This window comes from Canis lupus, chromosome 34 (assembly GCF_003254725.2).
Source record: "Canis lupus dingo isolate Sandy chromosome 34, ASM325472v2, whole genome shotgun sequence".
NCBI lineage: Eukaryota > Metazoa > Chordata > Mammalia > Carnivora > Canidae > Canis > Canis lupus.
Genome location: NC_064276.1, coordinates 11,113,277 through 11,243,400, shown reverse-complemented (window position 1 = coordinate 11,243,400; position 130,124 = coordinate 11,113,277). Strand labels below are relative to the sequence as shown.

The 130,124-nt window shown below is 55.9% G+C and overlaps 2 protein-coding genes and 1 long non-coding RNA gene across 5 annotated transcripts; 1 reads left to right on the top strand and 2 right to left on the bottom strand.

The window, feature by feature from the left end:
• Positions 1–14,612: 14,612 nt before the first annotated feature.
• Positions 14,613–52,076, bottom strand: SLC6A3 (solute carrier family 6 member 3). The gene is made up of 15 exons (XM_025451204.3): positions 51,947–52,076; positions 49,913–50,242; positions 48,447–48,578; positions 43,513–43,738; positions 35,494–35,632; positions 34,575–34,709; positions 30,609–30,712; positions 29,273–29,397; positions 26,452–26,564; positions 25,386–25,514; positions 24,566–24,665; positions 21,618–21,718; positions 20,474–20,641; positions 19,279–19,350; positions 14,613–15,930 (listed from the first exon to the last, which is right to left on the bottom strand). The coding sequence occupies exons 2-15, from the start codon at positions 50,196–50,198 to the stop codon at positions 15,907–15,909; spliced, it is 1,854 nt and encodes a 617-aa protein (XP_025306989.1). The 5' UTR covers positions 50,199–50,242; positions 51,947–52,076; the 3' UTR covers positions 14,613–15,906.
• Positions 52,077–52,591: 515 nt separating this feature from the next.
• LOC118353261 (uncharacterized) lies at positions 52,592–65,985 on the top strand. The gene is made up of 2 exons (XR_004811914.2): positions 52,592–52,750; positions 65,852–65,985. It is a non-coding gene; the product is annotated as an uncharacterized LOC118353261 (long non-coding RNA).
• A 20-nt stretch (positions 65,986–66,005) lies between these two features.
• Positions 66,006–112,399, bottom strand: LPCAT1 (lysophosphatidylcholine acyltransferase 1). 3 transcript variants are annotated; one of them, XM_025451205.3, is made up of 14 exons: positions 112,238–112,399; positions 94,828–94,970; positions 88,750–88,964; positions 84,091–84,203; positions 82,947–83,007; positions 82,569–82,627; positions 80,565–80,599; positions 79,465–79,519; positions 76,850–76,932; positions 73,707–73,832; positions 73,004–73,157; positions 71,169–71,267; positions 70,076–70,214; positions 66,006–68,190 (listed from the first exon to the last, which is right to left on the bottom strand). In XM_025451205.3, exons 1-14 carry the CDS (start codon positions 112,382–112,384, stop codon positions 68,006–68,008), a joined length of 1,614 nt encoding a protein of 537 aa, XP_025306990.1. In that variant the 5' UTR covers positions 112,385–112,399; the 3' UTR covers positions 66,006–68,005. The 3 variants fall into 3 exon arrangements, with proteins under 3 accessions (XP_025306990.1, XP_025306992.1, XP_025306991.1); XM_025451207.3 differs by lacking the exon at positions 112,238–112,399 and adding an exon at positions 98,427–98,630; XM_025451206.3 differs by lacking the exon at positions 112,238–112,399 and adding an exon at positions 96,457–96,566.
• Between the last annotated feature and the right edge of the window lie 17,725 nt (positions 112,400–130,124).

The following is a 130,124-nucleotide window of genomic DNA, read 5'->3' as shown; positions in this document are numbered from 1 at the left end:
GCGAGCCAGCAGGAGGTGAATGCAGAGTTTATTGAAGGAATAGAGAGAGTGCAGGTTTGCAGAGTCTGGGACTCTTGGAGAGGAAAGGAGGGAGTCTCATCTTTGTCTAAGGTCCAGGATTTTTATTGAGGATGGTGGTGTGCTGTGTGCGTCCTCACAGGCATCCAGATGTCCTTCCCAAGTCAATGAGTCCCTGGAGCTGGGGGTCTTGGCATGGAGATGTCTGGTGCTGGGGGTCTGGAGTACACGTATGATGTTTTCATCTGGTCGTTGTCTCCTGCTGCTTCCTTACATGTTATATGTTCTAGAGGTATCACTAACTGCTTATCCCTTACAGGGAGGATGTGCCCTGTTTGCAGCCTGGGGCTTGTGTAAAGTGCCAGGGCAGGTCCTAGCAAGAAAAGAAGCCAGAAGAGGAGCAAAAAACAGATTTGCATGGAGTCCTTCAGTTTCGCTATCTCAAAGCTATAAAAAGATCTTGCGAGGCTTTCTGGAAGGTCAGATACAAACTCCATGTTGTGCAGGTACTTGGAACTGACCTGGCTTCTGGGCTGCTTCCATGTCTTGGCTGCTGTAGATAATGCTGCTGTACACACTGGGTGCATGTGCCCAGTGGAGTTTGTATGTTTGTGCCCTTCAGGTAAATACCCAGTAGTGCAATTGCTGGGTGCTAGGGTAGCTCTATTTTTAACTTTTTGAGGACCCTCCACACTGTTTCACAAAATGCACCAGTTTGCATTCCCACCCACAGTGGACAAGGGCTCCCCTTTCTCACATCTTCACCAACACTTGTTTCTTGTGTTCTTGGTCTCACCTCTCGTGGCAGGTGTGATCACCGAGGTTCTGGTCTGCGTTTCCCTGATGCCGAGGGATGTGGAGCATCTTCTCATGTGTCTTACTCATCTGGACATCTTCTTTGGAGACGTGTCTGTTCATGTCTTCTCATTTTTTAATTGGGTTATTTGTTTCTTGGGTGTTGAGTTTGCTAAGTTCTTTATATATTTTGGATACTAACCGTTTATTGGATATGTCATTTGTAAATACGTTCTCCCACGCTGTAGGGTGCCTTTTAGTTTTGTTGACTGTTTCCTTCACTGTGCAGAAGCTTTTTATCTTGATGAAGTCCCAATAGTTTATTTTTGCTTTTGTTTCCCTTAACTACAGAGAAATCTCTAGAACCAATTTTGAATAAAGTAGACACAAGGGCAGATGTACAGGTGTTTATGCTGTCTGGGCTCCTTTGTGCATCCCCTGGCTCTAGCTGCTGTTTGTTCCTTTGGCCTCCTTGGCTTCCATTAGCACTTCTCATACAGACCCATTGCTATTCGGTTCTGTCAACCATTATTTGTAGGAAAAAGCTTTTAATTTGCTTTCCTTTTTTTTTTTTTTTTTTGAATATATTTTCACTAATTACAGAGTCCCAGGTGGATGGGCATGTTTTCTTCAGTATGTTGAAGCACACTGTTCTCTTGTCTTTTAGCTTGGGTTGTTTCTGATGAGAAATAAGCACATCCCGATTCCTGCTCCTCGGAATATAGTGTGTCCATTTCCTCCATCTGTTTTTGATTTTTTTTCTAAGAAGCCATTGGTTTTAACGTGTGAATTTCATCAATTTTTTAATTTTTTTCTTTTACTTTTAAAAAAATTTCATCAAATTTGAAGATGTTGTAGCCAAGATGTCTTTAATATCATGCTTGCCTCCTCTTCTGTGGCCCTGGCTGTACATACCTGAGACGGCTTGCTGCTATTGTGGTGTATATGAGGGTCTGTGCATTTCTTCAGCTTCCCCCCTCCATGCTTAGGCTCAGACGCTCTCTAAGGTTACGTATCCAGGGGCACTGGTTTCCTTGTTTTTCCCTGTAGTTTGCAAACTGCTGTTAAGCTCGTCCTGTGACTTTTTACTTCAGATGTTATATTTTTTGTTTCTAGAAGTTCCACTGAGTTTTAGAAATTTTTGTACATCCTGGAGGAAACATCATATGGTAAATAGAGATATTCCGTTGGTGTTTGTACAGGTGCACATTTCTCCACATTGTGGCTGCCTCAGTGAGTTCAGCTACCTTCATCCAGGCAGACCTATGAGTTGTTTCCAGCCTTTAGCTGTTAAAGCCTAAACCTTGAACATTCATCATCCTTCCCTTCCTTCCTTCCCTCCTGCCATCGTATCTTTGGGACAGATCCTCAGCAGTGGGGTTGATTGAAATGATAAATGTATGTATATGTTTCCAGCCATCGCCAGATGCCTACCCCCAGGTGGTGTCCTGCTTGTATTGAAGCCCCGAAGTAGGAGGAGGTCTGTTTCTCCTGAGCTCTGCCGTCAGAGGGCAGTGTCAGACCTCTGGGGTTATGCCAGTTTGCTCGGTGAGATGTTGTTAAGTTAGAGTCGTTTTTGTTTCTCTGATGATGAAAAATAACTGGCTTCTCGCGTGGAGCAGGAGCTGTGGTCCTCCCGGGTCCCATTCAGTGCTGGGCTGGAGTGTTTTATGAGCTCAACGAATAACCGCCAGCACGGTCCATTCCTCTCAGTGCTGATGTGGGACAGGCTCTGCAGGATTCGTTCAGGAAAAATAAGATCCCATTAAGTGAATTTATGGGTTTGGGAAACTCAAAAATGCAGTTGAGTTGCCATCTATGTACAAATATTAGAAATAAGACAGTTACCAGAGGTCGTTGGGGTGAGCACCCAACTCTGCATCTCCTCTGGGAGCAAGCTGACTCCACATTTCCAGATGTTGTCTCCGAAAGTGAAGTGTCCCGGGAGCTAGAAGGCACCAGATGAAGCCCGTACCCTCCCTAGCGTTACCCTTCGTGAACTTGGGAACATACCAACGGGCAGCGTGCTCAGGAAGTCAGGACTTGGAGCCCGACTTGGTACAGAGGAGTGGCCACCTTGCATGAGCCTCTGTCCTCGTCGTCGTGGCAGCTAGAAGGCTGCTGTGTGTGAGGTGTCAGCTGGCTGGGGGGGGCAAGGAGTGAGGGAGGGCGGGACGCTGGGCTCCATACAGGTCCTCGTGGCTGTAGAACGGGGCCCCACAGGCAGGGGGCTTAGCCCTCCTGCATTTCTGTCTTCTCACTCTGGGGGCTGGAAGTCTGAGATCAGGCCTGGGCAGGCTGACTTCTCCTGACCCCTCTCTGGTGGGCTGTAGACGCCGACCTCTCTGTGTGTCCTCCCGTGGCCATCCCTCTGCGTGTCTGTGTCCTGCTCCCCTTTTCTGATGAGGACAGTAGTGGTATTGGGTCAGAGTGTGCCTGAACAACCTCCTCAGCTCAGTGACCTCATGTCTGTAAAGACCTCGTGTCCAAACCCTGTCGCATACTGAGGTGGTGGGGGTCGGGACATCAACGGATGAATTTGCAAAAGACGATTCATGCCAGTATGGCCCCCCATTTCCACCGCAAATCCTCCCAACGTGTCCCTGTGATCCTGTTGTTTTGAGGGTCCAAGGGAATGCCAGGGGAGCATGAGGCCGTGGGAAGGGGAGAGATGCAGACCCAGCCCCTCTGTGTCCCTGACACCTGCTGCCACCCAGGTCCCTGGAGACGCTCCCACCTGCTGTGGAGGGAGGAGGCAGGCACCTCATGCCATCCTTTTCTGAGGGGGCTGGTGTCAGACGGGGCTGTGTCATGTCGGGAGGAGCCGAGGAGGCTGTGCCCATGAATGGGGACATTTGGCCTTTTCGGGCATTGGGAGCAGGGCCCTTGGATTCCACGGCCCTCGGGTAGGTGCTGATGGCCCTCCAGGGTGATGCCCTCATCGACAGCCCCGTTTCCCAGGAGGAAAATCGATGAGATTACAGGTTTCAGCCTTAGAACCCATGAGCACTATTATTATCTTACAAAAAACCAGGCTGGCCTTCCCACAGAGCTTTTCATAGGACGTAGTGTCGATGTTGGTTCACAGTTACCTCAGGAGAGCTATTTTGTACAAATAATTGATTCTATTCTCTGGAAGAACGCAGGGGCAGCCAAGCAAGTTCTGAAAGCCAACAAGCGAATGGAGACCGCTCTTCTCGTGGCAGGAAGAAGTCAGCTCAGGGAGGCCACGGCTAATGCTCGCCGGATCCAGCTTCCTTGTCATCCATGCTGACCCGTCCCCGCGCGCCCAGCCCTGGCTCTGCCTGTTGGTGCAATCACCCCCTTGACCATGTGTGGTCACGATAGCTCCACACCTGCTAGTGGGAGCCCGAGTGCCAGGCCCTCTGGGAGCCCGGACACGCCTGGGCCCAGAGCTCAGTCAGCAGGCTCCTCACGCACCCGCCAGGTGCATGCAAGCGCGGGACCCATGGAGGTGCGGCTCTGACAGGTTCAGCCCCACGGCACCTGATAGTCCTGTCCGGAGATCCGAAAGGACAAAGGCCGTGGGAGCAGGGTGACCTTAGGCGATCAATGTGTCCTGAGAACAGAACACTCACCAATTCTGTTCAGTGCCCACAACCTACCCCATATTGGAGCCATTTGTAGATAAGGAAACTGAGGCAAGAGGCATCTGGGCCTAGGGTCTGGTCAGCTAGAAGCGAGTCCCAGTTGTGCCCTTGGGGAGCCATGGGAGGCCGGGCACACACAACAGGGTGGGCCCCACAGAGAGAATGAAACCATGGTTGCTCGCAAGGTGACAGCACGGCTGTGACAGGGTGGAAACTCCGTGGCCCTCTCTGGTGGGACATCAGACAACGCTAGTCCCAGACACTGTCCGAGCCCCGAGGTGAGGACAGGTAGGAGGGGCCACCCTCGGATGGGTGCAGCTGGGTGGGGACGGGTGGGAGAGGGCGGGGTGCTTCCCTCGCAGCCGGCCAGAGTCCCATGCGAGGCCCCCACTGACCCCTCTGAGGACTGACCGGTCTCGGGCTGGCCTTGACGGCCACGGGCAGTGGGCACTTTATACTGATGTGCTGCCCGCATTGCAGGGTTTTCCTTTCAAGCTGGACGCCCTCCGGGTGAACAATTGTAACGCCTGCACCGAGTTCCGCCCTTGGGCTGCTGGGCTGAACTTGGAGGCTCCTGGGTCTCCGACTGCAAGCAGGACGGCTCAGGAAGCCTCCCGGGGTGGACGCGTGGATGTGGCCCTATCCTGGCAGTGTCCCAGCCATTGGACACTGGGCCTCACTTATAGCAGGAGGTGCCCACCTCCGGGGGGACAGGGTCCGGACTTCAGCACCGTGCCCTCAGGCACCTAGTGAAGGAGCAGGTCACGGATGTGTTGCCATCCTGGGCAGGATCTCAGCTGCAGCCACGAGGCCGTGTCCACACCAACCCAAGGCCGGCCACACTGGCAGTCTGTCAACACTGAGGAGCATGCAAGATGTAGGCGCTGGCGGACTCGCGGTGGCATTCTTTGTGGTAGCGAAGATCCGAGGTGGCTGGATCCCGGTGCAAGAGAGCCCTGGATGACTGGGACCCGAGGCCGGGCGGCCACGTCCTGCGGTATGGAAAAGGAGCCGGTGCCCGGCATCCTCCTGTTCCGGAGCCGCGGGGCTGAAGGGGTCAGGGGCAAACCAGCGGGTGTCGGCGTGGTGGCGGGGGGGCTGGTGGCTAGACATCCGCAGCTGCGTGGCCTCAGGGTGTCCAGGTCTGCGCATGAGCACAATAACACGGTCACGCCAGAGAGAGACGCAGGCAAACACCAGCGTGGACACATGAAGTGGACCGGCCGCCGGGGCGCACCATGCACACACACTCTGGGGAGAGGAAGGACCTGTGCCGCACATGCACCGGTGTCAGGCTACACCGGCCCTCCAGCCAGCACGCGTCTGGGTCACGGCCCACAGGCCCCTGTGGCCTCCGCGCTGCCCCCTTGGGCCCGGCCCACTGTTCCCTGCAGCCCCTTCCTGTCTCTGCTGCTCGCTTCCCTTGAGGTGACACCAGCTGCCCCTGGGGCCTCGTGCTCTCGGGGCGGGGGGGGGGGGGGAGGCTCATGCGGACCTCCACAGCCGCCATCCTGAGTGTTAATGAGTCTCGAGAAGGGCCCTGGACTCTCGTGTTGTGCTAGGCCTGCCAATTACGCAGCAGGTTCTGATTATCTGCAGCATATTTGCTGCTCACTCAATTCTGGAATATACACAAGGTAATTTCAGGTTTGCAAACTCCTCTCTGAGCAAAACAGATTTCCTAACTAGGGCACAGCGTCCATGCCCAGCTCTCCGTGTCTTGCAGTATGCAGTCAGAATACTGACCCCCAAAGACCTAGGCCAGGCGGGGGGTGGAGGGTCAGGCATCCCTCTGTCTCCCGTGGGCTGTGCAGCCTCCACCCCTACCCTGTGGACATCCCTGCTGGCCTCAGAGTGACCAGCTGGGGCAGGGAGGGGCTGAGGGGCGGGGGGTTGGGAGGGGCCCCAGTGCCCGGGAGGTGGGGTGCTGCCCCAGGCTGCACGCAGAGGAACTGGCCTCAGGCCGTGGCCAGGCCAAGCGTGTGTGCCCTGCACTGCACCCGCTCGCTCAGGTCATCCAGTTTTAACTAAACCAACCTCACCAAACAGGCAGTGGTGGAGATCGTCCCGGGGAGGAACCCACAGGGAAGGCAGTGGGAGCAGGGTGACCTCAGGCTCCCCTGGCACTGCACGGCGGAGCAGCCCTGTCAGAGGCAGCCGCCAGCCCCAGGGTCAGCTTCCTGCAGACCCTCCTCACCTACTGTGGCCGCCGTCCCTGGGATACAAGGGGGAGCAGCACCCACTGGCTGTGGTCAGCAGTGTGGGTCCGTGTGTTTCAGATAATTTGCATTCCTAGTTAGAAAGTCCCATAGAGCCCAACAAGCTAACCGGATTGAAAGCTTTTCTGTGTGCCAGCAGTAACCAGTAAGGGTGGCGGCAAGGGCTCCGTTGCTGACGGACAGATGGCTGCTCGTGGAACCAGCTCGTGGGGTTCTCTCCGCACCCTCACCAAGTTTCAGCTCCCCTGACGCTTCGGGCAAGCCCTGACCCGGGTCTGGGGGGTGAAGCAGGGGAGGAGGCGCCTCTGGAAGCCCAGCTCAGCCTCCACCTGGGGCTCCCCCTCGCAAGGAGCCGGCTGTGCAGACTTGCCCCCAGACCCCCAGATGGCTCGTGACGGGAGGACGTTCTGCTCGCTGCCTCACAGGATGACTGTCCCCTGCACCTTCTTGGTTTTTAAATGATCATTTTGTGGTGTAACAGAACTTTTTAGAATTTTAGATTCAGTTTCTCTGTATGAAAAAGGCTTAGCGGATATCCGAACGTCTAACAGCAGATGGGTGATAACCCTCCTAGGAGTGTGTTTGCTGAGAAGCCACTACAAATATTAACCTTAGGTCCAGACGGGGGCAAGGCCCGCGGGGTTTGCAGGCGGCTTGGCTCCTGCTCCTGCTCCTGCTCCTGGTCCTGCGGCTGAGCCTGAGCTCCCCTGGCGGCTCCTGCAGCCCTCGGCTCCTACCCAGTCTGAAGGACCCTTCATCCACACAGCAAATAACTTTAAGGAAGAGGAGCTTAGCTCCTGTAATAAGTAAAAGTATTTACATTCCAGATAAATACATTTGGTGCATAAGTCAACACAGGCTTGATTTTTAAAATTCAGTAATTCAGTTACGGAAACCAGAGGTATTTGCATTCAGTTTGGAGGAGCAAGATTTCCAAGCCAACCGTGCCGCCTATTTGCACACTGTGCCCAGAGGACCCTCCTCTCGGCAAACTTCCTCCTCAGGAGGGGGGTTGCTACCCCGGGGGTTCATGAGGGTCCCCTGTTTGTCTAAGCCCCCTGGGACAGTGAGGGGGAGCAGGCAGGGAAAGAGAAGAGTGTCTTTGGTCTCTGAGACATGGGTGGATGTCTGTAGCTGGGGCACTCAGGGTCTCAGCTCCCCTGGGTCTCCAACTCCTGCCTGTGTAACCGACCGACCATGTCCAGGGCAGGCGACCAAGAGAAGGTGCGAGAAAGGGCCCCACATGGGACCATGCCGGAGACTGGGCTACGCTGCAGCTAGCTTGGGGTGGGTGGCCATGAGGGCCTCCTGTAGGGTGCCTGGGACTTGCACTGTGGCTGCCAGCCTCCCCTGGGGCCTCGGCTCCAGCAATAGGCGGAGGAGGTGGGGACGTCTCCCTCCAGGCCAGCTCCCTGTGATCCCTGCACAGCCTCCTGCTGTTCCCAGGGGCCCCTGCAAGCGACCCCAGGCCCTTGAGTTCGATGAAGGTGACCAGGAATCTTGACTGGCTCAGCAGCCTGCACTGGAGGATGAGTCTGCATTTCTGGCTTTCCCTCCCCTGAAATGCAGGTGTCCTGTCCAGCGTTGGACTTGCATTTCCAGTGATTGAACAGTTCTGTGCACAGCTGGCTGGCGTGCACTGGTGTCTGTGACCTGTGGCCTTGGCTGTAGTGTGGTACACGTTGAAGCACTAGAGGTGGTGAGGTGTCCTGCCTAGAGACACCGCCACAGTTGACCTTCTGCTGTGTGCCCCCTCGGGACACGGCCCCTTCTCAGACCTGCCTCCTCCCACCTGCCAGCTCGGGCTGATGGGCAGCTGTGGGGCGGGGCTGACCAGCCAACCTGAGCAGCCTACGAAGGGCTGGGCCCTGTGTCCACGACCTGGTGCAGCCTGACTTCCAGCCCCTGCCTCCCCACCTCCTTCCTGGTCTTCTCCTCCCGTCCTTGCTCTCTGTCTCCAGACCTCCATCTCGCTCACTCCCACGTGTACACCCCTGAAGCACATGTTCTTCAAGGTGGATCTCGTCCTTCTCAGGTGCACTTGACTTGGACATTTTCTATTTTGTTAAATTAAAAAGAAAATGAAGCCAGCCTCCCTAAATGGAAGTCTTCTGACATTTCTATTCTGTGAGAGAACATCTAAGAGGGCAGCAGCAGAAGGGGTCCCCAGGACCGCCCGACAGGCGGAGGGGGCTGCGTGTGGCTGGTTTTTGTTTTGTACTCAGCTCTGGGGATCCTTCCCTGGCCAGCCAGGTGGACAGGGTTTGAGGACTCTGATCTCCTGGGGGGGATAGCAGAGCATGGGACTTCACTCCTGAACTGAATCTCAAACGAGGCAATCCCTTTCTCTGCCATCAGTAATCAGGTGGCAGGTAAAGGCCATGAACTTTGGCTACTCAGATGAGTCTGCAGAGATTAAAGGGGATTGTGTAAGAAAAATAAGAATATCCAAACACGGAGAATCCACTTACCCTATAAATCACCTATTTCCCCGATGCAGAGCCTTTATTAAAATGCTTGTCTCAAAGGAAAAATCTCACGGCTTTCCTGGGCTTTAACAACCAGACTTGGTGTCTAAAGGTCATTTGGCGAAGAGTGTAAATCCAATGGTAAAGTGCAGTGTGGACAGGGAGCCTGAGATGTGCCACTGACAGAAAAAAGGCAGAGGCAGGCTCCTCCCTCCCAGGGAGCTGCTTTCTGCAGCAGGTTGGTGTGGGGGGGAAAACAAGGCTCCAGGTGTTTTGAAATTAGTTCCACTTATATCAAAGAACCTGCCATCTCCTTGGAGAATAAATGTAGCACTCATGTGTCAAGCCCTACAGGGTGGATTTACCAGAATGAGAGACTTTAGATGTGACACAGGACCTTCCACTCATTCATGCACCCATCCACCATTTATACTCATCCATCCACGTACTCCTCCACCCACCCACTCATCCATCATCCATCCATCCACTATCCGTCAACCCAAGGACCTGCCCATCAACCATCCATCCACATATTCATCCATCCATCCCTTTCCACCCATCCATCCATCATCCATCCATCCATCCACCCACCCGTCCATCCATTTATCCATCATCCACCCATCCATTTACCCACTATCCATCAACCCAAGCACCTGCCCATCAACCATCCATCCACACATTCATCTATCCATCCATCCCTCTACCATCTATCATCATCCATCATCCACCCACACACTCTCCCGTTCATTCTTGTACCCCTCCTTCCCTTTCTTCCTCCACCTATCCATCTGTCCACCCATCTACCCATTCACCAACCCCACACCGGTGTTCATGTAAATGCCCAGCCATTAACTCATTTATCTGTAATAGATATCAAGTGCCACTGTCAAGCACGTAGCAGGGCTATTCAAGACACTGGCAGGAACGAATGACAGCTCAGTCCTTGCTCGTGAGGGGGCTCCAAGCCTACTGAAAAGAGGGACAAGGTGTATCCACTTCCACAGGGGAAGGGCTGGGAGGGTGGGGGTTCAAGGAGCACTGAACAGGGCTGATCCCAGAAGTGGGGGTTACAACAAGCTTCCAGAGGTGATGTCCAAGAGAAGCAGGATGGTGTGAGGAGTCAGCAGTTGTAAAGAAAGGGATGGCAGTGGACAGGAGATTGTTCCAGACAGGGGGACAGGCAGAGGAGACTGGAGACATGTCTGACCAGGCAGGACCAGTATGTAGCCTCAGGGAACCTGAATTCCCCGCTGGGTGGACCCACCTCTGTTTGTTGTGCTGTGACAATGCACCCCAGACCGGGTGGCCTAAAACAACAGCAACATATTCTCTGCCCGTCTGGAGTCCAAGCCTGATGTGGAGGCGTGGGGAGGGCTGCTTCCTTCCGTAGCACCCCCGCCCACCCCCTAGAGTGTGCGCCATGCTGCTCTCCTGGCTTCTGGTGGTGCCCGTACCTCCAGGCACATTGCTGCACTCTCGCTCCCCGTGTGTCTGTGTGTCCGTCTCTCTTCCCCATATACGCCTGCCAGTCACACTGGATTAGCCCCCCTACCTCCGAACGGCCTCATGTTACATCCTGGTAAATGTATTTCCTGCGTGGGAGCGCCACTTCCCGCGTGCCAGCGTGGCGAGCATCGCACAGTGACAGCTGCTGGTGTTGGGGCGTTTGGGGGGCACACAGGTGCTCATATCTCAGAGATCTTCCACCATGACACCGGCATGGTAACAATTATACGTCTCCAAGTGAGGCCACGTTCTGAGGTGCTGTGGGTAAGGACTTCAACAGCTCCTGGGGGGGACGTGAGTTTACCTAAGGTGCTGTCCCCAGGTGTCCGTGCCACCTGCCGGCAGGTCCTTCTTGCTGTTCTGATGCGGCCGGCATTTCTGTCGGTTCTCGTCTGGGGTTCGTGAACACTCATGTGTGTGTGACAGATTGTGCGCATGCACCATTGGGCACAGAGCTGTGGGTGGTATTGGGGCGTTTGGGGATGTACTGCATCCCGGGCTGGAACTCCTGAGCAGCAGAGCCTGAAGTGGGGGTGCCCCCGATCCAGCACTGGGGCACTTTCAGGAGAAAGTGAGGAGGAGGTGGAGGACGGCTGGAGAGCAGATTTGGCTTCAGGTGAAGCCGAGCCCAGCCTGACCCACAGGGAGCTCCAGAGCACGGAGGTGCCCAGCATCTGCACGCTCGAGTCAGTCAGCAGCTGGCTGCAGCACCCCCTTCCCTGCCCGGGCTGGGCTTGAATCCCCGGCATCTCCAGGTGAGGCAGCCCCTGGGGCGCTCCTGGGGCGAGCTGTTAGAGCTGCACCCCAAGCAGGTGGAGAATAGTTACAGCTGGTGGTGGGAGAACAGTGTGTACAGCCAGGGGCACCCAGAACTGGGTCTGCTACTGTATGTTCAACTTCATAGATAACGCACTTTCCCAAGTGGCTGTGTTGATTTACTTTCCTACCCGAAATATATCTGGGTTCCCAGCACCCATCTGCTCATTGATGTGGGCGTCGGACTGCTCAGATCAGCTGCGATGGTGGGTGACAGGTGGCATCAACATCTGGTCTGCTTTGCGCATCGCATTCTCAGTTGCACTGTCTTCTCACGGGTGCACCAACCCTCGGGACTCACCTCCTTTGCCGTGGGCCTGCCCGAGATGCCTTCCCGCTTTCCCCCTGGGTTGCTGTGGTTTTGCAACTCATCGTACATGTATGTTTGTGTCCCATCTTCCAAAACTCTTGGAATTTCTTGAAAGAAGAGCCATGGGAGCATCTTTTGTTACTATATTTGGTCTTTGGTCCTGGGTTCCTGAAACCACCTCCAGCCACCAGGATCAGATGTGTCTCTTTTCACTCATAAGCCCCTCACACCATGACTGTGTTTAGTGAATGAGGTGACTCTGATATATGGCGGAAGGAGAAGGGCTGGTTGCCAAGGGAGCCGGCCCTGAATGAGGGTGGACATTCAGCCCTGCCCCCTGATTTCCAGGGGGTTCCTGAGGGAGGTGGAATCAATCACCAGTGGCCCATGAGTCAACCAACCACACCTGTGTAGTGAAACCTCATAAAACTGAAGACTGCAGGGATCAGAGAGCGTCCAGGTTTGTGAACCAGAGATGGCTTCCATGTGCCAGTGTGCTGGGCCCCCAACTCCAGGAGGACAGAAATTCTCTCGCTACTGACCTCGCCCTATGTATCTGTTCCTCCAGTGGTTGATTTGTATCCTTTAACATTCTTGGTAATAAACCTATAATCTAGTGAGCTAACTGGTTTCCCTGAGTTCTGTGAGCCACTCTAGCAAAGTAATCGAACCCAAGGAGGGGGTTGTGGGAACCTCTGATTTATGGCCATTCGGCCCAAAGAGTGGGTGATGGCCCAGACTCGTGACTGGTATCTGAAGTGCAAGCAGGGTGGTCGCATGGGACCAAGCCCTCGGCCTGTGGGGTCTGATGCCAGGTCCAGGTAGATGGTGTCAGGATTGAGTCAAACTGCAGGACGCCCAGCTGGGGCTGCATAGAATTGCTTGGTGTAGGGAAAACTCTTATGTCAGAACTGGATTCAGGATCAACATTGACCACGGACCAACAACGTCCCTCAGATTTTATTGATTTGTAGGTGCTCTTTATATATTCAACATATAAGCCCTTTGTCACTTCCACATCATGGCAACATATGGCATCTGTCTATGGACTGCCTAGCAGGACCCCAGCCCAGACCCCTGGGGCCAGGACACCAATGAAACTCCTGTCGTAACCCAAGGGCTGTGGAGACAAGAACCCTCAGCAGTTCTGGGGTGGCTTGGCTCCATGGAAACAGCTCCCTGGGACTGTCCAGAGAGGTGCTGGACATGCAGGCTGTGCTTGGCTTTCCATGAGGACCTCTGCTGAATGCTGCAGACCCAATGTGAGAGTGTGTGTGCATGTGCACAGGCTGCTCATGTGTGATGTGTGCAGTACGCAAGGTGTGTGTGCCCATGTGCATATGCCACGTGTCCACGTACACATGCTGTATGTGTGCATGTGTGTCCATGTGTGGGCTGTGTATGTCCACGTGCACATGGTGTGTCCATATGTGCATGCCATGTGTGTCCATGTGCATGTGCTATGTGTGTGTTCACATGCACATGCCATGTGTGGATGCATGTCCATGTGCACATGTGTATGTGTGCATGTGTCCATGTGCACAAGCCGTGTGTGTGGGAGGGGCGTGTAAGGAGTGCAGCCTATGTATCTGCATGTTCATATATGTGGCATGTGCAGTATGCATGCTGTGTGCACATGCATGTCCCTGTGTGTCTGGGGATATGGAGGTAGGACAACCTGGCCCCCAGGAGTTCTGGAGTGTCTTTTTCACTCAGGTATGTGACACTTGGAGGTCTCCCTGTTGCAGTTGTGGCCACAATCAAATCTTTGCTTTGAGATTCCAGGGACCTGTAGGTGCCCACACTGCACCCGGGGTGATGGCACAGCTAGAACAGAACAGGCCAGGATCCTGCCCGCACTCCAGGAGGCTACCAGCAGTGAGTCCCAGTGGACCATGCCTGATCCTGAGGCACCTTGGTGACTGGGGAGCAGGGGGACATAACGATGCTGTGTCTACTTGGTTCATCCCTGTGGGGCAGGTTTTTTGTCCCACCTGAGGGTCTGTTGTGATGGCTCATCTTCACCGTCACATCCAGAGGCTGGCAGAGGTGGAGACACCAGGAGGACATGGCCCCAGGGAAGCAGCATGGAAGCTCTGGATGGTTGAGGCGTGGCTCACCAGCATGTGAGCTGACACGAGGACTTTGTGTGTGCCCTGTGGCCCCTGATAAAGGGACACCCGAAGGAAGCAAGGTGTTCCTTGGGGATCCCGAGGAAGAACGATTACATGGGTGGGGACCTGGAGGCCCTGATGTGGGGTGCCTTCAGGATCCTCCGGCTGGGGGCAGGGCCGGGGGGTCTGGTGGGAGTGACCAGTGTCCTATGAGGCAGATCATGGCCTCTGAGAGGGACCTGCTGCCCGAATGCTTGGATTACTGTAGGAGCATTGGTGTTTACCTCAAGCTTAACGATATACCATAGAGGTCTCCTGTAGGTCACAGCCAGAGCTGATTGGTATCTAGAAGGACCCTGTTGTCCACGGAGCAGACAAGAGATCCTCCAGGGACTAAGGGCAGGGAGTCACTCAGACTCTGTTGTCCTGTCCCTGGAAGAGGGACCAGGGTTGGGTGGTGTCACTGGTCTGACAGCAGGGGTGGAGTCTCGATGCATGAGGAGCCTGCAGGGGAGCCTATGGGCAGATGAGGGCTCAGGAGAGGCCAGACAGGTGGCGCAGGGCTGGCAGGTACAAGGGGAACTTGCAGGCATGGGCTCTGGGGTCGAGGTTAGGCCCAGTACCCCCTCGGGAGCCCAGTCGTGCTCCCCTGGGTGGGAGAGGTGCTAGGTTAGGAGTGAGGGAGCTGCCGTCCTCAGGGCAGTGGGTGGGCTGGGCCACAGCCTGAGCAAAAGAAGGTGGCCACGCAACTACGGTCCTTTTTCCCACATGGATTTATTGTTGGTGACGACGCACATGAGGTGCCGACTACGGACAAGACAGACAGACGTTGACGACACCGTTATCTACGCAGAGTACTCAAGGCGCCTCGAAAGGAGAGGGTAAACCCGATGCCTTGTGGCCACAGCTGCCAACAGCCTGCAGCCCACAAACTCGTGTCCCCAGTGGTAAGGTCGTCAGCCCCTCGAACCACGGTGCCCTTGCAGGGGACGGCCTCACAGCGGTGCTCACGCTGTGACCGCTCAGTGCCGGGGGCCCGGAGCCCGAGTGCCTTCCGACTGCTGGCAGCCCCTTCCCGTCAGGGTGGCGCCAGCATGGGGGGAGCAGCGTGGCCTCAGTCCTCACTTGGTCCTGCGAATATTCTCATAAACAGAAACGGAAACATCAGCAAACAGATCTTCAGAAGCCAACCCTGTGTTCTGAGAATTAGTTTTGATTCACAGGTTAGTATGATTTTGAAAGCCTTTCCTACATGAACAGGACTGTTACAGACGTGACGCGTGCCCGAGGGAACTACAGTCCCGGCGGGGTTTTCCTCCCCAGGTCCCGGGTCTCCGGGCTGCGTGCTGGGGCGCTCTGCACGCCAGGGCCCACTGGTGGGCACGCGGCCCTTCCTCCCGTAGCGGGGCGTCCGTGGTGAGGTGGCCATGCCTGACCACCGTGGGCAGCAGCCCACCTGTGTCCCCAGGTTGTATTTCTGTCAGCTAGGAGGAAGTACAGAGCGTCCTCTCACACAGCCCAGGAACCCGGGCAGGCTCTGAGCACACGGGGTGTGGGGCGTGGGGACGCGTGGTGGCCCCCACTTTATTGCCTTTTGTGGCTTCCCCAGTGCACCTTCTGTACGATTAAGCAAAATACGATGCTTGGCTTTTTTAGTTCGAGCAAAATAAAATACCCGGGAAGCCAGGAGCACTGGGTTCAGCATCCACAATTACTGCTCTTGTCCTCAACCCAGGGATGACAGTGGGGCTGGGAGGCGGGGGCAGGAGGGAGCTGGCTCGGCACAAACGGAACACGGACAGACGGTTTCTACCGACAGGAACGGGCACCGATCTACGGGAAGTGGTCACGGTGACACAGCACAGACGGCCAGTCCTCTCCACTGGCGGAGGAGGGGCGTGAGAGGCCAGGAGGCAGAGCTTCCGCGTGGTTCTGGGGGAGCAGGAGTCAGGCCGTCGGAGCCCCTTGCCTTTTCCTTGAAGCTTGGGTTCCCTTGCCCGCCGGCGTGTCTCCCACGGTGGGGAGGCCATCCTGGGCCTCCTCCGCCCTCTACACCATGAGCCAGTGACGAAGCTACAGAGGAAACAGGGTTTATTCAGAAGTGAAGCGGGGGGCCACTTGGTTACAGGCGGCTCTTGGCTCCAACCCGCCAGGTTCTGGCCACTCTGGGGCACCAGGGCCCGTGTTAGCCTTCCACAAATACGCCCCGTGCACACAGGCTTATACAGAATATTAGAAATAAACAGCTTTTGCGATTAATAATATATGATAAGCCATATGTAAATATATATGGATAAACCTGCTGGCCAAGTGCAGGGAGCGCAGTTGCAGTGAGGGCCGCTATGGGAATCAGTAGCCCCAGTGGCCACTGGGGCACGTGTCACATCAGTAGCTGGGCAGACAGACCCTGGCCAGGTGGGCTGGCGATGCCCTGGGGCCCTTGTGCCACCGCCCTGGGGCCTCTGGGTCCCATCCCAGTGAAATGCTGTACCCTGCACTCCCATCCTGCCTCGCGTGACCCCCAAGGAGCTCAGGGCAGGCCTTGCTCACCACTCGGGGAGGCCAAGATCGACAAGAGTGGGTATTTAGTTCTCCAGCAAATGTCACCGCCTGTTATTATGCAGCTGTTATTTCAGCCTGTTTTTGAGCACAAGCCATTCGATCACGCTAAGTGGCAGGAACCATGTCTTTAAACGCTTCAAAATGAGTGCATGCAGGGCTTGCTTGTGACACAACCACACCAGGGGTGGGGAGATGCGGCATCGACCACTGGAGGGACAGGGCTCCCTGCCAGGTCTCAGCCTGTGTCAGCCCTGGCCACGACACAGGCTGCCAGGCAGGTTCCCTCGGGCCGGAGCAGGACAGGTAGCCCCAGCCCTGCACAGCCGTGTAGGGTGCATGGTGGGAGGGTGCTAGGGGGCCAGAGCCCTGAGCTCCACAGGCACGCCCCCCTTCAGACCGATCTACTTTTCAGGAATACAGAAGTATCTAAAGAGGCAAGGAAACTACATGGTGCAGAGGGCCAGTGAAAGATCCAAACAAGACCGGCATCGTGTTTGCTTCAGGGTTGGGTACCAAGAGGCACTTGCAGGTGCACGTAAGTTACTATCAATGTGAAATTCCTGTGTGGAAGTTCATGGAGTTTGGTTATTTAGACAGGTAACCCAAAGTAGCTGTGTGGACTGCTAAGAGGTGCTGTACAACTGTGCCCGAGTCACACAGTTTATAGAGCTTCTCAGAGTGAGAACCAGAGGACGGGGCAAGTGTCACACACCAGAGCCCCAAGAGGAGCAGGGAAGAGGCTACGGTGGAGGGTGTGGCTGCAATGTTCCCAGAATGGACAAAAACCACGGACCTGCAGACCCTGGACACATACGATGTCTCAGTGCGGCAGCAAAGGGAGTGCCGAGAACTCATGGCCTCAAGGTGCCGGAAGACGGCGGCTGTCCATCAAGAACTGCGTGCACACAGAAACCCGCTCATCAAGCAGGGAAAAAGGAAGACATATACGGACACACAAGAGTGGGGAAGTTTGTCAAGGGGCCTCCTTAAAAGACAGGCTGAGGATTTTCCTTTTTTTAAGCAAGAAAATGATCCTCCAACAAAAGATGCATATGCCAGAAAGTAGGGTGGGAAAATACTCAACATGCACATTAACCCAGGACAGTGTTTCTATACAAAATAGCAATAGTTAGAGTAATGTCTGATCTGTGGGCTAAAAAAAGGCAGAAATGGAGTATCGGGCACTAGGAACATAATTCTCAGGAGGAGAAGTTGTAAGTCCTTGTAATATTCAGGACGGCAGTTGAGATATCGTGTCAATTTGCATATTTAAAGTGAGATGTGTACGTTACAATTTCAAAGACAGCTACTAAAGAAAAAAGTATAGGGTGTATAAGTAAAGGATATGAATCTGTAAGTTCCAAACAGAGAGAAAACAATAGAAAAGGGGGAAAAAAGCAAATCCCCAAAAAAGCAATCCATAAAAAAGGCAATAAAAGAGAAAAATAGAATAAAAAAATAGAATGGGGCAAACAGTTAAAAAGATCATAGAATCAAGCCTCGACTATCAATAATCACAACAAATGTAAATGGATTAATCTCTCCATCAGAGTAAAAGACTCCAAGTATATACCAGGTTTGCAAGAGACACCAATGCTTTGAGGTCATCGCAAAACTGAAAGTTAAAAGATTGCAAAAGATATTTCTGGCAGACTCAGGAGAAACCTATGCCCTGGACCTGGAGTGCTTTGGGAGCAGCACAACCACAAGGGAGGGAGGACGTGTGAAGTCCTGTGGGAGACGTGGCAATTCTGAACGTGCATTCACCGCAGAGAGCAGCCTCGGGATGTATAAAGCAAAAAAACTGGTGGACCTACGGCGGTGGGCTGGAAGTGGACAAACACACTGCCAGGGTGGGATGGTCTGCAAACGTTCCCAGTTACCCCGCTCAAGCAGAGCTGAAGTCGGTGACATGGCACAAAGTCTGAATGGCCTGGTCACAGCGTGATGTGACAGATGGAAGGAGAAGTACGTGCCAGGATGAGAGGACACACACGCACCCAAAGATGCATGTCATGTCTGCCAAGGCAGGTCGGCGGCTCAGCCACATGGAAGTCTTCACACCCCCTCCCCCCCAAGAGCAGGTGGTGCGGTGCCATCAATGCAGACACGATCACAAAGATGCCAATGGGACATCCCCATAGACGTGAGGATTTGAAAGCAAACTTGTAACAACTCATGGGCCGATGAGATCACAACGAAAATTCAAATTCCCTTCATGCCAAGTGACAAGAAAATGGCAGTGCTAAGTGTGGCAGATGGGCCCTGTGCACGGCCTGGAGGGGTTCTGTTAGGAAAGAAGGGAGCTGGAGAATGAGGGACCTCAGGTCTCATTTAAGAAGTAGGCATACATGTAACCAGAAATCCAAGGGAGGGATGGCCCCAATCCTGCCACAGGCCTCATGTGGCCCCGCCTCTGCCACGGGAGCCTCCACCCCAACTGTCTGCAGCAGGCTGTGCCTCCCTCGGGTCGGGGGCCATCAGAGCACCTCCTGCACCCCCCCACCCGTGAGGGCAAGGCTCTGAGCTGCTTCAGGCCTCCTTCTTCTCTCCCTCCCTCATGCAGGGTCTGCTCAGAGTCCACCTCGAGGGCCCCACCCCACCCTGTAACCCTCTGCTTCCTCTTTCTCCAGAGGTTTCTCATTCTGCCCACTGCCCGCCCCCCGTCGGTACAGGGGTCCTCAGAGGGCATGCAGGCATGCCTCAGCGTTTGCTCAGGCAATGAAGGCAGCCTCGTGGCTTGCAGAGCAGAGCGCAGAGGGGGCCGAGAGGGCCGTGGCCTGGCCAGGGCCGGGGCCAGGCATAGGGCTTCTGCATTCTCACTGTTCTCACCGAGGGAGGCGGGGAAGCGGCACTCACCCTGAACTGGCGTACCTCCCCGCTGTCCACGAGCTCGCGCTCCTGCTCGGGTGTGATGGCATAGGCCAGTTTCTGGAAGACAGGAGAAGCCGTGGGTGCCGGCACACATTCAGGGAGGTGCTTGGGCCCCTCCTGACATCCCGTCAGATGCTGGGGCTGGCAGCTGGGCCTCCCAGGCCCTGGAGCAGAGTCCAGTCCACGTGAAAGAACACGTTTCTGTGTCTGCGCGTGTGGGCTCTGAGTAAGGGTGGATAGCGTGCGCCCCCTGAGTCCTGAGGCCAGCAGACCCTACCATGAGGGCCAAAGTCCACCTGTGTCGGCTATTTAGGTGTTGTGTGGTTTTTGTTCAGTCTGACCCTTGGGGCTGCAGGCTCTGTCTCCCCCCATCTCCCAGAGGGGCCTAAGCTGGGCCCTGCGGGCAGTGAGGGGTGTGCCGGAGGGCGAGGGTCCCCAATGTGCGATGCCAGCCTCTGTCCTTCCCTCCCAAGAGGCCCTGGGACCCTGGCTGCCCCAGGCCTGACCCCACGGCTGAGGATCACTGTGTGCTAGGGGGAGCCAAGTGACCCCAGGAGGGCTCCTTGGGCCAGGCCGGGTGTGGCAGCAGGACCAGGCTGCCCACCGTTCCCAGGAATCGCTGTGGTATGCAGGCCCACGGCGCGTTGGAGAACTCCCAGGGGCGGCTCTGAGCGAGCGTGAGCAGCGTTCCTTCTGGGCAGGCCTGGGTCCTTTGTTTCTTCTGGGAATCCCAGTGCCAGGAGGTGAAGGGGAGCCCCCCCATGACCAGTTCCCCCACCCTGTTCCTTACAGGTGGCAGGAGCCTGATGGAGGGGCCGCAGGGCAAGCCCCACCACACAAAGGTCCCGCACACGGCTCCACCACCCGTTTAGCTGCCTAATGGCTTGCTGGGCCCGCTTACACCTCAGCCCCCCACTGCTGCCTTCCCACCGTCACCCTGCTCTGTCAAGCATGAACACACGTGCATGTGTGAGGACACGCACGCAGGCAGACACACAGCCGTCTCCCCCCACATTTGCCCTGGCCAGTGCTCCAGCGTGGCCGCCACTGTGCCAGCCCTCTCTGGAGGTCAGAAACAAAGGGGCAGCGACAGGCCTGGGGGTTGGACACCCACCCCCGGCTCTTGCTGGAGTCTCACGGCTGGGCCAGGGCAGGGTGAGGGGCCCGTGTGAGCACGCACCTCCCTCAGGGAGCCGGGCAGGCTGCAGAACTTGTAGGCTGCATAGATGGGCACCATGGACATGGATGACGTGGCGATGGCCCAGCCCAGCGCGTTGGCCCACTCTGGGAAGATGTAGGCCCCGTAGTGAGGGGGCCTGAAGGTCACGATGCTCACCACAACCACAAACTGAAACGGAGGGCAGAGGTGAGCGGCTCTGGGTGAGGCTGGGGGTTCCCCCCGGAGGGTCTCCCAGCCGCAGCCACACGGCGCTGGGGCCCGGGCTCCCCACACGGGGGGTGCGCAGGACCTCACAGCCGGTCTTTGAAAGCCTCACATTACCGTGTCTGGGGGGCCCCAACATATGGAGGAGGGCAGGGTGCTGGCTGTCCAGCAAGCGCACCTGACTGCCTCAGCACTGAGCACAGCGGGGAACATGCTGGAAGCAGGCCTCAAGTGCCTGGTGGGCGGTTGGCAGCTTCCCCTGGGTGCAGCTCAGCCCGGGCAGGAACTGCTGATCACGTCAGAACCAGGCCCCTGCTCCTCCCTCTGTGCCTGCCTCTGCCTCTGTCTCTCTGTCTCCCTCTGTGTCTCTGTCTCTCACTAGCCTTGCGTTGGCCCAGGATGGCGTACGCCTCAACTCTGCAGGTCCAGACACGCCAGGGCCGGGGTGACACCCGTAGGGTGTGTGCTCAGACCTGGACACCCCTGTGGGGCCCAGGGCCACGAGCAGACCAGCCAGGCTGCATGGGGCTTGTGAGCCCTCGGTCTACACTGGCCGCGGAGCTTGGGAACTGGGGCGCCATCCTGATGAGGGGGGCCCCGACCCCACCCCGGTGATAAAAGCCGGGGCCACCAGACTGTGTGGTGGTGGGAGAGGCCAAGGGCAGGGCTGCTATGGAATCTGAGTCACTCCTGCCCTGGGGTTTGGTCCCTGTGTCCCCTCCTCCCGGAGTCAGGTTCTAGGACCTTCCTCGAGGTGCCAGGGCTCCGGCCTCCCTCCCCTGCAGATGCTGACACGGGAGCTGCCACCCCCCACATGACCGTGCCCTGGAGCCTGGGTCCAGAGGGTGGGGGCTGCCTTCAGGAGACCACAGAGGATTTTCAGGGATCGCAGGAGCCCCCTCCCCAGCCTTAGCAGTGTGGGCGGCCGCAGGGCCCATACCAGGAGGAAGCAGGGGCTGACGAACTTCCAGCACACCCTCCAGTAGAGGCTGGGCCGCTGCCCGGTCATCTGCTTGATGTCGTCGCTGAACTGCCTCACGCCTGAGGTGCAAGGAGTGGAGCGGCCGGTCGGGACGGCACCCCGAGCCTCGGCCTGTGCCACTCCTGACCTCCCAGCAGCCTCGGCCCCGGGTCCCCCACATCCTGCGGGGGCGCCCCCACTCCTGACCTCCCAGCAGCCTCGGCCCCGGGTCCCCCATGTCCTGCAGGGGTGCCCTCAGTCCTGACTTCCTGGCAGCCTCAGCCTCGGGTCCCCCACATCTTGCAGAGGCGCCCCCACTCCTGACCTCCCAGCAGCCTTGGCCCCAGGTCCTCCATGTCCTGCAGAGGCGTCCTCACTCCTGACCTCCCAGTAGCCTCGGCTCCGTGTCCCCCACGTCCTGCAGGGGTGCCCTCAGTCCTGACCTGGCAGCCTCAGCCTCGGGTCCCCCATATCTTACAGAGGCGCCCTCACTCCTGACCTCCCAGCAGCCTCAACCCTGGGTCCCCCACATCCTGTGGGGCTGCCCCTACTCCTGACCTCCCAGCAGCCTTGACCCTGGGTCCTCCACGTCCTGCAGGGGCGTCCCCACTCCTGGTCTCCTGGCAGCCTTGGCCCCAGGTCCCCCACCTCTTGTGGGGGCGCCCCCACTCCTAACCTCCCAGCAGCCTCAGCCTTGGGTCCCCGTGCACATTCACTGTGGTGCCCACAAGTGACGTTTGCTCCTCAACCATCACGGTCAGCGAGGGTCACGTGTTGGGCGCCCGCTGTTCCCCTTGCCCTCCCCCTGGCCTCTTCCTCCCTCAGGGCTTCCTCCCTGTCCTAGGCTCTCCCACCCACCTCGGCCAGAACTACATTTTCCTTTAAAAAAATTGTGGTGGTGGCAGCCCGGGTGGCTCAGCAGTTTAGCGCCGCCCTCAGCCCAGGGCGATCCTGGAATCCCGGGATCGAGTCCTATGTCGGGCTCCCGGCACGGAGCCTGCTTCTCCCTCTGCCTGTGTCTCTGCCTCCCTCTCTCTCTCATGAATAAATACATAAAATCTTAAAAAAAATTGTGGTAAAATACCCATAACATAAACTTCACCACTTTAACCCTGTTTAAGCGTTGAGTTCGACAGCGTGAGTTCGCATCACTGGGCAGCACCACCACCACCTACGGCAGGGGCCACATCTTCCCATCTCCCCAGACTGCGGCTCTGCCCCCAACCCCTGGCCACTGTCACTCTCTGTCCCCATGGACTCAAGCAGGGGCCTCACACAGGGGGATCCTATGGGATCTGTCCTTTGTCTCTCAGCATGATGTCCGCAAGGTTCACCCGCACTGCGGCAGGTGTCACACGTCCTTCCTCTCAGGGCTGACAACATTCTAGTATGTATTTACAATCTTTTTTAAGGAAAGCTATTTCTAGAAGCTGATAGAACGGACACTTTCCCTAGGGGATCTCAACAGTGACTTCTCCACCCTGAGTGTGGCCTGGCCTCTGCTCGTTCGACTCAGCTGGTCTGCTGAGCCTTGGGCGAATCTTGGGGCATCAGGTTAGGGACGTGGCGGGAAGACCCCTCTGCACACGCCAACCCTGTCACCGGGACCTCGGACGCGGAGATGGTGCAGGGACAGTGGGATGGAGAAGGCTGAGCCCGAGGCTGGCGCCACGGCCCCTCTGGACTCGGCCCCACAAGCAGCCAGGGCACCCATGGTCCCCCCACCGGCACTAGGCTATTTGGCTCACAGACCGACAGGGACCCTGGGCATGGAGAGCCTGGCACGCTCTGATGCGCCTTATGAGAAATGCAGGGTGCGTGTCCCTTAGATGAGGGTAAGCGAATTGCATTTGGGGAAGTGATGGGGACATGGTCTCCTGAGGCCCTGGGAAGCATGTGGTGGCCAGCATGGAGCCTGCGACCAAGGGACACATTTGGGGCATTCCTCTCTTTCCCTGCAGGGTCTCATTTGGGGCTGGGGGACAGAGCTCCATTTTGAATGATAAAGTGTTGATTCTAAGTGCCAACGTAATCGTGGAGGTTGATGGTCCCCTTCTCTGTAGAACAGAAATGATGACAGAGAGCCGCTCCGGGAACACGGACCACTTCTTGGGTGCCGCCTCTCCCAGCCCACGGGCTCCATCGGGCCATGCTGTCCCCCACTCTGCGGCAGGGGCCATGCCCCTGTGTGACACTGGGCCCGGGCAGACCTCTGGCTCGCTCCCGCCTCTGGGAAGCCCCCCGTAGGGCCGCCAGCACCACAGCCCCCCTTACGGAGCAGCCGAGGGGTGGCTTGCCCAGGCCAGCGCGCTGGGAAAGGGCAGGGCCTCTCCTGCTCAGGTGTCCGTCATGGTCATGACGCCCTGGGACACAGCCCAGCGGCCCACAGCTGGGGCGGCACTCCCGGCCTCAGGGGCTCACAGAGCCAACAGCAGCCAGCAGCTGACCGGGCCCCCCCACCTCAGGGCAGCGTGTGTCCGCCCGTGGTCCCCGACAGGGACAGGCTGTTGTCCCTGTGACTCAGGTTCCCCTCGGGTGATGGCGGAGACCTCACCTCCACCCCGGGGTTAGCGCTCCCAAGTCCCTGCAAGCCTTTCTCTCTGTGACCAACTAGGATGTCCGCCCGGGGCAGTCAGGGGGCCACACAGAACACCTGTGACCCCAGCAAGGATGCTGGGGGGGCCATCCAGGCCACCTTCCTGGCAGGTCTGGCTGAGCACCTGGGGGCCGAGCACCTGTCCTCCCTCGTGCTGTTGGTTTAAGCATCCTGGGGCTAACGTGCCTGTTCCCATGGTGGCTTTGTCAGGAAGGATGCAGCCCGGGGACAAAGTGCGAGGCCACCAGCCCGGCCGCTCACCGTGCGGGCACCGCGGCCGGGTCCTCCACCTGCTGAGGCTCTCCGGCCGCGGACAGCACTCCATCCTTACCGTAGAACCAGGCCACCCCAATGGCCTCGATGAGCACCCCAAAGAGGATGGATGTGCCGGCCGCAAAGTGGTCCAGCAGCGTGAAGACGTAGATGCCGCCCTGGAGGAGGAGAGCCCGCTGAGCGTGGGGTGCCCACTGTGGCCTCCACGCCCACAGAAGCCCGCAGGGCACTTTCCCAAAACAGTCGGGGCCTGGGGCCACCTTCCTCCTGTGGAGTCCCACTGAGTCACTGAAATCCAAGCCACACGGCTTCTCAGGGACAGGCCTTCTGGGCAGGAATGGGAAGCCTCGCCTCACCCCTCCTCTCCTTACAGCTGCCTCACTCACCTCTCCTCTCCTCACCTCATCTCACTCTACTCTCCTCACCTCACCTCAATCTCCTTGCCTCTCTTCTCTCCTCATCTCAATTCTCCCAGGTGCAGTCAGACATGAAAGCTCGCAAATGCCAAACCTGGGAGTGGCCCCGTGGGAGGGGAAGTGACCCGGGCCCCCGCCCCACAGATCCGACAGGCGGGAGCTGAGCCCTGAGCACTTCCAGAGGGGCCGTCCAGGAGCACAGGAACCTGAGACCGGCTTGCACGCACCACAGCTTCCGCGTGACCATGGCTGCAGCACCTGCGAGCACGACTGGGCCTTGCGAGCACACGGTCCCTTGTCCGCGGCCCCTGCACCTCCCCATGCAGCGCCGCCGGTCATGCTTACATGTGGGCATGTGGCTCTCAGGCTCGTGGCTATGGGCCTGGCCCGCAGCCACCAAGCACGCTGCCCGACACCAAACGCTAGCGAGACCTCGCGGGCAAAGCGAGCAGGGGTACGTACGTTGGTGACACAGAAGAGCGAGAGGAGGAAGGTGGCCAGGACGATGAAGAGGGTGAAGAGCTCCCGGTGCCTGTGCAGCAGCTGGAACTCGTCGATGAGCCCAGTGATCACCGACTCCATCCCACCCATCTGCAGCCAACAGACAGGGGTGCTGTGGGGCAGGCGCCTCTTACGTGACTTCAACCGGCCTACCCCTGGGGTGTGGACACGAGTGGGGGCCGCCAGATCTGGGGTGCAGTCGTCATGATGGGGTGTCATCCAAACACCCGGGACTCCTTGGAGACCCTCCCTGCCCTGCTCTGTCGAAACCACCTCCCCCAGGACGTGCTGTTCAAGAGATTCATGCCCGCTGGATGTGTGGGTCAGGGCCGCAGTCACCCGGAGGGCGCTGGCCACACTGGCTGAGAGGTGATGGCGTGTGACCCACAGCCACAGCATGAGGGATTCGTGGTTCTCTGCACTTTCCAGGAAGCTCCAGGGGACAGGGTGGCCACCATGCATGGGGGCCCTGAGGTCTAAGCTGCTGGTCCTGAGAAGACAGCGGGGACACAGGAGCCCGGGGAAGGTCAGCAGGCCCATCGGCCTCCCCAGCACACACGTGTGCACTCACCCACATGCCCACATGCACACGCACAGTGCCACACACAAGATATTCAGCAGGCCAGGTGTGGGCTGCAGCTGGAGCTTTTGCTGGCCTGGCCTGCAGCTGTGTCCATCCCTCCTGGGGGCGACGGGGTCAAGGAAGGGACCGGCCCTGGCTCTGGGTGGCCCTTGGCCCATTCCCTGCACTGCCCTCCTGCTGCTGGCCTGTGTGCGCCAGGGTCTCTGGCAACTCGGGCGGAGGGCAAAGTGAGAGAAGGGTGACTTGGCCCCACACTCCACCCACGCAGGGTCTCATGCAGCCATGGGACCCCTCCTCCCACCACATGGGGCTCGCTGCAGGCACGGGAAGTCTGGGGACCCTGCAGGGGCCTCGGGGCTTGCGTGCCCTAGGAGGGCAGTGAGGGAGCCTGCCTGTGGTGGGCAGGGCCCCCCCCCCAGTGCACGGGGCACTGAGGTCACTCACGGCGCTGTCGATCCCCAGGGTGAGCAGCATGATGAAGAAAATCACGGCCCAGGCCGAGGACAGTGGGAGCGTGGCCAGCGCCTCTGGGTAGATGATGAAGATCAGCCCGGGCCCTGGAAGCAGACCCTCCTGTCGCCACAGACTTGCAGCCTCCTGCCTCCCCGCCCATGCAGGCCGACACGGCGGGCAGGTGACAAGACCCCATCGCCTTCTTCCCTGTCACCCCCAAAGAGGCCTCTCTCCTGGGAACCCAGTGGCCGCCTGGCCCAGGACTCCAGGAAGGGGAACTCTGAAATCCACAGAGACCCACCCCTTACTCTTCCAGGTCCCCCTGGGCTGCGGGGGCTGCGAGGGGATGTGGGGGTGGAAGCCACCTAGGCAAGGTGGGAGGGGCTCCTGCAGCCTGTCCTCTGGCCCCAACGACCTCGGTCAGGCCTCCTGCTCAGCTTTCCTGTGCACGTCACAGACACACGCACACACACACATGCTCACACACACCCACACACACACTCACACACCCACATATGCATGCTCGAGTGCATCATGCTCACAGTGCATCACGCTCACACAGGCTCATATGCACATGCACACATTCATGCTCACATGCACACATGCTCACATGCATGCTTGAGTACATCACACTCATCACAGGGCATGCACACTCACATGCTCATGCACACATGCTTGTGCACACTCACACTTGCACATGCATGCTCACACACGTTCACACATGCTCATGCACACACACACGTTCTCATCCTGTGGTGTATTGAGGAACATGTGAATATTTTCCCGTGCCGATTAATTACCCCGTGTACGATCTTTGAAAACCACGTAAGGAACATGGAAATACTACAGCTCAGCCAATGCTTGAAAGGGGCAGGTTTGTCACATAGGAGTTCCCCGGGGATCATTCCCTTTTGGGACATCCCAGGGGTGGGGCTGCCGTATGCGGGACACACATGCTGGGGGAAAGTCCTATTCCCTCACCACCGTGGGGGCTGCGGGCTCGGACAGGCGGGGAGGCACGGTGGGAATGGTGCAGGACTCCAAGAGCTGCAGTTTGCTCCTGATGATCCCAAAGTTAAAGTATTCCCACAGGAAACTAATTATTTTCACGGTCACTTATAAAAAAGCTGGGCCTGCTGAACCTCCTAGCACAGCCTCCCGAGCCTTCCACAGACGCAGCTTCCCAAGTCTCTCAGTCCTCAGGGGGCTGTGGCAGGGAGGCCATAGCCAGGGTGCCCCAGGGTCCTCTCGGGGCCCGTGCTCTGGGTTCTCTGCAATTCCTGCCCCATGCAAGGGGTTCAGCCCCCCATCAGGAGTGAGGGGCGGCCCATGTGAGGTGCTCCAAAGCCTAAATGACACGAGACATGGGCCCAGAAGGAGGTGGGTCAGCTTGGTTGGACATGACATCAGTACCTTTGCCTTTCAGTTCCGTACCTGAGTTAACATTTCACCCTGTTTTCTTGAGAATTAGAGCTATAAATGACATTTACTTTGCTAGTCACGGAAATGCATAGAACACACCCTCTCTACTTCCAGGGGTTAATAGAGGTTTTTGTAAGCTATTGCTATTTATCATAAAAAAAGGGCAAAAGCATGGGAAATGCATAAATGCAGCAGTGAGTAAATTTCACTGTTCTGTATTTATTTGCTTTATGCTCCTGTTCTGCCTTTATTGGATTTTTTCCTGGACTTTGGAAGCACACCCGCCCAGCCCCTGCTTTCCCCACCTGTCCTGGGGGCTGGACCTCTGCCTCCTGTCAAGGTGGGGTCCCAGGGCTCAATGCCACAGAATCGGATGAGATGGCAGCCCAGGGTTGCGGGCACAGTTGGGGTGGCTTCTGTTCCCCTCCCTGAATGCCTATCCCTGCCCCACTCAAGAGTCAAAAGACTTAGGAGGAGGTATGTTAGTGACACCCACTCCGGCTTTCCTGGGCCTGAGGGGCAGCCCCAGGAGAAGTGAATGGAGGAGTCTGGCCTGTAGGGGAAGAGGTCTCCTTACTCAGCCCAGAACAATCTGACAGTAGGTGAGGGGTTGCAGAGGTCTCAGGAGACCCTGGTGTCCTGGGGGGACCCCAAGGCCATGGTTTCCCACCCAGTCACTAGGACGGAGCACCCCTGCAAATGGCCAGGGGCCTTAAGCCACCCAAAGGGCCCCTTCTGCCCTCACCCCTGCACCTGCTGGGGCCCAGCCTGCTCCTGGGTCACCGGTGCCTGCTCCCACCACCTGCGTCCTGGTGCACAGACACCCGGTGTTCACTCCTGCCTGGGCAAGTGGGTTGGGAACAAGGATCTCCATGGTCCCTGTGTGCCCAAGACTTTGTGATTTCTCCGGTTAGTACCCAAATCCCACCTCGATATGTCTGATCACCACGTTTTGGAGGAAGAAGCTTTGGGACTGACGAACGGCTCATGTCCCAAACCCCTGAGCTTCTCCTCAGCCTTGCTCTCCCGCCCTGATGTCCGTGTCACTGAGAACAGCTCAGGGCTCCCACCCCCGGGCTGCATGGCCCCCACCCCAGTGTGATCGAAAACAAGGCATGCCCAGGGACAGGGACCAGACCTAGGTCCTGCAGCCCCGGGGCCTCTGCTGGTGGCCAGTGGCGCAGGAGCTAAGTGTGCTGGGCGTGTTGCTGCCACGAGGACTGTCCTTCCACGGGTTCTCTGCCCTGGAACACCTGCAACCTTGGTGACCTGGACTCAGGGCCCGAGCATCTCCCTCCCACCATTTGGGGTAAACCACTAGAGGAGCGGGCGGCCAGGGCTGTGGAGCGGGCGGAGCTGTGGGGATGCCGCCTGCCCTAGGGGGACTCACCGTCCTTGGCCACGTCCCCAATGGGCACACTGTGCTTCTGTGCCATGTACCCCAGGAAGGAGAAGACCACAAAGCCGGAGGAGAAGCTTGTCAGGGAGTTGACGGAGGTGGTGATGACCGCGTCTCTGGGGAACAAGACACACGTCCCAGCCATGCCTGGAGCAGTGGCAATTTCTTGCCTTTGTTGTAAGGCAGCGTGTCTGGGGGCAGGCGGGTTTTGGAGGATGCGTTCCCAGAAGGCCACCGCCAGCCCCTCCGGTGGGCTGGTGCCCAGGGTGGCAGGTCCCTCAGCTAAGTGGCTCTGGGAGTGTCCACAGTGACTGACCCTGTGCGTGTCTGGGAACCGAGAGGCTTCTGGCCCTCACGGCTCAGTGTGAAGGTGGGACAGTCCCTGCCTGCAATGTTGGGGCTCTGGGTGGGGGGCAAACGGAAGCCTGCGGGGTCGCACCTGTGTTGGCGGGGCCTCTAGATGCCTCTGGAGGAGCTGCCTGAAATGTAGTTCTGAGGGGCGGATCTGCTGGGGCCCCAATGCTCTGCTTCTGTTTGTTCCCAGTACGGGGGAGTCAGAACTCCTGCTCTGGGGACCCCACTCAGAAGCTAGGCATTCAGAGGGCCGTGGGAAAGGGGAGTGGGGGAGCAGGGGTCAGGTCAGCCCATCCGGGTGCCAGTGTGGGAGGGCGTTTGCAGAGCACCCAGAGCTGGGGCCCCGGGGGCAGCAGGGGCAGAGGGGGCAGGGGCTGTACACCCTCAGGTACGGCCACTTTGCTGTGCACACTGTCCTTGTATTTTTACTGCATTTTCTGTCTTCATGATGTGAAGAAAGGAAACAGAAACCCAGAAGGGAAAGCAGATCCCAGGTGAATTTGGTAGATTTGGGGTCTAGCATGGAGCTGCAGGTCACTGAGGTCCTTTCCAGGCTGGTGGCAGCAGCGCATCCCCCCTCAGGGCTGTAGGCACACGGTGCTGCCACTTTGCTGCCGCGCTGGAGCCAGGTCCCCTGAGCAGCTCTGCACCAGGTCCTGGCCTCCGGCTTCCTCGGTGTAGGGGGAAGGTGGGGGAGGCCAGGCCCTGGGCACGGGGGTGAGGAGCCAGTTGGAACCTGGCAGGGGATGGAGGAGGGGCAGAGGCCAGGTCTCCAAGGGGACTCTGGGGGTACCAAACACCTTCACGTGTTCCAGCACTTTTCCTAAAGCAAGAATCAACATGGCCTGTAGCTTCTCTGGCCCCGAGGCCCTGCGAGCACAGCGTATTCCCCTACCCGGTGTCTGGGAACACGTTATTTTCAGAAGTCAGTGATTGAGCAGCCCCGTGATGGGGACAGGCGCACGGGACTTACCTGTAGCAGTTGTTGGTGAATTTATTGTAGCTGGAGAAGGCAATTAGCACCCCAAACCCAACGCCCAGCGAGAAGCACACCTGGGTGGCAGCATCTATCCACACCTGCGTGGAGCCAGAGAAGAGAGGTGGTTGTGGGATGTGCACTGAGCCCAGGAGAGCTGGTGGCCCAGGGCCACGGAGGCTCCACGGAACCAGTCATCAACATCGTCATCAACGAGCCAGTGGCATCGACAATGTGATCAGTGGCAAAGGCTGTCTTGGGGGATAAACCCACCGTGTCACCGGCCTGAGAGCTCGCCACTCGGAAGAGCTGCTTTATTTGGAATTTCCCTTGGAATGTCCGTACCGCTCTCCACACAGCCAGACATGTAATGTATTAAGATGCTGTGACGTGGACACCACAGTCAGACATGCCCACTGATGTTTGCTTTACGTCTTGCCCGTGGCATTTAAAGCCAGGGGCACAGGGTGCACACACCGCCACCCACCCAGGTGGACAGGCCCGTGGAGCCTGGACGTGGAGTGTGCTCACCTGACGCAGCACAGGTGGCGCTGGGTGGCACACACAAGGGCCAAGCGAAAGCCTGTGGCTGGCAATTGGACCAATAAGGTATCTGAAAGTCCAACACAACTGTTCACGTCAGGGCGGCGTGGAGAACATGTGGGGATGTGGGCACCACATTGCCCTCCACGGCCTTGGGTGCGGGCAGGTGAAAGGCAGCTGACCTCACCCTGGGGGAGTCACCCAGGAGGCCCTTGTCTGCTATCTGAGGGGTATGGGGGCTGTCCCTGAGTGTCCAGGCAGCCCCTAGTGTGGGCCTGTGGGTGAGGACCCTCAGGCAGTGATATAGAGCTCAGCTGGGAACACAGGGTGGCCCCCAAGGGAGCTGGACAGGATAAGCAGAGAAGGCTGGAGCCTCAGCCACCCGCCCACGCTCCAGGACCTGCTCCAGGATGCGCTCTAGGACCTGCAGGGCCTCTGTTGGTGGGGCAGCAGGCCCAGAGCCTGGGGATCACCCTGGTGTTAGCGGTGGTGTGTACAGGCTGCTGCCAGGGCGTGGCATGAGGCCTGGAGTAGCTGAGAGGCCCGTGGGCCAAGGGGCCCCACTCTGCTGTCTCCTGTCCCCTAGTGCTGGTCATCAGTTAGTGTGCTTGGCCAGGCCGCTGCAGGCAGGAGCCCTTGCCACAGGGAGAGTTCTTGCCTCCTGCTCAGTCCATCCTGGAGGGTGAGGCAGCGGCTCAGGGGTGGGCCAGGGACCCAGGTGGGCTAACGTGGAACTGCCTGCCTTTCCTTCACCACCTGACCTCTCCTCTCCGCCTCTCCTCTCCTCTCCTCATCCAGGCTCCCCCAGGATGGGACTCTGTCTGCCCCGGCCTGCAGCTGGCTACCCCATTGAGCCACCCCAAGAGCTGCAGATGAAAGAACAAGGGTCTGGATGCCATCTAAGGATGCTGATCCCTAAGGAGGAGCCCTTTGTGCAGAGGGGGATCTGGAAATGGATCTCCAGGATGCAGGGCCGGCTTTGTGTCTGAGCCGTGCTGGGTTCAGAGTATCAGGGACACAGGAAGGGATGATCCCCTTTTTTCGGTCTGCTTGCTGAGCAGGCCCCTGTGTAGAACCTCTGATCCTGACCTGCCCTGGACCCATGAGGATTCTGGCCAGGCCTCCTGCCAGGTGGCTCTGGATTAAGCCCCAGGGGATGGGTCAGGGTCAAGCCTGGGCTAGTGCTAGGGAGCCTGTGACTTGATCAGGGCCAGGTCCTGGGGGGATCTGGGGGACCGGCTCCGATTGCCAAGCCCCAGAGAAGGAGGCCCAGGGTCATTTGATCTCTGAGTGTGGCCACCAAGAGCTTGGGGGGGGGGGGGGCAGGAGTATGGGCAGCACTTGGGCCAGGAGGAGCCCTGGGTGGACATCCCAGGATGATCACCAAGCCAGGGAGGCTCTGTCCCTGCCCTATCCAGAGGAGGCCTGGAGGAGCTGATGCAAAGGTCAGCCAGGACCCCACAGCAGAACCAGGAATGGCTTCACCCTCTGGACTGGGGACCACATGGACCTGTCCCTTCAGGACCTCAGGTACACCAGAGCTCGGGGGTTATAGGCCTACTCTGTCCTGGTCTATGTCCCCTCTTAGTCCTGAGTGGACAGGGTAGTTGGAGAGGCCAGAACACACTGATTTGTCCAAGATATTCACCATCTATCTGTCACCCATTGACTATGTGTCCATCAATCACCTACCTATCTATCCATCATCTATCCATCCACCCACCCACCCACCCATCCATCTGTGCATCCATCCATCATCCATCCATTTTCTATCTATCCATCCATCTAGCATCTACCCATCCACTTACTATCTATCTCTACGTACCTATCATCTTCCACCTTCTATCATCTAATTTCTGACAGCCTCTCGTTTCTGTCATTTATTCTCTGCTTCACACATGAGCATCTTTCTACACATACCAGCACATGTCTGGCTTCCTCCTGTGCACTACCTGGTTTTCCTGCCCAACGCACTAGCTTCCTTCCGTTGTCCTCATGTTATTTTCTTCGATTTCTTCATCGTGGCTTCCTGGCCTCAGACACCCACACCATCTGCTCCTGGAAGCACACCCGTGGCTCCCTATTGGCTTTCCACCATGTGGACACTCTTCATCTTCCCTCACTTGTGCAGAGCATGCGTCTGCTGCTCTCATGGCCTTACTGCCTGTGCTTGTGTGGGCTCCCCAGCAGCCTGCCCCGCGCCATGCTCCCTGCCCTCTCTGGCCGGTGCCTCCCACTGCTGCTGCAGCTTCACACCCTCGCTCTGCTGCTCCTCCACTCCCTGGGGGCTTCCTGGGGGCTAGGAGCCACACCTGCCTCCCCTCCTACCTGTTCCTTCCATTCCCACCTCAGGGCTGTGCCTTTCTGCATCCCTGGTGAGCACCACACCTGACTCTCACTACTAATACCCAGCAGCATTGGGCAGCAATCCTCCAAACAGCCCCCTGTCCCCCTCTTCATGCCCCTACACCCCAGCTATCCCTCCCGGTATGCCTCTTGGCTCTGCCACAGTGAGTCCCCTGGGTGGCCACTGGGGTCCCCACCATCTGCCAAAATCTAGTGCACATGAATTCTCAATTATCTCCTGAGAATGCTCCCTTTTCCTTCATCCTCACCACCTGGCCAATGGCCAGGCCAATGGCCACTCCCATTTCTGGGCTCATCTGGCCAATGGCCACTCCCATTTCTGGGCTCATTTCCCTAAAATGCTGCTGCCCCTTCTCTTTCCCTCTCTTGGGAGGCCTGTCTGTCCCATGGCCTTGCCAGGCTCCCTCTCTTCAGAATGATTGCTCTCTTTGTTGAAGAAATGTGCAGCCCAGCTGCAGACTTCGTTTCAATGTGATGTGAATTAGATCTGTCCCTTGTGCCGTGGGCACTGTGAGTGTTTTCCCAACAAGGTTCGGCTTCCTGAGGAGCGGGCCTTGGTTCACGCAACCATGATGAACACGGAGCCAGAGCCCAGGGCTGCATTCCAAGTGAGTGGCCACACTTCCTGGCACAGACTGGGCAGCCCGTTGGTGCTTATCTGAGGAACCTGAGAGCATTCCTTCAGGAAATGGAATGGGCCGGGGGGGAAGATGCCAACTGGAAGCAGCCTTCTATTCTATTTCTGCAGAGGTTGAGCCCGTGGTCTGCTCCCCTGACTTTCTTATTTGGTCCACTCAGCTGCCCGCTGTGTGCACATATCTCCCTGGTCAATCGGGGGGTGCATGCTGCTGGGTGTGGTCAGGTGTGCCGCTGGCCTTGCGGAGCCCTGCATGCAGCAGAGCAACCCATACCTGCTGGGTTTAGAGGGTAAGGTAAGAAATTACAGCCCAGCTGCTGCCTTTGGGATCTCCAGCCCCAGAACACAGGAGGCCCACAGCACGCAGCCTGCTAGTGCAGGTGGGCGGCAGGGCCGCGAGTGAAGGGCATACTCACAGAAGACTCGCAGAGCCGATGGAAGTCTACGCTCAGGTACGCTCTGATGCCGTCGACGGCCCCAGGGAGAGTGATTCCTCGCAGAAGCAGGGCAAAGAGGACCACGTACGGCATGGTGGCTGTGATCCATACAACCTGGGAGAGGACGGCGTCACCAGGTATCACCACTGGCGGGGTGGCTGCGGGGTCACCCTGGTCGGTGGCTGTGGCTGGGAAGCCCGTAATCCCAAACATTCATGGGATGCCAGCTCAGCCAAGGCTCCCTGCAGTGGGCGGTTAACGCCATCTACCCTGTGACTTTCCCAGGGATTAAAATGGACAGACAACTTGGCAAAGAAGGGATGTTCTGCAGTGGGCAGGGGTGGCTGAGTTTCTGATGCATGAGATGCAGTGAATTTGCACTGGTTGTGCAGAGGCACACCTAGGGGGTGTGTAAAAGGTGGATTCTGGGCTGGGAGGTGGGGGGCGGGAACCTATCCTTCCTGAGAGGCTCTGGGGTGGTGGCACTTCACTACACACACAGTACGTGACAGGCACGTTTTGGTCAAATTGCTTTGGGCGCCCAGATAATAACTGAGTATTTTCATAAGGAAAAAACAATTTATGTTGTGCTTGTGTTCATGCTGGAAATACCCTGCTATGAGTGTCCTCCCCTTGGCACTATTTGCTAACCACAGCACCCCCGTCTGCTCCCCGACATGCCGCAGCCCCCCGTCTGCTCCCCGACACCCCCTGCAGCCCCCATCCACTCCCCTACCCACCGCAGGCCTCCGTCTGCTCCCCGACACCCCCCGCAGCCCCCGTCCACTCCCCTACCCACCGAAGGCCTCCGTCCGCACCCCTACCCACCGCAGTGCCCGTCTGCTCCCCAAGCATGACCATGTGTCCACTCCCCAGCTGGCAGTGGCTGCAGCCTCACCTTCCCAGAAGTCTTCACTCCCTTCCACAAGCTAAAGTAGAGCAGGATGATGACCAGCACCAGGCAGGAGGTGAGCTGCCACCGGGGGGGACCCAAGTCATCGATGCCGCGGCTCTCATGGAGGTGCAGCACGCCGCGCCTGGAGAGGGCAGGAGAGGTGCGTCCTTCAGCGGTGCTGCCCCCCTCCCCCCAGAACTGCAACCAGAAAGAGACCCTCCGTCCCCCACCTCGGCCTGGCCGAAAGCACCTGGCCTGGTGGGACCAGAGAGCCCCGGTGAGAAGGGTCAGGCCCCGCAGTCTAGCTAAGACGCAGGGCAGCCCGGCCCTGACCTCTGTCCCTTGGCACCTCTGATTTCTGGAGCCGGGGAGAGTAACAGGCACTTTGGAAACCAGGAGGAAGGCACTAGTGACATGGTACCCCCAAGGGGTGGGCCGGGGCCCTCTGCAGGGGTGAAGCTGAGCAGACTCAGAGCACTAGAACAGGACAGGCAGACGGCTGCGCTGTTCTCCGAGGGGAGAGGCCCATGGCATTTGCTCACGCGGCTCCAGAGCCTCGAAGAGGATCCGCAGGTAACAGACACAGGAAGACTCTGCTCTGCGCTCCTGCCAGACCCAGTCTTGTGGAGGGAATCCGTCAGAAGGGCGGAACACGACGCCGTGAAGAGAGGACGGGACTTATGGCCCCTGGAGCTCTCCCTGGGCACCACATTCCCTAGATCCCCTGACCTCCTGTGGAGTCCCGGGCACCTCCCTGCATGGTACCCCCTAGATCCCCTGACCTCCTACAGGAAAGGTGGCAGCACCATCATGTTTGCTGTACACCTGCTACCTCACCTTCATGGTTGGGATTTGGAATCACAGCTGACACCATGTTATGCTGCTGCTTCACGAGGTGGAGGGGCCCATTGTGAAAGGAGCCATCACTGCCCAGATCTGCTGAGGTCCCAAGAAAATAATCCTGACACCCACAGCAGAAAGCTGCAGACTCTGGGGCTTCCCACCAGCTCCAGGCATCACAGGACCATGTTGGAGGGATTCAGGTTGTCAGACCCCAGAATCACAGTCTCGTGGCAGGGGAGGTGGTGATGGGCACCACCAGAGCCCAGCTCAGCACTGCCAGCTCGCTCAGCACCGTCCAAACTCACATCAACTTCTCTCCTTTCTGGAGCACGGGCCACCCCCTAAAGTGATGGGAGCCCCCCACACTCAACACACACACGTGGTCTGCTGCACCCACAGTGTGAGGTATGGGAGATGGAGCCCCTGTGGCAGGAGAGGAGGAGGCCACTGCTGGGACAGTGCTCAAGTGGCTGTGCCCTGCCTGCCCTCCCTGGGCTTGTCCACCCCTGGACCTGTCCTCCCATGGCGTGTTCTCACTGGATCTGTTCTCCATGGGGCCAGTCCTCCCCCAGGCCTGTCCCCCCATAGCATGTTCTCACTGGGTCTGTCCTCCCGGGCCTGTCCACCCTGGGGCCTGTCCTCCCTGGGGCCTGTCATCCCTTGCACCTCCTCTGGAAGTACAATTTCCCAGCACCTCCCAGCCTGGCTCTGTGTTGGCTGCCCCTCACCCCCCCATGTCCTAGTCCCTAAGTCTTAAACCCAGAACTTCTGTGCACTAACAGGATATGTGGGGTGACGCGTGAGTGCGACCACACAGCCAGAGGCCCAGTCACACCTTTGCCTCCTTGCAAGTCCTCCTACATGTGCAGGGCTGCACACCTTGGCCTGCTGGCTGATGGCCCTGTAACCACTCACTCCCTTGCCCGGAAGGAGCCCCGGGGCCCACAGGCCTGTGGAGCCTCCCACACGGAGGGGGCGGCTTAGAAGAGAGCACATGGCTCCTCCACACCACACACTGTTTCCACTTGTAAATCGCTTGTGGAATTAGCACATCGGTACTGGTTCAATTCCCTTCCCCGAGATTAAAAACTCTTCTTGTTCTGAAGTCATTTGAAATCCCTCAGACAATTAGGGGACCAGACCTGCAGGGTGCCATGGGCCTGGGGCCAGGAGCCAGCAGCACAGGCAGCCTCAGGGTCAGGGCGGGAAGGACACGGCCCAGGGGTGGGTGCGCGGCCTGGGGGGGCGATGAAGGGCGCCTGGGTAGGCCGTGTGGGGCTGACACGCAGAAAGGTCTGGAGCCGGAAGCAGCCAGGAGGACCAGGCCGTTAAGGCCTGCGCAGCCAGCAGCTGTGGGGAAGGTACAACGTGTCCACGTTCAGCCGGATTCCTTCCTCAGGTTGAGTTTGTGGTAGGTCACGGATGTGGACACCAGCAGAGCACTGAGGTGTGCCAGGCACGCGCAGGCTCCACGAACCCTGCCTCCCCCACCCCCACGGCAGCCCCTTACCGGGTCCCGTGACGTGGGACCCAGACAGCCCCGCTCAACCCATCCTCTGTCTGGGGTGCTGGTGTCTAGAGAAAGGAGCTGAGGGGCCTGCGCGCTGGCCCAGAGGGAACAACGTCACAGCCAGAGGGGACAAAGGACCCCACACGGCTGTTTCCAGACAGGATGGAGGCGATGCGGGCCTGACCCCCCTGAGAGAAGGGAAGGGGTGAGATGTGCCCATCAATGCCCCAGCACCCTGCCCGGCGGCACCCCTGAGGGCAGGCTCAAGTGAACGTACTGGTGGGGGTGCTCAGGCCAGCTGGGGTATGGGGAAGGACCTGCCCAGGTGCCCACTGACGTGCAGGGCAGCCCCTAGGGGTTAGTGGCTGAGAGGTGCCCAGAGCTCAGCTGGGGCTGGGGTCGCTGGGCTCCTGCTGGCCAGAGCAGGGGACGTGCAGGCCACATGGGGAGCTCGGGGGGTCTGGAAGAGGGGTGAACTGTTCCTGAAGCAAAGAGCCCCCGGGATCACATCAACACAGCTTAATAACGCGCTTCAACTCCCCACCAGGACAAATGTCACATTCCTTAAAGGAAGACAACAAAATCTAATACGCATGAATGTGAAACTCATGAAGCCTCGCGTGTAATAAGAAAATTACTAGACACAACAACAAGAAACCGTGGCGTACAACCAGGAGAGATCCTGCCAATGGCTCCCTCCCACGCCATACAAACATTAACTCAAAGTGGGTCAAGGACTTAACCATAGAGCCAAAGTTATAGATTCTCGGAAGAAACAGTAGGGGTTGAGCCTTGTGACCCTGGGTTTGGCAATGGGTTTTCCAATATGACAAGCCACACAGGTAAACTCACTTCATCAAAATAAAAAACCTTTCGTGCATCAAAGGACACGACAACAGAGTAAACGGGTAACTCACAGAATGAGAGAAAACATTCGCAAATCATGTGTCAGGTACGAGATTACTATCCAGAATATATAAAGATTTAAAACCCCACAAGAAAAAAAATCCAAACAACTCAATTTAAAGGCGGTCAAAGTGGAGGTAGATCAAACTAGGAGTCTCTCACGGTGAAGGAAGCCACCCACAAACTGAAAAGTCAACCTGCTGGTGGGACGAAATATTTGCAAATCATATATTTTACAAGAGGTTAATACCCAAAATGTATACAGAACACATACAACTGAAGAGCAAAACACAAACCATATGTTAAAAAAAAAAAAAAAGGTAGGTCTGAACAGACATGTCTCCAATGAAGACACACAGATGCCAACAGACACGGGAGGATGTTCACCATCACCCATTGAAACCATGATGAACGGTGGTCAGGACGGCTGTTATAAATAAGTCAAGAAATATCAGGTGCTGGCAACAAGGCAGAGACAAGAGCCTTCATGTATTGCTGGGGGGGAATGCAAGCTGGTGCAGCCTCCATGGGAAACAGTGTGGGAGCTCCTTAAAAAATTAAAAAATAGAGCTACCCTACGACCCACCAATCTCACTTCTAGGTATTTATTTGAAGAGAATGAAAACACTAACGCAGAAATACATCTGCACCTCTATGTTCATCACAGCATTATTTACAATAGCCAAGACATCAAAACAACCCAAGTAAAAAAAAAAGCCAAAAAACAAAAAACAAAAAAACCCAAAACAACCCAAGTGTCCACTGATGGATGAACCAAATATGGGCCCTGCATATGGTGGGATATTGTTCAGCCTTACGAGGAAGGAGACTGACCCCTCTCCGGAGCAGTTGGACCTTGAGGATGTCGTGCAGAGTGAGATGAGCCATGCTGGATGGTTCCTCTTATATACGATCCCCAGAGTTGTCAAAGTCACAGAGATGGGAGTAGGACAGTGAGCACCAGGGGCTGGGGGAGGCAGAGAGGGAGTCAGTGTTTCATGGGGACAGAGTTTCAGTTTGGGAGGATAGGAAAGTCCTGGAGATGGAGGATGGTGATGGCTGCACAGCGCGGCACATATGCTTAATGCCACTGAACACAGACTTAAAAATGGTCGAAATGATGTATTTTATGTATAGTTTACCACCATTTAAAGAAATCCCCCTAAAAGGAGGGCAAAATATGTTTCAGGAAAGCTAAAGCAGAGAAAACTCATTGCCAGCAAGTCTACACTGTAAGACATGTTAAAGGAAATTCTCCAGATGGAAGGAAATGAAGCCAAAATGGAAATCTGGATCCTACAGAAGGATAGGAGGGCACCAGAAACAGCAAATACGCAGGTAAATACAGAAGTTAGGTTTTCCATTTCACATTTATTTAAAATGTAATTGCCTGTTTCAAGCAAGGATGGGAACAACATACCATGGAGTTTCTAACACACGGGAGAAGCAAAACCCAGGACAACAGGGGACAGGAGGGGAGATGGGAGTGTGTGGCTGACAGGCTCCTAAGCCATGTGCGAAGTCTACAATGTCATCTGATGGTAGACGACGAGGAATTAATGATGGAAACTCTATAAATATCCACAAAAATGAAAACAGAGCAATAAGCCAACAGCGTAGCTAAAATGGGAGCCTGAAGATCAGTCAGCTCAAAAGATGGGATTAATAGAGGGAACAAGAAAGAGACAAGACCATGGAAAAGATCAAGAAGAAAGACTTAAGCCCAACCACAGGGATAATCATTGAACGGAAACCCCAATGACAAGATGGAGATTGTTACACTGAATAAAAAAGCGAGGACCAGATCTATGCTGCCTACAAGAAACACACTCTCAATGTGACACGTAAGGGTCATAGATACCAGGATGGAAAAGGTACCAACGCAAAGACTGCCCACCGCAAGGTGAGGCTGGTCACCGTGCTGCTGGACGCAGCTACTTCAGGATGGGGAATGCGACCAAGAGGGACATTTGGTCCTGGGAAGCGGTCCATTCAAAGACCCAATAGTTGTAAACGCACACACGCTTTATAACATGGTCCCCAGATGTGCAAGCGAGGCCAACACTGACAGAGTCATGATGACAAAGAGGCAGACGCACAGTCATGGCTGAGATTCTCCGCAGCTGGGAGGACAGTGGACAGTAAGGATGTGAAGGACAGCAAGGCGCACTGGAGCTCCCAGAGCCCGCAGACACGGACGCAACTCCTTTCCCGGTGCGAGCACAACACACCCGCCGTGCGCACCAGGACAAGCTGAATACCGGATGTAGGGGCCTCAGGATGTTCTGAAATAATGAAGCTTTGTAAGTATAGTACGTCACTAAATCAGAAGTAAATCAGCAGTAGAAGCCTATCTAGCAGACCTCCAAATATTTCAGAACTAAATGGGAACCTCCCCCACCCCGAATCTCCATGAGCCAAAGAGGAAATCACAAGGCCAACCAGGGAGCACATCGAACTGAACAAAAGTGAAAACACAGGTGTGGAGCCGCATGGAAGCAGCTAAAGCTTCCTCTCAGAGGCAAATGCATAGCTTTCTAGTTGATAGTGGAAAGCAGGTGACGGTGGTGGTGGATGTCTGTGGGCCGTGGGACATGTGACCCAGCCTGTGCGGGGGTTTCCAAGCCCACGGGCGCTGCCCCAGCTCAGCTCCACGTCCAGAAGTGAGTTCTTGGCACCGCGTCTCAGCCCTGGGAGTGACAGCCACGAGCCTCTGGTCCCTGCTCTGAGCCCGCAGTGTCTTCTCTTGCACACCCCCCAGGGACCCAACGTGGGAGTCTGGGTGGGGGCCTGGGTTGACGAGGACAGCGCTCCTAGGGCAAGCACCCAAGCCTCCACGCTCCCTGGTAAGACCTAACGGAAGTTACAGCCACATCATGTTCCCCTCTGCTGTCTCAGGTGCAGCCATGCGCCTGGTGGAGTCCTTCCCACCGTGAATCCTTCTGCGGCCCCACACACAAGACAGGCGGTCCCCCCCCGCCCCGGTGTCACCTGGCACCTTCCAACCTCTCTGCTGGCTTTCCACATTGTACAGAAAATCCACTTTGGAACTGTAAGAGCCACCCCAGCTTGAAACCTGAGTACTCATGTGGTTGGCGTGCTGACAGACCCAACCCAAGGCAGCACTGAGCACCTGAGCGCCCCTCCGTGCAGGGCCCTGACCTTGGCCCCCAGGTGCTCATCCCCCAGCACATCTGCATCCCCTCCCAGCACATCTGCATCCCCACTGCCTGCTGCAGAGCATCCCCACAGACCCCTTCCCTCTGCTCATGGCCAAGCTGGGCGTGGGGCCACAGGGATGAGTGTCCATGCAGCCTGGGCACGACCTGTCACTGCGACACTTAAATTCAGGAAATGCAGTGGGGGAACAGCTCAGCAGCAAGTGGTGTGGGTGATTATCACCCCTGAGAACAGCAAGCTCAACTTCTCTTTATCTAGACGATTCTCACTTGCTCTCATCACGTTAGGATTTGCATCCACATGCTTGGACCCCCACCCCCCGCATCTCCATCTCCCACCCATGTGTCCAGCTGCGGACCATGAGCCCTGTCCTTCCTTCCCCGTCCTCCTCACCATGCTACTCTCTTCTAGTCCCACACCAACAGCATCCTCCTAAAGACAAGCACGTCCCATGGTGTACGACTGTTTCGCGCCCCAGCCACACTCCTCCTGACCATGACTCAAGAAAACCACGCATCATCCTGGCTGTGCCCCCAGACATTCCAAACCTGCCCCTCAATGCCGCTTCCCCCCATGGAGATATGGTGCCCACATGGGGCACAGAACCCCAGACCAAAGCATTTCAGGTTCTTGGTGTCTGAGACATGGTGTGACTATGGGTCTCAGCCCCTAGGAACACCTGCCCCACACCTACCACCCTGCTAGCAGCACCTAGCTCGCGGCCACAGGACGGGTCTCTGGGGCCCCAGGACTTGGACAGTCCCCTCCTCCCAGGAAATCCCTCCTTTCCTGAGTTCTTGGGGAATCCTAGGGGAGGCAGTGGGCATCTCTGTCCACCTGCCCGAGTCCTGGCTCTTCCCAGGAGGACAGGTCTGATGACTCAATGGGTGGCTCTTCTAGGTGGAGTCAGGCCATGTAGACAAGGGCAAAGGGGGCAGGAGCTGGGCCCAGAAGACCCAGAGAAGAATTGATTCGGGGATGTGGTGGATGCCAGGTGGTGCAGGTGCAGGGGAGGGGAGGGTACTGGGCAGCCCCCTAGATGTGGGGACCCAGGAGTGACTTGGGCAAGAATTAACGTTGTGTTTGTAGGAGGAAGAGAACATCTCAGGAGAAGCAACAGTGGCTGCACCTGGCACGCCTGGCCTGCTTAGGAGGCCGGAGGGGCGTCGATTCTGCATGCAGGGAAGGGCGGGGGGGGGCGGTTACGGAGAAGGCAGAGCCAGGTCCGCTCTGGGGGTGGCCCTGCAGCCCCCGCCCAGGGCCCACACGTCCTTCTGCAGGCTGCCCTTGGCCATGTCGTGCTCGCTGTGGGACAGCGCGGCCGTGGGCCTGCTCTGCCTCCCACCCAGGACTCACTCCACAGGAGCGTCGCTGAGCCACTAGACGTGGGATTTGGAGACGCACCCTATGGGGAACCCAGAGGAATGGCATGCAGGCACCAGACAAGGGACCTCACCCCACCCTCGCAGGGTAGCATGGGCAGGGTAGCCGACCCCCGGGGCTGCCGCAGGGCACTGGACACTGTGTCCTTCCCGCCCCGAGGCCGACACGGCCCGTGACTGTGCCACCACACCCCCACTTACTCAAAGTACTCGGTGGCGGGTGTGGTCCTGAAGGTGTCGTTGGGACTGGAGCTGGAGTTGCTGGAGTGGGCGTCTGAGCAGTTGGGGCTGTTCCACGTGTTGTTGCAGTGGACCCATGGCAGCTCCACGGTGAAGGAGGAGAAGAAGTAGTGCAGCGCCCAGGCGATGATGACGTTGTAGAAGAAGCCGACGTACAGCGAGATGAGGATGACCGTGAAGCCCACGCCTAGGGCGGGAGAGCACAGAGCGCCGTCTGCAAGGCACCCACCCTCCTTCCCTTACGTCGACTGGCTGACCACTGACATGGACACCTGGCCACGATGCTGCACACCCAGAGCCAACTAGTGAAGGCTCAGGTGGCAAAATTCATGCCATGATCACTGGCGGCTGCACCCAACCCCCCAAGCATCCAGGGCCGTGTGCCCTCAGAGACATGCATGGTCACCTAGGGCCACCCTGGTAGAACCAGGTCACCCACACACATACGGGGTGACCGAGGCCTATCTGTGGCTATCCACTACCACTTGTGGCCACTCAGCATCAACCTCAAGGGCCACCAGGTCATTGTGCCACTAGGCATAACTATCAGAATCATCTACTAGCACCCGTCACAGCTCAGGGCCATCTAGGGATACCCAGAGATACGCAGCATCACCCTCAGTCATCTAGGGTCACTCAGGGACATCCAGAGACACCAATGGTGCTTAGAAGCTAGGGTCCTCCATGGCCACCCACAGCTACCCAGAGCCGTTCAGAGCCATTTATGGCCACTCAGCGCTGCTCGTACCCCTCAAGACTACCCAGGGTAAACAGAGTCGTCTGGGTCATTCACAGCTTCCTAGAGCCATTTGAAGTCACACAGGGCCACGTAGGACCATTCAGCATCAGTCAAGGCTGTGCATGACTGTTCAGGGTCCCCCACCATCCCTGAGCATTCAAGGTCAGCTAGAACCATGCATGACCGTCCAGGGCCATCTGGGGCCATCTCTGACTGTCCAGGGTCACCTGGGGCCACACATGACAGTCCAGAGTTACCCGGGACCATCCCTGACCATCCACGGTCAGCCAGGGCCATCCCTGACCGTCCAGGGTCTCCTAAAGCAAACCAAGGCCTTTTGTGGTGACCTTTCCAGGGTCACAAAATGTGGGATCAGTCACTGAGGGGCTCTCAGCAAACTAGGACAGAGTGGCGAGCAGTCTTTGGAGCTGTGCCATCCTGATGGTGGCAGGTGCATCCGGCCTCCTCCCGTTGGCCAAGGGGCCTTCAGGTAAGTGTCCCGTTCCTGCCACATGGCTCCTCCATCAGGCTCCACACAGAACTCTTCACTTCAACTTTCCTTCTGAGCTTTGCAAATGGGATTTGTTTGGACTCAAGCTTTGATTCTCTCAGTTAAACCTGGTTGGTGCTGCATCTCGTGTGCCCGCTCGCAGCTGGGCCTGGCTGCAGGTGGAGCAGGCCTTCAGGTGATGTTTCCAGGAAGTGGCTTGTGGTGTCCTTTATGGACGTAACCCTGAGGAGAAGCAATTTTCATGCTCAGGGCACCTCACTAAAACTCTCTTCCTGCCCTGACAGCACAGAGAGGCACCAGAATTTATTTGTGCAAGTCTACTGAACAGACCAGTAGCAGGAGGGCCCTGAAAATAAAATAGGCCCTGGCGTGCAAACCGTCTTGGAAAACGTGGCAGGGTCTACGATGACAAAAACGTGACGGTTTTCTTCGGAAGGCCTTCCCGGGGTGGACTTGGTCAACGTGAAATAATGTTATACTGCAATTCTGCTCGCTGAGCTCCTCAGGACGGGGGCTGGGTTGTGATTTGCAGTGACCTGGCCTGGGAGCTGTGTGGCCGGGGAGCTGTGTGACTGGGAGAGCATTGTGGAAGGCTGTCTCCAGCAGTGGGCTGACTGTGGATCCCTGGGTGGCGGGCTGCAGGCTTAGCCCTGTCCTGCACCCCGCCCCCCAAAAAAACACGGGGAACTCGGCACACTCCTGTCGGACTCCGGGAAGCCCGCAGCCACGTGCCAGCTCCAGCCAGCCCCACGTCTGAATGTCCATTTCCTTATGTTTCCGTTTTCCTTAATATTTCTTCATACTAACTTTATAACTTTTAACCTTGATATTAAACTGCATTTTGTCTTATTAAACCCCTTTAAATTGGTTTTAGGAAGAGGAGGAGTTTGATACATCACACTAAAATCATCGTTGACTACAAAATAAACCAGCATTTCCGCATACAGGTGAGCACGGTCTGCATTTGCCTGTGGCTGGAACCCCTGAAACAGGTCATCCAGGGAGGCAGGGCCCCCCACCTGCGAAAGCCAGTTCACTCCCAGCAGCACGGAAGCTCCCCTCAGGGGTCACCTGGGGACTCCACACTCCATCTCCAAGTGTGGCGCAGTCTCGCCTCTGTGGGGAAGGCACTGGCCACCCTGCAAGCTCAGGGCAGGGGCGGCCTGGGGATGGCAGGGCCTGCAGAGCACGCTTCACGTGGAGCCCTGTGGTGGTGGGGCCGCCGCCAAGGCAGCCCGTGTCTCGGTGCCTGAGGCCTGCTGCTCCCCGCTGCATCCCTCCATCGGGGGGTTGTGGAGAAAGAGGCGAGCGTCAGACAACTCACTTAAGCTTTGACTTCTTTGAGTGACTCCGCGAAGGGGACACCCAGGCCTGACACGGGGACACAGTCGGGCCTCACTCCGAAGATGCATCTGGACGGGGTGGGGGAGACATCTCTCCGTGGTTCCATTTTGGGGGGGGCCATGAATCATGGACGTTGGGACGAGCTGCTGACATCCTAGGATTCAGCAGGCAGTCCGTTTAGAGGGGAAAGCGCATGGCGCTGGCACTGCAGCAGCCTCACGCCTGGCCAGTCTCAGCATTTCTGCTGCTGGGGCACCTCTGCCCCCCAGAGCACCTGCTACTGTGATGCCACTGCCCTCCCCCCACCAGAGCTCCAGCCGAAGCAGCTGTGACTGTCCTTGCTCCTCAGCCGGATCAGCTGCCACCTCTGACCACAAACACTGACCCATCCTCGCTTGTCCCCAGAGATGACGAGGATTCTATCCTCCAAACAGGCTGACTTCTCAAGGACTTGCAAGAACCCTGTGGACTGACCTTCTAGGGACCACTTTCCTACTGAAACCAGGGTGTGACCAGGTGGCGCCCCCAGGTGATCCCCATGAGTCCTCCCTGAGCCCGGGCTCCTAAGACGCAGGTGGGCTGGGGGTCAGCTGTGTGCTGGAGGCTGGATGTGGGGTAGGATGTGGGTCTAGAACCAGTGCCACCGTGTCCCTGATGAGGCCGGGGTGCATTCCTCAGGGCCTCTAGTTCTGGGTGCTTGAATCTCCAGGAGGACCCACGGAGTGTGCAGCAAGGTGACATGGAGGGGCTGGCCCCCTGGCAGGCCCCTCAGCTCAACATGATGGCACTGTGGCTCTGCAGTGACAGGTGGGAGGGCCCGTGCGGAGTAGGGTAGCTGGAGCAATGGCTGGCCACTAGCTCGGGAGCATAGAGTAGATCTGTATGACAGAAAGGTGAGTTGGAGAGGTATAGACAGGTGATGGACGGACAGGTGGACAGTCAGGCAGATGGCAGAGGGTTGAACTCCATGGGTAGACGTGTGATGGTCGATGGCAGGTGGACAGGTAACAGACGGTGGATGGTCGGTGGTTGACAGGTAGTCGGATGGATACAGAGACAACCGTCAGGTGACAGATGGCATTAAGGGGCGATGGCGTCCCTCCAAAATTCACTTGTGGATGTTCTAGCCCTACTCAGCGTGTGACCTCGTTTGGAGTCGGGGTCTTCACAGACGTGGTCTAGTTAAGTGAGGCCATCAGGACATGCCCCCGTCCAGGTGACTGATGTCCTTGGAGAACCCGGACGTCTAGGTATAGGGATGCACGTGGAGGAAAGTTCTGGCACAGACTCTGTCACAGCCCTCAGGAGGAGTCAGCTTCGCCACTGCATCTCAAGTATGGATTTCTCTCCTCATCAGGCCTCGGGGCCTGGGGCACAGGGTGTGGCAGGTGGAGCAAACCCGGATGGATGGACAGATGACAGGCAGATGGGCGCACAGGTGAAGGGGGGGGACAGGTGTCTTAACACTGACACCTCCGCTCAGGAGCGCAGCCCGGCCCCCTGATAGGGCACACGGTCCTGAGGCCTCAGCACGGACTTCACAGCAGCACCGAGAGGGAAACAGGTCAGTGTGTGTGCGCAGGTCCGGGGGTGGGGGGTGGGGCAGAGACAGGGAGATGGAGAGACAGGGAGACAGTGAGATAGAAAGAGAGACAGGGAGAGACAGGGAGATAGACAGGGAGATAGGGATAGACAGAGAGACAGAGAGATAGGGAGAGACAGGGAGAGATGGAGAGACAGGGAGAGACAGAGAGGCAGGGAGAGACAGAAACATGGAGAGAGGGAGATAGACAGGGAGAGACAAAGATAGGGAGACAGAGAGACAGGGAGAGATAGGGAGACAGAGAGACAGAGGGAGACAGGGAGATAGAGAGATAGGGACAGACAGGGAGAGAGAGACACAGGGAGACAGGGAACAAAAGGAGGAGACAGGGAGATAGAGAGGAGGGTGATAGAGAGACAGGGAGAGATGGAGATAGGGAGGGACAGAGACAGGGAAAGACAGAGACAGGGAGATGGAGAGACAGAGAGAGACGGAAAGACATGGAGACAGAGAGACAGGGAGAGACAGAGACAGGTAAACAGGGAGATGGAGAGATAGGGAGAGACAAGGAGAGAGAGAGGGACAAAGACAGAGAGAGACCAAGACCAGGAGAGAGAGAGGCAGGGGCACAGATGTGCAGGGCACAGACACCTACCACGGCAGGACCGAGTGCACACAAGCCGGCAGCTCGCTCCGACACTCCCTGGAGCCACCAGGGTCTGGGCCACATGGGGTGTGGGGGTGCGTCTGGGCCTTACCTTTCAGAATGGGGCAGATCTTCCAGACCCCAGCAGCCCCTTCCCTGTTGAACTGCCCGAGGGCCAGCTCCATGTAGAAAAGGGGCATCCCAGCGATGATCATGAAGAGCAGGTAGGGGACCAGGAAGGCACCTGTGGGCCAGGACAGCACACTCAGCCTGGGGGTGCGATAGGGCCACTTGTGGGCCCCGAACGCGGCCGCATCGCAGGCAGGACTGTCCTCACTCGCCTCCATCTGCTTCTCCCTGAAGCTCCCTGCCCAGGCCTCCCTCCAAAAGGAAGTCCCAGGCTGGGCTGGGAGCCACCTACGTTCATGCCTGGCCCCCCACTGTCCTCAGCACCCTGACGTATCCCTCCCAAAACCCCAACCAGCCCCGGTGCCACATTGTGACAGGACCCCAAGAGTCTTGCCACATAGGGGCCCGGCTCCCGGTGCTGCCTTCCCCCGCCTGCCCTGCAGTCCTTGGCCCCCGCACCTCTTGCTCATCTCTGGAAACGTCTGCCCCCGCCCCCCGTCGTAAATCCTCTAGAATCTGAGGTCCACTTCCGACCCTGCGTGGGCTCTGTCCCCCTTCCCCAGCTGCCCATCTGCAGAGCTCGCCTCGGTCAGGGGCAGCCACCACCGGGGGTGGCCTGGGCTTCGGGCCTGGTCCTCTTGGGGCTGCACCTTGTCCCGAGTCTGAAATCTGGGGCCCCGTGGCTCTGCCTCAGATGAGAGGCCTTCGCCACAGTTCTCTTCCTGGGACAGGGAGGGGGCGGCAGGGAGACCCCTCAGTTCTGTCTTTGTGCCGCTCACAGCACCTTGCTTAGGCCTCATGCTCCCCCCGCAGGACGGGGGCGCCGGAAGTCCCCCCAGACATTCTTCCAAGCCCTTCCCATGTGCAGCCCTGAGGGACTGACAGCCACGGAGGCCGTGGAGAGCAGGCACCCGGACTCACCTAGGTGAGCACCAGCCCAACTGGCTGCTCACCTTCAATTTTTGGGAGACCCTGCCCCTTATTTTAGTTTTCTGCCTCGAGTCCAGAGACAGGTGCATGTGGTTCTAGGGCTGGCCGAGTTTGGGGCGCAGGGCGAGGGGAGATGGGGACACTTCCAGGGCCTCTGGCCACCCCAGATTCAAGGACCTCCACGCACTTTTGTAAAGACGGTTTTAAGTTGGCCAAAGACATCATCCTGTGGGCGTTTGAGAATTTTCTTTCCAAAGTGAAAGGTGTCTTTGGAAACAGAAGGTAGAGCCGAGGTGCCTCGGACCACCAAGTCCTGGCCTCAGGTCCTCAGCTGTGAGGTGCGGATTCACAACGAGGCTGCCCTGACCTCTGCTTCCAGGGTCTGGGACCCCCACCCGGGGAACGTGTGCCCTGCTAGGGCTGCGTTAGGAGCTCCGTCTCCACGCGAGGAGCCGGGCAGCTGGCGACCCCTCACAGCCGCCCTCGCAGTGGGGCCGTGCGGGCGGGGCCGGGACTCACCGCCGCCGTTTTTGTAGCACAGGTAAGGAAATCGCCAGACGTTGGCCAGGTCCACCGCGAAGCCAATCACCGACAGGAGGAAGTCGATTTTCTTGCTCCAGGTCTCTCGTTCTTGAGTCTCCAGGGGGGTCTGCGTGGGGTTGATGAGGGTAGAATTTGTGAGCTGCACCCCATTTTGCTCCTTGACCAGGACGAGTTCCACTGCCTTTGGGCCCATGGCGTTGGGCTCCTTAGCCGGCGCCACAGCCGAAGACATCAGTGCCACCGGGCATTTGCTTTTACTCATGGGCAGACTGGAGCCTCAGATTTCTGTGCCTCTTCACTCTGGGTCTTCAGGCAGCATGAAAAATAAACACACAGGAATGCAATGATTTTAGCAGCCTGAACCGCGGAGCCACCTGGTGGCAAGAGCAGAACCGGGGCACTTACGTTCATGTCTTTGGGGGCAGACGAATACATTCCAAGCATTTAGGCTGACACAGCCAAGGTTGAGAGCAGCAAGAGACGGGCCCTGGACACCTCAGGACAGATCCCCGCCTCACTCCCTCTTTCCCCGACACCCCTCTCTGTGCCAAAGTGCAATGCTGTATAATCTCCAATTTTTCTTTGAATAATAATGCAAAAAGTCACCTCTGCCCTCACCTCATTGCCAGGGACTAATGTCACAATCTTCAAATAGCATCCAAAAGTAAGTCCTTTGGGATGCCTGGGTAGCTCAGTTGGTGAAGCATCTGCCTTCCATTCAGGTCATGACCCAGGGTCCCAGGCCCGAGCCCTGAGTGGGGCTCCTGCTCAGCGGAGTCTGCTTCTCCCTCTCCCTCTGCCCCTCCACCCTACTCATTCTCTCCCTGTGTCTCAAATAAATAAATAAAATCCTTAAGAGTAAGTCCTTACACCAGTGCATATGTATTCTTTACACACAGCAGTAAAAGCAGAGAGCAATTTTTATAACCATAAATGAACCACAGTAATGCAAGTTTAAAGACAGCGATTCCAACAGCTTCTCCCAGGAATGCCTTCGCGGTGCACTCTGCCTGTGGCCCTGGGACTCACGTGCCCCACCTGGAAGGGTCCGGCGGACCAGAGCACCGCAGGATTTACCTGGGAGCAGATGACTTCCCGTGCTTAGTAACTTTACCAAGGAATTGCTTCCAAGATACTTTAGCAAAACCCCATGTAACAGAACCAAGGAGAACAAGGTTACACACGGACACAGCCAAGAGCAAGGTGGCCTACCCAGGTGATGGTGGCTTCAAACAGGACTTCTGGTATTGGGTTCCATCAGTATTGTTTTAACTGGACACATGCATACACACATACACACACACACAAAGAATAACCGCATGGCAGCTCTAACTGCTATGCTCCTGCTCCTCTGCAGCCAAATTTGAAAACTCACCATATAAGCTATTTTACCCACTGCTTCTCTGTGGCCCCTTCACTTGCAGTGACAAACCCAACATTCCTGAGATGTAGGGAAGATGGCCTGGCCTCGAAGGGGCTGTTGGGGGGGGGGGGGACTGTCCTGCCACGGGGTCCAGCAGAGACCGCTGCAGCTGTAGGGGTGGCAAGCCTGTCGCTCTGACAATGGCCCTTGCAGGTGCATCCCAATCCCCTGCCAGGGGAGCCGGCACTCAGCCTTTAGGGGAGCCAACCCAACTCCTGAAGCCACACCCTCAAAGGCCGGGTTTGGGTACAGAAAGCAGAACGGGGCCTGTCAGAAAGCTTCGTCCTGCGCCCAGAAGGAGAAACAGAGCTGGCTGAGACACCTGTGCACTCTGGTCGTCCGTGCAATCACCCTGGGCGCCCAGACCAGCATCTCCACCAGCCCTCCGCTTCTCAGCAGTCAGACAGACCCCTGCCAGAGGCAGCGTTGGCCCTGACCCCCCGTGGGTCCCACACCCTGCAGCATCCGGCTCAGCAGGGCCCGGCGTGCACCCCGTCCTCGCGCACACACCTGTGGCCACCGGCACCGGCACCGGCACCGGCACCGCCTCGGGCCGCGGAGGAGCGGCGCGCCGTGCCCCGACCTACCTGCCCGCCCGGCCTCGCCTGGCGCTGGGGTCCCGCCGCCCCGCGTGCGCAAGAGCTCCGGCTGCCTTCTTCCCGCTGCGCCGGGCGGCCGCGGCCTCCGGGCTCTTAAGCGGTGCCTGGCCGCCCCGCCCCTGCCGCCGTCGGGGGCGCCCTCCCGCCCCGGCCCCGCCCCGGCCCCGCCCCGGGTGGGCGGAGGACCCCCCGGCCGCGCCCCCGCCCCCGCCCCGCCCCGCCCCCGCCCGGCGCCCCGCGAGTCTTCGCCGGCCGGGGGGAGCCGCGCGTCCCGGGGGAACCTGTCCAGGCGTCCCCGGGGCTGCCCTCCTCTCCGCCCTCGGCCTTGGGGCGCCCGGAGCATCGCCGGGGGAGCGGGCCGGGCCGCGGGGCACAGCGCTGGGGCGCGCGGGGCCGCGGGTTCCCCGCCCGCAGCGGCACCGACCCCCGCCGCCTACCGCCCTCCCGAGCCCTTTGGGGCGCCCTCGGGGGCTTCGCCCGGCCGCGCTGCGGCGACCGCTGCCCCTGCCCCGCCCGCGGGCCGCCGCGCCTCCTGTGGCCCGTGCGCAGCCCCCGCGTGCGCGTGGAGTCTCGGCGGCGAGGCCACCCCGGCCGCCCCGGCCCGCCCGCCCCGCCCCGCCCCGCCCCGCCCCGCGCCAGCCGCCGCTGAACCGGGGCGCGGGGGCGCTGCGGGGAAAGGGTTTCGGGACCAGCCCGGGAAGCCGCGGCGGTCCGGACAGGCAAGACCACGTCCCGAGTCCTCGGCCCCCACGCGAGGCCAGGGCCCCGCCCGAGATGTGCAGCGGCCTCGAGGTGAGTGAGTGGCGCGGGGCCTCGCGCTGGGGGGCCCAGTCTCGGGCGGTTCCCCCCTCCGGTGCACCCTTTCCTTTTCCCACTGCATGTGCTGTGGCCGGCGGTCCACACCTGCCCCCAGCACGGGGCCAAGGAAACAGAGGGCCACCAAAGATGTTCTTCTAAATAAAGGAGGCAAGGTAGAACCGAGGGGTCAGACATGTGTATTAAATACACTTTCACACATTTATTTCCCTCAGTTCCGGAGGCTGGAAGTCTGAGATCTGGTGCTGGAGCCGGCTGGGTCTGCTGAGCGCCCCGGCTCCCCTCCCGGCTGGTCCTCACACCAAGGGGCAGGGCTGCTGGGGAGGAGATCACTGGGGCGGGGGGTGGGAGGTAGAGCGCACTGCCTGGGCTTTCCTTTTAAGGGCACGAATCCCATCTTGGGGCCCCACCCACAAGACTTCCTCTCGGGATCCCTGGGTGGCGCAGCGGTTTGGCGCCTGCCTTTGGCCCAGGGCGCGATCCTGGAGACCCGGGATCGAATCCCACGTCGGGCTTCCGGTGCATGGAGCCTGCTTCTCCCTCTGTCTGTGTCTCTGCCTCTCTCTCTCTCTCTGTAACTATCATAAATAAATAAAAAAATTAAAAAAAAAAAAAGACTTCCTCTCAACCTAATTGCCTCCCCAAACCCCACCTTCTAATGCATGTCTCAGGGGTCAAGGTTTCCACGCAGAATTTCAGAGGAGCTCAGACATTCAGTGTATGTAATAGTTCCAGACTGAGGTGTTTGTGTTCTTTAAATTGAGCTGTAGTTCTAGGATTTCATTTCCTTTCTTGGGATTTTGTTGTTGTCGTTGTTGTTTGTCCCTTGAGTTAATTATTGCCTGTTTTTTTTTCTCATTAATTTTCCACATTCCTATCATTAATTCAACTCCAAACTCTCCAACAAATGTACAGATCTCCTTTAGATTTGTTAAAACAGGGGAGGCAGTGGTGATTTAGAGCCTCTGCCTCTGCTCCCTTATGGACAGCTGGCCCTCCAGTCTCACCGCCCAGCCTGTGTCCTGGCATTTCCCATGACCGTGACTCTGGGAACTCCTGCAAATGCTTTCCTGAACCGTATCCTGGTTTCTAGGATGCATGTGTGCTGCATTGTATTTTATCATCTTGCCCTCACCACCACCAGCGTCTCAGATCTCCTCCGCACCACGAAGGACAAGCTAGGAATTCTATCTTCTAAAATCCCTGCCCCATATAGTACCAGGTTAGAATTTGCCGACAAGAGACAATCATACCTGATAAGGTAGTTGGAAGAGAAGTAGAAGCCATTATTCCCCACAGGCATCCTGTCAGCTCTGATGGGAGGTGAGAAATTCTTAGCAGCTTCCCGGAGAGCTTTTCAGAACCACCTGCTTTGCCTGAGGCAGTTGCTGGTCATGGCTCCGCTCCAACCTCAGGTGTTGATCTCTTAACTGGAGTAACTCAACTCAAATCTTGGTCTATGCAGCTATTGGTGCAGCGAATGCCTCCCACCTCAACAATTAGTGGGAAAGACTATTAAGACCAGATTCCTTTCACCTGGCAGAGACAGCAGCAGCACACCGCCCCCCTACTCTCCACCCCCCTGCCCCCCCCACCATCTTATCTCAGAGCTAAATCAACTCTCCAGGTCACTGTCATGTCTAGTCCAGAGATATTTATTGTCTGCCACTTCACAGCATATGACATTGTCTATACTACACCACTGACTTCATGCTGAATCAACTTGGTGAGCAAGAAATAAAAAATATCAAGATGCATTGGTAAGACATGTGCTTGCTAGAGATTGGGAAAAAAATATAAATCTACACATAAATATAATATATAATGTATAATAATATATAATATACATATAAATCTATACATAAATATATAACATATATATAAATTCCAAAACTTGCCATCTTGGTGAAGTTTCTTTCTATGGGTTCGTAGAGATTTGGGACTGGTCAAGATACAAATCCAAAGTGAAAGATAGCTTGTTGCATCTGGCTGTTCTACTTTTTTTTTTTTTTTTTTTTTAAAGATTTTATTTATCCATCTGAGAGAGAGATAGTGAGGGAGGGCATGAGCAGGAAGGCAGGGAGAGGGAGAAGCAGACTCCCTGCTGAGCAGAGAGCCTGATGCAGGGCTTGATCCCAGGACCTTGGGATCATGACCTGAGCCAGCTGAAGGCAGACGATTAACCCACTGAGCCACCCAGGTGCCCTGGCTGTCTTACTCCTAAGGAAGAATCACCATATGTGGCGAGCATCTTTGGGTTTGGGGGCTTCTAATTGGGAATGCTTCTATGAACCATTTACCGAATTATCCATAATGCGTTCAATTTTAGCCCAGAGCAGAAAAGTTTGTAAAAGAGTCTGGGTTATTCTCAAACTTGAGCATGCATCTAAATCACCAATATAAACTTTATTGTGCATTAAACACAGATCCCTGGGTCTCACCCTCAGAGATTCAGATTCAGTAGGTCTAAGGTGGAACCTGAGAACTTTCATTTCTAAGAAGTTCCCAGGTGCTAATGCTACTGGTTCAGGGACCCCACTCTAAGCAATATGGATCTAGCAGAATCAGTGGGGGTGTGGAAGATCTCTGGAAGATAGGGATGCTGGGTGTAGCCTCTGGTATGCCTCTGCAGGGGACCCAAAGTGCAGACGCTTAGAGTTTTGGAAAATAGCCAACTATTCTTCTGAAAATACTTATTCTCCTTGTGAATAAGTAAGCTCCTGAGCCATAATAGAAACTCTCTGAACAACTCCTAGTTAACCACATAACTTGAGCAGCCCATCATAAACTAACCCACAAACCCATAAAGCTTGGTATTGACAGCAACTTGCCATCATGAAATGGAATCAATATATACAAAATCAGGCTCAAGTAGGTGCTGAAGACACACTAGACTGCATGAACAAGTGCCCACTCTTGTTGCACAAATACCACCCTTTAACCCCCACCTCTAGCTTCATAGCTGCCTGAGGAAGCATATGGATCCCATATGTTGTACACTGTATACTGACCCCACCAGGGGGTAGCAGGCTGTAGCCTTTCAGGGGCACTCAGAAGGCACAGGTAGGGGAAATGTTCTCAGTGGGCAGATAATCAAGCAGTGCATCAGGCTATTACTTTGCTAAGAGGGAGAGAGGTCTCAATGGACTCACAGGCATTGGCTAATGGTTTGGCTATATAGTAAGAGACTTCAAAGAAAATTAAGAAATTGATGAGAAAATCTTAATTGAAAGCATAATTATGCAGAAAATCTTAAGGAATCCTCAAAACAATTACTAGAATTAATAAGTGAATTTGTCAAGGTCATAGGATGTAACAAAATTCAATTATATTTCTCTATATACCAGCAGCAATCAACTATAAAATACAATTTAATTTCATTTATAGTACACCTGAAACAAAATGCTTAGGCATAAAATATGTGCAAGACGTGTGCGTGGAAAACTAGAATACATTGATGGAGAAACTACAAAGGCCTAAATAAGTGGAGAGGTATACTATATTCATGGTTGAAAGGCTCACTATTAAGATGTTATTTCTTCTCAAATTGATATACAGATTCAACTCAATCCTAACTAGAATTCTAACTTGCTTTTTTAAAAAACATTTTTTTTCTTAGAGAGATAGCAAGTGTGCATGCACGAGTGGGAGGGGCAGAAGGAGAGGGAGAGAGAAAATCTTAGGCAGGTTCCAGACCCAGCATGGAGCCCAATGTGGGGCTTGATCTCACAACCCTGAGATCATGACCTGAGCCAAAATCAAGAGTTGGACACCTAACTGGCTGAGCCACCCAAGTGCCCTGATGTGTTCTCTTTTTAAAGATGGCTTTATTGAACTATAAATGACCTACAACACATATTTCAGGTGTACAGTTTAATGCATTATTTGTGTGGCTGTGGAAACGTGCATAAACAGGATGATGAATATATTCATCCTTCTCAAACTGCCCCCTGCTCCTTGGTGATCCATCTTTACCCCACCCCATCCCCACATAGCCGTTGATGTGGTAGCTATATATTCATTTATTTTCCTAGAATCTTATATACGTGGAACTATACAGTAAGTATTGTTTTTTTGAATCTGTTCTCTTTCACTCAGCATATCTGAGATGACTGTGTCTTTCTGTGAACCATTAGTTAATTCCTTTTATTGCTGAGTAGTGTGCGGTGTATACTTAGAACATCATCCATTCATCCTTCGCTTGTTGATGGACATTTGGCTGTTACAGATAAAACCACTATGAACATTTGTGAACAAGTCTATGTAGGGACATATGCTTTCATGTCTCTTGGGTAAGTACTTAGTCATGGAATGGCCGAGTCATCTGGTAAACTGTGTTTAACTTTTTAAAAACTGACAGTGTTGAAGTGGTCATACCATTTTATGTTCCCATGAACAGTGTATGAGTTTCCATTGCTCCACAGCCTTGCAACACTTGGTATAGCCAGTCATTTTCATTTTGGCCATTCTAATAGGTGCGTACTGGCATCTCATATCATTTCTCTAGTGGCGGAGATGCTTTAGCAGTCTTCCCAGGGTGGTTGCCATCAAGGTTCTTGTCTGTGTCTGTTCAAGTATTTTGCATGCTGGATTGTTACATTATTCTTGAGTTTTGAGAGTTCTTTACATGCTTCAAATGTTCTTTGAGTTCTTTATCGGATGGGTACTTTGCACATACTTCCCCATCTTGGATTGTGTTTTCATTCTCTTTTGTAGGCTTCCAAAGAACAAGTCATTAATTTTGATGAACCTTGTCATCACTTTTTTCTTTTTAGATCTTGCTCTTTAGTGCTGAGTTTGAGAAATCTTTACTAACCCAAGATCACAAAATTTTCTACCAAGTTCTCCTTTAAAATGTTTACAATTTCAGGTTGTGCATTTGGGAATATGACACATTTTAAGTTAACATGGTCTGAGGTATGGACCGAAGTTCATCATTTTACAGGTGGACACCCAGCTGTTTCTGCTCCATTGTGGAAAAGGCATCTTTTCTCCACTGCACCTTTGTTGAAGAATCAGTTGACCTATATGTGTGGGTTTATTTCTGGGCTGTTTCCTTGATCTGTTCCTCTATTTTTTTTTTTTAAAGATTTATTTATTTGAGAGAGACAGAGAGAAAGCATGAGCAGGGGGAGGGGCAGAGGGAGTAGCAGACTCCTTGCTGAGCAGGGAGCCCAGTGCGGGACTCAGTCCCAGGACCCTGAGATCACGACCTGAGCCGAGGGCAGACACTCCACTGACGGAGCCACCCAGGTGACCCTATACCTCTATTTTGATGTCGGTTCCACTCTTGCTATGGATGAATTGTGTCCCCCTTCCCCGCCCCCACCCCTGCCAAAAATGCCCTAACTGCAGGGTGACTGTATCAGAGATGGGGTCTTTGGGAGGCAAAGCTAAATGAGGTCATCAGGGTAGGGCCCTAATCTGGTAGGACTGTGGCCTCATGGGAAGGGGATGCTCCCTCTCCCCGCCTGCCATGTGAAGATATGGCCAAATAGCGGCCCTCTGTGAGCCACCAAGAGAGCTCCCACCAGGGACCGAATTGCATGACACTATGGTCTTGGACTTTCCAGCCTCCAGAGCCAGGAGAAGATAATTTGCTGTAGTTTGACCCATGCAGTCTATGGTATTTTTGTTATGGTGGCTCAGCTGATTAGTGTAGTGCTATCTTGCTTACTGTTGTCCTGTAATGCATTTTTAAGTCAGGTGATGTAAGTCATATAACTTTGTTCTTTTTCAAAGTTGTTTTGTCTATTCTAGGTCCTTTGCATTTTTATATGAATTTTAGAATCAAGTTTCCAATTTCTATAAAAAGCCTGCTGGGGTGCTTTAGGTGGAAGCTGTCATTGATTTGTGGCCTTTATTCTTTTCAAATCTAGGCATTCAGGGCTGTAAATTTCCTTCTAGGTTCTACCTTAGTTGAATTTCCTAAAGTTTCACATGTTTTTGTTTACATTCAGTTCACAATATATCCTCATTTCCCTTTTGATTTCCTTTTTGAACCATTATTTTTATACCATGTCCATTAGTTTCTAAATATTTGAGGATTTTCTGTATATGTTTTATTCTTTTCTGGGTATATTTCTTGTATTGGTACCTAATTTACTTGCTTCCTCATTGGAGAACACGCTTGAATCCCAAGTATATTAGGATTTGAATCCCAATTTATATTCCAGAATATGGTTGACCTTGTGGGTGTTTCACGTGCGTTTGAAAAGAGTACGTATTCTGCTATGACTGGGTGATATGTCAACGTCAAATAGGTCAAGTTAGTTGTACTGTTTTCAGGTTGTCTGTATCCTTATGCACTTTGGCGCCCTTGTCCAATCAGGGTTGGGAGACAGGTGCCGAGAATCCCCGGTGTGATAGTGTGAAACCGGCCCATTTTTCTTGGGGCTCCATGCGTCTTTGCTGCATGGATTGTGGAGCTCAGTGTGGGGTGCACTCACACATAGGACTCGTCTGTCCTCCTGGAGAGCTGAATCCTAATAACCCATGCTCTGAAATCGACTTTGATGTTAGAACCACCAGTCCACCTTCTCTCGTGTGGAGTTGGCATCCATCCTTTCCCTTCTAACTCGTTATTTCAAGGGTGTTTCTTATAGGCATCATGTTGGGTCACACCTTTGTACCCGATCTGGTGGTCTCTGCTGTTATGGTGGGGAGGGGTGTTTAGATCATTTACATTTAATGTGAATGCTGCTATGGTCCTCTGCCGTCTGTTTTCTATTTTCTTTTTCTTTCTTTTTTTTTTAAAGATTTTATTTTTTCATGAGACACATACACACACAGAGAGACAGAGAGACAGAGAGAGAGGCAGAGACATAGGTATAGAGGAGAAGCAGGCTCCATGCAGGGAGCCCGACGTGGGACTCGATCCCGGGTCTCCAGGATCACACCCTGGGCTGAAGGCAGCACTAAACTGCTGAGCCACCCGGGCTGCCCTGTTTTCTATTTTCCCTGTGTATTCTCTGTTCCCTATTTCTTCCTGGATTGAGTAGTTCTGTGAAATTCAGTTTCCCCCTATTTGGTTGGATCATTAGCTACATCTTGCTGCTGTGTCACTTTAGTTGTTGCTTTAGTGCTTGTCGTCTGCACCTTGCACCTGACTTGGTCTGCCCTCAGCGACTTGCTGCCACCGGCCACATCTTATGAGGACTCTACCCTCCTCTTGCTGTGGTGGTGCTGCCTCTGCATGCTGTGAACCCAAGAATCTGGAATCAATTTTGCTTTAGACAGCCAGTCACCTTTTACAAAGATTTCAATAATAGGAAGGTATTTCCCATTTCTGGTCCTCCCTCTCTGTGTAGATTGTCTTTCAAAAATGGTACTGTTTTCCTTCTGTTGTAAGTACTTATTTTGGGTGCCTGGGAGGCTCAGCGGTTGAGTGTCTGCCTTAAGCTCAGGGCGTGATCCTGGGGTCCTGGGATTGAGTCCTGCATTGGGCTCCCTGTGAGGAACCTGCTTCTCACTCTGCCTGTGTCTCTGCCCCTCTGTCTCTCATGAATAAATGAAATCTTTTTTAAAAAGTACTTATTTTAATATTTCTTGGAGTTAGGGTCTGCCAGTGATGAATTCTTTCAGCTTTTGTAAACCTAAAGGCATCTTTATTTCTGTTTTGAAGGATATTTTTGCTGAGTAAAGAATTCTAGGTTGGCAGTCTTCTGTTTCTTTCTCTATTTTAAAGATGTTGCTCCACTGTCTTTTAGCTTGTATTGTTTTTAACGAGAAATCTGCTCTTCTGCATATCTTTGCTCCTTTGTATGAAATGTATCTCCCCACCCCTTTGGCTGCTGACTTTCTCTTTATCACTCGTGTTTAGCATTTGATTATGAGGCGCCTGGTATGGTTTCCATCATGGTTCCGGTGCTGAGAGCTCACTGGGCACGTTGGATCTGTGGGTTTATGGTTTGTATCAAATCTGGGAAGTTATTACTTAGAATATTTTTTCTTTGCCGTTTCCTTTGGGGACCCCAGGGCATGTATGTCAGGCAGCTTGAGGTCCCACTGCTCACTGATGCAAAGTTCAATTTTTTCTTTTCTATTTCATTTTGAAGAATTTGCATGGTTTTACCTTCAAGATCACTTGCCATGTCTTCTGCCCGTGTCAAATCCACCCTAATCCCAACTTGTGCATTTGCACTTTAAACCCTGTAGTTTTCATCTCTAGAGATCAGATGCGTGTCTTTTAAAAGATATTTTTCATTTCTCTGCCGGGCACATTGTACGTTGGCTCTGCAGTTTCTGAGCAGGTGATACAGCTGTGTCCTGAAACAAACTGTCAACTCCTGGTCTACAGGTTCCCTCACTCCAGTCATGGCCGGGACTGGCCCTGCTGATCGGAGATCTCTTTCTGCCTTCTTGCATCCTGGTGATTTATGATTGGGTGCCAGGCATTGTGAATTTTACCCTGTTGGGTGCTGGATAGTTTTGCATTCCTGAGACTATTCTGGAACTTTGGGGCTACCGGTAACTAATGTAAACCCGTCTGGTCATTCTTCCAGGTGTCGGTTTTGAGCTGTGTTTGGCTGGATAAGAGCAGTGTTTTGTCCGGGGCTGAGATTCCTCACTGCTGAGGCCAAACCCGTCAGTGTTTCCTACTTGATGGCCTGTTCCAGGACGGAGGGTAACCCCAGTCTCCGTTTCTTCTGACTAGAAGCAAAATTATGGACTCATTATCTTCCATTAAGTTTAAAATAATGAGAACCTAACCGGCTGTTGACAGCATCACAGGCAGAGCCTGGCCCGGCTTATCGTGCAGGAGCTCCTGCTCGGCTCTGCGGTGGACGCTGGTCTCTGGTGCAGGCAGGTGGGCTCCCGAGCCCAGTTCTGCTCCCACAACGTGGGCAGAGTTCACGTTACGCCGCTTCATTTTGATGAGGGTACAAACTCCGTGCGATTTAAATATTTTGAAGTTTCCTGAGATGTACTCTGTAGCCGAGGGTGTAGTCTATTTTGTTAACTGCTTCTTGTGCACTTGAAAGAGCAATTAAGTCAATTTGGTAAATGGGGTTCAAATTTTCTACATAATTATGTTTCTTTTCCTGCTGGCTCTATTGATTACCCAGAGAACTGTGTTAAAATCTCCACCTGTAGTTGCTGATTTGTTTATATCTCCTTTTAATTGTCAGTGCTTGTGAAATACACTTTACGCTGTGTCATCAGGTTCCTATACTCTGGGACTCTCTTGTCTTCCAGTGGAACGGAGCCGTCGGTGGTCATGCGAGGGGATCCCCTCGTCTCTATGTTCATCAGTGGACGTCCTCATGGTCATGTTTGCATGTTGTGTATATGTCCCATTTAAAAATTTTTCAATAGGATTTTAAACAGCAGTATAGTTAGTTTTCTAAAAAAATTCAGTCTAGTAACTTACTAAGTTTTTTAGTCTCTATTTGGTGAAATTACTAGGATGGTTGGATTGAAATTTACTATGGGCTACTCATTTTCTGTGATGCCTGTCCTTTGTTGCTTTTTCTCACTTTCCTGCTTACTTTGGATACATTTTTTATTCTATTTTATTTTATTATTTTTTTAAAGATTTCATTTATTCATGAGAGAGAGAGAGAGAGAATGAGAGAGAGAGAGACAGGCAGAGCTCCAAGCAGGCTCCATGCAGGGAGCCCAATGTGGGACCGGATTCCTGGACTCCAGGATCACACCCTGAGCTGAAGGCAGATGGTCAATCGCTGAGCTACCCAGGCATCCCACTTTGGATAAATTATTACCTAAAAAATATCATATTTTGTTTCTTGTATTGGCTGCTTATTTCGATGTTGTGTTTTCTGTGGGGGGCTTTCTGCACCTGTCAGAGTCTCCTTCACATCCCCCGGACCTTGTGCAGAGCATCTCCATGTGTACGGTTCTCTGTTCCATGATGATGTTTCCTTTTTCTCTGGCTGCTTATAGGGCCGTCTCTTTAGAAGTGGCTCTCAGAGTTTGTGTTTTTATAATGTGCCTTGCCGTCTCTTCGTTATGGTTAATTTGCTTGTGGCTTATTGAGTTCTCGGATGTCTGAGTTTATAGATTTGTCCTGACCTTACCCTTTCTGGGGCCTGGTCATGTGTGAGGGACACAGAATCTCTCCTCCGGTCAAGTCTCCTTCCGGCCTGGGTTTCACCGGGACCACACACGGCCGTTTCCTTGTGGACACATTCCTCGAAGCGCCTGGTCTCTGGAGCCTGGTCTGGGGCAGGACGCACGGGCTGGAGGTCAGCCGCCTCTGCTTCCAGCCAGCCCAGCGCGTGCTGGAGGATGCTGGTTCCCGGGGCGCTGGAGGGGGGTGTGAGCTGAGGCTCACAGGTCACCACCACAGGAGTGCCCCAGGCCGGGGGGTCACCCTGGGTCCCCCCTCGACAGAAGCAGGTCGGGGACGCAGCCCCCCGGGCGGTGCCGATCCCCGGGTGTTGGGATGATTATGCTGGATCCTCCCTCACCGAGGGGGGATGTGTCCTCGTTTTCATTTGCTCCTTCTAGAAATGGACTTGTCTCCCCTGCCCTCGGCAACTCTGCCAGCACCATCTGCAGACTTAATGAGGGGTTCCTTCCCCGCTGCCCGTCGTGCATGACACTGCGAAGGGCCGTGACAGGCATGCGCTGGAGTCGGCCGCTCTTAGCGAGCTCCCCCGGCCCCGGGGCGGCACCTGCGCGCGCGGCGTGTCCGAGGGTGGTGCCCGCTGCGGCAGGCTGGGCTTTGAGCTGTGCACCAACACGTGCGGGAGGTCCCACAGCGCAGCGCACGTCTGACACGGGCTGGCTCTGCTGACACCCGGTAGTTACTGCCGGGCGGCCGGTGCTGCTGTCTTTAAAACGTTCCCTGGCTTCCGGGCGGTCCCTCCTCCGCAGGACACATCTCCCTGTCTGTTGAGCCCAGCTGCCCGCGGTCCCCTCGCCGAACCGGGAGCAGGGCTGCTGTTATTTCCGTGGACCCTCAGCCCCTAGCACGCGGTGTCACCACCCTCCCGGGGGGGGGGGAGGGCTGAGCTCTGGGGGCAGCGCCAAGAGGATGCCCTGGGTGGCGCGGCGAGGACCTGCCCCAGGTCGGCCTGCTGCCCCTGCATCTGAGCAACTCCCCCTCCTCATCAGGAGCCCATTTCTGCTTCTCTATGAAGCTTTGGGTTTTCCCACATTAAGTCATGACTCCCAAGGGTGGACCCTACCCATGTGGGGACACAACTGGCCCCTTGTTCTGAAGCCCTGATGGTCAGCGGCTATTTGGGACTGCCCCTGCTGCTGACCCACAGGACGTGGAGAGAAGGCGGGAAACAATGCTGTTCTCTTTGGAGCCTGGTGAGTCCCCCGGGCACTCCGTCACTAAGGTTGTGGCTCATAAAGGTCCAGACTCCTCGGAACGAAAATCCTCCACTAGGTGCAGAGCCCTCAGATCCCAGGGCCTGGCTGGAGCTGTGGACACCTGCAGCGGGGGACAGGGAGGGAAGTTGTACGGGTCCCAGGCCCATAGGCAGGTGTAAGGGGAGGCTGGTGACATGCATGGGATGGCTTCCTGGCTTGTGCATGTGGCGTCTGCACACGAGAGTGCACACATCAGCTGTCGACTGTTCACCCGCCTGCCCGCATCTTGCCTCCCCCTCATCCTGTGCAGGAATACCAGCAGGGGCCAGTGGTGACTGTGGCTTACTCTCCACATTGGAGAACAGTCAGCAGGGTGTGTGGCCGTAGTGGCATTAACTCTGTCCAGGATGGATGCGAAGATCCATGGGACAGCATGTTCTTGGGGAGAGGGTGAAGCACATGTTTGGAGCAGGGTGGGAACCAGAGGGGATGGGCGGTGCCCTCGCTTGTCTGGGGCCCTGCTCAAGAGCCAAGGGTTAGGGACACGCTCCTACTGGGGCTCCTGGGTTGGATGAGCACAGGCAAGGGCGCAGCAGGGCCTGGTCGGGGGGTGGGGGGGTGGGGGGGGTGGGCAGGGATGCCTCTTCCGCCTCCAGCCTCTGAGGGAATCCCAGGAGCACCTGGGGGGCCCTCCTCCTCCTCCCTGCACGTGTCCTATGCATGCCTGTTCCCACCCGGATGCAGGGGAGCTGAGCAGGCTCAGAAGCCACCGCCGCGGGCGTGGTAGGCACGTACCTCATACCTCGTTACTGCACAGTGTGGCTGCAGTCCCCACACCGCCCCAAGCCCGTGGCGGCCGCCACCGCCTCCAGCCCCACTGGGAAGCAGGTCCAGCTCTGAATGTCCCTGCGACCCCTGCAGAGGCGATGTCCATTTAGGGCATCAAACAGCCAATACAAGCACAAAGCAAGAAGTAAAAAACCGCTGTGACGGTGGAACGTCCTTTGGGGGGCACCCTCCTCTCTGAGCGGCCGGCCAGGCCGTGCTCACAGGGCCTCTGCTCTCCCCGTGCTTCCCGACCAGCCAGTGGTGCTCCATCCTTGGAGGGAGCAGCTATGTCACTGCTTTGTTTCCTTTAGTTTGGGGGATTGTAATACTTCAACTCTATTTCTTCTAATTCTGGGCCTTTTACTGTCCTGTTGAGAGAAGTGCATGCAAGATCCTGTCTCATCTCTGCTTCACAAAGTGTGTTAAGGTGTTTGATAGAGAAATTCTAGAAATCAGCCCACCAGGCAGGCAAACAGCCACACACGTCTGAGCTCCTTAATGTCAGCCACTGTCCTGATAATGAGGAACTGCTCTAGACCTTCCCTGAGATCAAGGAAGCCTTTTTTTTTTTTTTTTTTTTTTTAAGGAAGCCTTTTCTATAGAATTACAATTATTGTGTTTCCCAGACAAGCTGGACAAGTGCTGAAAACCGAATATATTTTTTTAAGATTTTATTTATTAATAAGAGACACAGAGAGAGGCAGAGACACAGGCAGAGGGAGAAGCAGGCTCCCTGTGGAGAGCCCGATGTGGGACTCGATCCCAGGACCTGGGATCATGACCTGTGCCAAAGGCAGACTCTGCTCAACCCCTGAGCCACCAGGGGCCCCCAAGAAACTCCATCCTGACTGGTTCTGTGTCACGGCCTAAGAGAGGTCTGCTGCGGTCTTCTTTCCTTTTCTTTTTGATTTTATTTGTATTTTATTTTATTATTTACTTTGTATATTTATATTTTTTAAGGCCCCAACATGCGGCTGAACTCATGACCCTGAGATCTCAAGATTGGAGCTGAGACCGAGTCAGGTGCTTACCCGATTGAACCTCCCAGACGCGCTTGCTGTTGTCGTTCTAATAAAAAGCCACACGTAACAGAACACGCGTGTGAGACGGTAAGGTGTGTAAGACTATGTTTTATTCATTCCACTGAAAATCCAAAGCTGTTTCACGACGTGCAGCCTGGACCCTCAGTCCCCGTGGGGCCCTCCCGTCCCACCTCACACAAAGGGGACTGAACTCTAAGTCTATGTACATTCACAGTTCTGAGTGCCGCTGATGCTACGTCACGATGCAGAGAAGAGGGTCAGGAGGAACAAACATCCATTCCAAGTCTGCTTATCAGAGATTTTTTTTCCTGAAAATGCACAGCAGCATTTCATTCAAAAAGCCCTTCATCCACAGACACAGAGGGCGGGAGCCGTGTGCCCAGGACCCCTCCCTCAGAATATCTTAGTTTATTTACCTCCTTCATTGGTCACTTGTACGTTTTCTCTTTTAAATGAATCTTTCAAAAATGAATCTTTACGCATTCTGCAGTGAAGAGCCGATCACGGTGAGCTACAAGGCTGCGTCTGGGCTGCACGTCTGCCAACCCCGAGCCGAGAGGCCATTGGAATGGAGGCCATTGGAATGGAGGCCGGGGCTGGCCTTTACTACCGGCCATCGGCGGAGACGCACAGCAAGAACACCAGGAAGTCAGTAAACATTTTTTTCCCTGGACTTCTGGCCCTGGCGGTCACCTTTTATGGAGATGCCCAAGTATAAAATCAAATTCATTTCGAAATTCCCAGGAATTTCTTTCCCAAGCAAACCCGGAGGCCTTGCTTCAGGATGCATGAGAGCCTGTGCTTGTTGTGCTTTAGCAGCAGACAGACCTCTAACCATGTGGCAAGGACGCACTGATGCAGGCTGAGCTCGGGCCAGGGGGCAACAGCACAGTGTCCCTTTCCTGGGCTCGGAGGCCTGGATGCCTTCCCGGATGCCAGGCGGGTGCCATGCTTGTGCTGGAGCGCGGGGAGGCCACAGGGCCGGCGGGGGTCCACACACGTGGCCCCGGAGCCCTTCGCAGCCGTTCCCCGCTGTCTGCATGTGGGTCCGGGCTACCTGGTCCCGCGCCCCGCAGGTGCAGGTCAGAGAAGGGCTATGCCTGCCTCTCTGGGTGTCCGCCTCCTGGAGGCTCAGCACACCAGCCAGGGCCTCCCTGCTTCGAGCTCCTGCCTGACTTACCCACCTCACCTACACTCAGCGCTTCGGCTGGAGTTTGCGCTGCAGGGAAGGAGATCACGTCACGTTAAACAAATACCAAGCCGGTAACGTTTATAAAAGAGGGGGATTTGAAAAGGATTAATGAAGCAGAAAAGGCGCTCTGGGCCGGGTGCGTGTGGCGGACCCAGACGGAGGAATGTACCTGGTAGAGAGAGGCCGGGAAGAGATGTCGCTCAAAGCCCCAGACAGCCTCGGATTCTATCAAAAAAGGGCCTGTAAATAAATATCCTCTGGCCCTCAAAGGAAAGATGAAGTAGAAAAGAATTTTTTGTTTTTTTAAAAAAATGCTGAATGCTTCCTGGAGTATCTAAATGAAGTTTATAAAATACTCATGAGTTCCCACAAATATAGAAATGTTTAAAAATCAGACAGCGCTCTATCACGCCGTGACTCCACAGAGGTCAGCAGAGAATTTGTGCTGGAATCAGAACACCCGTGACACATCTCAGTCTCACGCGTGTGTGGTGTGTGTGCGTGTGGAGGCTGGTCCACCGTGCGAGCCGCCGAGAGCAGACCCACAGAAGGGGACTCGGGGAAAGACCACGGGGGAAAGTGAGCCCAGGGCAGTGCAGGTGGCCCTGGCCCGAGCGCCATGGGAGGAACAGCCCCCACCCCCTGGCCATGCGGTGTGGGTGCAAGCGTCACCCCCCCCTACACACACACACACTGGGCTCTCCACAAAGGAACAGAGTGAAATGACCCCGGGTGTTCAGGACTCGGCCTGAGGCCGGTGCATGCACAGCACACGCAGGAGCGAGGCCCAGGAGCGCCACAGCAAACAGGCTCGCAGCCCCGTGGAGGTGGGTGGCAGCAAGGCCACAGGGAGGCTGCGTCTCTCCCGCACCGCCTGTCCTAGTCCAGTTTCTTACGAAACGGTTTCCTTCCAATGTCCGAGTTTTCAGGGCTGAAGTCGGCACAGAAGCCGTTGGGGGTCGGGGCAGGCGGCGTCTGTGCGCAGGTGTCCGGGTGTGTCTGCTTGGGGTACAGATACTCCTCTGCGAAGTTGGGGAACGCTTCTGCAAACCTGCAGAAGTCAGCTGGAAAGACAGAGGCACCTGGGTCACCAGGGGGCAGGTGTCTGGAATGTGGGGGCTCCTGTCCCTGGGCCTGTGTGGGGGACCCTGGATACCACCTGGACAGAGGGAAGGAGAGGAGAGGAGAGGGGGAGGGGAGAAGGAAGAGAGAGGGATGGGAAGGGAGAGGTGGGGAGGAGGGGAGATGGGAAGGTGGCAGGGGGAGGGCAGAGAGGAGGGAGGGGAGGGGAGGGGGGAGAGAAGAGGGCAGCAGGGAGGAGGGGGAGAGGAGAGGGGGAGGGGAGAAGGAGGGAGGAGGGGAGAGTGATGGGGAGGAGGAGGGGAAGGGAAGGAGAAGGGAGAGTGAGCCTGGAGGGGAGAGAGAGAAGGGGGAGGGGAGGAAGGGGGAGGGGAGAGCTAGCCTGGAGGGCAGATGGGAGGGTGGTAGGGGGAGGTGGAAGGGAGAGGAGGAGGGGGAAGGGGAGAGTGACTTGGGAGGGTGAGAGGAGAGGGAGGAGGGATGAGGAGAGGGGGAGAGAAGGATGGGAGGGTGAGAGGTGGGGGCGGGCGAGGGGAGGAGGAAGGAGTAGGGGGAGGGGACAGTGAGCTTGGAGAAGAGATGGGAGGGGGAAGGGAGAGGAGGAGGGGAGAGGGTGGCAGGGGACAGGGGCCACCCTCCTGTGTTCTCTCTTGTGCATAAACCACTCGGCGGCGCACAAAGCTGAGCCTTCTCAGCTATCCTTGTTTTGGGGAAATCTACGGAAAACAGGATTCTGAATTCAGTGGTGCACTCTGGGTACACATCGTGTGGGAAGGAGATGCTGTTCATCAGGGGTCAAAGCCCCAGACAGCTTCGGATTCTGGTTTGGGGACGGGACAGAGTGTCCAGGTGGGGACCTGATGTCAGCCAGGCAGGTGCTGTCCAGGGATGCGCCCACGCTCTGGAGAGACCAGGTGTGCACACGGGAGGCAGGGCCACCCTCCGACTGGTCACAGGCCCTGAGTGGCTGCGAGCCCTGCATCTCCCAATGGCCCTGCGACCAGGTCCTGGGGTGGAGAGCGCCCTCCAAAAGCCCGGCAGCACCTATGGGCCGGGGTGCAGGAGGCCATGCTCCTCTGCGGTACACAGAGCAACCATGTGTGCAGCTGGTCCCTGCTCACCGTGAGCATCCCCGCCCTCCTGGACGCACAGTCTCCTCTGAGCGTGGGCGGACACACACACACACATACACTAAACCAACACACACACTCGTGTCTGACATTTGGATGCAATTTTAAAAATACATCCAAACAAGACATGAACAATGACCTTTCCTGAGCAAATGTCTACTGTTTTTTAGCGATAATACATTCATTTCCCGATGTGCCCGCTGGCTGGCCCGCCGAGGGGGTTGGCCGTCCTGGGATCCCACTGCCCCAACCCCCTCACCTCAGCCTGCAGGGGCTGCAGGTCCGAGTCCCTGAGCATCGGGGCTGTCCCACACTGCCTGGAGGTGAGGAGCCGCCCCCACCCTGCACCCCCAGGAGGACACACCCACGGATGCCGGCCCTGGTGGGGCAGGTTTCACGTTTCCAGGGGCACCTGAATCATGGACCCCATGGAGTCCTGTCCAGCTGCAGCACACACTGCCCGCAGCCCCGGGGGACAGCGCTGAACCGGGGCTCCAAGGTCGGCTTGGGAACTGGCTTGACAAATTAATTCCCTGTTCAAATCAGGTTCAAAATCCCGTAACCTGTCCCTGCCCAGCCTGGGAAAGAATCTTCCTCCCGAGAACTTCATATTGTAGGAGACAACAGGGTGCCCTGGGGGTCATGGATGGCAGGGCTCCTGCTGGAGTCCCCGTGCCCATCTCCTGGGCACATCCCTGCTCACCGGGGCCCTCCATCCCCCTGCCCCAAGGCCACTCACCAAACGTGATCCTCCCTGTCCCCTCCTGGTCAATGGCCTGGAAGAGGCTGGTCACACTGAGCTCTGTCACCCCCAAGGCAGTCTTGAGGATGCTGGACAGGGTTCCCTCGTGGATGTAGCCGTCGTGTGACCCATACATCTGCAAGCAGAGGCCGGTGTCACCCCATGACCCCCTGGCTGTGCAGCCGTCCCCTCTCCTGCTCACCGGGTCCCGGGCGTCTGAGCATGCCCTGACCCCTCCGGTTTAGGACGGCCAGATCTCAGCTCACAAACCGACCCCTGAGGCCTACTGAAGTCTGAGCGCACACCCTGCTCTCCCACGGGAGGGGCTCCAGGCAGCAGAAGTGTGTCCCTACAACGTCAGGGAGGGAGCCCTTATCCTGGGCCTTGCCTGGCACATGGGGGTGCATCAATGAAACGATGAGCCACCACCTTGCTCGACCTTCAGGAGGTGGCTGACCCACTGACCCTCTTCCTAACAGCTTATGCTTAGGTTCTGGCAAGTGACTGAGTCACTGAAGAGTTGGTGAGTGCTGTTACCCTGTTATGTGGTGTGAGTCCACGTAAGGCACTGTGCACCAACAGGGGTTCCCATGGTTGCTATGGAGAGGGTCTGCTGGGGTCATAAACAAGAAAAGGGAGATTCTCCAAGCAGTGAGAGAAAAGCAGCTGACTGGCTTATCCATCACGTTCTCATGAGTCCAGCCAATGTGAGTTGCACCTGCAGGAAGGACCCCTCCTGAGACCCTGACAAAACTGTGTTTCTAGGTGAATAGAGCCAGCCCGGCTCTATCCTAGCTGAAATGTCATAGTGAGGCCGGCCAGGTGAATCTGCAGGTGAGTGAGGGTCCTATTATGGGCACCCTGGACCTCACAACGACCCTACTCTGTGCCCTTGTGAGTGTGGATCTGAACTACAGGCAGAAAGTGGTCCAAGGAGGTTCTGGAGCATTTATACAAATGATAGCTGATAGAAGCTTGTGAGGAGATAGGCACAAAGGAAGTCTGACCATATGATAATGTCCGACAGGCCTGATGTGACCCCATGCCTCCTGGATCCTACAGATTAAACTCCTGTAAATGCCACACTTGCCTTGAACGCCAGCTGGATGGTATCCAGAGTCTGGGACGGCCGGCAGACAACAGACAGGGCGACCACATACTCCCGAGGGTCCATCTTGCCGTCTCCACCCTGGGAAAGAGACAAGCCCTCAGGGGACTGCTCAGCCCCACAGACGGCAATGGGAGCTGGCTTTTAACGCCAATCGCTGGGTGGCATCTGCCTCCATGAAATGAGTATCGTAAAAGAACACTTGTAACCAACTGGCTTATGCAAGGGGACCACGCCACACCCCTTTGTAGGCCATTACGACCAATTTTCAAAGTCAACGAGAGCAGCGCAGCACAACACTTCTCAAGAAAGTTCATGCCCCGCGAGGGTGGTCACCGGCTACGGCCTTACTTCGAGAAAACCCCTGGCAAACGGCAAGGTTCACATTGTGCTGAGAACCTAGTCGGCCTGTGGCAGAGCAGTGTGCTCAGCACGGAGGTGCGTCCTGAGCTCCCATGTGGTGGGCACGCACGCCCAGCCCACTGCACCCTCCCCGCGGCATCTCCTCAGGGGTGCTGGGGTTCGCCACGGGGCAGGCTGCTGCTTCCAGCGAGCCGGGCACCACAGTGAGCGGGACAAGCCAGGGGGCCGACTGGGAGACGGGGAGATTTCTGGCACAGGGGGCGCCTGGGCATCGTCTGAGAGCAAGTGACAGGTGTCCCGCAGTTGTGCCTAGCCGGCCGTCGAGGTGTCCAGTGCACATGGTGGTTGGTCTCTGGAGGGAGGGTGAGCGCTGGGCAGGTGGGTTCTCATCAGGCCCCTGCACCTACGTGCTCCTGGCTCTGGGAGGGTGTGTGGCCTCGGGGTCCAAGGCTGTGTGTCTGAACGGGGAGTGTCTGCCTCATGTACTTAAAGTGGTAAACCGACCCTAACGACCCACGTGCGGCAGTGAGAGGTCTGGTGCCCGTGAGTACTGCCTGGTTATGCCCAGGCCATGCTCGCTGCTCCCCATCTCACACATGACACTTGTCAAAACACCTGTGTGAAGACACAGCGGCGCCAGGGCTCTGACAACAGGACCGTGCGGCCTAGACACAGGCTCAAGCAGCCTCTACAAAGGGCTTGTCTCCCGGTCAGCCCACCCGGTTTGAGCGGGAAGCACACGTGTCACTTGCGGAACACAAGATCCATGAGTCCACAAACGCACAGTCTCTCGTGTGTCTCAGTCACTTGGTTCTCCCTGGTTCTCCCACTCGCCAGACCACGACTACCCTGTTGCCACACACAACACGCCACACTGTCACAGGAAACATGAACATGCTATGTTCACGCACAACATTCATGTCTGACAGAGCCCTTTGAGCCGCAGCCTGCCAGGTGCACACAGGCGTCCACGCTGCTGCATGAACATCCAGGGAACGGCAGGTATGGCAGGTATGGCGCAGTCTCCTGCCTCCCACGCCCCCCATAGGGCCGTCCATTTCCAGGCTGCCCAGGAGCAAACATGACCCCTTGTCCCGCCGTGGCGGGTGACCGATTCTAACGCATGGTTGGCGCTGCACGGGGAGAAGGCTGGTGGTGACCCTGCATGCCGACCGTCAGGAAAGAGGCCCCGGGTCAGGAATTCTGGATTTCACTGGTATCACTAGGCTCTTTAGTGATCCCATTTTAAAACCCTAAACTACAGCTACGTTTATTAGCAAATGTTAACTTAAATGTCAAATTTCTATGTGCATTTGAAAGCACGGGAGAAGGCACCCAAGAGATGAGGGGGGCGGGTTGGGGCTGTTTTCTGTCTCTCCTTCCCAAATCCCCAAACGATGCTTTTAATGAGAATATACACTGAAAAGCTGGAGGTTCTGCTGAGGAGGCCACACCTCATCAAACAGGGAGAACATGTCCTCCAGCGTGTCCGAGACGGGGACGCCCAGGTACTCCGCGAACTCTGGGAGGCCCATCCTTCCTCCCCTCTGCATCCTGGCGCTCTCGGAGTACTTATCCAGATCTTTCTCAAGTGTTTCTGGCTTTAACCTACACAAAAAGAGGAAAAGATATTTTTCATTAAAATTACAGAAGGCTAGAAACCGGGTACCTGCTGTTTTAAGACTCAAGTTACTTACATAACATAACAAGGAGCAAGTTCATTTTCAAAAAAAGGTGTTCTAATAATTTGAAGGCACGCCATGTACTTTGCCTGAGCACCTACACAGGAGGAACGCGCTGTGTGCCCCTTGGGCTGGACCGACCCCTGGGGTGGCACCTACAGAGACTGCAGTGCTGAGCACTAAGGGTCATGAGACAGAGAACTGTGGACTCAGGCTGATACTTGCAAAAGTCTCAGAAAAACCTAAGAACAAGCACTCTGATTGGCCAGATAGCCCCCACTGGCCCTCGGCACCCATTGCCATCTCCAGCTTGGTCACTGACAACTGCGGGGGTGGGGGCCCTGGGAGGGCCTGACGGAAGTTTCCAGAAGCTCCCTATTTTAGAAGCAGCATCTCAGCAGTGCTCTTCGGAATTCCCTGTTCCTGAGCAGACCATTGGACTGCGAGAGGCCCCAGGAAGAAGCCTGGAACTCACCCCAGTGCCCTCACCAGCCTGGCAAATTCTAGAAGGCAGGTATCTGCGGGGAGGCGGAGCTGTCCTTCTGCCAGGGCCAGCTGGCAGTCCTCAAACGTATAGTCGGTGACAGAGATGCCCAAGGCCCTGCAAAGAGAGGAGGGTACCAGGTCAGTGTCCCTGGGGCAGCAGAGCGAGGAGGACGGCTCAGGATAACCAGGGAACGGCGAGGCCCCCTCACCCAGCCCCGCCCCTCGGAGTCCTGACCTGGCCCACACAGTGGTGGCACCAGCCCACCTACCCGCCCACGTCCCATGGAGACCCCATGCATCTGGGGGTTACAGGGGCCGTGTGCATGGGGACATGCACTGTGGTCGGCAAACCCCACCCCCACTGCCACCTCCGGGGTCCACAAGGCTCATCTCAAGTCATGCTGTTGCTGATGTGTCTGCATGTTCATTCTGTGCCCCCCGTAAAACGCATTTTAGTTAAAGAGGAAGAAGAAATCACTATGAATACAGGGGTGTCCAAGACAGAGGATGGCCGGCGGCAAAGTGGGACAGCCCCAGGGTGTGGCCAGAGCTCCAGGAAGCAAGGTGGACCGGACAGCACCAAGGGAACCCAATATTTAAAACCTTTAAAACTGGATGAAAGCCCATGAATCTGGGACAGGGTCTGCAGAGGAGACCCTTTTCGAGCCGGCGTTCAGGGGCTTGTCAGGAGATGCGGCCTGTCCCTTCAGCTCCCGTGGGCACAGCAAGGCCACCCCATCCATTCCAGCAGAGACAGCACCAGGTGATGGTACAGGCCCGCGCCGCAGCCCGTGTTCTGGGACGTGAAGCCAGGGAAGGCCCCGTGGGACAGACACGCTGAGAACATTGGTGTAAACCTGACTCCAAACTTCCCCTGGGTCCCAACATGAGGAGGACGGGCTTCATCTCCCCAGGCTGCCTACAGACAGGAAAAGCCCCGTCCACTCCCACGTGTCCCTCCTGCGTGGCCCGTGCAGGACAGAATGACTGCCAGGGACCCGGAGAATGGCGGGGGAGGCGATGGGGGTGGAAGCAGGGGTGGGGTGGCCCTTGCCCCGGGTGCTTGCCCAGCACCCTCCCACAAGCCCATAGGCACCCTGCTGCACAGAAGCCCGGAACCACAGCCACTGGATGGTGAGGCCTCTGAATGCAGATGTGCAGAGGAAGGCGACGTTTCAGGTCCACTCTGGCACCAAACAGAAAGGCTTCCTAGTGGACCCCAAATCCCAGTGATGTGTAACCTGGGCTGCCCCAAGCTGGGCAGTTAGCTGAGCATTACAGAGGTTTGCAACCTGCGAGGATGTGAGGACGCAGCCTTGAGAACACCGCCTCACTGGGTGCCTCATCCACAAGCTCAACTTGTCCTACGGGGCCAGGGTGGCTTTCGTCAGGGTGGGCAGCGCCCTCGGATCCCACGGTCAGAGCTCAGCCGTGATGCAGAGCTGCATCACATTTCATGTAGGGTGACCTTCTTCTATTAAAGGAAACTCACATGTGACGGGCTGAGCACTGGCTGTTATACTACATGATGGACAACTGAATTTAAATTTAAAGAATGTAAAAAAAAAAAATAAGGAAACTTGGTAGAATTTGCCATATATTTCAAAGGAAGCCCTCTCCCCTCCCCACCCCCCATAACTGAAGGGAATTCCTTGTTGCCACGACGACATAGCATGCAAAGGTGGACAGGAAACAGGGGCTTCCGAGTCTGTCTCCCACAGCGATGACAATCCCCATGGCAAACATGGGCACAGTCGTGTGGGGACAGAGCGAGGCTGTCCCAGGAGTGCCCAGGGTTACCCCACAGGGAGGCGGGAGGAGGCGTGCTCAGGGGCGTGGGTGACACTCTCCGTGGGTCCAAGGACCCACGTCCACGGTTCTGGGCTCTCCTGTGGCTGCTGGGGCAGGGGCTGCCCAAGGATCTATCTGTCGTTTTCTGTTTGGGGTGTGATGCTTCTCCTCCACTAACAGGAAGTTCACAATATGTATGTTCTTAAATGTTATTAGCTAATTTATTTGACCGTGCACTAAAAAAACCCCTTACACCTAACCTGTTAAGCCCTTGATTCTGTGATTGTTCTGTATGGAAAGGTTGAACAAGGAGTCACTGAACACCTCGACTTCCCCAAAATTAGGAGTCAGCCACGTCCTGATGGCCGAGTGCGGGATGCCGAGGGCAAGCAGGTGCCCTAGGAGGTGGCAGTGACCCACTGGACTGTGTCCCTAGTGCCTCCTTGCCTAAGGGCCATGTGTGCACGGTGTGAACACCTTGCAGGCTTCTAACTGACGTACTGAGGTTATGGTTTTGCTTAGTTTGGTCTCCCAGAGGACACGAATGTGGGGGGTCTGATCCGCCATGGCCAGGGGATGGGGTCTGTGTCACATCTTGGTCATGTGAGCCCTGCCACAGCGCCTGGGAAAACCGCTCCGAAGCCACACGAGCTGCCCACAGGGGGTGCCTCAGAGCCACAGGGCTGCCCAGACCCCTCCCACCACAGCAGCCACAGCCCCTGCTGCCTGGGAGCAGAAGACAGGAGAGAAGACGGGACACAGCGGGTGAGGGCACGGGCTGACATCACCGCATCCAAGACAGCCGACACACCACCCAAGTGCTCCCATGCTTGTCATGGAGTCGTGCCCATTATCTTAGAAGATCAGGTGTGTGGTTCCCACAGTGAACTGGAAAGACGACAGAAACGCTAGCAAACACCACACAAGCACTCCAACAGGGTGAGGAAGATGAGCAAACGGTCCGCTAGCTGGATCCCATGGGTGGCCCGGCACAGCTGCCCCACCAGTGGCCCACGTCCCACACCGTGGTTACTGGTTCCTACCTACACGTGGGCGATGTATAAAGTGAAGCAGTGATGAAGCAGGTCCAGAAGTACGACCCAATAGAGACAGCGCATGCAGAGCACGTGGCCACACACAATCCTGCCCACATGCTGTCAACACTTACTCATCACTTCCACAAAGCCCTGTTTCCTGAATGCTGGTGACTATGTTTTGTGTGATGCTAAGAAGGAACCAGCAGGTGCACAGGAGCCCTGAGTAACACTCGCGGGATCACAGAGGGTCGGGAGTCCCAGCAGATGCCTCTGACTCCCTTATGGCAAGACGAAGGGTACTCACTCTGCCATGACGCGCCGTACGTTGCTGGCGTACAACGCAGGGTCCTTCTTCTCCTCTTCCGAAGGGCTGTACACGGGGAGGAACTGAGAGTAGAGAAAGAGCTGCGTTACTTCCACATATATTACCAGGCCCCATAGTGACAGCGACACGTCTGACACAATTAACAACTGTCAGAGCACTTTCCGTTAGAACCACCTTCGATGTCGCAGCACACATGCACACGCACATACACGTCCGTGTGTGACTAGAACCCACGATGCCCGGCGAGAATAACCACTCCCCTGACACAGAGCTCCTGCTGCAAGTGCATCGTATTTCCCACAGACGCTTACTCTTTGGATACTTCCCTTTCTAAAGGTCTCAGCCTGCATTGGGGATAATACATCACTTCCACATGACGGAAAGGCTGCTAGATGTGACACTCACTGCTGTGAGATCATAAGTTGTCCTGTGACCGTGTGTCTTTGCATGTGCGACACTTATGCAGCATTTTAAGTCCTGCAAGTCCCACACCCTGCTGCCAACTTGGCTGTGCAGACGAGGTAAAGACCGCTGAGCTTTCTCTCAGTACAGACACGTAATACACAGGCACACCCTGGAGCCGTATGAGTGCCCATCATGTGCTTTCACTCACCCACTACCCTATTCTGAACACTACGGAAACCACAGTGACGGTTTACTCTACCACCGGCACCTGTTGGCACAGCACATGCAAAGACGTTCCGAGTGACTTCAAAAAGTCAGGGTTTCTTTTCAACCCTTACAATGGGGAACGAGGCCCGAGATAGAGCAGTGCAGCCTGGAGGCGTCCTCCTCCTAAGCCCCACTGCACAACTGCTTCCTGGCCGCCCGCAGGCGAGCCACATGCAACATTGTGCGTGGACAGCCTGCCACCCTTGGACCCCGGCCAGGGACCTCTTGGCTCAGTGTGTTGTAATTAAGCAGCTTATGTTCTACTGAAGTGAAAAACCTGGAACCTGGCTGATGGCCAGGCTCATTTGTAAATTCAGTGCAACTCGGCAACTTTCATCGGAAGGTAGCGAATTGCCTCATTAAACGCTTTGTATGTTGTGTCTGGGCTCACTCTACTTTTCAGGTGCCGGACCAGCCAATGATTCCCTTTTTTAAGGAAAGAAACTCTATTCCTCGTCCACTTGGATAAAATGTACATGCTGCACGAATGTGGATGATCCAGCTGAGAGAATGGGTGTCCTGACTTTGACACGTCCAGGGGGCCAAGCTGGAGGCCGGTTATGTGATCTGACCACAGATTAAACAGAAAGTCAGGATGACAGATCTGCCATCCAATTTCAGCAGCACTGGTACCATGGAAAGATGCCAAAAACGAATTCACTGCATAGGTGCCAATTATAAATGCCTTTAAGCTACGCTGACCCTAATAAAAGAAAGGTTTAACTTCCCTGTAGATTTCTAAAAACCCATCTGAATCTTGCAAAATCACTCAAGACACGCATGCCTGGTGAAAAACCATGGGGAGGAACCTCTAAAGAGCAGAGGAGGAGAAAAGACTTCAAAGCAAGGCAGATGACCTATTGTATCTGCAGACACCAATGTGACATTGTACGACAGGTGCCTGCGGACAGCAGCGTGACACTGTGGAGGTCATGTGTGCAGATACCAACATGGCATCTCTATGGACACCAACTACCTAACGACGCACCTGCAGACACCAGTACCATATCATGTCTGCACAGATAACATCATGCTGCACTCATACAGTGCATCCTGGGGACAAGGCAACACCGCATCCTGCTTGGTGTAGACACCAGCACAATATCCTATAACGTGTCTGTGCAGACCCCAGGGAAGGCAGCCTAACACTGTGCTGCTCAGTCCATAACACACTAGGTCACATCATATCTACAGAGACCCCTATATGACCTGCATCACACTGAAACCCCCAGATGACCTGCATCACACTGAGACCCCTGATGACCTGCATCACACCGAGACCCCTGATGACCTGCATCACACTGAAACCCCCAGATGACCTGCATCACACCGAGACCCCGGATGACCTGCATCACACTGAAACCCCCAGATGACCTGCATCACACTGAGACCCCTGATGACCTGCATCACACTGAGACCCCTGATGACCTGCATCACACTGAAACCCCCAGATGACCTGCATCACACTGAGACCCCTGATGACCTGCATCACACTGAGACCCCTGATGACCTGCATCACACCGAGACCCCTGATGACCTGAATCACACCGAGACCCCTGATGACCTGCAATGACCTGCATCACACTGAGACCCCTGATGACCTGCATCACACGGAGACCCCCAGTGACCTGCATCACACCAAGACCCCCGATGACCTGCATCACACTGAGACCCCCAGTGACCTGCATCACACCGAGACCCCCAGTGACCTGCATCACATCGACCCCCATATGACCTGCATCACATTGAGACCCCTGGATGACCTGCATCACACCGAGACCCCTGATGACCTGCATCACGAGACCCCATATGACCTGCATCACATCAAGACCCCAGTAGGACTCCGCAGCACGTGGCATCTATGCACTCACACCACACCCGCACACTCGGATAGGACACTGTAACGCTGCATCCATACAAACCTCAATTTCCACTCGGTTGTGAAACTGACACAGCGTGAGCCACAAAATTTTCAACCTTAAAAACGAAAAAAACCGAACAGATTTAAAACATTTAGGTTAAAAGATTCTCAATGTCTTTAATTAAATGACTTCTAATTTGGGAGCCAACACTGCAGACGCCCTTCCCCTGCAGAGGGCACTACAGGCAGTTATTTCTCACGGGGATGCTGTGCCTCCCTCAACCTACAGCGGAACCCAACACCACAGTGACGAGGACAGGGCTACCTTTACCACATGGGGTTCTTCACTGTCCCTCCCCTGCTCCCACAGCCTTCCTCTGTCCTGTGGGTGCCCCTACTTCCTCATTGTATCCTCCACGCCGGAAACCTCACCCACGGGACACTGCCTGTGACCCAGCCGTCCCCAGTGATGCAGACTCAACAGACCCTAAGTCATGCCAACCCCAAGGCCGGCCCCAGCACTCCTGACCTCAGAACCAGCATCACCACCCTTCTATTTACAGAAGTTGGAGATAGGGTGCCACCTAGAGTCCCTGGTCCTTGGTCCATCGCTCCTCTCGGCCAGGGATAACTGCCTGCTTAACTGTATACTGAACACTGCTTAACTGTACCTGGCTTCTGCTCCGTGACAGCCACCCCGAGCCTAGCCACCATGCCCTACAGGCTCCAGCCTCCGCCACGCTAACACCACACCCACACATGCTGCCCTCAGGGCCCCTCCCCAGCATCCACTCCCTATGCCTGGCCCAGGGGCCTTGGGAAGGCCGTCCAGCCCCACCAGCCACCCTCTGCTGTGAACGCCAGGTGCCCGGAGCCCCCGAGCCATCCCCACAGCCCTTTCTCTCCCGGGAGCTGTGGCTGCAGATGTGACAGTGGTCACTGAGCTGGCAACAGCTCCAGGTCACCCTCCCACTGGAGCTGACGATAACTGACTTAGTCCTGGAATCCGGGAGCATGAGAACAGGCTGGGTTTGTACACGCGGTTCTCAAAGGGGGTGGAACTTGACTATGGGAGGAATCAGTGTGTAGGGCAGTCACCCAAGTGGCCCCTGAGCTTTCCAGGAGGATGGGACACACAAGACAGCGCAGTGTATGACTTACGCCCCTGGTCCTTGCCATGTCCATGTGATAGTGTCCTGGGGACAGAAAAGGAGCAAAATGAGTCACAACCAGATGTGGGGCGTCCTTCCCTCCACAGCTGTGCCCACCCTCAGGCTGGCCCTGGACCTGGTCCACCTCCGACCCCAGACATGCCAGTACCACCCCAAGTCCACTGTGGGACAAGGAGGCAGGTGGGTGCCTGCTGCCTACAGGCCATCCAGACACACTCACCCCCTCCCTCTGCTCCAAGTCAGCAATTCTGGCACTGCCTGAGAGGACACCCCAGGCCCATTTCCTGCCCCACCTCCACCCCCAACCCCATTCAAGGGGCCACTGGCAACTTCAGTCTACAACACAGGAGCCTGCTCAGTGCAGGCGTTGTGAGCAGTCCCGTGACACCAGCCCTGCTGTCAGCATCACTTGCACGTGAGGCTTGTCCCCACCCATATCCGCCTGCACCCCTGGGGCTCTGGCCTCAACGCCTGGCCACAGATGCCCAGCAGATGAGCCCAGGCTAGGGAGGGGGCAGCAGGACCCCTGGAGGCCGTGTGTGTGCCCCGAGCCCTGAGCGCAGGGGACGCTCCCGTTCGCAGTTCTGGCAGCTGCGTCAGCCCCCCAGGTGTGGACGCCAGAGGACACATGACCTGTTTCTGCCCTGAGCCGGTCCCCCGAGGGAGTTTCTTTCTTCTGTACCCACCTGCTCGCTTCCCACGGGCCCCTGGGAGCCCCCCCCCACCTGGCCCCACCCACTCCTCCTCCGCACAGGCCTGCACGCGGAGCCGTCAGTGGCAGTTCTTCCTGGAACGAGGCAGCCGACGGCTGCAACAGACCCGGGAAGAGAGCCCAGAGCAGCCGCTCTGCTTCTCTGACAATGAAGCTGAACGCTTCTGGAACCCACTAAGGGCAACTTGATCAAGGTAAGTTGACGAGTCAAATTTAAAAAATGGAGAAGCTAGAATGCCACAGATGACAGACTCTCTCATCCCCAGACACTGGCTAACGAACGCACGTCTTCAGATGGACTTATGTGCTGAGAGGATAATTCCACCCGTCAGTTTGTGTGGCTACTGGTTCTGACTGACGTTCGTTTCCTGACTGTCCTGAGGGGTCTGCACCTGTAGGTACCGGGTCCGGTGTGTGGGCCCGGCCCAGAAACGGGGCCAGCCCCTCAGGACCACAGACATCACACAGAATCTGCTGCGTCTATATGAGCAACTCCAGACCCACTGTGTGTGACCATGGAGCTTCTGTCTTGCCGTCACAGACACACTGTGACAGGGAGAAAACTCAGCGCAACGAGCAAATCCAACCCGTGTCCTGACCAAGGAACAGTGCGGTGCACCCAGTGCCCACGGACACGAGTGCCTGGACCAGTCTCGGCTGCGCAAGCCCAACACCCGTCAAGGTGCAAGGACATCCACCCCAGGTGGCTTCCAGCAGAAATGAGATGCAGCCGGCACCGAAGAGCACCCATGGGAGCTTGGTGTGGCCCCGAGGAAGGCGGCCGACCACGGCTGCTTCTACAGACACATATGCAGAGGCCACAGCAGGGCTCCGACCAGACCCCGCAGTGTCTTCATCCGGGCTTCCTGCCTCTCCCGCACGGGGGTCTGTCAAGATCGCCCAGGTGCTCGGGCCCCAAATGCCCTTCCCTACTTTGCTTGGTTACCACAGGTGAAGAGCCCTGCGCAGAGCAGGTGTACAGTGAAGGCACATTAAACACAGTCACCCAATACCTCTCACTGCCTCCAGCCTCAGACCCTCAACACTCTTGACATCTCCCAGGTAGATGGGTGGCTGAGGACACGGGGGACGTCTCGCGTCGACACGTCAGGACTGATCGGCCAGGAAGAAGGGCCGATGCTCCATGACCCATGATGATGGGACTTTGTGCACAAACACTGAGCTGTTCTGAACAGTGGGACTGACCAGAAGCTGCCCGCTGAAACAAGTGGAAATCCTCATGCCCAGGCAATTCGCAGAATCCCAGGAAAACACTCTTACCAGTTTATTTGGGTATCGTAAAACCACAGGCTGGACGGGAACCCCGGGGATGAAGGCGCCTGCACGGAAAGGGGCATCAGGTTATTTTAGGGCCACGGGTCATCCACTGGCAGTTCCCACACTGGCCCTAGGGCAGGACAAGCTTTCCTGCCATGCCCTCCAGGCCCAGGGTCACTGGGTACCTGGGAGGCTTCCTCACATGGATGCTGGCTGTACCATCTCAGGGAAACCACAGGCCCCGCCTGCCCCGCAGTAGACAGACCAGGACCATCTCTAGCCTGAGTGGCACTTGTGTGGGAATCCGGCCTTGCCACTGGAGCAATGGTCTCCACCGCTTGCTCATGGAGAAAAAACAAAGAATTTAAGAAAAGCACATACCGGGCTTGAAGGTAATTAGGCAGGTCCTGTTGGTACATGTTCCTTCTGGAAAAATCATCATCTTGGAATGAAAAGAAAAAAAAAAGCCTTAAACAAACGAAATCCTGAATAAGTCTATTTTCTGCACTGCTGACGTGCTTAAAATGCTTTAATGACATTCGATTGAAACAGTTACGGTGCCTGATGGAAGCATGAACAGATTTCCTCTCTAACTACAGGTTCTATCAAATTCTGGAAGCAACGCAAAGATGCAAACAGCACGCATCTCAGAGAGTGCAAGGGGTGCCCACGGCCCCACAAGGCCAGCCACAGCTGCATGGGCGCAGCATTAGCTCAGGGCAGCCACCACGGGGGCAGAGTGGAGGGGACAGTGGATGCCCCTCACTGAAGGCATCGGGACCAGGGCTAGAGCCTGGCACAGATGCGCCAGCAGCCAGAAACACCACAGGACCTGTGGAGAAATGCTCCCCTGGAACTTCCAAACTGCTCTGACTCACACTGACCTCCAGCAACATAATGTAAAATGAACATTCCCTCACGTGTTGGAAAATACAGCCCACGCTTTTGCTCCCAGCTGTGGGGCAGCAGCCAGGGTACTGTAGACGTCCCAGCTGCCAAGGGGCTGCCCACAGGCAGGGTGCCTGGGACTCAGGCCTTACACTGTCCCTGAACCAGAACGGATGGTCCATGGGTCTCCTCTTTTCAATGTTGCCTCAAAAGAAACAGAGCTGACGTTGGCTGAGGGGTCCTGGCAATCCCTCAGGAGCTAGACAGTCGTGGGCGATGCCCATCCAGGGCTCTCAGGAGCAAATGGCTACACTGTAGGCACTGGCATGCGATTCAGGTGGGACACTGTGCCAACCCCAAGGGCAGCTTAGCCAACTTCTGCCCGGGGAGAACTCGAGATACATAGGAGGATACTTTCCTCATCTCTTTCCATTTTAGAACTTTAGGGCCAGATGTACCTGACACTTAGTGTAATCCTGAATTCATGCTCATCATAGAATGAAGGAAAAGGACCCAGCCCTCAGGGAAGGAAAGCCAGCTCTGGCCCCATGGGTCCCTGCGGCCCGGCCCCCACCTCTAGGTCCCCACCACGGCTCCCGGCATCAGTCTGCTCAGAGTGCAAGCAGGACTGCATTACCTGTGGCCACTTCCCATTTGACTGTGCCCGCCTTCTGATCTGCTCCACGGTCTTCCTGCGGGAATCCTGGTCCGACCGCGACACAAACACTGGCCGTATGTACTTTATCAGCGCTGGAAAGGAAGGAGAGGCATTTGCGTGGGGCAGCAGGACGAGGGGCTGCCCCTGGCACAGGGCGGAGGGGAGCCCCCTGAGATGCTCCAAGGGCAGCACCGTCATGAAGGGCAGGTGGTGGGTCAGTGATCATCAAAGCTCCCTCCCACGACGGCACAAAGCCACGCGATCTGCAAGGCCTGAAGTACCAACATCGGTGCCCCTAGCCTGTAAACCAGGAGAGAGGGAAAAGAGTAAGGCTGACCCCGTGCCCCCTGTGCTGACAGAGGAAGGGCTGGGGGGTCAAATGCTCAGAGTCAGAGAGTTCAAGGTACGTGGCCTAAACCTCAGCAGCCTGTCCCGGGCAGCCTGTGTCCCCCAAAGACACCGGTGGATGGTCTGACCCCAGATACCCAGGACCATGACTTTATTTGGAAATATGGTGCTTGGAGGTGTGAGTGATTTAGGATGATGTGGTGGTGGACTAGGGAGGGCCTGACCATGTGCCCAGCATCCTCTCCGGGGGCGGGAGACAGGACACACATGCCGGGAGGAGGCCCCGGGATGACAGAGGCCGAGATTGCAGTGCTGTGCCCACAGCCTGGGGACACGTCCTCTCCAGGAGTTGGGGACCCGCCAGAGGCTGCGGTCGCCTGCACTGACTCCCTCTGAGCCTGCCCTGCTCACACCTCGATCCCAACGTCCGGCCCCAGCAGAGTGAGAGAATCAGCATCTGTGGTCTTCAGCCACCCAGGTCGCGGCCTTCAGTCACAGGCGCCCCAGGACACACACGGCGGTAGTCCCAACCAGCACGGCACACATGCCACGCACGGCACATGGCACATGCCCCTGAGACCAAAGCTGATGGCAACAGCAGCCTGGTTCTCTCGCAAGAGCATCTAAAGGTGGGAAAGTACTTCTTAGAGGAGAAACCCCAAACTGACACGACGACTGTCCTCTCCTGGGGAGGATGTGTGGGGGACCGAGACAGCCGGGCACATCCCTGCGGGGTCCAGGTTCAGCTCCAGGCTTCTCTTCTGAGTGTTTTTATCACTCATAAGGAATAATATGTCGTGACTTTTCTTTCTGGGAGGTCTTCCAAAAGGGAAAAGAAAATTCACTTAAAAGAACAGAACAAAATTCTATGCAGTCAGGTCCATGGGGGCTCATAAAATCTAAGCCGCATGTGGCCTCAGTGATGTTTTTTTCCCCAGCATGTGGAAACTTCTCTCCCTGTTCCCTCATTCCTCGCCAACTCCTCCTGACTCTGCTGTGATGATGCACGGCGGGGAAGGACGAGGGGGTCACCCGCAGGCCCCCCGCAGTGAAGCTGGCAGGCCCCATGTCTGCAGCAGCCCTGCCATCTTCTCAGGGCTGGGAGGGAAGACTGGTGTCACAGAGCACAGTCGGGCTCACAGGTCCCTCTTCCGGTGACAATGGACGAGGATGGCTCTTCACGACGTCGGGATGAACCTGACACAGAAGCTGGGGGGAAGCTCCCCAGACTCCGAGGATGACAGGGCTTCGTCCTCTGCGTGAAATCTCAGACCCCACCTCCTCCGGGGGACCTCCAGGTGAACCCCACAGTGGAGACCCCAGAACTGAAGAGCCCACTCTCGAGGACACAGGAGACATGGCTGTGTGTCTAGCGAGCCCGGTGCGAGGTTTGCAAAAAGGCCCGGGCTGCCCATCCCGCCAGAATGTGAGAAGGCCCTGTCCTCTCGTAGTCCATGCAGGTTCATAAACGCCCAGGTGTCCACATCAAGGATGCAGAATGTAAACCGACAATGTAAGAATGAAGAATCACTGGGCTCATCACCCCCACTGGTGTTTGTAAATCCAAAGGTGAAAATATTTTGAATATTTTTAACAATCATCTCTTCACCAAAGCTGTGAGCTGTCAAAGGGTCCAAAGGCATCGTGTTTTAAACCACACATATGAGAGGAGCCAGAAGTCACGGCCAGCGACAGCCCACTGGCCACGTGCTGCTCTCGGGAATCCAGATTTACCTTCAAAATCAGGGAGTAGGGGATGCAATTTGGGATGTGCCATGTTTGAGTTTTAATTAAAATCTGTAATAAATTAATTAAAATCTGTAATAAAATCTGTAAGGTCCATCATCCCCCCACATGTATCTCTGTAAGGCATCTCTGACATGACTGCGAATGTACAGTCTATGTGAAGGCGCCTGCACACGGAGGGCATGTTGGTGGTCCTCCCTCCGACACCCCGAGGTGGAGGTCAGGGGGGAGGGTACGGTATGGGGCTCAGCTCCCTGACCTTGGGAGGTGGATGAGCAGATGCAACCATGAGCTTCTACAACTGACTTGTGATGTGAGCCATAATTGAAGGCAAGACTTGGAGAGGCGGCTTCATGTAATTTGTGCGTGAATGAGGGGAGATGACATGCCCCCAACCCCAGAACTTCCCCAGAATGCTGACATTCCACAGCCTGAGGCTTAAAAGTGAAAAGAAGAAATCAGAACATGTGACATTTCCACAAAACTGAAAGTTTCCTGCACCCTTCACCAGGGACCACACCGCCTCACGCTCAGGAGCCTGTGAGGACCCTTCGGCATTACTAAAGTGGAATCCATATCTGCTAATTACCAGTCTCTGCCTGGGCTTCAGAAAATACTCAGTTTAACTCCACTCTCCAGACAGGACGTATAGTCCTTTATTTGGACGAGGCTCACAGTTACTAGCCCAATGTGCCCAGGGCCGGCTTCCCCAAGCACCTGCACGCCTTCCTGCAGGAAGTTCCTGTAAGAGGAGGGTTGTCCTGCTTCCTCTGGAGGAGCTGTGCCTTCATTTCCTTTTTGTTCTGTAACCACCTTGGATGACACGGTTCTGTCTTCACAGAGGACCTGCGTCACCGTTCCCAAGGGCAAGACCACAGAGGGTCCTAACCAACAGCTCAGCACCTCTCTCGGCTTTGTACCGTGTGAGCATACAGCGAGCAGGTGGCTGTCTGCAATCCAGCAGATGCCCTTGCCGGGACCCTGGCCTGCTGGTACCCTGATCCCAGACTTCTAGCTTCCAGGGGTGTGAGAAATATACGTGTTGTTTAAAAGACAGTCTGTGGTGCTTTGTGGCAGCGGCCTAAGCAGACGCCATCTGATCCGCAATCAAGTAAATGCCAGTTAGCAGCTATTTTGCCAAAACACACAACATGCTAGACCCTCTCAAAATGCCCCACTTGCTAGAAAAACGACATAACACGTACACAATGTTCTCTCATCAGCATCACCTGAACACTAACACTCATTCATGAGGATTCAGAGAATTCTCTAGAATTCAGAGAAGTCAGGTGGAGTGAGGACCCTGGGGCCCCAGCACCATGCACCTCCCGCCAGACCAGCCCTGCTCCATCCACCACAGACATGCTCAGCACGACACACACGTGGTCTGAACACTGAGGCGGGCAGAGCGCAGCAGGAACGGTGGGGCGGAGCAGCGTGAGGAGGAGCAGAGCCGGGCTGTGGTCCCTAGAGAAGACACCAGGGGAACAAGAGGCAGGAATGGGTGGGCTGACCCTGCAGGGCCCCCCTGGCAGCTCCAGGCTGGACCGGGCATAGGAAGGCGCCTTCCTCTATAAAGGGAAAGCCCCCGCATTCCCATTCCCTAAGATTCCCACAGGAATGGTACAGAGCCCCCAAAAGATGTACCCCTAGAACCTGCGGACAAAACCCTCTTTGGGAAAAGTCTTTGCACATATAATTAGTTAGGGATCTGGAAACGACCCTAGAGTATCCAAGGACCAGGGTCCTTGTAAAAAAACCCATAGAGACACATGGGGGAGGCCTGAGATGAGGGAGGCAGAGGTTGGAGGGACAAGGCCATGAGCCCAGGATGACCTGGCATCAGGAATAGGAAGGGGCAGGAAGGAGCTTCCCTGAAGGACCCTCAGAGGACCACGGCCCCGGACGCTCTGGCTTGGCCTTGGAGCTCCAGAACCGTGTCAGAACACGTTCCTGCTCTTTGAAGCCGCCTGCCTGGGAATCTGACACAAGGCCTCAGGACACCTGGGCGCTGGGGCTTTGGGTCCAGTAAGCAGCGTACTGAGTATCCCTGGACTTGGAGGATGCTGTTGTAATACAGGCCCTGCATCCTGGACGGACAAACACAAGGAAGCACTTCAGCACCTCAGGACGTCTGGAGCACGTGTGCGTGAGCCAAAAATAAAACCCACAGCGATTAACATTCCAGAAGAAACCACAACAAAGGATACAGAACAGACTCCAGGACAAGTGTATATTTCACGTGGGTGTGACCTGAACTGACCCACAGGATAGGGGTCTCATCCACACCTGGGGGGGATGTGGAAGGGGGATGTGGGTGTGACCTGCATTGACCTGCAGTATAGGGTCTCGTCCACACCTGGGGGGGATGTGGAGGTGGGGGACATGGGTATGACCTGCACTGATCCGCAGGATGAGGTCTGGTCCACGCACAGGAGGGGGACAGTGGTGGGGAGCTCCTTGCTTACTCCTGGGGTGGGGAGAAATCTCATTCACTCCCTGGGTGGGGGGGCTCACTCCCTCTCAGGGGAGGTGCTCACTCACTTCCCCATATTGGGATATCTCTGCTCTCTGCCTTCATCACGATGGACGACATCGTCAGGGTGACAGCAATGGCATCGAAGTAGGAAGAGTGTGGCGCCAGGGTGAGGATGGCTGCCTCTGGTGGCGAGGCCTGCTGCCCCTTCACAACAACCCAGTGGAAGCCGCCGGCAAACCACATGGTGCGCATGATGGCCTTGAGCAGGATGTCCACAACCCTGCAAAAGAAAGTGCTGCAGTCAAACGGGGCACAAGCAGGGGCATCAAGGGCTCTGTGCTGGCGCAACTCACTGGCACCAGGCTGACCGCTGGGAGAGGGTGCCGGAAGCTCAGTGCTGACCTCTGGGGGTCATCCAGGCCACACTCCAGGCCCTTCCAAACCCTGCAAGAGCCGCGACTGTGTCATCCGGAAGAGAGGAGGCAAAAACCATGCTGTGCCCCCCGAAGCCCCATATTAAGCGTGGACCGAGATGCCTTTTTGTTAATTTATTCAAGAAAACAGAAGTGTGGTCTCTGCTCCATGATGCAGCAGCACAAACACTGACTCCTGAGTGAAGTAAGTAGAGCAAGGACACAGGCGCTGTTGAAGACACAGGTACCTTATGTGCTAGAAGGTGGTTTAGTAGCATTCTAAATATGTAGATTTTAAACGAATAAAAAAACACCAACTCACTAAAATATCTAAATGCAATTAATATTGGAAGTGAAGTCAGGCTGAGACCAGAGCAGAGACCAATGGAGATGGTCTCCCATCTCATGGCCCTCAGGCTGCCGAGCTCCCAGAATCAGAAGTCACGCTATTAACACAAGCCTCTTCTGGATGAAACTAGATGGACGATAAATTTGGAAAAGAAAGTAATAATCAGCTGAATTGGTTTCCTATTTGTTTTTTAAACATACGGGAATTTGGACATTTAAATTTGCACATCCCCTCCAGTGTTGCCCGTGACCAGCTGCAGCTAGATGAAGACCTGTATCGCTGAAACTGCTTGGGAGTGGAGGGCTCAGCATGCAAGTGGCCAAGGGCTGCATGCACCGTGGTCCACGGGGAGAAGGTGTCACCTCTCACTTGGTTGCAGATGATCAGACTACATACAGCCTGAAACCTCACTGGACAGATCCCTAAGGGGGTTGGAAACCCCTCAAGAGAATTCTGGAAGGTGAGGCCCAGAGCTCCGAGTGGCAGCCAGTCCCTGGGAGAGAACTGGGCCTCCTGGAGCCACCCTGAGAAGACCCTTGCTGGATGGTGAACATCAGCACGTGGCTGCATACCAAGGTGCTGGGGGCCGGGCCACCACGGAACCGAGTGGGCAAGATGGGCACCTGTCCTTACTTGTCCAACTGTGTGCTTTAAACGCACTTGTCTGCATGTGTGCCACGTATCATCAGGACACATGCACATACGTGAGGAGATGGATCAAATCGAGGCTTGGGGGAGGCTGCCGTGGGAGCAGGAGCCAGCCCCAGGAAGTGGGGACCAAACCCCCACCACCCCTCAGGTCAAAGGGCCAAACATCTCTAAGCAGAAACGGTGGGAGTGGATGCGCCACAGCTAAGGATTCCCTCAAGATCCCGGACAGATTCCCGCCCCAGCAAGGCCACCCACAGGGAAGAGCCAGCCTGTGGGGTGGATGCGGTCTCTCAGCAAAGCCCTGCATGTGCATCGCAGCCCTGTGCAACCCTAAGGCCTTTCACCCTTGGACAGACCACCCGCGATGAGCCTGAGGTGCCTATGGAGCGCCTCCCGGGAGCGGTGAGCTGGGCGCCAGGACAGGGATGCCCTCCTTTGCCGTGTCCTGGCATTCAGTGCCCAGGTGGGAACCCAAGAACCTAGGTCATGAGCAGAAGCAGCCACTTGGTAGAGAAGGGACTCTGACCCCAGGACACACACAGCGCGGGTGTCAGAGTCCCCGCAGGCAGGGAGTCTGCACTCGTCAGGCTGCCCTGGGACAAGGCAGGGCGCTGTGAAGGCAGCAAGAGGGAGTGTGCGCCCTCGGAAATCCTGGCTCTCCCGGCACAGACAGCTGGTTCCCTGGGACGCAGGAGGAGGAGAGGTGTGTCCCGAGCACACACTACATGCGGGAGGAGACTCGTTTCTCAGGGTGGCAGGAAGACCTAGATCTTCAGAACCAGGGCACGGGGCACAGTGAATGTAAGTAAGACTCCTACAATTTCTTTCTAGAATTTTTAAATTCCTGAGGACACAGAGAAGAGCCCACAAGTCAGAGAAGCACATGCAGGCTCCTTGAGCTCCGAGGCTGAAGCGCTAGGGCTATAGATCTGAGGCCTGTGGCTCCGAGCCCCCAACTGCTAGCCATCAACGGTGAGGGCAGAACCAAGGCACTTTCAGACGTGAAATGCACCCGTTTTCTTTTTGAGAAAAAAACCTACACGCCAGAAAATCTGGGAGGAAAAAATAAGGAAAAAGAAAAACCCCAAAACCAGGCCCAGGAGACAGATCGTGCCCAGAAGATTTGCAGAAGAGCACTGCACCCAGCAGACGAGCCACTCGTTGTGGGGACCAGGGGCTCTGGGACCCTCTGGGAAGCATAAACCCAGTAGGCAGCGAGACCATGAGAGAGCAGAATCGGAAGGCTATGCTCAGGGCTCATTCTTCTTTTAGTAACAGGCAACATTAGAGTCTGGCTGTGACTCGAAATAAGGTTAAACGAAATCATGAGGGCAGGGCTGTGATGTGACGGGACTGGTGTCCTGGCAGGAGAGAGACCAGAGCTCTCCACTGGGGAGCACAGCAGAGGGCACTGTCTGCAGGCCCGGAACCCAATCAGCTGGTGCGCTGATTCCCGACTTCCAGCTTCCGGAACTTTCTGTGTTTAAGCCCCCAGGTGCCCGTGGTTACAGCAGTCGGAGCCAACTACAACACCCTGTCTAACCAGGTGAGCTGGCCGAGGGTAGGCCCCTGAGGACCAACCATCACTGTTAGCCTGCCCGGAGGTTTCGCAAGAAGATGCTTCAGTTTTTACATTACTTTGTGGTTTGAAAGTAACTTTAAGTAAAATGTCTTCTGTGAAATTCTGTCCTTCCTCTTTTCATTGAAAACTCAAGGCTTTTATTTTATGAAGTTTCAAGGACACTAATGTATATTTAGCAAAAATCCTCCCTGACGAAACATCCATTTACTGGAATCCGCACAGTTCTGCACAGTGTGGAACTCTGCACCTGCCAGCTGACTCTTGAGCCCTCAATCAGGCACTTTGTCACCGTGCTCTCCTGTAGGGAGCTGAGTGGTGACTGTTCTTAGTCTCCCCCTGAGCACCAGACCCAGCTCAGGGCTGTGCACGGAGTTCCTGAAAAATACTGCTGCGTGGAGACCCTGAGGGCTGTGTATGGCTCGTACACACACATGCGTGCACACATGCACATGTGCGTGCATGCGTATACATGCACACACAAATACGTGCATACTCATGCACATGCTCACACATGCCCATACTCATACACATGCACACATGTGCATATGCTCACATAGACACAGACACATGCCCCCACAGACATATGTGCATATACGTGGTTGTATAGACACAGTGCACATATATATGCATGCAATGCTCACATACACATGCCTGCACACATGCATATATACATGCACATATTTAGACACACATCCTTGCCCACATGTACACACATACATATGTGCATGCTCACAGTGCATATATATGTATACACACGCATTACACACGTGCACACGCTCACACATATTCATACACGTACATATGTGCATGCTCACACTATGCACATATACTCACATATGCACATTCATCTACACATATACACATAAGCACATGCTTGGACACAAATACACACATGTACACATGCACATGTCTGCACACCCTCATAGGCACATATACATGATTGCACAACATACACACGTACACACTCATACAGATATGCACACAGTGATGTGCAGTGTCCATGGACACAGACACCCAGAGCTCTCACGAAACCTCAGACATCTACATCTTGCCGCCGAGGGCCACTTCTCAGACACGCTACAGACACACGAGGCACCTGGGAGCAGTGCTGCTGGGGCCAGGCTGCTGTGGCCCATGTGTCATCCAACGAGCCAAGCAGAGTTGCATGGAGCTGGCACGGGGAAACGCAGAACAGCCCAGAGTCCTGCACTTTGGAAAGATGGAATCTGCAGTTGGGTGAGTGAACAGAAGAGGGGAGCCCAGCTCAAGAAGAGAGCAGAAGAAATAAGGAATTAAGAGAAAAAGTGCCAGGAGGCAGTGCTACCCTATGGCTAAACCCCAAACTTTTAATCAAATCACTTGCCACTTGTTAAAAACTGTAAAATCTGCTTTTATAGCTATGGATTCTCAACCTAACAAAATTGAAATTCTGATTCCTATCTGCTCTAGATTTAATTTTGTATGACTATATATTTGATATTAAATTCGTATTTTAAGGTTAAAACATTTAAAAAAAACGTTTACAGTAAAACATGCTCTTCAAAGAGAGTTAAGATAAGAAATTCATAAAGGCAGAAGGAGGACTGGAACACCAGTGATGACCTCAGTGCCTGCAGGTGACCACGGCTGACAGGATGCCAAGCAGCCTTCCCCGGGTGCTCCTACACTCACTCCCTCACAGCCCCCGCCTCCCAGGGCCTATGTCCTAGCACCCCCAGGCCATGCACTGTGCTGGGGACAGAACGGGAACAGATCATGGCCTGTCTTCGGGTCTTGGGAGGAAGAGGACTATGGTTCCTCTGACACTGAAGTGGTCTAGGAACGTGAACACTGTAAACAGCACACATGGAGACCTCACGTGAGGGGTCCCTGGTTACCTAGACTGTCCCCAAGCATGGCCACATCACACTCCCATGGGCTCAGCAAACCCATGAATGGACATGCCCTGCATACCTGTCATGTATGCCTGTGGCAGGCACACATCGGGAGATTCCCACCTGTCTCTCATGGGCATTGTGTTCCTGCAGGTCAGGGACTTCCTAGGGGAAGGAGGACTGAGCTGGTCTGCTAAACCCATAAAGGGCCAGGAGCAAATATTTTAGGCTTTGTGGGCCACACAGCCTCCGCCATAAACTACCCCACCCTCCGTGAAAGCCGTCCTGGATGGTACCTAAATGAGTGGGTGTAGCTCAGTTCCAGTAAAACTATTTATAAAAACAGGTAGTGGCTGGATTTGGCCTGGGTTTAGCAGACCCCCCTGCACTAGCCTGACGATATTTCTGCTGCTGCATCAACTGTCCAAGGACCCTGTGGTTGAGGACAGGTGTTAAGGTGTGGACCACCACAGAACTCTTGGTTTACAACAGAAACGACAGCTTCGAGACGCTGCAAGTACTTCTCAAAGTCCTCACGGTATCTCGGCATTCTCGTTTACTAATGGTACATACTTTAAGAACAGCTTTCGGAAGAAACAAGAAACTATTCTGATTTAACTTTTTGAGGTCCACGTTGGGTCTCTAGTTAAGATATATTCGTAACATGGGGCACCTGAGTGACTCTGGATTCGGGCTCAGGTCATGATCTCTGGATCCTGGGATTGAGCCCATATCCGGCTCTGGGCTCTGAGGGAAGTCTGCTTGGGATTCTTTCTCTCCCCCTCACTCCTCCCTCCCCCCTCCCCCTGCTTGTGTGCAATCACGTGTTCTCTCTCTTTCTCAAATAAATTTTCAGAAAAACATATTCAAAACACATCTGTCTGTAGATGGCTATGCTTTATGAATATTCAACAAGTAGATGCAAGGGAATTTCTAGATCTATGAAGCAAGGAGAGACATTCGACCCTGCAGAGAGTAGACCGGCAAACAGAACAGATGCTGGCTGATACTCAGCCTTGCAGGGCCGGGGTGGTGCAAACATGTGGGGAGCCTCTGTGCTGAGGTTATGCTCACAGTGGCCCCATGGCTTGTAGGACCAGGACAGAAGTGTGCAGGGAATGGAAGCAACCATCCCAGTGTCCTGGCCAGGGGAGGACACCTTGGGGTGCTCTGGGCCCAGGAAGGGGAAGATGGACGGGACAAGCCATGGGCATGAGCAAGAGCAAGGGGCTCCATGACCCTGCATGTCAGAGCACCTGCACACAGGGACTTACTTCCGCCACATGGCCGGGGGCTGTTCGGGTTCCCTCTCTGAGGATCCCAGCGTAGCGAAGAACGTGAAGGGCCACGCAAGCAGCATCATCGTAACAGCGAGCAGCAGCCGGATGGGGAAGAGCGTCAGAGTCATGAAGGCAATCTGGGAAGAAAGAGGTGAGGTCATCGTTAGATCAGTCTCCAGGGCACCAGTCCTCTGGACTCTGCATGCAAGGCCAGCCCCAGGTCCTTGTGTGGAACGCCGTGCCCACCCCAGGTCCAGGGCACTGCCCTCCCACGATGGTGGGGTGAGTGGCCAGGATGTCCCACTGAGGGTCTGAGGCCGTGATGCTGGGACCCTTCCTTCCCACTCAGCCTCAAGTCCCCTGTGTGGGGATGGCAAACGGATGGTGGAACTTGCCCTGATCCCGGCGCCTGCTTCCCATACCCGAGCTCCTCTGGCACGAGCTCCCTGCTCCTGGCTTCTGAGTCTCCACAGAGCACAGGGCTGCCATGCAGTGAGATAGCACGTACAGAGCTGGGGAGATGGACTTTGGACCCCAGGGATGACCAGGGACTCCAGGTGACTCCGCAGCCCCAGGAAGTCATGGGCAGGAGCCCAGCAGAGAAGATGGTACAGCCCCCACGGGTCTGGTTGGGATGGGGCCATGGGAGGGCCTCTGTGGGGATTGGGTGGGCCCACGGTGAGGGTGGCGGCTCCAAACATGGGGTGGGGGCAGGATAGACATGTGGGTCTACCAGAGTGGCCATGGCAGGGAGCGTCGTGGGGTACAGATGGCTGAGTCTTATGCACAAAGCCACGTTCTGGCCCTGACCTGGGGGCACATGCTCAGGAACGGTGCTTCTCAGATGAACTCAATCTCAGGTAGTCAATAAGGAAATGCGGCAGGGGGCGGACGACAAAACTTAAAATTTACAAGGGATTTATGAACAACAGATGCAATTTATAACTATTTGCAGTAATACATACTTCAAATATGCAGGTTTTGGTGCAGAGAAGACAGAAAAGATAGGCTGGGAGATGGTGCACGGTGAGTCTCCCAGTGGCTTGGCTGACCAGGCCATGGCACCCCATGGCCGCTCACCTGGCTGGGTCCCTGTTACCCACACCTGAGCCGTGCTGACTGGCCCCACAGAGCCTCTGCAGCTTCTCCTGTTCCTCTACCAAGACCAGCACTGCCCAAGAGGTACACGATGAGAGCCATGGACCTAATTTTAAGCTAACGGCCACATTTAAAACATAGAAAGCTGATTAAATTAATGTAAGATCATTTGTGTACCTGAAATACTACCATTTCAGCATGACTCAATACAAAAATGATGAATGAACATGCCACACTTTTTCCCAACATCTTGTAAACCTGGCGTTCACCTTGCGCTCCAGCTCATCCCAAGTCCCAACCGCTCCCCACAGCGGGCAGCTGCCCAGGGCCTCTCGCAGCTCTGCATAACCACAGGTCCTGCGGGCGACGGCATACAGAGCGGCCCTGGTGCCGGCCTTGTCCTCCCAGCCCCCATCCCAGGCATTGCCCTGGCCAGAACCTGCAGGCAGAGCAGGAACAGCCTCATCAGATCTGCATGTGGTGGCTGACGCTGGTCACGGTGTTTCTTAATAGGAGCCTACTCACTAGAGGTCGTAGCAAATATTCTCTGACGGCAACGTCCCTTCCCGCCCCTGGGGTTCTGAGAGCTGCATGCGTCCAAGTCACAGATGTGCCAAATCTCACCGCCATCCTTCCTGCACCAAGGGGGGAGATGAGGGAGATAACGTGTTTTGCTCACTCAGCCCACGTATGCGATGCACTGCTCCCATGGCCTTTCCAACACGAAAACCTCAGTGCCCATGCTGGGTGGCCTTTGCTGGCGTTTGTTTTCTCTGGAGCGGCGGAGTCTGCTGGCTGGCATGTGTCTGGGGCTGGGCTGGGGCGTCCTGACCCACAGCTTCCGGGCACGCCCCGTGCTCACGTCCACACACCAGCCAGCAGCTCTTTAGGGGAATTGCAACTAAAATAAACATCTCTTCATTGTTTGAAATATACATATATACACACACACACATATATGTATATATATGTATATTTTTAATTAAAAAAAATGTTAATGCATATATATATTTTTAAATATATATATATTTTACTGTTTATCTAGATTCTCTACTTTTGCTTGAACTCACTTCAGGGGTTTCATCAGAGAAAATCTCTGAAAGTCCCCAGCAGATTTGTTTCTCTCCCAAATACTTCCCCAGCATGTGTGTGTTTACAGGATGAATGAAGCCGCCTCTGCACACGTAATGCGGTTTGTGCCTCTGCAAGTCTTCAGCCTGTTGACAGATGTTCTTCTAGCTCATGCCTCTGTTTACTGAGCCCAGTCTGGGTGTGTTTACAATTCCTACTGTGACCACTCAGTCACGTTCATTTCAGCTCCTACAGACTTCTCTCTCTCTGAAAACTCCGTTACCGTTAACCTCCTGAGGTCAAAACCCCACAGTTATCTTCAGGTATGTTGTCTTTCTCAATATTCACACCTAAAACACAGCTTTGTCTACGTGACATTTTAACCCCACAGTGAAGTCACCAGATGGTTCGCTGCTTATGGCCATGGACGGCTAGTAGGGCCTTGGGCCCACGCCCTCAGAGAACATGGACAGGTGGCAAATATGCTAACAGAGCATCTCAGAAAGCCCATCATGTGCAGCAGGTGTGGCCACGAGGCTGCTCACCATGTGTTGTGACCCCACACACCCGCTTTGCAGCCGACTTCACTCCCAGGCAGTTCCTATGACACAGAACATATCTCCAGGGTTCCAGGGGAGCACATGATGTCCAGCCCGACCCCACGTATCGGAGAACCACAGATGGTGATGGGGCTCAAGGGGTCCCAGAGGGGGGGCAGCGCCAGAAGTGCTGAGGGGCCACACAGTGTGACCCGGCCCTGCCCAGTGCCCTGAGTGCCACTCTTTACGCTGCTTACTTAGCAGCATGGGTTCCTGCGGCTGGCCACCAGCTGCGGGGTTCGCTTGGCCACTCCACATGGGACACAGCAGGCAACGCATTCACACACCTGCTCATCTCTACTCCTGGGAGAGCACACTCTGGTTTCTGAGCCTCACAGTAAGTGGGGAAAGGACCTGTGAGCGACCAACACAGCCTTCCACCCTCTGCAAATGGACAAGCCTCCCAGGATGTGATGAGCAGGCAGGTGGAGACAACGTGGACGTGGCTGGAGAGGGAGCCACAGAGCTGCAGTGACTCGGCCTGGCATGCAGGCACACACCCACGGAGTGCTGTGTGAACTGCTGGGGGGAGGCAAGCGTGCCCAGGAGCCCACAGAGGATGGGAGGGACCGGCTGCCAGGGCTAAGACCCCATGTGTTTCAGGGCTGCTCCCTGGGACCCCAGGACTTTGCCCTCACCTTGCCCAGCCAGGGGGCCTGCGTGCTTTCCACCAGGCTCGGCCCCACCCTGGAGCGGAGAGAAACTGTCCCTAGGAGGACAGGACTTGGAAGGCTTCTTGCAGCTCCTTCCAGAACCTTCTTGGGTTCTGGCCCCTTGTCCTGGGCTCTAGGCTGCTCCCCACTCAGACCCTCCTGTTCTCCTCACCTTCTGGCCCACTTGTCTTCACGGGCTCTGTTGCCTGTGTCCACCCCTGCCAGGCCTCTGGCCTTCCGGCATCCACACTTCCACCACGCTCTGTGCAAACCGGCCCAAGTGCCTCAGCCTGTCCGAGAAGACTCAGTGCTTCCAGCCACAGGACAACAACCAGGGCAGCCGGGTCAGCTGCATGGGCGTTCTCATGTGTGCTGGGACCACAGGAAAGACCACGATCACCGAAGAGATGTTTGTACAAAGTCTTGGCTGGACTGGAAAACAAAGCAGACGAAAGGGAGTGTTGTGCTGTCTCTAGGCCACTGTGGCTGGGAGCTCGGAAGGCATGGTAACCGGCGGCAAGGCTGGACATGCTGTCTTTTGTCCCTCTGGGAAGCTCCGATGGCTGCAGCTTGATGGTCCCTGTCAGGAACCCCATCTCCCTCAAAAGCATCAGGTCACATAAACTGTGTGGCTGCCCCTCCTGTGAGCCGAAGGTTTATAACCCGCTTCCAGGAGAACCTGTATCTCACCCAGCTGAGTGAGGTTTCATGCTCCTTGAAGTTGGCTACGACACACTGTCCCTCAGGAAGGGGTTACCGTGAACAGATGTGGACACACAACCTCACGGTTCCTGAGTTGTGGAGCAGACCTCCTAACCTGGCACATGCCATCTAGGGTCTCTGGTGCAGCAGGCCGAGTGGTGAACCACCTAAGTGCAGGGGGAACGTCACAACTGCCCAGTGTCTCTAAACGTTGTTTCCTGCCTGAAGGAACCAGGGCTCTTGAGCAAAACCAATACCAGGCAGGTGGCAGAAAATGGGGAAGAGAGCCTGGGACAGTTGTGGTACAGCTAAGCCCAGGAAAAGGCAGCAGAGGCCCCTGGGCTCAGGAGCCCCCACGGTGGACAGCGATCTGAGTGCCAACAAGAACAATGAATGCACAGGTGGGAACTTCACATGAGCTCCCACCATGCGTCCACCATCCCGACCACACATCCAGCATCCCAACCACGTGTCCATCATCCTGACCATGTGTCCATCATCTCAGGCAAACCACGCATCCATCATCCCGACCATGCGTCCATCATCCTGGGCACACAATGTGTCTACCATCCCAGCCATGTGTCTTTCATCCCGACAATGCATCCGTCAACTTAACCATGTGTCCCATGTCCTCATCATTCCAATGATGAGTCCATCATCCCAGGCACACCACGTGTCCATCATCCCAACCATGTGTCCACCATCTCAGGCACATGCACACATCTGCACGCACCCACCTCACTGGTCACCTTTGGAGGGATGTAGGCTCCTGAGTGTGACTCTGGCCAATGGGGAAATCAGGTATCATGCTGTCCTATGAGACTGTCCTTGGGGCAGCCAAGGGGTGGACATAGGAGCGTTCCCACAGGCCCCCAGAACCTCACCACTCACGCACACCCACATGATGAGGGGCCTGTGCACTTGGGAACACACACACATGCTGGAACCTGTATGGAGGTGCTGCACGACAACCCAACAAATGGAAGCTCTTGAGTTCTGGGTCAAGGACCACTTTCCAGAAAACATGGAAGACAGTGGGGGGTGGGGAGCAATTAGCAAAATGCAGACCAGAAGCCTCTCCAGGACAAACACCCCAAATACAGTGTAAGGAAAAGTAAATAATCAAGAGCTGGAAGGGGCCCTGCAGCGGAGCATGTGAGGGTGTGTGGCTCGCTGGGATCGATGCAGATGCACATGGCTAAGAGCCCGTGTAGAGGCTCCAGCGGGTGTGGGGCAAGCATGATCCGTCCTCCACCTTGGGATGCAGACACCCTCTGGAGCGTTTCAGTGTGAAATGGTGAAGCTTGGGCTTCACTTCCACATGACCGGGGGTGGGAGGGGCATGGGTGTCTATGAGACGAGGGTGGCCTCGCCAAAGCCGGTGACTGCTGCGGCGGTGGGGGGCAGGCACAGTCATTACAGCTTCTCTGCTTTGGTATTAGGAGCCAACCTGTGTGTCCCCCAGGACTTCAGAATGTGGCTGTATTTGAAGACAGGCCCTTTAAAAGGTGATTAAGGTAAAGTAAGTCTGTAGAGTGGACCCTAATTCCCCACAGCAGGTGTCTTCTTAAGAAGAGATTAGGTTGCAGACACACGGGGGAGGGGGGGGGGGGTAGATATGCATGTGTGAAGGCTCAGGGAAGGATTCCCCACACCGAAGTGGGAGGACTGGGTAGAGGGAGGCGCCTGGGTCTCCAATGTCCAGCCTCGGGGTCCGGGAGAAATAAATGCCTGTGGCTAAAGCTGCTGCCTGTGGTATCAGTAAGCCCATCAGATACACGGTGTGTCTCCGCTCTGCCATGACAAGATGTGTGAAAGACAATTCCGGTTCTTGTGAGAAACATTCACCGACTTGCAGGTGTGCACATGGGCCCTAATTCACCATCTGCAACTCTCCACAGAAGGCACCTCTGGTCACAGTGCCCCAGCCTACGCTCACCTGGCAGCTGCTCCTCTCCACCAAGGCCACTGACATCATCATCACACAAGCTGGTCCAGGACCTTGTTTCACAACAACACACAACTGCCGACATGCCATTTAAGAGACAAAGGACCTAAGTGCACTTGCACTCATGCTGTCCCCGAGCCTAGCTAGTCACTGTGTGGAACGTGGCCTTGCTGGGAGTAGACGGGCTGGCCATGAGCTGAGATGCCCTGCATGCCAGGATGCACACTGGAAAGGTGACGTGCAAGGGACCCCAGGCAGCCATATGAGCTGCTGACACAGCACCTGCAGGCAGGAGATGCACACAGGAAGCTTGAGGGGGTCAGTGTGATAGCTCTGAAAGAAAAGGTGTCCATGGCCTGAAGGACACAGGGGCTGAGTGACAGCACACAGTGAGCAATGGGCTGCGCAGTGGGTGCTGTCATCACTGCATGGGGCACAGTGGCGGGCAGGCTGCAGGGACAATGCTCCCGAGGCTGGGTTCCAATGCCAGTGCGCTTTAATTGTGGAAAAGAATAATTATCACGATTCCAAAGGCTATGGAAACACTGACAGACACATTGAAGAGAAATGCACTCCCCATGCAACTAGAGAAAACAGGAGCGCATAGGGAGCACCTTCTGCCGTGGATGCAGGTGCATAAAGCCCAGGCCAGCCTCTGAAAACCACGCTCACAGGAACAGAGACACATCATGCTCACATATGTGGAGTGCCCAGTCGACCCTCAGTCTGCAAACCACTCCTGGCGCTCGGGGAGGAGACAGTGGACGGCCAGAGGCACCAGCCCTGTGTGTCTGTGGCCAGTGCTTGGCCCCATTGCCACAAGGAGGCAGAAAGCCAAGCCCAGGATCCCCCCGGTTCTGGCAGAGGCCAGGTCTCCCAAGACTCTGGGAGCCACTGCAGCTCGGGGCTGGCCCCACAAAGCTGTGTGACAACACTGCTATACGCTACGCACTGTGGTGACACCTCAATTTTGGCCTGTGTGCGCCTGGCCAGCTGGCAGGCCCAGGTCCAGCTCCCCGGGGAGCTGCTTGCGCGGGCGTTGCTGGTAGCAGCCAAGCTGGATATCACCCAGGGGTGGCACCAGGGAACAGTGAGCCAAAGGTCGCCTGTGTGACAGGTGCCAGCAGCCAGCCAGAGGGAGAAGCCTTCAGGGCCTCGGGGCATGGAGACAGATTCCCAAGGTGACCATCACTCACAGAGAGAAGACACAAAACAAGACAAAACTCTTATCTTCCCGTCAGTTAGATTTCTATGTTGTAAAGGAACAATTTTCAAGGATGGCTGGCCTGACCGCGTGTATGCAAGGTTGACAGTCATTCACGGGTGTGGGGCCGGGGGCGAGTGGACCCTGGTTAACGGGGGGCTGTGGAGGGAGCACAGGCACCAAGTGTGAGGACAAGCGTCTGCACGCTGGCCTGCAGGTCTGCCCGCTGCCACCAGGACGGGTTCTCAGGGCCGAGGAGCACAAGTGCCAGACCTGGCGGTGCTCCCAGCCTGACACCCAAAGCAGCTGAAGGGACGCCCCAGGATCGCAGTCCTCCAGGGCTGTTGTTCTGGGGGAGACATGACAAGGGAATCCATGTGTCCCAATCAGCATGCAGACCCTGTGGGAGCCCCATGGCAGGCCCAGCCGAGCAAGATGCAGATGGGGCTGTAGTAGGGCCTCGTCTCCTGAGACCAGCCTACACTGCAGCTCAGGGGTGGATGGAGGGCACCCTGTTTCCAGGGCTGGGTGATTTCCTCCAACAGTACCCTAGAAGGCTGGTCTGGTCCTCCCTGGATCCCCCCATGAGGAGAGGAGAGATGGGATGCACAGGTCCTGCAGAAAGATGGCCAGGGCAACGAGGGGTAAACGGACGAAAACCTGACCTGGGGAATCCTCTCTTCTCTTGCAACTTATTTTAAAAACCTAAAGCAAATTCCTTTGGAGAATCCTGATTTAGAACAGGTAGAAATATCCTGAAGCTGGGAAGTGAAGGCCCCTGACCCTCAGCCTGGCTCGAGCGAGATGCGGCCACATGGTGCAGATTCAAGCTACTGGGGCCACTTCCTGACATGGCGACAAAATAGGTACGTGCACTTGTTTCCTTTCTAGAGAACTTAGAAAATGAACAGCAGCTGTCCCAGGAGTGCTGTCGGCTAGCACAGACCCTGGCCTCAGAGCCTGGGAAGGGCCCCGGGAGCACCTGCGCTGGACCCAACACTTCTCAGGTGCAAACCCCACCAACCAACCCGTGAACACGTCCCCACTGCTCCCCCCAACCTGTGCTAAACATGGAGCACATAGAGACCCAAACCACACGCCGCCTGGGACGTGGGACATAGGAGAGCCGTGTTCTGAACTGTGGTGGTCACACGCGGCCGCTCCGCAACAAGATGGAGCAGAGCGAGGCTAGAGCTCTGGTGCAGGTGGCGCGGGGAGGGATAAGCACAGTCGTGTCCCCGGGGCAGCCCCACCTTCACTGGTACCAGCCTTCCTCTGTGTGATCTGTCCTTCTAATTGATCCTGTGCCAAATCCACACCAGGCTCCCTTGTCTTTCTCTCACTCACAGGTGAACATCGAGGGGCATCCTGCTCCTGGGTTGCCAGCATTCCCCGCGTTCCCCGCTCTGAAGTCACATGTGCCCCTGTGCCCTGTGGGACTGAGGACCCTGTCCTGCTAGGACCAGGCTCACTGCAACATACCGGCTATTTCTTCTTGGCTCTCTCCTCAAATCTAAAATTAAATACAGCGTTGCTAAAACAGCTATTTTTTCTTTCAACCCACAAGCGGCCCACCTTCCCCAGCACCCTGGGCCCCTCTGCTAAGGAGCTCTCAGACCCCACCTCGGCTCACCCGGCCCGGGCTCTTGTGCAGAAGGAGAACGTCTTTCAGTAACTCGCTCTGAATTTACGAATCTGCCGTGCAGTCCAACAGCAGTTGTTCCAGACATCCGCACTTAGTGTTTGTCACACGCCTGGTGGCACAGTCTGGTTGGGCAGCCACCAACACCTACACAGCTCCATCTGGGGTCAGAACTGCCCGGTCAGAGGCAGCCCAATGCCAGCACCCTACATCCAAGGATCCCCAGTGACAGCCCTTCCTGCCTGCTAGCTGGCCAGCATCTGAGCGTCCTCTGGCTCGGGCCCAAGTCCAGGCCTGTCTTCCAGCCCCTAGGCTTTCATGGGCCCCACAGGCACATGGTCACAAGCACACACAGGGGTCAGTGTGGAGGGCAGCTCAGGACCCCAGGTGAATCTAACAGAGATCTTGGCCCTGGGGACCTGGGGCTGGGCAGGGCCCTCCGTCAATGCTTACAGGCATCGTCAGACAAGTGAAGGAGCCTCCGCGTGGGGGCCAGGGAAGTGCAACACCTGCCATATAGACTCTGGGTCTCCAGGCAGGACCGCAGGTAGCATACTGACCACCAGAGGCTGGGCCCCAAGGCAGGGAAGGGGCAGGGGTGTGAGGCTGCTGGCAGGTGCTGTGGGCCAGGCATAGAAAAGGCTCAGGGAAGCACTGGGCCTAGCGAGCACCGAGTCCCTGCTGCTCAGACAAGTGCATGAGGGAGTGGACAGGCCTGGGGGCAGAGAGGAGGCTTCCCGAATGCCTGCTGCATCCATCCCTGTCACCACTGCAACCCTTCAGCCATCCCGGCTCTGCTGTAGGAGCTCAGCCCTAGCACATGGCCAGCCAGGGCAGGGTGGGGGACACGATGCTCTGTCCACTGAACACCTTGCTCCACCCGAGCACCTCGGCTTCCAGGGCCACCCCAGAGCCCTGTGCTCCTAGGACAAGAACGCAGGTCCCCCAGCAGCTGGCCTGTGCTTCCCCAACCTGCCATGTTAGGGTCTCAGGCTTCTGCATCATGGGAAACAGTTCTGGGCTCACGCAGGGCTGTCTGTAAGCAGCTGAACAAAACCCGCAGGATAGAAAACAAGTTTACTAGGTCAGCGAACGCGTGCCAAGTGCCTATCACCAGCCAAGGCCGGCACTGCTCCAGATGTGGGGACAGGACACCATGGACCCATGGGGACCTGCAGCCCTGTCTGGCTCAGGGCCCCGGAGGGCAGGGCTGTGGGATAGGAGGCGGCCTGTCTGAGGCCGGGGTGGGGGTGGGGGGGCATCCTTCCTCCAGGGAGCTGAGAAAGATCCCTGCTACCTGCTGGGATTTTAGCAAAGATAAGGACATGCCCATGGGGTGCTGTAGGAGGCGTTGAGGGCGCCCACAGCTGATGCCCTTCTCAGCTAGCGGCCAGCACACACCAGCCCACCCAGGGTCTCTCCTCACCCCTCCTGCCCACTCAGTTTCACACAAAATCGCATTTCCTCAGGGTTTTCAGGACCCTCTGGCGGGAGACTAGAGCTCTGTCCCGTGGTCTCTGTGATTCCAGGCGGCCACTCCTGCAGCCTCCAGAAGTGGAATCCACAGTAAAGCAAACCGCAGGCCAGAGGCCCTTCCGTGGCTGCCCACTCACCCCTGAGAGCTTAGAGCCCAGCAGGGCAGGTGCTGAGAACGGGCGGATAGGCAGAAACACTGCAGAGTGAGTTCTGGCCTGGATGTTCCACTCCAGGGACGAGGCTTAGATCCAAAGCAGGAGCTGCCTCCAAACCCTCATTCACAGGCTGCAGAAACTCAGCAACCCCAGACCCGTTCCTCCAGGCATCTCACCTGTGAGCCAGGAGATCCAGGAATTACAGCTGCCCAGAAAGGGAGCTTTCCAGGCACAGACCTCCCACATGCAGAGACCCAGGAGCCGGAGGGCCCCACAGACAGGAAGAGAAGCTTGGGTGCTGAGCAAGGCCAGAGGGCAGCTCTGGGGCGGGGTGGGGGGGCAGGTACAGGGCTCACAGCATAAGCACCCAGCTGAGGGGCTGGGACAGGAGGCACTGACTTTTTCTTGAGAACATCCCCACCCCAGGGGGTAAGAAATGGAAGAAATGAGAGCAGGGAAAGGTCACAGACCATGCAGACGCCGCACCATCCTGGTCCACTGAGCAAATCATGCCCAGTCGCAGCACCAGGCTCAGAAGGCCAGGGGTGCCAGCTCTGCACGTGGAGGGACCCACACCTGGACGTGGAGGGACCTGGACCTGGAGGGACCCACACCTGGAGGGATGCCTGGAGTCGCTGTGCTCAGGGGAGCACCAGAGGGCTGTGAGCTCCTCTGTTTGCTCCTGGGCTGCTAGGAGTCCCTGGCCACGGCCCAGGACAGAGCAGGTCCCTGCCCCTGGGGCTCAGGGCTTGCTCCCTCCTCCAAATGGCATATTGCTTCACATTTTAATCGTCTCAGGTTGGGCTGCGTTCTAGCACAGAAAGTGGGCACAGGGTAGCGGGCAGCAGTTTACTTTCATTGGCCTCTTCGGCAGGGGATTAGGAGAACCCCAACAAGAACTTCCTCCCCTCCTCAGACAGACCTGAGAAGCATGGGCCCTCCCCCACCCCCCTGCTTTGTGGCCCTAGGAAATCCCTTAACTCCAGGGCCTTTGGCTGCAGAGTAGAAGAATCTTGAAATTCAAGTGCTTTAGCATTTCCAGCTGTGTCCATTTGTTGAGCAAATACAGCAAAGCGCCTGTGGGGTCCAGCGGGGTGGGGGAGGGGGGCTCTCCAGCTGCAGACACTCCCACCTGCACACCTCCTACTCCACTCTGCTCTCAGATGGAGCACCTCTGGAGCATCCTGGCCCAACCCCACCAACTGCTGGCTTCACTAAAACTCTGGCTCCAGACCCCCACCTGTGGGAAGCTCCAGGGAACATCCAGGTCCTGCCCCCCAACTATAGGGAGCCCCCTAACCATTTCCTGTCTCTAGCACCCATCTGAGAGTCCCCTCCAGCTGCAGGAGGATCCAAAAGTATATTCTGTACTTCCCCAGGTGCAGGGGGCTCCCCGGAGCATCCTGGCTCCATCCCCCCAGGTGCAGGGGGCTCCCTGGAGCATCCTTCCTACTGGTAGAAAAGACCTACCACTCCAGGGAGGCGTTCTGCTCAGCTGTTGGCCCTGTATGCAGCACCATTCAGGGCCTGACCCAAACCAGACCCTCAGCCATGGCCTCCTGGCTGTCGTCAGCACCAAGGTCGCTCCTGGATGTGCTCTGCATGAAGCAGCAGGGCCCCACCTCCAGACCTCAGGAACCCCGTGTGAGCCACCTCTGCGTCCCCTTCCTCAGGGTTTACAATAGTGAAAGATGTTTTTAAAAAAGATTTCACATCACAAGTAGTTTTTTTTAGAGAAAAATCAATCAAAATATGACTGAGAGTAAAGTACAGGCATCTGCAGCACATCCCTGACATAAGCATGAAGGATGCCAGGGGTTCCACCCAGGACCCTCTGTGGCAGCTTTGGGGAGCGTCAGCAAATCCAAGAGGCTGGCGGTGTAGCGCCTGGCCTGAGAGCCGCTGGGAGCGTTGCCGTGTGCATATTTAGGGACAGCATTTAACAAGCTTGAAAACGCCTAAGCTTGTGAGGCTGGAGCGTGGGGCAAACACCAGGAACAAGCCAATTAGTTATAATACTGCAAAACGTGGCACACAGGGCTGCAGCATGGAGACCGGGCTTGAGAAGGACAACACTGCAATCACACGTAGACACACGCTCTACTCTGGGCTCATCTTCAAAATATTCACAACCTTCCTCCAGGTTTATCAAACACTAGAAATGTGAGAAACAAGAACCCAAGAAGGGTCAGGGTCACCCTGACACATCATGGTAAACCCATGAGACCTGGCATTTTGTCCTCCTGGGCTGGGTGAAGGCCCCAGGGCAGGAAGGTGACAGCAAAGTGGTCAGTAAGGCACGGGTCTCTGGTCGGGCGGGCGTGAGGCTCTGTGAATCATGATGTGTGGGAGCCTTGATCAGATCCATAGGAGCAGAAAGAGCGCAGGGTGCCTCCGTGGACTTTCTCCAACATGTGTGCCGTGCCCGCAGTGCATGGATGCCTGTGGGGACAAGAGCAGGGCAAATGCCCAGCTCCTGCAACAGGGCTCCTGAGTGGCCACTTCCAGGGACAAAATCCTGATTTTGTAAAATAAGACTGGCAGTGCTTTGCTCCATACCAAGAGAAATCAAAAGAAATAAAACACAAGAATGTGTGTATAGACACACGTACACCAGACCTGTGTAGAGACGTACCCATTAAAAATCCATATTCCAGGACGTAAGAGCACAGAGTATGTAAAGTCAAGTCTTTCCAACCCTGACCCCCCTTCCCTACTCCTTGACATCAGCCACATGTAAGTTTTATGTGTGTACCTGAACACAGGATGTTCTTGGTGTGTTAGAGGAAAAAGCTAGTCCCCTGAAGTCTCACCTGCCCTGAGCCTGCCTGGGCGCCTGGGCTCACCTGCCCCGAGCCCACCCAGGGACCTGAGCTCACCTGCCTTGAGCCTGCCCAGGGACCTGGGGGCTGCAGAGTCCCTGGACCTAAGTCTCCTCACCTCATGACACATGACCTTGAACCCACTGGGCTACAGGCGCACCAACAGAAGTGGTACCAGCAGGCTCCCAGGTTGCCTTGTTGAAAGGTGGCCCTGCTGCAGCCAGCCCTGTCTTTCCGTGGGACACATGATCTCCTGGAAATCCTCCCCACATCCCCCACCCCCGGTTTCTACTGCCACCAGACCCTTCCAGTCATCTCCCCATGTACCCCTCCCTCCCACCCCTTGGCAGCGTGCCGGGCTTGATCATCATGCATGAAGTACCTGATCCAAGGAGCAGTAGGAGGGTCGGAGTGGGAGCCCAGGAGCTGGCAGGTCAGAGGAGTGGGGGCGGCGGGGAGGGGTGGGTGGGTGGAAGTATGTAGGTGTGGGAGTCCCAGTTCTAGAAGGGCCACACCTGACTCAGCATCCAGGCTGAAACTGGGGGCGCCCTCACTTTTTTTTTTTTTTTTTTCCAATCAAAACTCACACATTTGGACAGGAACTCAGAGAAAAAGATCATTCATTTCTGGGTGATTACACCGCACAGAGGCCACTTTGCAGGTCTGCTGGGCTGGAGCCTGTCCCTGCATTCAACCTTCACAGTAATCCTCTCTGTGGGCTTAACCAGGAAAGGGGAGCACTTAGCAGTGTCTCCCACAGAGGACTCACTTCCAACGTGTGCAGGAAGCTAGACTACTTTCCAGGAAGGAAATTCTCTCTGGCACTAGTCACTGGGAGTTCAGGAATGGGGAACTATCTGAGCTGCAAGTGGGATGTATTCATACCCGGGGTTCCAACCGAAGTACCCAAAAAGCCCCGGTGACAGGAACCACTTTATGACTCCAAGAACAGCAAACTACCACATGACTACCCAATGTTATATTCTTCCGTTTTTCAGATCTTCACAAGTTATCTTCTGGCCAAAGAGATGCTTAAGCTCCTTGCTAAATCTGCAGTTAAAAGACAGATGGACTGGTCATTAATCTGTGGACACAAGGCAGCTCCTCCCCAGCAGCAGAAGCTAACAGGTGAACGTAGGCACCCTCACTGGTGTATCCCAACTCGGAATTCAGGTGAGCTTCTGCACAGCCCTTGGGAGTCTCAGTCATCGCTGGACCCGTTTGTAGATCTGGGGAAGAAGGCGAGCTCCCTCAGTGGAAACCTTAACGGAGTGTAGTAAAGAGCTTCACAGAGGACTGCTTGTGAAAAGCCAAACTTTCCTGCAGAGCGGAACTTGGAACTTGGAACTTAGCGTTTACAAGCTACATATCCCGGACCACACACTGCAGGTTTCTGAGCAGAAACCACAGGTCCGTTAGGAGCATATAAATACATCACAATTAGTCTGATGAGTATCTGACAGGCCTCTGAAAGAGGCAACAACGTGTACACAAAGTATCCTTCCCCTTCTGAGAGGCTAAAACATTCCACCCACCTGTCCTTTTCCTGAATGTCTTCCAGAAGCTGCCCTCAAACATCTAAAACCAGAATCTCCGCCTCCCGCTGAAGAACAGTCCACAGGAGCTGCTCCCTAATCTATAACCCTGTGTCCCCTGCCCGAGGAGGTGCTGGGGATTTCTGGCTCTGCTCGGACATCTGTCCCTTTTGCATGTTTATTCACTCAACAACTAGCTAAGTCTCTACAGTGGACCCCACTCGGACAATGAGCACACAGTTTGGGGCAGGACAGATCTGGCCTCCATCCATCCACAGTAATGCGGCAGGGGAGCTGCAAATGTGACAGGGATGCAGAGGTGGCCCTCCAGGGAGGAGGAGGCTTCCTCCTGGAGGCGATAATTCACCCAAGACCTGAATGAGGGGTAGAGAGGCCAAGAGCAAGAAGGCAGAGGCAGGAAGACAGCACTGCAGCAGCCAGTGCCAAGGGTGACAAGCCTGGAGGTGGGGTGGGGCCTTGGAAGCCGCCTGGAAGAGTCGGGGCTCGGCCACAGGATCAGCCTCAGAGGGTTCAGAGCAGTGAGTAGACCACAGGAGTGACGGGGTGGGGGCTGGTGGGGGCCCATTCAGGAGCCCAGAGGCAGTGCTCTTAGCCCCTCACAAGCTGGATACAGCACCTGGCAGGAACACAGCAGGGGGAGGTGCCGGCCAACCACACAGGTGGGCACATGGTGTCTGTCTCCAGACAGGGATGGGGACAACACTCTTCCCCTCTCTCCCTCCATCCTCAGTCTGGTGCCCGCCCTTTCCCACAGTGACAACCAAGCCAACCTACAAGATGCTTCAAGAAAAAGCACAAAACCCAGGACAACAACATCAGATTTCAAGAACTTTTCACTGTAATATTATTTCAGAAAGATAACTTTATGCATTAAAGAAAAATCTCAGTGTCACCCCAAAATGTTTTGTCACACTTGGAAATATGTTCTCCACCAACTGGACAACTGTTAAAGTCCTAAAATTGTACCTGCTTTTATTACAGTTCTGGAGTTAAAAGAAAGGCTGTGTTGTGAGCAATCATACAGAAATGCAAACACAATGTACAACCAGAGAGCAGGAATATCCCCAGCACTGCTGGGGATTTACTCGAACGCCAGGGAATGGATCCCACCAGGCCAGGGAATGGGTCCCACCGGCTCAGGGAATGGGTCCCATCAGCTCAGGGAACAGGTCCCACCAGCTCAGGGAATGGATCCCACCAGGCCAGGGAATGGCTCCCACCAGCTCAGGGAATGGATCCTACTAGGCCAGGGAGTGGGTCCCACCAGCTCAGGGAATGGATCCCACCAGGCCAGGGAATGGGTCCCACCAGCTCAGGGAATGGATCCCACCAGGCCAGGGAATGGATCAAACCAGCTCAGGGAATGGATCCCACCAGGCCAGGGAATGGATCCCACCAGGCCAGGGAATGGGTCCCACCAGCTCAGGGAATGGATCCCACCAGGCCAGGGGACGGATCCCACCAGCTCAGGGAATGGATCCCACCAGGCCAGGGAATGGCTCCCACCAGGCCAGGGAATGGCTCCCACCAGCTCAGGGAATGGATCCTACTAGGCCAGGGAATGGGTCCCACCAGCTCAGGGAATGGATCCCACCAGGCCAGGGAATGGATCCCACCAGCTCAGAGAATGGATCCTACTAGGCCAGGGAATGTATCCCACCAGCTCAGGGATTGGGTCCCACCAGCTCAGGGAATGGATCCCACCAGGCCAGGGAACGGATCCCACCAGCTCAGGGAATAGATCCCTTCAGCTCAGGGAATGGATCCCACCAGGCCAGGGAATGGCTCCCACCAGCTCAGAGAATGGATCCTACTAGGCCAGGGAATGTATCCCACCAGCTCAGGGATTGGGTCCCACCAGCTCAGGGAATGGATCCTACTAAGCCAGGAAATGGATCCCCCCTGGAAGCACTAGAAGCTGTGTAAAGAGAAAGGACGAGCGTGGGGCCCCGCTGCTTCCCGCAGGCGTCCATCCCTCAGCCAGGACCAGGGGACTCCACAGATAAAACGTGATGGAAACCAACTGCACACCGTCGCCTCTCTCGCTGGAACCAGGGATGCGTAAAATCGATTCCGTTACAGACTGACCCCGAGGGAGCTTCCCCTGCTCGCTCCCCAGAACACAACTTGCAAACAGAGGCGGAAATCCTGCCGCCACCTTCAGAGGACCTCGCAGGGCTCGCCCCGCCGCCGCCGGCCCTGCCTCAAGTGCCCAACGAGGTCCCCACGCAGGAAGCTCCAGGGTCCCGGTCACATCCAGGGCGGCCGCGCCGGCACCTCGCGGCGGGAACGGGGAAGCGGGCGCGGAGATCCGGGGATCGGGGCGGGAACCAGGGGGCGGGGCGGGGCGGGACGGGGCGGCGGGGGTCGCAGGGCGCGGGGGGCAGCCGGGCGGCCGCGGGGCCGGGCCCGCGAGGTCCCTCCCCGGACGCGCATCCCCCCCGCCCCCCGGCGGCCCGGGCTCGGGCGGGCACCCACCTGGGCCTTCCGCAGGGCGCTGAGGCGCAGCTCGTGCACGAAGGGGTTCCGCCCCGGGGGCGCCCGTCGCCGCGCGTCGCCGGCCCCCACGCTGGCCGCGGCGCTGGAGGCGGGGAAGGCCCGGGGACCGCGCGCCCGCAGCCTCATGGCCGCCGCCCGCCGCAGGAAGCGCGGCGCGGGGCGCAGAGCGGGTGCGGAGCGGGGCGCGGAGCCGGCGCGGGGCGCGGGGCGCGGGCCGAGGATGCGCGGCGGCCGGGCGGGGGGCGGGCGGGGGGGGGCCGGGCGGGCGGGCGGGCGCGCAGGCGCGGGAGGCCGGCGGCGTGACGCGAGGGGCGGGGCGGGGCGGCCGGGCGGGGGGCGCCGCGGGGCGAGGCCGGGGCGGCCGGGGGCGGGGCGGCCGGGGGCGGGGCTCCCGGGGGCGGGGCGTCGGCAGAGCCCGCCCCCCGCAGCCCGCGCGGCTGGCCCCGCCCCCGCGCCCCCCGCGGCTAGCCCCGCCCCCCGCCCCGCGCCCGGCGCCTGACCTCGGCCCCCCGGGGGCGCCGGCCACGGGCCCGCAGTGGCGGGAGCGCCGGGACCCTCGGGCGGGGGCCGGTCGGCGGCGCAGCGAGGCCGCCAGGCCGCCCCCTCCAGCTCAGAGGGCCGGGATCCCGAGGGACACGAGCGGGGGCTCCCCCCGAAATGCCGCGTTCGCGCGGTGCCTGTTCCGGCTGGGACCTCACCTCGGGCGCGCGGAGGGCAGGGCGGAAGGGGAAGGAGGTGCTCCCTGGGCGCGGCTGGGCTGGCTGCGAGCTCCGGGCCGGGGTCCACCGCGATGCGATTCCCGGGGCCGCCCAGATGCTGGGGCCGGCGGGAGGGGGTGCACCGAGCCAGCTGCGCCCGGGACCCGGTGTTCTCGCCCGGCGGGAGTCGGAGGATTCCCGGGGCCGTTACTCCGGCTCATGGACTTCCTCCCCTGCATCAAGGGGAGACATTTGAGGATGGCTAATGTGTGGCGCAGTATTAACTTGGACAAAAGTGAAATAGGACCCTTATCCAAATTTATGAATTTCAAACATTTGCCACCAGCTGTATGTAGCGAGAACAGCTAGATTTTGTGGCCCTGACAGGCAGGAAGTGGGGCCACCAGTAGGCAGTGGGCATGGGTGAGGAAGGACGGCTTGGACACAACCCAGCAGGCCCTTGGCTCACCCGCGGTTGCCTGAAATCATGAGGAAGTAGCCCAAACTCTTTGTGCATCGCTCTGGGGTTAGGGGAAGACCAGACGGTGCTGTGGGACTGCCTGGTCCTGGGGTCCTGAGGACATCCGTGCCCTGTGAGGCTCCTCTGCCTTGTCCCTGCTCGGGCAGCTGGTCAGGAGGTGGTCGACCCTCTGATAACCTGGCTGATGTGAAGTGTCACCTTGCTGAGGGCCCTTCTGTGTTTTGATGGGAAGGGAAAGGCTGGGGAACCAGAGGGGGGGCCGGTGTTTCAGCAGGGGTCCACATCATCTTACACAGCCTCATCGATACAGAAAGGGAAAGAGCAGGGTTTGGTCCCAAAGCCCTTTCTAAGCCTCATGGTGGCCTGGGGCGGGGACGTCTCCTCTGAACCGGGGTTATGAAATCTAGAAGGCAACTAGCCCAGTGCCTACACTCAGCTGTGCGTGATGACAAGATAGACCTTGGGGACTACCGTGGATCTTATTTGCTGGCAGACAGAGGTGGGGGCTGCCTCCATTGCCTGCGTGGCCATCAATACACTGCTGATCTGTGAACATTCAGTTGCCAATTGCTCTGAAGAACCCAGCTAGGACAGTGGGACAGTGTGAAGAGCTATTCAGGGTGAGAGCAAAGAAGGATGGGCTGCAAGGGGAGGGGTTCCCCACTCCTTCTCAACAAGCAGATCTGTGGAGAACCCAAAAGACCGACAAAGGCAGAGAGCAGCCAGGAGAGCAGGAGTGAGGAGTGGAGGGCCCAGAAGGGTGGGTCCCCCTGGAGAGTAGAAGTGACGAGTGGAGGGCCTGGACAGTGGATCCAGGGGAAGTTGGTTGGCTTGCACTGCTTCATACTTTCTTCACTTCAATTTTAGTGCTGTGATGGAATATTCTAGAAGTCATAGAGTGTTCTGGAAGCTTCCCTAGGAGAAGTTGGTCTTGGGCAAGGAGTTATAAGCAGTTGTCTTTCAGCAACAGGAAGAAGACTTTCATTGTCTCTAGGAGTTAGTGCCTTGCTTTAGAGAAAGTACCAGCTGGGCCCTTAAACCTCTAAGGCAAACCCCCATGGTTCTCCAGGAATCTTCTGGAATGCAGACCCTGGTGCACAGCGTGGCTGGCCAGGCTCTGGGAAGCACTTCTGCATGGCTCCTTGTTCTCACTCCGGACGGCGGAGTGTCCGCTTTTCCAGGGGGGCTGAGAACACAAGGTGCCTGCTTGCTGGTGTGGGGCTGTGTGTTTTGGTGTTTGTTGAATTTTAGCTATCTACAGATTCACAAAGAAGGCGAGGGCTCCATTTTTCTCCTAATCCTTATTTTTCCTCCTGCCTTACCTGTTGTATTTAATCTGTGCAGTTTTCTTCTCTACACTGTGACCCCGTATTCTCAACACCATCTATCACCCCCTCCCCAGCTTGTGGCTTTGCTTCAGGCATGAGCACAAGGATTTATGAAGCTATTTCTGGATGCTCTATTTTATCCCATTGGTTTATTTCTTCCTGCTGGCCCTGCACTGTTCTAACTGCTGTACCTTTGGAATCATGTGCCTTAGTAAGCAGTGGGGCGAATTCCTGTTGCTGCTTCTCTTTAAGAATTGTCTTCATGAGGGACACCTGGGTGGCTCAGCGGTTGAGCATCTGCCTTTGGCTCAGGGTGTGGTCCTGGAGTCCCACATCGGGCTCCCTGCATGGAGCCTGCCTCTCCCTCTGCCTATGTCTCTGCCTCTCTCTCTCTCTCTCTCTCTGTGTCTCTCATGAATAAATAAATAAAATGTTTTAAAAAAAGAGAATCGTCTTCGTGATTCATGGAAGTTTACTTGCCCGTCAGAACTATGGAATGAGTTTTTTCTATTGCTAAAAATTCCAGTGGGAGTTTTGCTTTGGAGTGTGTTAAGTGTACACTTTCCTACGAGTGTGTTGTAAGGGTGCCTGGAATTAGTTTTCACGTGGTGCAGTAAGCACATACACATGTGGACATGTCACAAAGGATGCAATTTTGCTCACAGTTCCCTAGGAACAGGAGGCATGTGCGCCGTGGGCTTGGGGGTGTACATGGGAACAACTAGGGTCTGTCAGGAGGCAGCAGGACCGGGTGGAAAATGTGGCAAGACCCTTTACTGTGGTTTCCACGGGAGGAGCAGAGGAAGCAGGTGAGCAGGCTTAGAATTGGCTAATGTGAGTAATTTCAGTGGCTGGTGGGTGTGGGGCTGTCCCTGGTTGTCTGGTACCCGCCGGGGTGCTTAGGGCTGGAGAGTAGTGGCTGTAGAGAAGAGGGGTGGGCGTGGGCTCTGGATGGGGTGCTTTGCACGGGAGAGGTGAGTTAGCTAGCTCGGGGGCGGTGGGAGGCATCGCTGCAGGATTAGCAAGCCCCAGTGTGAAAGCTAGAATAAAATGACTTGCTTAAGGTGGGCCTTCAGAGCCTTGCAGCCAGGGGGTCCCTCCCCCAGGTCACCAGGCTGGACCAGGCCCCTGGCTCTCTGGCAACACCCACCCCATCAAAGAGAAAGCTGGAGCCCTTCCAGCACCCCTCCCCAAGCGGCCTTCCAACCTGTGGGCAGGTGGCCTCAGGTCTCTGGCATCTGCTGTTCCCTCTGCCTGGACATCTGCATTTCTGCCTCCTCGTCTTCTTCAGTTTTGACCCAAAAGTCAGGGTGGTAAGGCCTGGGGTATCCCGTTACCCTCACCCCTGGCACGTGCATGGTTCTCAGGGTGCTGTGTGTTCTGTATGCATTCTGTGTGAAGTTTAATTTGTCAGGAACTTCACCCTACGTGATTGAAATAGGGCCGTTTTATAGATAGGGACATCAAGGCACAAGACACTGACTGAATGACCCAGATCATCTCTGGGGCCGGTGAAGGCTTTGACCTCCTTGCAGAGAGTCTTTCTTTCTGCATCAGTTCGGGACTGATGGACGTTGCCCCATGACCATCCACTTCTGCAGGCTGCCTTCCCCACAGAGGTCCTATTTTTATAGCACTTGGGTTCCAGATAAAACCACTTCCTTCAAATACGCAGACATTTGACATCAAATAAGGATCTGAATACCTGATGGCATTTTATAGAGATTTTATGTAGATTTTGACTACCCTGGAAGTACAGGTTGGAAAGGCCCTGGACATGGAAAGCCTCAGCACCCAGCACGTCTCTCAGCTATGTTGTCTGTTCCATCCTCCTCGACATCAAAAAAATGATCCTCAGTCAAGAATGAGCTCTGAGATGGTGACCTCTTCCATGGGTCTTTATCAAAATTTAAGAGAATTTTGAAGTTCAGAGGTGTGGAAGCACAATTTTAGTATGTCAGCACATCTTTCTTCACACTTTGGGGTTGCAGAACAAATGTTTACGTGTAATTTTGCTTCCCAAAATATCGAAACCCCCAAAATATGAAAACAATGATTTTCAAAGGAGTGATCTTTTATGAAAAACAACTGCTTACCGTTGTTCTTTCTGGTTGGCTTTGAAAAATGCTGTGTCAAATTATTTCTGCCAATTTGCAAAGGCAGAGATCTTGCTTAGTCGGGAGGCGGGCAAGTTCCTAAAGCAGGAGAGTCCCTGTGAGGAGGGCACGGTGGCCAGGCCGTGCAAGCCTCCTGCAACGTCACCTCCTGACGGGTAGAGAAACACATGGCTCCCCAAGTAAAGACAGCCTTCCCAGCCTGCCTGGCAGGCTTCCCATACCCCCTAGCTGTGGCCATGGGACGGTGTCCGGGGGGGCATGTCTCACCAGCCCAGAGCCAGACCCATCTGGGTTTGCAGGAAGTGGTGCACACATGGAGGTCGATGGAGGCTACTCCCTGCCCCCTGTCCCTGTGCCCTCCCCTGGTGCCCTTCCTTCCCCACCCCTCCTGGTGTGGTAGGCTGCAGGCTCCTGGGCAGAGCCTCTCACACAGCCAGGGGGTATCACATGCCTCACCCTCAGAGGTGAGTGGGCACAGCAGGTGTGGATTGGGTGGGCTGTGGAGCACTGGATGCTTGGCTTTCGCCTGCACACTCAACTGTCCGTGAGTGCAGAACCGCACCGGTGCGCTTACCTGCTCCCCCATCGCACCTGAACCCACACACGCGGACTCGTACCTCTTAGCATCACGTCACGTGTGCTCTGATGCCCCAGCTGCGGTGGCCCAGGACCCAAGGGGGATCTGCTTTGCACAAGTGGTTCTTGCTTTTGCAAACACGGAAGCCATTCTGAACAAGAGTACTTGGTCTCTCCCAACAGACGCTGGAAATCACCTGATTTGGCTTCTTCACTTCAGGGTGTTGGTCATGAGAGGATCCTTGTACATATTTTCAACACTTAAATGGATGAGACCAAGAACTCTTACTGGATCAGAGGCCTTTTATCAGCTCCTTGACCAGAGCCTCGGTGGAGAGGGTGTGTCCCTAGAGCAAGGAGGGGAAGGCTAGCATCTGTGTTTGGGGAAGGACACGACCGGATGAGCGGTCCTTGACCCCTGCAGTGTTTGGTTAAAACGGAAATGGTATATATTTTGTTCATCATGAGTTTTTAGAATGATCCCTATTTAGAACATGGGTTGATAACCCCAAATGAGCCTCATTTCTTGTGCAGCAGCATTCTTGGTGAGCTGTTCGGTTGTGCAATCCCATCCCACTGGCAAACATGTCTCACCACAGCATGGCTCCGTTGGCCTTTTAGACAAAACTTCACATAGGTGATGTTTTCTGACCATGTTTATTTTCCTTTCCTCTTTGCTCCGAATTTACAGGATTACCCTAGAAAGCTACTGTGACCAGCACCGTCCCCACAGCTGGGACAAGCTGGCCCAGGCCACGAATTTTCTTCACCGCATGACTTCCATCCCATGACACGAAGGGCAGTAGACCGGCGCCGTGGAAAAGAGGCTCTGCTCTGAGCCTGAAGGGGCTCTGCTCCTCTGCCTCCTGTCCCCTCCTTGGCTGTAAAGTGGGGTGGGACCTGTCAGGAGGGTCCTCACGAGGTTGGGAGAGTGAACGCAGGTGGAGCACCCAGGATGGCGTTGGGCACATGACGGCACCTCGCTGAGCACTAGCTGCCTTAGCAAGGGCATGGCATTTGTTTCCGGAACCAGCAGCCTTCCTGCCAACAGGGGGGCTGGGGCGGGCAAGTGCACCTCCCGAGTTCTCTGCAGTCTGACCTTGACGTGGATGGTGAATACGAAGGTTAGGGAGTTGGCTTCACTGCTTGGAGAACTGTACCCTCGGTTGCAAATGGGATTTTGTGAAATGCTGGCAGTGGTTTCAGCTACAGGTCACGGGGAGGAGGGAGGGGAACTGCTGATGTTGTGTCCTCCACAGGGCGTCCAGGTGCAGGTACTTCCCCAGGACAGAGGGAGCACCCTGTTGGGCAGTTTGCCCCCTCTCTTTGAACCAATGGCTTCTTCCACATTCACAGATAGTAATGTGGGTCCAACTGGGATGGCATGTCCTCCGGGCATCATTGTGACTGTGAGTTTGCTACTACGTGAAACACACTGCGCTTCTCTGGATGCACATCCGTGGTGTGTGTGCACAGGGACATGACTTCAGTGCACGAAGTTAGTGGGGAGGTGGGCAAGTTCCCAAAGTGGGAGAGTCCCTGTGAGGAGGAGTTCCGGGGTGGCCTGTGTGTTGGGGGTGGGGCACAGGCACCCTCATCTCCCAAAACAGGAACTCTGGACAAGGTCTTTCCCCTTCTCAGCCTGGGTTTGTCGTCTGGATAAAGGGGTTAATGAGACAGTCTGCCTGGAGAGCCACCGTGAACGGCATCCTGATGACGGGTCTTGGCCAGAGCTGGGCTGGAGAGGCTGCGGGTAGGGTGGTGTCAGTGCCTGCGTGGGAAGGGCGAACCCTTTCACTCCCCTGAACATGACATCTGGGCATCGCTCATGCACGGTGCCTGCAGAGCGGCCTCCTCCGTCTTCCTTGGGTGTGACTCATGGCCTTTGTTTGGTTTGGGAGACTTCTCAGGGTCTGTTGCTGGGGCTTGCAGGGTGGTGCACGCCCACCCCACTGGGCTCTTCATGGTGCTGTTATTCTGTCAGAGGATGTCTTCGTGGTCCATTTCATGTCTCTAAAGGTGAGACTTACCCTCCTTAGTACACGTGAGCTCACATATCTCACAGCCGCAGGGATGCTGTGCTTCTGTGGACGGGGAGCCCGGCAGCCCGGAGCCAACTCAGTTCTGAGTCCAAATTCATCCCTTGCTCCCTGGAGTCTATGGGAGGGCTTACTCCAGGCCTTGTTCCTTCTTTCATTGTAGTCAGAAGGGATTTATGGAGAAAATGACGGAGTGAGTGGTCCTGGGCTTGTATCTTGAGTAAATAAGTGGGGGCGGGCGGGGACGTGATGCAGACCGTGGGGACACAGGGTCCCCCCGGCAGACCAGCTGACCCCAAGTCAGACTTCAGGAGGCAGCAAGATCTATGAAACTTTGTCTTTTCATCTTTAAATGAGAAATATGGGGGAAACGCTGGATGTCATTTGAGGATAAAAGCAGTGTCATTTGAGGATAAGTCGTCTGGTGTTTTTTTTTTTAAGATTTTATTTGTTTATTCATGAGAGACACAGAGTGAGAGAGAGGCAGAGACACAGGCAGAGGGAGAAGCAGGCTCCATGCAGGGAGCCCGATGTGGGACTCGATCCCGGGACTCCAGGATCACGAGCTGGGCTGAAGACAGACGCTAAACCGCTGAGCCACCCGGGCTTCCCTCGTCCGGTGTTCATAGCATTGCTTCTGGATCTGTGGGGTTCCCGTGATGTACCAGTGTCCTAACTGAGATTGCTTAAGGCGGCTGGCTCAGGGCAGCATCCGGTGGACTCAGCCCCGGGGGTCCTTCACAGACACACCTGCCACTTCTGTAAGTGCTCACAAAGAGCTGGTGCTGGCCCCCTACCACGCGGGACGATGACAAGGGACCCTCCTTGTGTGGCTTCTGGGTTTCCTGCAGCCACTTTGTGCTTAAGAGGTGTGAGTGCAAAGGTGGGTTCCTTGGTATAAACCCATACTGGGCAGTTGGGATAAGGGTGCCGAGTAAATTCAAAAGGCCCAGACGTAGAGCAGGTGTCTGCTTGTCAGGGACCCTGACTTCAGGGTTGGGGCTCAGAGGGGCCAGCCGCCTGGGGGCCCGGGGTGGAGGGGGTGACTTTTTCCACTTGGCTGGGTCCAGAGGTGTAACCTCCCATCACGGGGATCCTGAGGAGCACAGTCTGCTAAACCGAGTATCACCCGCTTTATCCAGCATCAAACACGGAACTGCAACCTGACAGAGGGTGAGGCCAATGCTTCTCAGAAGGTGTGTCTGGAAATGACTTCTCTCAGAATTGTGTTCCATCCGAAGACATGAAACCCTCGTAAGGTCTGTGGGCAAATACACTTGCACGTTGAAGCCTGTCAAGTTTTTGCAAATACCTCTTCTTTCATTGTCAGTCCCTCAAGCTGTACGTAACGGCTTCCTTATGGTTCAACATAAACCCTTTTCTCTGGATCCTTTTATTTACTTATATTTTTAGCTCAGTAGTAAAGACAGATTCTAAAAGTAGGAGATTCAAAAAAAAATAAAATCTGTGGACGTGCTATGGTTTGATTGATGCTGCAAATTCTTACTTGTTTGTCCTTCAAATGGTTTCTCCCTGTGGGACAGGCTGCATAACGCCCCCAGGGACCTGCTTGCCTTAGCCAAGGCTCTGGGGACATGTCCCAAGGTCCGAGGTAGCTTGTCCCTGGGGAGAGGGCTTGGCAAAGATGGTGCTGATGACTGGTGGCCTTGAGAAACCTGGGTCAGGACAGGCTAGGCGCGGTTGAGGGGTCGACGTGCGAGACGCTTATGGGGATGCTGGTGAGCCTGTGCTGTCCTGGCTCCGCCTGGGGTAGGCCAGGGCTGGCCCTGCCAGTGGACTCTTGGTGCCTGAGACATCCCACGGGGGCTGTGCAGAGTGCCTGCAATGCTGGCTGTCCCACCTGCCCCTCCAGTGTGCCATGGGAGCCAGGGTTTCCCTGTCACAAACTGCAGGGGAGCCGGGCTGCATGGCCACTCCTGGGGAGCGGCTGCCAGGGGACCTGCCTCCTGAGGCCCCAATGGACCAAAGTCAAGGATGTCCTCAGAGCCACCCTCCTGCCGCCTGACCCCGTCTGTACTTCTGCAAGCACCTCTCTGAGAGGCCATCTGCCTCCCACACACAGATACCCGCTGTCTATAACTGGGCAGTTTGCTTCTGCCACCAGCTGCCTTTCCTTTAGGAATTGGCTTAAAGCCACAGCGGCGTCCACTTAGAACCAGGGCCCACGTGTAGCTGGTGTGTAGGCCTCACGCCGTCACCTCCATTAGTGGTGGGTTGCAGCAGAAGGGACAAATTCTGTGCATCTTCCTGCAGTCTCGGCTTACGTGTGATGCTGTCAGGCTGGGAGCCTCTGCTGTGGGAGGGTCAGCCCCCCAGGGACGGGGTTGGGGTGGGGGTGGTATTTATTCTGTTTATCAATGTGTTCCAGCACCTAGAAGATGCTCGGTAAGGATCTGGGGAATAAAAGAATTAAAGACTGAACGTGTCAGCATGAGGAAGAGAGAGAGTTTTGATGGTGGTCACAGTCTTATGTCTTTTTTACCCCATAAGAGAACCCTGCAAGAAGGTGAGTGATTAAATGTAGAAAGTGTGATCATAAAGTTCAAAAAAAAGAGTGATTATCTTTATGACTTTGGGATGGAGAAGGATTTCTTGTGAAGCCTACTAAAAGCACAAGTCTTACAGAAAAGAATTGATACACGTCAGTCAGACAATGCTGTAAAAAGTCTTGCGGTAAACCACGGATGATGCAAGCCACAAATTGGGCAAAATATAGTCACAAAGCATATTGTCATGCATACGATATAAAGAACGTGCTCATGGCTTATAGGAAAGCAAACAAAGACCGGGCACAGCGTGTGAACAGGAGAGGAAGCTATGTGCGGAGAATGTGGATGAGAAGAAAGGCGGAGACGCTCCTCGAAGCACCCCGACCCCATGCACCTCAGCCCTGGGGGGCTGACGAGGCCAAATGTTGGGGCTACAGGTGACACAGGTCATGGAGGCAAGCACCCCCAGGGCAACTTTCAGATCTCCAGGAAGTGAGGACACACATGCCCCGGGATCTGGGAATGATGTTCCCGGTACGCATCGGAGAAATCTCAGGGAGGAGAACTTTTGTTTTGGGTTTGGGAGAAATTGGAAAGTCCATCAACAAGGGAGGTGATAAGGCACCTGTGTGGCTCAGTGATTGAGCATCTGCCTTCAGCTCAGGGCATGATCCTGGGGTCCTGGGATGGAGTCCCACATCAGGGTCCCCACATAGAGCCTGCTTCTCCCTCTGTCTGTGTCTCTGCTTCTCTGTCTGTCTCATGAATAAATAAAAATATTAAAGAAAAAAAGAATGGAGGTGATAACCTAGGTTTGCATGGTCACCTGTGAGGCCCGACCATCATCACACTGATAACCAAGAATGCAGTGCACCTGTGAGTGATAGTGCCGAGGACACCAACGATGGGGATATCGTTCAGAAGCACTGAAATACAGCGTGAGACCCGACAGAAGGCAGAGCGCGGGGCTCCAGGGTGGCACTCTGAACTGGGCTCCGGATGTCGCTAAGCAGCAGAGTGGATGGGCTTTGACAGTCGGAGATGGTGGAGCATCCTTCGGAGAGTTTCTGCGCTGGTGCCGAGCCCAGTGCAGCTGGGATCCGGGCCCGGTGAGGAGCGGGCGGCCCTGAGAGTGGGCACCAGGCCTTTCTTACAAACTGAAATTTTTGGTGTTTAATTTTATTTTATTTGATAATGAAACTATGGCTTTTATATTTTTAATTTCAGCTTTCCGATTTTATTTCACATTGGAGATCAGAACTGTTACTCTCATAAGAAGTTATTTTGCCGCCAACAGGGTTTACATGAATCTGGTTTCAGATGTGGCTCTGCCTGCAAGCCCTTGGGTTTTCAGAGTGAAGAGAAAGAGAGCTGGCATCTCATGTGCCCTGCTGTGCTTCTGGCAACGTCGGCGCCTCTGTGGGAGACGGTCTTTCACGGGCTGACAATGTCAGCAAAGGGATTATTCCAGGCCGACACTTGGCACAGACTGTTCTTAGCCAAATGCGTTTTTGAAAGGTAGGATTTGATCTCAATTATTCCACTCAGCTTCATTAAAGGAGGGTAAGAGAAAAAAGAATTTATCCTGGCTTCTGATTCTGTCATAATTTCATCTTAAATCTCAACACTGTGACCCTGGCAGGTGGCGGGCTCTCAGCACGGACCCACACGCTGGCTGCTTTGGAAAAAGAAACCTCATTCACACAAGACCTGAGTTTTATGAACGGCCGTCCCACTTTCCCGCCGTGGCTGGGCTGTGACGTTGACCCAGCACGACACACAGATCCCTCTGTCCCCCGCTGGACACCGGCCAGGCGTCTTCGGTCTATGGGGCAAGATCACTCGGCGCTGGAAAGCCCAGAGCAACAAAAAGCCTCTGTTCCAGTGATGACAGGCTTGAGCAGAAAGGGTCCCTGCCCAGCCAGGCTGCGGGCGACGTGTCACAGATGGGCGCCCGGGGAGAGAAGGCTCCTTAACGAGGCCATCCTGGTGGCGGGTGGGCGGAGGGCCGAGTCTGGCTTGGTGGGTGAACCTGGAGGGAGCCCTGTCCCACGACTTTCTCAGGCACTCAGGGTCCCGCGGGCTCTCCCAGCCTCCTCTTCCTCCTCCTCCTGGCCCCCATGCATCTTGGTTTTGGCATTTGCAGGGTGGGTGTGGGTCAGCTCTCTTCTGCGGTCGGGGGCGGGGGGTGGGAGCTTGCTTCTGGGAAGGAGACGTCCTCTGAGGCCCATCTGTGGCATCGCTGGCTTCAGTTCCCAGTCCTTTCGGTTTCTTTGGCTTTGAACCCAGAGCTGTTTGGATGGTTCCCTGGAAGGAAGGGGGAGGGATCCCAATGCCCAGGGCCCCAGGGGACAGCACATCCAAGAGGCACTCTGCTGGGCCAGGCACTGGAGCTGCTCTGGTCATCGGTTCTTCACCCCATTGGGGGGGTGGTCCCACCCTAAGATGTGCCAGACGGCCCAACCCCTGGCCCCGACTCCCAACCCCAGATGGGTGAGATGGACAGCAGGAGGACCCTGCCTGCCGCATGGGGCCACACAGGCTGCCCTGGGGGACGTGACCCAGCAGTGGCTGCAGGAGGAGGCTTGGCAGTGACAGGAACATGGGGCCTGGCAGGTGGGGGCGTGGGCTGGGCTCATCTGAATATTCTACATCCTGGCAACACCCTGACAGCCGTTACCATCAGCCTCGGGGAGCAGCCTGGGCAGAGACCCACACTCAGGGCCTGGAGGTGTCAAGGTGGCATTTGACATCGTAGCACATCTTTAGACGTTTATTCTTGCCACCAGGGCATGATGTTCCCATCAATGCACTCAGGGACCCCCCGAGGGAGGGACAGCCAGACCTCGGTGTTGGGAGGAGCTGGGCTCCATTTCAGGAATCAGCAGAGCTGAAGCAGAGCAGGGGATGCCCTCCTGGGGGCAGCCGGGGGTTCATGAGGGCACCCGTCTACCACGGACTGGGGGCCGCAGGGAGGCCCAGCACCACTCAGCCTGGTTTTCCCAGGTGGGTCTGGAAGCAGGTGGGGTGGCGGGCGGGGTTGAATTCAGCAGCGTGAGGTAGGGAAATGGTGGGAGATTTCGGGGGCGGGTGACAGATGAAGATCCGTGTGCCAGAAATTCTGCAGCCCCAGCCCAGTGAGACGCAGGCTGCTGTCCACATCCTGGTGCCCTTGGAGCCCCACCTGCCGTCCACACCCTTGGGCCCATGGGTCCCGCCTGCTGTCCACGCCACTTGTACCCACGGGGCCTTGCCTGCCAGCCACACCCTGGGTCAGTGTGATGTCCAGCCACACTCAGGAGAAAGAAATGTCCTCATCTTCGTGGGGCCTCCCAGAGGGTCTGTGCCTCCTGGAGCCGGGGGGAGCGCTCTCTGCGGGGGAGGCGCCACTTGGGGGTGTTTGGATATTTCTGAATGGAGCCCCCAGAGTTCGTGCCTTCATAGCTCCTTTCCTGGTGAAGCTCCTTGTAACTCAGGGGGACCCAAGCTGGGCAGGGGATGGTGCCCAGGCTGCTGTGGCCTGTCGGTTCAGCTTGTGGGTACCCGTGGGCAGTGGGAGGAAGGCGTCCTTCCCAAGAGCGTCCCTCGAGTGTCTGTGGGCAGTGAGCACTGCTGGTTGCTGCAAACAGGAGCTTCTCCTTGACAAAGCCAGCTGACTCTTCAAAGTCAGCAGTCAGGGGCACTGCCACGTACCAGAGTGCAGGCCTCGGGCTCTGGCTCCCAGAGCCAGGAAATGGGTGCGTCCACGTGGGGCATGCTGGGGCTTGAAGGCAGGAGGCAGGAGGTTGTTTCAGGGCCACTCCACTACCCCCCTGCCTGTGGGGTGGGGACGTGGCCCGTTTGTTCCACTTGGAACACAGGATCTGGGACTCCCTGCCCCGAGGAGTCTGCAAGGGCACCTGCCCTGGAGACTGGTAGCCAGGACTCTGGGCTTCCAGGTGGGGCTTCATGTGAGGGGGATTTAGAGTAGAGGGAAGGACGGACTGAGTCTGGGGGCCCTGCTGGGGGCCGAGGAGGCAAGGGAGGTGTGATTGCCTGTGAAGGAAGTCCGTGGGGATTTGCTCCTTGACCAGTAGCATCATTATCTTGCTGTGATGGTGAGCCTAAGAGAGTCTGGAACATGGATCTTCCTATCTGCCGGGTTTGTCAGCTTCCAGCTTAGCCACCACGACCACGTGCACCCATTCTGGCCGTCAATCATGATGAAAAGTCAATTCCCAGGGTTTCCTTTGCTTGTGCTTATGCAGTCCTGGCACTTAGCCAGACGCCTTCTTGATTGGACACCAGGCCTGCGTGAGGGTCCGGGCTCAGTGTCCTCGAGGACACTGGGGACCCCATTCTGCAGCGAGCCTGTGCCTGCTGACTACCAAGGGCCTGGGCTGGATGGCACCCATGTCAGCACATCGGGTGGGTCTGCTCCCCATGGAAACCGAGAAGCAGATGCCTCTCTGACTTCTCCCGTCCCGCGGAGCCTCTGGGGACATGGCGAGGTCAGAGACAGGGTGGATGCCAGACCCCGAGTGGCCAGTTTCCTCCCTCCTTGTGAGGGAAGACGGCGGGGAAGTGTGAGCATTCGGTTCCTTTTCCAGAGCCACAGTCAGAGTCATGAGCTGTGTCACGGTGCTGCCCTGCCTGCCTGGAGGTGACTCACTCTATCCACCAGATTTCTGAAAATCCCGTAGCTTTATGGGGGTGGCCTTCCCTCCAACCTCTTCCACTCCGACCGCACAAGACGGGCAGGGGTCTAGCCCGGAGCAGACCTGGTCCCTCCCTCCTGTGTGTCTGCCCAGCCACCTCCCGTCTGTGGCTCTGGCCAGGCAGGTCAGGTGGACATAGAGGTGACCCTCCTGCCCCTAGCAGCCCCCCAAACTCACACCCACAGCTGGGTGCTGCAACGATACCTTTGCTCCTGTCTAGGAGCAACGTGAAACTCAGGTGATTTCTGAGGCAAAACTGATTTTTGAAGGATTGTGACTTGGAAAGCTCTGGTCCACCTGCCAGGCTGCCCCTGTTAGAGCTCAGCCTTTCGTTTCTGCGTGTAAAATACCCAAGGTGCTCCACTTCCATGGTTTTGTTTTAAACTAGGTGTTTTATCATAATACGGTTATGCTAATGACCAGAGCATTAATCCGTGTCAGAGTTCACAAAGTGTATTACAGAATTATCTCCCGGCGACCACAGCAGCATGGGAGTGGAGGTGGGGTGGGGGTATCGTGTGCCTTGTGGGCGAGGGGGCGATGGGAGATGGGGATCCTCCAGAAAACTGTCCTGCCTGGCACAGACCTCTCCGATGGCCTGCTGGTTGCCATCCTCCCAAAGGAATGGCAGGGTAATGGGGTCTCCTGGGGGGGCGGCACCCCCGGGACCCCCCTCCACACCTGGTGGCAAGCCTTCCTGCAGGAGCCCTGCCAGGTCCTCTCTGCTTTTCCTTCTGGTCTCCTTGGCCGTGAGAGCATGACTCTGCGTGTGGGCTGCAGGCACGGCTTTCCCCAGCGCCTGGGGGGCCAGCCAGGACCCAGCCCTGCTGGGGCTCAGCGCCTCCTGGCACCATCATCACCGGTGTGTGGGTGGGCCTGCCATTGGGTGGTGACGGCCTGGCTGGGGCGAAGGCAGACGCTGCCCGGGCATTCCTGACACACCCTGGTGATGTCCGCCGGCATGAGCCTGTGCTGCGCTCTGGCGGGATCCCCGGTCCCCGTCTCTGCTCATCTGCAGGCTCTTCTGTCCCTGCAAGGAGAAGGCTGTCCCTGCAGTGGCCAAGAGAGAAGGGCCCGGTCCTTGGGAGGCTGAGCATCAGGGATAGTTGTGCATCCCTGAATCACCCATGGTTTGAAAGTAAACTTTCTACTGGAGGACTGTTTCTGCTTTTACAGAGTTTCAGTGGACCGTCCCAGGGGATCTCTGGCCGGCTTCAACTGACCACACCTCCGCTGCTGTGGGACATTCATCACAGCTGAAGAGCCAAGAGCGATACGTTCCCGATTACTGTCCTCAGGTTCCTCAGTTTACCCACAGTCCATCTTGTGCCCCGGAGTCCTGTCTTGGGTCCCACTGCCACGTGGGCATCATGTCCCTCTGGCTCCGGGTTCTCAGACTTTCCTCGACCATGTTGCAGAGGACGGGGCCGTGCTGATGTTGACCGTGACCCCCAGATGGGGTGTGCTCTTTGTGCCCACGGATGCTGACCAGGAGAGGGACCTGGCTCCCTCTCTCAGAGCTGGGTGCTCTGCCCTGAGAGTTGCTTTTTGATCCAACTGCTGATGTCTGCATGGACTTGGGGGAGCTCCTGTAGGGTCTGGGTCAGGCCCTGATGCCCCGTGGGCTCTGCTGCTCATGCCGCTCCCGTGGCAGGCATGATGAACCAGGAGAGGCCGCAGGAGCCTGGAGCCCCGTGGGTGCCACCACAGAGAGTGCTCAGACTCCTGGTGTTGTGGCCACAATCTGGCTCCCGACCGTCCTGGGTCCGTGGTGTCTCTGTCTTCTCTCTTCCTTCTGATCTGTGTTATCTCATGATTTATGAGCATGTCTGCATGGCCAACATATCTTACCCAAAGCAGACCGGAGTCACCCCTGCCCTACCCCCTCCTGCCTCCCATCTGTCCTACACAGTAACTGGCCACTGCTGTGTCTCTGGGTCCAGAGGCCAATCACTGGGATTGTGCTGCCCAGAAACAGGCCTCCTGGATCTGCAGGTGAAGGATGGCTTCTCGTCCACCTCCACACCTGGGGTCCCTCATCTGCAGTGCATGGAGGCCCGAGTGACCGTCCATCTTCAAAAGGCCCCGGAGGTCAGGGCGTAACTATTTATGAAGGCCCACGTGGCACCAGGTGCTGGGCTGGGGGCAGGTTTCTACCTGGTGGGCCGGCTCTGGGTGGATGTGCTGCTGGCTGCTTCACTGGGGCCCTTGAAGAGGGTGTCTGCTCCTGTCCTGCCTCCTGGGCACCACTGACCCCTTGTCCCCACACCCCAGCTGGATGCACCTCCCAGAAGGAACTGTCTTGTCCAGGGGAAGCTGCTGGGTATGGGTTAGGTCCTGGATGGGCAGGAATGATAGGCAGTTATGGCTGGCGACTGTCTTGTGCCCTGTCCATCCTTGCAAACCCACCCACATGCCCAGACTTCCTCGCAGTCCTCAAACCAACACTTGTGGTGCCTCCATGGACGTTTCCGGATGTGCCCGAGTGCTGGAAATTCAGGGTTTGGCTTTCCCATCTCAGCTCCTTCTACAGCTGTATGGTCATTTCAGTTGATCAAGTTGATCAAGTGCCCTGGTTTGTGCATTTTTGTGCTTTTGGTTGGTGATTCTTGCTTGAAATGCTGTTGAGTGTGGAGCTGGAGTGCTGTCTGGTGACCAAGTGCAAGAAACCTATGATGTGCCTCACACAGAAGATGGGTGCTGGGTATGCTTCTTTCAGGTCTGATGAAGTGCGGCTGGCAGTCCAGTGTTGAATGGACACTGTATGTTTAATACGGGACCTTTCAGCAGAAACACACAAAACAGGTTGTGTGTCAACGGACCGAGGCTCCTGAGAACCTGGCCCTGTGTTCCCCCCAGGAGCAGTGACTATGTGCTCATTAACTCAGTGTTTGGGGGGCATCAGGGTGCATGCATGCTGTGGATCCCCAAACGGACTGCCTGGTTCAGTGGAGGCGAGCTGCAGGATTTCCTAAAGGATCAAAGCTTCCTTCAACTACAAAACCCCCTGAATGATTGAGTGTTCAACTTCAACTCATTGAGTTTCTAAAGAAGATAAAACACAGGTGTTAGCTGGTTACTCCTGGATCTGACCTTCCCCAGCAGGTGTCCAAGACCCTCCCCTGATCTATAAGCAGACCCCCGCCGCAGCCCCACCAGCAACCTGCATTTCAAAGCCTTGGACGCTCTGAAAACCTCACTCTTTCAGGTACACATCTGAGGCTACTCCTTTTTTTTTTTTTTTTTCCTGAGGCTACTCCTTTACTCCGACAGCCTGGGGGATGGGGATGGGACTGCGAAGCACAGGCGACCAGGGTGTACCCCCCATGGGAAGCTAGCCTCCTGTGGCATCGCAGGCCCCCATGCCAGGACACTCAGAGCGCTGTATCCAATTCTGGGAGCAGGTTCCTGGAGGGGAAG

What these genes read in the sequence shown, in the direction of transcription:
- LPCAT1 (XM_025451205.3), bottom strand. Translation starts at nt 112,384, where the DNA reads ATGAGGCTGCGGGCGCGCGGTCCCCGGGCCTTCCCCGCCTCCAGCGCC. An exon ending in ACATGGCAAGGACCAGGGGC is followed by an intron (nt 79,520 to 80,564) that starts GTAAGTCATACA and finishes TTCGTTTTTAAG; the next exon opens with GTTGAAAATTTTGTGGCTCA. An exon ending in AGGCTGGTGAGGGCACTGGG is followed by an intron (nt 73,158 to 73,706) that starts GTGAGTTCCAGG and finishes CTTTTTGTGTAG; the next exon opens with GTTAAAGCCAGAAACACTTG.
- SLC6A3 (XM_025451204.3), bottom strand. Translation starts at nt 50,198, where the DNA reads ATGAGTAAAAGCAAATGCCCGGTGGCACTGATGTCTTCGGCTGTGGCG. An exon ending in CCCTGGGGATCGACAGCGCC is followed by an intron (nt 25,515 to 26,451) that starts GTGAGTGACCTC and finishes TGTTGGCTGCAG; the next exon opens with ATGGGTGGGATGGAGTCGGT. An exon ending in TGCCCGGCTCCCTGAGGGAG is followed by an intron (nt 19,351 to 20,473) that starts GTGCGTGCTCAC and finishes CCTGTCTTCCAG; the next exon opens with AAACTGGCCTATGCCATCAC.